General features: G+C 37.7%; 2 protein-coding genes and 1 long non-coding RNA gene across 4 annotated transcripts; all 3 read right to left on the bottom strand.

Annotated features, from left to right (window-relative positions):
* Positions 1–12,020: 12,020 nt before the first annotated feature.
* Positions 12,021–76,196, bottom strand: TAF2 (TATA-box binding protein associated factor 2). Of its 2 annotated transcripts, XM_009968567.3 has the most exons (26): positions 75,318–76,196; positions 73,749–73,803; positions 72,781–72,941; positions 63,496–63,614; positions 62,024–62,165; positions 61,420–61,651; positions 60,038–60,222; positions 59,349–59,462; positions 57,949–58,048; positions 56,230–56,315; positions 51,466–51,601; positions 49,890–50,044; positions 47,595–47,709; positions 47,385–47,494; positions 46,565–46,630; positions 44,636–44,888; positions 41,118–41,258; positions 39,653–39,763; positions 37,796–37,989; positions 37,075–37,214; positions 31,378–31,447; positions 29,700–29,809; positions 27,101–27,330; positions 24,283–24,435; positions 23,763–23,868; positions 12,021–13,687 (listed from the first exon to the last, which is right to left on the bottom strand). In XM_009968567.3, the coding sequence occupies exons 1-26, from the start codon at positions 75,368–75,370 to the stop codon at positions 13,422–13,424; spliced, it is 3,603 nt and encodes a 1,200-aa protein (XP_009966869.1). In that variant the 5' UTR covers positions 75,371–76,196; the 3' UTR covers positions 12,021–13,421. The 2 variants fall into 2 exon arrangements, with proteins under 2 accessions (XP_009966869.1, XP_032855561.1); XM_032999670.2 differs by lacking the exon at positions 24,283–24,435.
* Positions 76,197–78,144: 1,948 nt separating this feature from the next.
* Positions 78,145–93,909, bottom strand: DSCC1 (DNA replication and sister chromatid cohesion 1). The gene is made up of 9 exons (XM_042786249.1): positions 93,583–93,909; positions 91,490–91,658; positions 88,510–88,644; positions 85,004–85,094; positions 83,590–83,728; positions 82,555–82,607; positions 81,208–81,365; positions 80,497–80,645; positions 78,145–79,433 (listed from the first exon to the last, which is right to left on the bottom strand). Exons 1-9 carry the CDS (start codon positions 93,750–93,752, stop codon positions 79,325–79,327), a joined length of 1,173 nt encoding a protein of 390 aa, XP_042642183.1. The 5' UTR covers positions 93,753–93,909; the 3' UTR covers positions 78,145–79,324.
* Positions 93,910–96,694: 2,785 nt separating this feature from the next.
* LOC116963347 lies at positions 96,695–104,158 on the bottom strand. The gene is made up of 2 exons (XR_006164731.1): positions 104,103–104,158; positions 96,695–102,275 (listed from the first exon to the last, which is right to left on the bottom strand). It is a non-coding gene; the product is annotated as an uncharacterized LOC116963347 (long non-coding RNA).
* Between the last annotated feature and the right edge of the window lie 1,861 nt (positions 104,159–106,019).

Genomic DNA, 106,019 nt, shown 5'->3' with positions numbered 1-106,019 from the left:
TTTATAGGTAGGCTGTTTCTTTCTTGTTTGCTTTGCAAAAGACATTATATTAATAATAATTAAGCAGTGGAAAGAGTTTGCTTTTGATTCCTTTGGATGAATAGCCTTAAAGAGATTGTGTCTGAAGTAGAAGAGATTACTACTATGTTTACTAACACGCCACAGGCTCAGTGAGAGAAGGGGGGAGTAATACCTCAAAAAGGGCTGTTTGTTATAAAACCCACCACAAGTAATCAATATACCCCAAAAGAGCAAAGGCAGCAATGGAGTAAACCCTTAATGTGAACCAGACTGAATAACATGAAACAATCAGCTTGATGGGTGAAGTAGTGATTTGGCAAATGTTCTGACGCTCCTTGCCATGGGATTTCCGGACAGTCATGGTGAAAGTAAGTAAACACGCCTCATCAGAAATAACATTAGCAACAGGCACGGCAGTAACACACAGCTGGGCTGTTCATTCAGAAAAGCGATTCCTTCCTTCACCTGATACTAAATCTTACCCTCCGCGTGGCGTCACAAAGCAACTTGGATATGAACTTTATATCAAAAATTCACCTCCATCAAAGTGCTTTTGAGCTGGAGGTGCAACAATGTGATGGCTAAGTTCACACTTCATGACAAAACCAAGAGGTTCCCTGAATGAATCCATATCCATTATGAAAGTGTGAGGGAACAATTTGGGAGTTAGTTGGCACTTTCTGGCTCCCAATCTCATGCTTCATCCATTACAAAAAGAAATTCTGTTTCAGTGACAGGATTATGCAGGCCTTTCTGGAGAGTTTTAGGCCAAATCAATTTCCTCACCTGGAAAACAAGAATAAGAGGGTTAAAACATGTAAAGGGTCTTAAACATTTACAGTGAAAAAGCTAACTGCTATTCCCCACGCAGCAACTGAATCTTGATTTTTTTGTTTATATTCATTGAAGGAACTCCTCCCATCCCTGGGGAGCGTGAACTGTTCAAAATGGAGATAAGCAGAAAAGGGATGTCTCATTTTGTCAAGAGGGGGATTTGCTCCCTCCAAGAAAAGAAATATAACACATAAAATCACTTTATAAATCTTCAGCTCCAAAGCTACTAATCCAGGGTTCCTTCAATGTCTTCAAACTCAGATGATCTCCTAATGCCCAGCTCTCCTCTTTGATTAGCTGCAGATAGATGTGAGCTTTTTTTGGTGACACCAAACTTGGGGGCAATTTGAGACAATCTCCTAGACTGGAAATCAACAGCAACAATTGTATACAAAGGTTTTGATTTTTTGGATAAAACATCAGGACCCATGGGGAACATTCCTGCATTAAAGTCAGTGTTTGATTCCAAAATTTGACATCTCCAAGATGCTAGAGAGCTTTCCAGAAAACAAGACCATCACTCAAAGTGTGACAAGGGCTTCTAACTGTTACAACATAATCTCCAACAGGCATTAACACTAAGCTTTAAATACTGAATGCTGGGGTTTGATGCAGCTCCAGGAAAGTGCTTTGCTAAGCTTCGGAGAGGATGTGCTAAATTTGGAACATGGTCCAGAGAGAAAACCAATTATTTTCACCAGAAGTCCATCTAATGTTTTGCAATGATCTTAAAGCAGGCAGATATAACAAGGGATGGCAAGTAGCCACTGGTGTGAATTATATTTCATCCCAGCTCCAAGGTTGCTTGTCAAATACAAATAGTGATCAAATACTGAGAAGACACATGGTGTTCAACATGCAGCACAAGGCTGAAGGGAGCTTGCAGCATGGCTGAGGGACAGCCTCCTGCCTGCTACAGAAGGAACTCTCAGCTGGTTGTACGTTTTGCTGCTACTGAGGACCTGATCAAGACAGTGACCAATTCTGTGTTGCAGAAGACACCTGTGTGGGCCAACACTTTTGCTGCGCTTCTTAGTATATTTATATCTCTGCAACAACCAGCTTTAGCATGTTCTTAAATGTATCAGCATGGCCACCTAAATGCAAAATACATCACCCAAAATGTACTCCAGGCCACTCAAACTAGGGTAGATTCCCACTCCCACTGGAGTATGTCCTCTGACAATACACTGAGTCATGACTCTGCTGCTCTGACTCCAGTGTGTCCTGTTTATTCGGGTATTTTCTGCACAGGTCCTGGTGCTGTAGACCCTTGTTTCAAACGACATGATCCACAGCAACAAGCAGATGGTCTTACAGCACCCTTGCTCAATCTATTTGCCCACATCAACACCATTCTGCAAACCAACTCAGGGAGCTGTTCCAGATCAGAAATTCTGAGCCAGCTTGCTCTCAGTCAGATCCATTCTGCAATGCTAAATGCTGCCAAGAAGAAAGGGGCACAGTCCCACACCCTTGCTGTTCGTACACTGCTCAGCTGCACATTGGGGCTGCAGGACCAGCTGAATCTTCCAGGTGCTGCCAGTGATACCAGCAGCAACACAGAGCAGCCCAGCACCGTCACTGCATACAAATTCCTGGCTTCTTTATTTATGGAGCACCGTTCAAAAATGTTTTCTTGAGAAGATGATCAAGAGATGTCCTTGCAGTAGTGTCCAAGCAGTTTCCAAACTACTGTAACAACACTCCTTTGAGGTAAAGGAAGCATTATCACTATTGTCAGATGAGACATTAACAAACTATTTCCACTAATGTTAAGATTTCCAAGAATCCCAGTTTCTAGAATTCATAGCACTATATAGCACTACTACTACAGTCTGTAGTAGGCACTACCAGAGACTTGCTGTACTGGATGTGGGCAGCACAGACCCCTGTTATCTCCAGATGAAGCCATCAAGACTCAGCAGTTCTCCAAATCAGAGCTGTACATCTCAAGCTGAGTGATGAATGGAGAAATTAAAAATAACCTTTTCTGAAAATTATAGCTGAAATGACCTGGCAGCGTCCCATAATAATTCTGTCTATGGAGACACAGAAACAGGATTCAGCCCTCCAGAACAAGACTGAGGTGATCTGAGCATGACCTGATTCCTCCTGAAGTCTCAATTCCACACTCAAGCCACTGATTTGAGATCATCTAATCATACTTTGATGCCAAGGAGCTGAGTAAAGTTGCCCAGACAGTTTTATGTCCACTTGAATTGCAACCTTAATAATACTCTCTAAAGAGAATACTTTGTGGCTTTGTTTCTTTTTTTTTTTTTTTTTTTTTTTTAAAGTTGAATTTGAAGAATAATTTCTAGTGTTGATGATGTCTTGCATGTTGACTCTTTTGTGATTCAACAGCAGCACTGGAAAACATTGGGATCACACAAGGTAGAAGACTGGCAACTAAGAGCTGTTGTAGATTGCCATCCTTTTGGCAACTGATATCTGCAGAGGAATAAAGCATGCATTTTAGCAAATGGCTATGAAATCTGTTCACCAGGAGCACTGAGACTCCCAAACATCTGGTTACAACCCAACTTCTGGTGGAGATTGTGGTTCAAATGGATTTTGTCTTGTCATCTTTGCCAATTGTCCCTTGATATCCAGCTTTTCCTTGTTGCTGTTCCCTCTCAGATCTTCCCTTGTCTTTATTCTCTGTCACTCGTTCCCTTTTCCACTTCTTGATCCATTCGTTTAGTTCCCTCACTCCCTGGGCTAGCTTAAACTTTCTACTTCATGTTTGACTCACTTTCATCAGGGGTCAGTCTAAACCACCAGTCTTCACTCTGGAATGGCTGAGCCCAAAGACCCCGTTCCCTGCTGCTGCCTCTGCCCTGGGACAGAAATTGTGTGAACTGCTCCAGCTGTGTATCAAAGTGATAAGTCTCACAGAAATTCACAAGGCTTCAATTTTGCCATGCTGGAGTCTCTTCTGGAAATCAGGCAAAGACTTCTAAATCACGTGTGTGGTTTGGCCAATTCTACCTCTCATGTCCACTGAAAACTGCGAGTCTTTTCATTATTTCAGGCAGATGTTAGTGGATGATTCAAGGGGCAGATACACATAGTTGCCAGCCACTGAGCTGAAGAAGTCCAAGAGACAGTCCAAGAGATGATAAAGTTGAGCAGAACTGAGATTTATCCAAAGCCTGTAGTTTGTGCTCAGCTCCCTTGGGAACACACAACACACACTGAGCAATGGATTCCAAAATATTAAGAAATAAGCTAGCGTGTAAGAAAAATAAGGATCTCCTGTTGAATTAAGGAGTTAGGTCATTAATGCTTGTTCATATTACATTACTCACACTTGAGAGACAAATAACTATCTGTTGCCTCACTAACCCACATATTTATTTGAACAAATATTTCCCAAGAAGTAGGGAGAGAGAACCATTTCAACAGAAAAGTTCTATATTATGGTCTTATCATAACAAGCCACTTCACAGTACGCTGATGTGTATCATATACAAGCATCCATTGTAAAAAGCGATTAAGTGCATCTCATTTTACAGTGCTGACATGTTCGTTCATTCACAGAGGTCATCAGCTCACAATGGGGCCTCTCATTTCCATATGCCTTCCTGAGGTTTTGCTATATTTCAGAATCAAACCTTAGTATGAGCATTATTAACTCAGGAGGACATGATCAGTGCCATATAAAGTCAATTTATATAGCAATCCTGCAATCATTCAGAACAAATTTCATATAAAAAAAAATGTACAGTCTCTGAGTGAAAAGCACGTAGTACATAATTAGCAAAACTTCACATGCTTAATTTGTTTAGCGGGAGGCTAGCCTTTTAAAAAGAAAAATAAAAAAAAGTACCCAATCCGAAACAAAACTACCTATTTTCCTCTGAGCTGAAAATGCTGCTCAGCTGCCCGTTTACAGGCCGGCCTGTAAACATGGTGCTGGATGCGAGCTGTGTGCGGAGGTGAATTGCTGCTCACGTTGTGATCAAACAAGTCGGTCACTGCGGCTGGAGCACCAGCGTGGCCCTCAGCCCAGCAAGCGGAGCCTCCGCGATCGGCTCCACCGCGCTGGCACCGTGCTGGGCGGCCAAGGGCAGATCCTACCCATCCTGGCACACCGGTGAAAGTCAGAACCTCTGAACAAGTAACACAACAAGCTAAGGGAGCAGACAGTGGCTAATTAGCAGACAGCTCTCACCCCCACACATGCACGTACAGTTTTAACCACCTCTGTAATTGTCTCAGGGCACAAAAGATTATTTGGTGGCATGTACCGATGCCTTCTGCAAAAAAACACTTCCTGCTCCTTATCCCAACAGGGTTTGAAACCTTGAAACCCTGAATTGCTCATGTCTGAGGCTGTAGAAAAGAGCAGATGTGGCTGATGAACATATTAATCATGATGCAGAAGGAAGGTTGGAGAAAAAGTCCTGGCAGTTATGTCTGCAGCTTGGGTGAACTATAGTGTTTCTTACCTATTTTATCCTACCTCCCTGAAAGGGCAGAGATGTCATTTGCATGCAAATAGAGGACTTGAGCAGTAATTTAAAGGAATAGAGAGGAACTCTGAAGATGTAAATATCCTCAAAAAAGCCTGAATGATAAAAGGATCCAAAAAGCTGGGATAGTCATGTCCCGCTGATGAATATCGAAGCCCCAGGAATATTAGGTATTAGAAATGTAACTCACCAGCTGGAGCTTCTTTTAACAGTAATAGCATTATGAATGCCTTATACTAATTAATCTTTACTTTAAAGAGGAATTTAATAAAAACGTCACAAGATTTACAGCTTCCCTGTTTTTCTGTAGCAGGTATGTTAACTGTCAAGAGCTGTGTTAGGAGCCCAGATTGTGGAGCAGGATCATCCCAGCCCAAAAGTTTGCCCAGTCTGAATCTTCCCAGCATCCTTGGATGAAGCCTCCATCATATTTAAGTACAAGAAAGGTAAATGAGAATGAGAAAAACTGGCACTCAAACTAGGGAAGCTGGAAGAGGGTCTCAAAGGCCAAATAATATCTGCTCCAAATGGAGACACTGATTGCTTAAAATTGGCTCAGGCTCTAGGGGCAGGTACAAGTCATTGGCTCAACTCAGAACCACGACCAGAAATATATATTGATAAAAATATAGCTCCTCTTTGCCCAAAGGCCTGTTCCCAACTGTATTTCTGTGCAGCCTAAGTACACATTAGATACGTAATTATAGAACAGGTAAATCGCATTGAAAGTGTACTTGATTTTTTTAAAACTCTAAACCAGATATTTAGAAGTTTTCTCTATTCTTGATAGCATAAACCATTGAAGGAAAATTAAACGAGAAAATAAAAGCTGTTAGTTTCAGATGGCTTGTATTCAGTCATGATACATTGCTTGGCTCTGAAAAAGAAATGGAGCTCTTACTAGGTTGCCAGTTAACACCAAGGAATACAGCGCTCAAGGACAACTGTCAAAAATTAAGCAACTGTTACATGTTATACATGTTATCAGTGTCTTGTTTTCATTTCATAAATGTATTTGTCTCCAATTCAGTTGTTGAACTTTTATTGAAAAAAGAATATACTGTTTTCAGCTGTCCTCTTCACACTATTTTATTTAGAGGGTTTTGTACCTCTTCCATCATAGCAGTTGTCAATAACCAATTCCTTGAAGCCCTTCATCAAGCCACCTACAATGTAAATGCATTTCTCTCTTCCATGAAGAGATGTACAAAAAAGCTTTGTTATCTCTCATCCTCTGTGTCTTGTCCTAGTTTGTAAGTGCTGAGTGTTTTATTAAGCACCTGGAACGTTTTCAGTGCTGAAAAAATAAATGTCTATTTAAAAAAAATCTGAGTCTTAAAGCAACTGAAAATGTTCAGTATTTCAAAACTAGTCAAGTAGTGAAGAACAAACATATGAATTCCAATATTTAAAATAACAACATCATTTGATAAAAGCATTTGAGATAGAGAAACATTTTTTATACATATTGCTCCAAACACAAGAAAGATGCTTGCACAGCCTCTGGAACAGTAAGTTGTCCATAAGAGACAAGGAACACCTGTGCCTGGTCCTCAAGAGAAATAAGCTGTAGTAGCCTGCTGGCCACAGAGCTGGGAACAGATCATGAAGAACTACAAGAGACACAAATCCCCAAGTGCAGGATATCATTCTGCTCGAAAGCAGCTTAAACCCTCTGCTCTGGTGGATGTCTCTGAGTGATCTGCCTTTCCTGAAGCTTGGACATCTCTTGGATGACTATTAAATCAATAAACTGGATGAAGACTTGAAGGTAAAGAAATAGTAGAAGAAAACAAGTGAAGACAGTAGCAGCTCCATGGGTGAGTCGGTAATACCTAAAAGCAATAGAGACTGCCTTAGGAAGGTGCGTGATAGAACTGATGGGAGACTTTTAATCTCTCCAAGTCTCACTCCACTGTGATGTCAGATCATCTCAGTCCCTCCTCTTCTTTCCTCCCTACTGCCAGTTCTCCACTGTACAGAAAAACTAGGAACTAAGTGACTAAAACCAGCAAAACAATAACACACTGTCAGTAACTTTCATGACTGACATACCAACTTGAAAAGCTGTACTCAAATATTTCTAAAACTGCTAAAAAACCTTCTTCCCCCATATGCTTCAATTCAACTCCTGGGTGGGATATGAGCTACAAAAAGACCAACGTCTTTTCTATAATGTCAAAGTTTAAGGCATTAAAAAACTTGAAAGATATATAGCAAAATAAGTGACTAGAAACTCAGCAGAGCCAGTAGTGTAAGGTCCAACAGGTCTGGGGCTGCTTCTACATACGCTGTAGCTGGGTGCTGAAGGAAAACTGTGGCCACCTTTCCGCTGCTCTCACAGTGTCCCCTCGGGTCCCGCGCCGAAACCCACAGCCAGGCAGACACAGCGAGGCTTGGCACAAGCTGTCCCGGCATCCATGGGGAACAGAGGGTTACTCACACGAATTCAAACAGCTTTTAAATCGTGAGCAAGTTTGAGTCATCCCTCCTTTTCCTGGAACGGTGAGGAACAGATAACTTCCAGAAGAGGCTTTTTCTCCTGAAATAAGTGTTTGAAAAAGGGAAGATTCAATCAGGTCTTGAAATGTGCTTTCACTCCTAATGTGCTTTCAAACTTTTTCCTTCTTTTTATGGCATATTTTCATTTAGAAGTTTTATCAGTTACTTACATTTCACAGTATGATTTATTTATGAAATATAGGAACACTTAGAGAATGAAAAGTGCATTTTCAGAATGAAATGCTTCCTGTTGACACTTCTGAAATTCAATTCTGTGGATAAAAGTAAAATAGAATAGAATAAAATAGAATAATAATAAATAAAAATAATTTAAAACCACCCGTTTGACCTGAAATGACCTTTGAAGTAATTTTTGAAGACTTTCTTTTGCCCTTTATTGAGACCATTCCTTTTTTATATTTAACACAACAAAGAAAAAAATAACTGTCAAGTCACGTAAGCTCATCTCACTCCAGCCTCCCAAAGTGAATCCGATTCAGAACATTCACTCAACCAATCCATGACAAAATTAAGACTCCCAAAGAGGTGCAGATGTAAAAACTTGAATTCACCCTATCGTATCGTTGTCTCGGAGGGAAGTCGCAAGGAGCTGTGGAGCCAAGCAAACCGTCTGCGCTTGCCAAAGCGGGTTTGTTCCTGCTCGCGCCTCCCTCCCTCCCTCCCTCCCTTCTTCCCTCCCTCTCCCCACAAGCCGTGCATCAGCCTTGCTGCCTGCTCAGCCTCTGCCCAAAAGTTTCAGCTCGTTAAGGCAGCAAGAGTGACCCCAATTTTATTCACAGGTTAGAGAGTTGCATCGGGCTTGGAAGAGCCTGGTTAGCATCCAGAAAATCCAACATGGGACTGTGGGGTAAGGAGTGGGGGCAAGCTGCTAGATCAGCCCAGAGCACACCCATGCAGTTTCACTTTCATTCAGAAATGAAAAAAATCTAGCCAAATACGCTTGCAACTTTTGCTGTCACTTTACAATGTTTACCACATCCTAAGCACCACAGTATGTGAAGCATTTTTCAATAAATTACAAAGTCTTTCAAATGACATCCTGACTCATGTACATCAACAAAAGTTACTAATGTTCAAAAATTTATCCCAACAAAAATAATAATAAAAGACGACCCTGGAAATGTGTTCAGAAAAACTGTATTTGTGATATCAGATGACTATGGAATAATGCAGACTTTGAATACTAGCTGCCATGGCTTAGTGCACATGCAAACACTCATATATTATTACTGCCATTTAAAATTATAAAACCAGGAGATAAATATAGTAATATGATTTATGAATAATATAATTATGCACATTAAAATTATAAACATATAAAAATATCCAAAACATTTATATTTACCTTGTATATTTTAAGGGTCCCTGTGCAATACTGATGCTCCATTAAAAATCAGGTTAAGCCACTTTATTCACAGAAACTTAAGGAACTGAAAATATTGATGTGACAAAAAATTCTTTACATTAAAACTTACAAAAGCTATCACATTTCTATGAATATGGAACAAACTAAAACTAAGCTTTTTTATGCCCAAAAGCTAAACAATGTAAGATACCTTGTTAGCACTGATACAAACCCTAATGCCAGCTGGAGTACTTTATGGGATGGCACAATTTATGATAGAAGGATGGTACCAGCTCACCCAAGAACTCAATGAAGTTGTGTCCCCTTGCCTTTCGTCCACGCCATCAGGACAGACTGGCAGGGCCTGGTAGTGAACCCATCAAAGCTGAAATGGATGCTGACTCGGATGCTTAAGGAAAGAAGCTATATCCTACAAATCTAAGAGATGCAGCAGTTACTTTGTGGACATTTTATTCTATAATTATGCTGAGAAATAAAGAAAAAACCCGAGATAAATTGAAAGCCTGTGTTAAAAACGCAAATAGATCTTTTAATATTACATATTTGCCCTATACTTATGTGTATTATAATGAACAAAATAAAGGAACTCATATTAAAAATGGAGATGCCAAAATAAATTTGTCAGACTTTGACCTCTTTGCACATTTTCAACAACATATGTATTTCTACTTTATATGTATAACACATATTCTTCCAGTATTTGGATACTATCCCACTTAAATAAAGTATTTCTCCTTTTGTTTCAGTGAGAGTGCACTACAAACCAGAAGTTTTAACTGAAAATCAGAACTCAGACCAAAATCAACTGCATAGGTTACAGCCAACCTATGAGGTTTGAAGGTGGCAAGGATGAAGACCTTAATCCACCATACAAGGACAAAGTTTTAACTTGAATTGATGTCAGGTTATAACTTCGAAACAGTAATCGATTTTTCCAGTAGAAATAAAACCCAAGCTAAACCGCAATGGGTAAGATCTTTGACAGGCAAAGACCACTGTTTCCTAAGCTTTCCCCAAGTGCCCATCACACCCAGGGACCCACCGCAGTAATTTCACTGACAGAAATGGAAGGTCAAAGAAACCATGAAAACAAAGCATAGCAGCAAGGTCCTTGCACTGCTGTGGCAGGTCAAAGCATCCCACAAACATCCACTGCAGACATCTGCCAATCTGCTGCTTAAAAAATGACAAGAAAAGAGCTTTTGCATCATCATTAGATACCTGTTAGAATATTTCCCATCTTAACATTCAACAAAAATGTTTTTTCTTGCAAATAAAGCTAATTCCTCAATTCCCATAGGAAATATCAAGAACAACTGATAAACATTTTTAATTGTAACAATCTTTTAGGTATTAGGAGGAAGAGTTCCTTCCTCAGACTTCTTTTATTCTAGACTGGGAATACTCAGTTCCCTTTATTTTTTTTCTTATATGCAACGTTATCTATTGTTTCCATTTAGGGAATTTGTCTGCCTCTTTCTTAAAATGTGTTGCCTAAAATCACTGGCACTTGATAAAATAATTACTTTCACATCTTACATAAAAAAATTCCTGTTAATCCTTAAGTGAGTTTTACTTTTGCAATACTAGCAAGTTACTCACCTCTGTGCAGCCAGATGCTTTTTTTTCTCATTGCACCTTGCAAGATGGGGGGAACAGCTGGCTGTCATGCACTTCATTTTCCCTCAAGTTCAGTATTTCACATTCATTCCTACTGAATTTTAGGATCACCTGTGCAATCTACCTAATTATTCTGACTTCTGAGCACATCTACCAGTTTGCGAGCACTGCCTCTCCATGTTGCACCACCCGCAGACCTCAAACTTACTTTGTATTTCATCAAACATGTGAATGGATGTTCTGAAGCAGAATCATGACATAACCTCAGAAACTGCACTGGAAAAGTATTTTTAGATATTTTTTTCCCCACCAATTAACAGTGTCTTTGCCGTATTTCCTCAGCATATATTCAATAGATCACCTAAAGTCATACAGCCAAATATATGATGGTAGAATTACTGTGTAACAGCTCTGCATCAGTTCTGTGCCTGTATCACTGAACAATACGTTTGCCTTCAGTGTAAGACTATTAATCCACAGCTCCAAAAGTAGAAACTACACCAGCCTAAATTATCCATGACCTCATTTTTAAAACATAAATGCATCTGCCTTCACTCTCCCAAACAATGCCAGCTTTCATTGCTTATTAGTCCAAGCCTCCCACAAACACCTTTGGCACTGTTAGCTCACTCCTCAGCCAAGGGAAAAACACCTAAAAATATTTCCATCGAGCTATTACTATGGCCTCCCAACCCCTCCCTCTAATTCACAGTTCACGATGCTAACGTAACAGCTCACTGCCTCAAGAGGGGTGCTAAGCTGAGCTACGCACATGGTCCGTCTACCCAAAAGACACTCAGTATCTCAATTCTACCCACGCTTAGGTTTTTTCCCATTCCTGTTCCACCGTTAGCTCATCTAAGCTGTAAAACTTGCAGTCATTGCTAGAGAGGAAATTAAACACATCAAGCTGGGCTTCACCTAACGTGAAGAGCTTCTGGCATGGTAGCAGATTGGGAGAGGCTGTGATGCTTCATCACATCCAAATCCAGCCCAAACAGATCTTAATGTGTTCCAAGTACAACGATTAGCACAACTATCCACGCACTACTAAAGGGCTATGGTGTTAGAGTAACAAAATAAGTGTATGTGTATTACAAAATACCTGAGTCTATCATCTTTCCATTCTACAGATAATTTGTTACTACAAAAACTACAGGATTCAACAGCAGGTATATAATATAAAAGTATTTATTGACTTTCATGAAACAGAATATGGCTTAAAAAAAAAAACAAAACTTCTTGGGTCCCTGCTGAACTTTCTCTCTTTGCCCTAAGAAGGAGAATCAGTCTCTCACAGAAATCTGGGAAAAATTTTTAAAAAACATTTAACCCAAATACAACCATCTTATAGAAAGCTAAACGTGAAGTGAACTCTGGGAAACAGACGTCAACCTGTGCATGGAAATAAAACCCCTGCCTCTACATTACAAATAAAGAAAACACATAAAACGTGGCAGAGATATTTTATCTCTATTATCAAAACTTCTAAAAACTCAAGTTCTTAAATAAAACATTTGTTGGGTGTAACTAGTACACTGCATAAAACACAGCTAAAGACATTTAAATGTATCCATCATTTAAAGCCCCATACCTAGCTTAATCTACTAAAGTATTTCTCCTGTGGATTCATGAGCTGATCGTATAGAACACTTCCAAAAAAACCACCCCTCAGCATGAGGAAATATATATTTTTTAATATTTCAGTTTTTAAGCTTTTCAAAAAATATTTTTTTAAATTGTAGCAAAGCCTTCTTTCAAAAGCATATTCCAATGTCAAGCTTGAAGAAAAAATTCTGCCTCTGTCAAAATAATTCGCAATCTTTATTAGATTTTTAAAAGCCTGATTACAGGACAAAACATGCATTAAGCACTTTGATAAAATTCCAAAAACATAATTGCAGAATGTCATTATATTCAAAGGGTCATGTCCATAATAAATACCTGCAGCTTAAAAGCAGCTTGGAATTTTTTAAGAGTTTTAGTATCTGAAAAAGGCAAATGTTCCATATACTGTTCTTAAAATTCTGACATTACATTGCAGTGGTTAAAGCAAGAAACAGCTCAACTGAAGACTACAGAAAAACCCTGTCTTCTCAGGAGGTCTACACTTGGTTATACAATACTACTCTGGAAACAGCACTTCACCAAAGGTCTGGCAATTGGCTTCTGCTTAAAACATACTCTGCCTCATAACATTCTTCAAAGGATTAAAACATAATTGATTCTGGCAGTACACATGGTCAGCATGATGTGCAGGGGGTTGCCAGTGGACATGGGGCCCTTACATAAAGGGCTGTTTTCTTTGTTTAAAATGGAAAAAAGAGTGGGAGGTGTGGAGAACAGTGAAATAGAAAATGACTCAGAATCATAAAACATATTTTTTGAATCAGATTATTTCAACAACCGCATATGCAAATAGAAGGCTTCAAATAAGGATGGTGGCAGAGCTTCTGAATTGCTAAGGCAATTCACATATTCTTATTTTCATAAAAAAAGATAGAGGCTATAGTTATATACATCCTTCTAAGTATTCAGAGAATATTGCAAGTTGAACTCCAGAGAAGCCATTGGTATCAGTCTGAAAGTGATGGGGAACGGATTGATCGTGCACTGGCTGGACTGTTGGAGAAAGCAAAGGGATCCTTTTCCTTTTCTTTATTATCATGTTTATGTTTATGCTTATGCTTATGCTTGTGTTTTTTCTTCTTTTTCTTGTGCTCATGGTGGTGATGGTGATGGTGATCACTATGCTTTGAGGAGTTTGATTCTTTACTAAACACAGAGAGTGGAGCTGCTGAGACAGGGTGTATGTTCATCTCTCCTGAAGATTGTTCTTTACCTAAAAGAATGGATATAGTGGGATTAGTAAATGTTTAAATTGCATTGTTTTCAAACATAAGAAATTCTGAAATATTAGAGAAAACCTACATTATCATTTAAACACACAAACACAGAAACTGTTATGCTACTTGTACCATTAGCTTTTTGTTTTGTTGGTTTTTGGGGTGTTTTTTTTTTTTTTTCAGAAACAGCTCTGAACATGCCATTAAAGTTCCTGTACTATGGTCAATTTTTACAGAGGTATTTCTTCTTCCCACAGAAGTATAAATATATCCCAGACAATTAGAAATTGTAAAAAGCCAGGAAACTGCAACTTAAACTAGCTTCCAGAAACTAATTTTTAAACACAGTAGGAAAGTCACTGTACCATGAATAATGAAAATATAACTGCTTATGAAAACTATGATATAAAGTGCAGGACTCACGTACATTAAAGTGCAGGTTTGGGATCTGAACTCCTTTTAGTCAGGAGCTAAAGCTCCCTGCAAGAACATACAAGCCCTTTGATACTGAAGAGAGAAATTAAATTGCTTTTTCCAAAAATTGCATCTTACAACCAATTTAGCCGATTTGAAAGATTTGTTCTTAAACAAAGAACAAAGTTTTGTTCTTAAACAAAAAGAAAATTCCAATAAAGACAACTACACAATCTTTATTTGTATATATTTCACAAATACACTGGAACTACTTATATATTGAGTAAGCCTGGCATCTGAATCTGAGGAAGGAAAATCTGATCCACGACCTCTCAACTCTTGAACGGCTTTCTTATTCCCTCTTTGGCTCATTTAATATTTAATTATTTCACACAAACTGCAGTAGCTTCGATAGCAGGGATTAAAAGGCAATAATCTAAGAATAACATTGTTAACAATGGGAAACACATAGAAGGTAGGAAGGCTTGAATTCCTTGAGGTTGAAATTGAATCAAATCATTCACATTGCAAGAATGTGCTTTATCTACCAGATAAATGCAGAAAAGCACCATCATATTTTTGAAGGCAACTACTCCTTTAAGTTTTACTTACAATGGATCTTTTTTATAGCTGCTTTAAATGTTTGTGCTTCCCCCCCCTCCACTTTTTACTGAAAATATCCATTAAGTGTGAAGGGATTATGTTACATACTTTGTAATTATATTTTTATGTATATTTGAAATTTTTTTTTGTTGTTGTTTTTTTGGTTTGTTTGTTTGTTTGTTTTTTCCAGTACATCTTTTTCTTCGGTTGGTTGGTTTTGTATCCTTAAAGGCAAGAATGATTTGTCTATGGCAATGATTCCTGGAAGTCTGAAGAACCAGCTCCCTGTAGTATGACAAGCATGCATTGAAAGACTTCCATGAAATCTTTCTAGCTTTATCCAAAAGATTAAGAACTAATTCAATCAAGCATATATATAGGAAGGTTTCTAGACAGTACAGCTTTTCTGGTTATTGTTTGTTTTTTAAATACAGCTGGGAAAAAAAGAAATCTACAACTGTATGTAGTGTTTAGAAGTCAAAATAGAAATACAAAACATTTTTACAGTGAGGAAAATCAGTGACTTACTATGGGACATGGTGGTATCTCTATTGTTTAAAGTCTTAAACAGCAAAAGCCATGTCTTTCTAGAAGTATGTTTGGACTCAACCACAAGATGCGAATATGTTGCAATGTAAATTTCTGCTGATGTCATGAAGACAGCTAGACTAGAGTACAATAGTTTCCTATAGACTTAAAATCTCTAATATACCAGTATTTAGAAAACTTTTTTATTTAATCAGAACTACGTACTAGCAAACTCGTTATCAATGCAAATATTTATTGTTAGAACTCACAATGACTTTACCTTTTTATGTATATTATGGCAGACAGAATATATACACACAAATCCAAACTTTCACTTGCTGACAATGCAGACAACATGCAAATATACTGTACTTGATGTGAAAAGGTGTAAGATTGCTTCACAATTTAACTATTTCTGATTATATTTCTCTTAAGGAACTCCTACCTGTACCTAAACCTACCCCTGTAACCTGAGCTTATTCCTCTAAAGCATATAGATTTTAGACAGGTAAGAAAACTTTCTTTAGCAGCTGGCAGGATGAAAAACTAGACATAAGACAGAATGGTGGAAAAACAAGCATATCTGACTCAAGCCATTAGGAAAGGAATGATTGGAGATTTTACCTCAGAAAAACTGAAGCACACAGTATTTGACACCATTAAAACAGGCTACAATAGTTAAAGGTGAACTGTAGCAGTGACACAAAAACAGCTTCTAGGAACACAGGAAAAAAGGTTGTGGCAAAAAGCCTGAAGAAGGCTGATTGGTGTTTGTCCATAAAAGATGTACAAAAGATTATCTAAGCTACAGAACACATTCTCACGCTACAGGCAGTTGATACATGAAAATATACAAGGCAAACTAAAGTCAACTTAAAAAAACAAAAAACCCACACACATGAAAACCCCTTAAAACTTCACAGCTCCATTAGTTCCAACTTGTGGAGTTATTTTTATATGGAAACTGAACCTGTAAGTCTAGACACTGCATTTGTAAAAACCTCAAACCAAAGTTAAGCCTCTGAACTTTAAAAATTTTAACCCAGTATAACTGGTATAAGGACACAAGCTTAAGTCTGCAGGGATGATGCAGCAGTAGCGCCAAGTGCCAGTGAAGACCAAGGACACAGTCAAACAGGTCCTCTTGACTGTTGCACTGCCTGCCACTTGTGCAAATTTCCTGCTGTTTACTGAACCATCAGCTCTGCTAACGCAACAGTCTGCCTTATCACTTCTTTACTTATTGCAGGCAGGTTATTAAAAAAATCTGTTATTCAAAGCAGTTAAACACCACTGCCTGGAGCAAGTTACGGAGCAAATATACAACAGTAGCTTAAGCCAATAGGACTGAAGGGGTGGTGATGAGCACCTAGAAACTGAAAGGGAGAAATGGGATCCAACTGCAACTCAAGGGCTACTGCCACTTTGGGAGACAGTCAATGTTGGTAATATGGCACAAATATCAAAAAGAAATAAAATAATGTCATTACAAAAATCTACTTTTACTGAGCCAGTACTAACAGTACACATACACCTTCTTCATAGAGGTCAATGATAGCTATAATCTGTTGTTTTTTTAAATGCAAAAAAAAATAACTATCCGAAATTTTCCTCCTATTGTTAAAGAGTGCTTTGAAACCAGGAATCAAATATATTGACCTGGGACAATGGCTCAGAAACAATGTATGCAGACTACCAAACTCGGTTGTCTGCAAAATGGACAGACCTGTAAAAGCTCTATAAAATTTACAGATTTGTACCATAAACTTGCAGAACACTACGTCTTCATTTTAATTTCTTTTTAATTAATATCTACTGAAAGGCCATGTCAGGAACCTGACAAACCAGGAAAGCAAGGCTAAATAGGAATTGCTTTACGGGGCACTAATATCACCCTCATATCAATGGGGGTAGCAGGACGGCTGCAAGGAGGCATGGAGCACTCCCTCTTCCTGCGGGGAACCCACTTCCTCCTGGCAGAGGGAGAAGGACTGGAACCCGGGTTTCTCAAATCACAGAAACACACAATAAGTGGAGGGTGAGCCCAGGAGTTCACTTCTGAAGTGGTTAGTAGCATTCCTTGGAAGAAAAGGCACATATATGTGTCTATCCACTTGGATCTCCTTCTGCTTGGGCTGTGGAGATTCCAATGTAATTGGCTTTGCAGTGTTCCAGCTAGCCGGGTAGGTGTATAAAATTAGACAGGACTACTATGCCATTGGATAAAGATCAGAAATTTGTGCATACCTTGTCACTGGGACCAATACAAATGCTGTAGATATTGTGACAGAGAATAGAATATGAGAACACAGATCTTGTAGTTCAGTTTTAGAATGAAAGGGGCTTAGATCTTGATAAGCTTTAAAGCAAAATTTTCTATCATAATAAAAATCACTGTCAGATAAATCTAACATCCTGTTCATCTATCATCTAGTGTAAGATTTTTTTCTTTTTAAGAATCCTTGGTGCATGAACATTGAACAATGTTGCTGGGTACAGTGTTTTACCTATTTTACCTTTACTTTTTTTATTGGACCTTTACAATTTGGGAACATGTAACTTGAGACTTTAACATGCCAACAAGCTTTCGTAAGATCTTCCATATGGTCTCTCCTATATTTCTAATCTTGTGTGAAGAGGGTGGGACACCACAGACTTACAGCCTCTGTTTCTTTGCATGTACAATCTATTTAAAACAGCTGGCCTGTGTACCACTTTTCCAAATCGACACTTGTTAAAAATGACCCCCATTTGCACCCTGATTTATTCAAACGTCAGAGAGGGAGAAACCAACTTCACAAATCACAGCAAAGGGTAAGGCCCGTGGGTCCAGTGTTTTGGCTGAGGACAGGCTGGTGCTCCAGAATCTGACACCAACCACCTCTGGGAAGAAGGGGACATCAATCCAAGCATGCAAACACTTAATATGTCTCTCCCAAAACCCAAAGAAAGCTTCCTAACAAGAAAAATAATGCACTTTCATAATGTACTCTCTGTGCCTAGCAGTTGAACTGCAGCTCTGGCTAGCATTTCCTCTAAAGAGAGAACAATAAAAAAAGCTGAAAAGATCTTAAAAACTGTTTTGACAATTACCCTGTTTTTCCTTATTTCTACTTTTCCTTTTTAGTATTACCCTGGAAACATCCAAGACATGATATTTTTTAATTTAATGCTGTGTTTATGCATCTGTTGAACTGTCAGCAAAGCACATACAGAAAGTTACCAGGCATAAATAATTCCAAGCTTCTAGAATGTGTGTCTTGTCATTTGTCTTAAGAAGCAAAATTTTAAAATTATATATCTCTGAAAAAAGGTAGTGAATTTTCTGTCTAATAGAGTGTTGTTTTAAGGACTATATGACAAAATTTGAAGGTTGAGAGTGAGAAGTTAAGGTCTATTGAAAAAAATAAAACCACCCAAAATTTTTCTGCGGATGTGCTAAACAAATAAGTTTATTTGGCTCCAACATAAAAATTTTAAACAGTTCAAATTTACAGATTAATTTGACTTCAAACTTTTTAGTGGGATTTATATCCAGATAGATAATTCCTTATACCTATACCAAAGAACAGCCTCTGCTAAAGTACTGCATAGACAAGTTGGTGATGTAACTAAAATATACTTTTAACTGATAACCATTTTATTAATTTCCTCATATGACATTCATTTAACTATATTGCTTTGTCTTTACATTAAAATAATAGCTTAACTGTGGTGTTACTTTTACTACATTTACTTTAATATTCTAGAAAATTCTAGAGTATTCCCTATTCTAAAGAACATTTAAACCAGTAAGCCAATTCAGAATACTTTCTGCCTCCAAGTTTCAGTTAGTTCACTTTTCCAGTTGCTAGCCTTATCCATCTTCTGGGTTTGAGAGTAATCAGTTGTTTTCTCACAGACAGTCACAGCTACAATATTATGTTGTTGTTATTAAATCATGTAGTTGACACACGGCAGCCACACACTGATGCAATTCTAATTTATGTTGTCACTACCTGCAGGGCTTATGTTTTTATCAAAGCTACTCTCATGCACTTTAGGCTAAAGCACTTGAAAACACCTTTCCTTGTGAAGTGTACGATTAACCACATACTATTTCAGTGACACAAAAGTATATACAGAACCTCAAAGCCTACGAGTTACCTGTTTGGAAACAGTTATATTTTAGTTAACAAAGTCAACATATGTGTAATGGATACCATCAAACAGATACTATATTAATATTATATTTTTAAAGGGTAGTCTAATGGAACAGTTGTAACAGCTTTTCTCTCCTTAAAAAGTAAGGTAAAAGGTCTATCGTGATCAGTGGTGTACTCATATCCAAGAAGTGCTCATTTATATATTCATCTGTGTCCTGATGTTTCCATAACCCTTTTTGGCAGAGAGACACAAATTAATGGCTGAACTTTAAGGCACTGGTGTTCTTCTAGCTAACCCGGGTAACTCCACTGAGCTGCAGAGGACCTGGCTTTTTATACAGTTCAGATTGAATTCCTATTAACTACTGTATCCTCACTGGAAATGCAGTGATTTGCATTGCAAGCTCAAATCTACTGTTGTAAATGTACTGTTTAAACATAATGAATACAGCAGCTTCCCTCTTCACTTTACTGCAGTGTGTGCTGTATCCAGTTTCAAATTGTTCCAGAAACAATTTAACTCATCTAATTCATTATTTCCTGAAACTGCAGACAGTTGCTGTGATAAGCAAGACCACAATCTAGTCAACACATATGAGTATGGCCTAGACACTCAAAATTTCATGTACATCTACATGGTAAGCAGAGTGACCTACAAGGTCACTTGCAAAAGGATTAACAGAAGGGCCAAAGAATATTTCTGGTTAATGACCCTGCTCAGGATGTACCCTCTAAGCTCACTGCCCCTGAATGTGATCAGAAAAAGGACTGACAATGCACACAGAGAACTGCATTCACTTTATTTTTTTTCTTTTGTAGAAATAAAAGAGTTGGATACGGCTTTGTATCAGCTATCAAACTACCAAAAAATTTTGGGAAAATTCTAATTAAATGTTTATTAGTGATGACCTGTTGAGCCATAATGACATGTAACTTCGCTGGCAGATCACACAGGATATGACCAGGCATTTATTTTGAAAGCAGGAAAGAACAGGCCAATCAATAGCCACTGACACAGCAGAACTTTTTTTTGAAGTATTGTGCTTTCAGATGAGTGAAATATTAAAGTAAATAAAGACACATATTTTAATCTGATATCACTGAAGTCAACAATGCATGGCAAGTCACCTTACAGTCTGGAATGAGAATTTAAATCTACTGCTTACACAAAATCTGATCTTGAAATTCTTTTGATCTTAAGGTAAGTGTAGGTGTTACTACTATTCCTGATGATTTAGTAGCAAATAAAAATCTAGTCTCACATTAGAAACGTGACTTTGCACAGCTTTAGAGACTCAAAGGAGTCTACCATATTTCTAGTTCTTAGGGCAGATGAACAATGAACACAACAGCATTTGTCAGACAGTTCACAACTGATGTTTTGCTTGTTTTAATAACTTCTTGAAAAATGCTCAGAATCCCTTATAACTACCAGAGTCAACAGTTCTGTTATCACAGACAGAATGCTTAGTAGTTGTCTTGGTTTAAACCTCTTTCTATATGAACTACAAAAGGTGCTGTAATTACAGTATTGAAACCTGTAATCTTGCAAGAATTGTATTACAAGACTTTGTTTATCACCCTTGCAGCATGTTTCAATTCTAACCTTTCACAGCCATGAGCACAAGCATACTGAAAAAAAGCTTTTAAAGGAAAACAGTATTTTTCTGGCTTTAGGGGGGTTACATCAACTTGGACAAATCCAAATTTGCATTCAGGGCGGTGTGGGGAGTGTAAAAAAAAAATTAAAAAAATACACAGATACGGCAAGATTTAGACCCAATGTGAACTTCCTCCTGGCAGCTGCTGTTCACAGGCTGTGTTTGGCTGATGACCTAACACTTCATGTGACATGTGGGGACATAACTCACAGCTGTGAGAGGAAAACTGAGTTTGGACTAAGAGCCTGATGCCTTTCAAGTAAGAGTCACAGAACTGAGGCAGATACAATCTCTTAGAGATTTACTAACAAGATACTGAGACCATTTCAGAACCTGCTGTCAATCTGTTTCACAATAATCACTCACTGAAGTGCACCCACCCTCTGTCATCGCTTCAAAAACTCAAAGGCCCTTAGGAAATATTATCTGTGATTCCTTTGTAAAATAGAACACTCCTATATGGGAACAATTTTATTTACGTATGCTTTTATTTTTCCCCATCTGTTTCTTCTCAGAAGTATACCATTTCCTAAAGATTGAACTGTCTTTATTTACTCAGTCTGAAATTCATGCGTCCCTGCTTCTAAGAAAAATGCTATGAATAAGAAACAGGTGAAATTTTAGAAGCAAAAAATATCTGAAGTGGAACTGTTTCTAACCACACAAACCAAAGAAAATGAAATTAATCTGAAGTGTTTCAAAATAATGCTTTTCAAAGGCTTATTATTTAAAATGAATTCTGTGGCAAAAACCAGCACTTATCTCATTTATTACCTAGGAAAAAAAAATGTATTCCAGTGTGCTGAATGCCTAAGCAGCAGAGGTGAGAAGGTCATTCAGCACGCAAGTGAAACTCCAAGGAGTTTTCGTCTGCTGTAGGCCTACAAAAGCAGCACTCAACCGGCCATTACTCCACTCCTGACCAGACCTTACCCCTTCTGAACTCTAGTGCAAACTTAATATGCAACAGTCCTGGAGCACAAAGCTGGCATACAGAGGGTCCCATAAGTCCTATTTGTGAATTATTTGGCAGAGTTTTGTTTATGACTTTATATTCCGTAGAGTGTGTAAATGCAGTAAAAAAAAAATCTGTTGCAAAATATCATGTAAGGGTTATAAATACTAATCCTCAGCGGATCAGCTTTGCACTCGCATGCCCAGGATGTGTCATTCTTTGCCATAACAGAAAATGTGATGGTTGACCATAACACTGAGGACAAAATTCAAAGCAGCTCTGAGAGGCTTAAAGCAAAGGTTCTGTGGAACTAGACTCCTAAATTCATGAGAGCAACCTATATGCAACCTTTCCCTTTGCTGAAATGCCTATGCTTTAGGCAAAAAGTTGTCAGTTTTGCTACTCTACATATCTAACAGCAAATCCATCCTGGTGGAGCTGGCTGTACAGGCACATGTCATTAACCAAAGGCCACCTGCAATCTGGAAACTAGACCTCCCTGTGTTTCATGTCCCCACATGAGCTTAATTTGTTAGCTGAGCAATGAGAGCAGTTACCTTTATTAAAAAAAAAAAAAAAAAAAAAAAAGGAAACTCCTTAGTGGCTAGAGCATCTGCCAAGGAAGTAAAAATGTTAAAGCCTAGGCCCTAAGGGAGTATGAGCCTACAGCTTCCACGCCCCCAGCCAGCACCAGGGCACCAGCCTCAGCAGGATACTCAGAGCAGGAACATCCACTAGCCCTTCTCTTAAATGAGGTCACAAAATTGCCAGGTCATGGGGAAAGCAGATGAAGTTGTCTATCGGTGTAGCTCGGGACCTAGGGCACTCAAGACGGAACCAACGTTCCAGGTCCTGCTGCTAAGGTATACTTGTGTTTTTCATTAAGCAACCACTGGATAAAAACAGAAAAACAAGCAAGGGGGTAACTACTCTGAATCCTACTTCGAAGGCCAAATACTTCACTTTTACACATTGCAGTACTGCAACCTTAAAACCTTGTTTTGGGTATATACTGAAGATCTCTCAAAATGCTTGTTACATTGTCACACTACCTCATCTTAGCCCCACTGGCATGTTCTGGAACTAAACTTAAGAAATGTGGTTAAAATATTTTGAGAAAATGAGACTGACCACTGAATTTTTTTGCTAGTGACAGATAAGCAACAAAGGTGGAAGTTCATCAACGAAGTTCAGCCTGCCTTAAGGTTTCTAAGAAACACTATTCTTTGAGAAGGAATTTTTTCAAATATTTAATGAAGAAGATAAAAAGAGAAGTAGTAAAAGAACTGCTTGAAATTAAACTATTTTACTCACAGATGTAATCTTTTCAAATTTGAAATGCCCCTCCAATCATCTTTAATGCTTATATGTTTTTTGACTACTGATCATAAGTTATAAAACATTAAGAGATTTTTTTTTACCTGAACAGCCTTGCTATTTTTTTTTAAAGTTAATCTTCAAAATTATTATTTAAATGACAACTATGGCAAAACATGTTTTACCTTATTGCTTATGGGGTTCTACTTCAGCTTTATGCTATTTTTATTCATTCCTAAGCTTTTCACTTTTATAAGCACAATACACATTTGTCTTATTTAGATCTAGAAATATACTAGAAGCTAAGGAAATGCCCATATGCACCTTTTATATACCTCCTGGAATTCAGTTAACATATAGCACTTACCAGCACTGTATGCATGGGAATAAGCAGCAGCAAAAAAAAAAAGTTGAAAAAGTCATACTATCATTTTGCCAATAAATGTACCTGGTGTAGATGGTCTCTCCAACATATTCAAATGATGGTAAATAAAGGCTTGACTGTCATGAACCGTGTCCATATCAATTTCCTCCTCTTCTTGGGAGTTTGAGAACTAAGATATCAGGAGAAAAAATAAGCAGATGCTAATAACTCAAAAGAATATAACTAAATAGAACTTAAAATATTTTATTTTTGAGGTAAACTGGGGGTGAGAGGGAAAGGAAGTGATATCTACCACTGCAAAGGAATAAAAATTTCAGTAAAATTAAAAAGGGTCAGTGTCTTTTCTTCTTTCTAATTTACCGTGAAGCTGTGTGAACAAGAGCATTAACTGTCAACTTTAGTTCTTGCCAGCCAATAAAGAATCTGATGGGAAATGATTTTGCCAAAGTAAGCGTAACAACTACTGTACACATATACACAACATGTCTTTTGTTTGAACACAGCTTTAAGGGAAGTGAGCAGATGCCACTGCTGTTATTCTGAATACCCTACATATTGTGCAAATTGAATTTCCATTTCTTACTCTGATTTTGAGTTTGACTTTACTGTCTTCATTCTTCTCTAGTATTTGCCCTGGCTCCAATGGAGACCCGAGTGGCATATCAGCCTTCCTCTTCACCCCCTGCTGATGACCAGAAATGCTGGATGCTGTTTCCTTAATAAGATGATCATCCTCCTGAAGCAGCATTAAAAGACCAAAATTAGAAGATAGCAAGAGCCATGTTTCAGCCTAAAAGAGACCTGATAGCTGAAAACACTTCTGAGTAAAGTGGGTGATTTAAACAAGGTTTTCCCTGTAGTTCTGGCAAAAAGTATTTTCTAAAACCCTGTATGGATTTGTGCCAACCTCTCCTACAAACATAGTTTCTCTTTACTTCTATCCCTGCTCCCTCTACATATCTAGCATTGGCATCTTTTCTGTCCCTTCTCACAATCATGGTACTGTTGGTGTGCAACAACATTTGCAGCCTCTGAATAGCCTTTCTATAAATCTGTGCCTCGCAGACTCTCCTCAGTCCAAATCTCAGCTGAAAAACTGTGATAGCCTCTGATCTACATAGAGAATTTAGTTAAATCTTCTTTTAGTTAGCTTTAAAAACTAATGCTTGTTTTGCTGAATACAAATCAGAATGAGCACTTATAATGTTTTTTGTTTGTTTTACAACAATATTTATTAAAAAGAGTTAAACTCTTTTGTAAATTACTGCTTAGATTATGAACAAAAACAAGGTCAAAGGAATATAAAAATAGCAGGAGAGTCTACTAAGTTACACATGTAGTCATTAAAACAGGAGACAGGTGTTCCAACAAGTCCAATACACAAAATATAGAGGGAAAAATAAAGTATCCACAGAAGCAAGCATAATTAAAAGCCCACTAATAACTAGATAAAAGCTGTATCATGGACTCTCAAGAGCATATGCTGCTCCACTGAACTGCTCTTCCTCTATCCTACAAAGGGCACTCTAGCCCCACAAACTCTTCCCCTGAACAACTCAAATTCCATTCAATGAAGTGGGTAACTTTTGCATCCTCAGCAAATTCTGTGTCAGAAGTCCAGCAGTACTGATTTTAACGTTTATGCTCTGAATATAAAGTCTGCTTTGAAGAATCCGGTTAATCTGATGTATTCTATCACTTGTTAATTCTTTTTTCCCCTCAAATACGTATTTCCCTTTTTTCATCCCTATTTAACCCAACACACTGCTGTTGCGAAACACTTTCAGATAAGCTTTGGCTGATGTGAGAAGCAGTCTTTGTTTTGTTACTGGTTTCGTTTTTTTTACAAGGCTTATCAGTTTCCTGAATTTTGGGGGAGTTACAGTGAAAATGGTAACCTTAAAGTAAGGGGTAAGAGAATGGAGATAAGGCATAGAAGATATGAGGGATGAAATGTGAATTGAGGCTTATACTAGTGCTGTATTTTCACACTAGTGTAAGCCAGTACTGCTGCTAAAAGAAGCAGCCTCTCCCTTTTCCTCACATATTTCTGTCCTGGGCCACCACAAGCATTTGTATAACTGCATGATGAACTGGACCAGGAAACTGACCCAGCAGGAAATGTCTATTCATAAAAAAGGTATTTTTCAACCAGATCCTCCCCTGATCCAGCTCACTATGCAGCAACAACAACTGTGCTAGCACAAGGGAGACGACAGTATAAGAAAATGAAGAGTTAAGAGGAAATTTTTTGATTAATGTAGTCTGGCTGCAAAAAAAGTTTGGATGTTCACTGAACTGCAGCCTAAAAATCTGCCAACAAAATGTCTCCTGCTATTTAATTCTGATGTTTATGCACAGTAAATTAGGACTCATTACATGTTCTGTAAATATGTAGGATAGCTCTAATGATCTTTGACTCCATCATTTTCTCCCCCTACTGGAAATAACCTGGAAGGTACCGTGATAATTTGCACTCAGTATACATCTGAATATAAACAATTTAGAAATTAACTATGGGACTGATAAAATAACAGTAAACCATCCAATTCAAAAGCGTGGAAAGAGTTTCAAAGACGCTAACCACACGTTCACATTCTCTTTCAGGGTTTACTTCTAAGCAGTTTCAGTCAAATGTAGTTTTTGAAACTGTTATGAAAATTTCTCATTATTTCCATGTTTGTTGAGTTTTTCCCCACATAATTACATTTGTCCAACAAAGAGACTTAGTCTTGCAGCAGTGGCAGTTATTCTTAAGAAAAGTATGAATTGAATAGTTTATCAGATCTATTTTCTAACTACCCAATGGGTTATGTGTTAAGATTGAAGCCTTCAAAGTCAGAAAGATTTCAAACTTAATGTATGACATTTTTCAGAAGTTGTTACAAATCCTTCAGAGCACAGTATGAAATAGTCAGATTCGAGCGTTCAATGAAGATGTGTTAAACTTGAAACTTTCACATCTCAAAGTTGTGTAAAAAGAGGTATATCTATGTATTTTAAGATGCAATAAATTTACTGATAAAAGGTTTTGTTTTGGAAAATTGCATAACTTGCCTATAACCAATATTCTCAGTCTAATAAAAAAAAGTTCTCATCACAGCATCAAACATTTCTGTGAATCACTTCACATCTCATAAGCAATATAGTAAAGTTTTATGAAGAACATAAATGATGAGACTAGAAAAAACAAGTAAAAAGCTTGCATATGCTATGCGAAACGGTCAAAAAAGTTATGGTATATGCCAGCTTTTCAAGTGGAAGGAATAAAGAGTAACAAGGTATAAAGATGGCTTAAGGTAAAGCATGAGAAGCTTGAACACAATACAAAATGATATCAGCAACCAACTCAAGGACTCAGAGCCAGCTGAATGGGATGTACGCAGATGGTTTGTGCTTACGGTGTTCTGAAATCCTACTGACTGTCCATGATTGTTAGTACTATTCACAGGTTCCTGATTATTTGCAACTGATTCAGGGATAATAGTTGGATTAAGTACAGCCTTCTTTTCTTTCAGATTAAGAACAAGCCCAAGCTCTGGCAATGGTAAACAAGAAGGTCTGCTGAGGCCAAAAAGTGTGAAATAGAGGTCCACAGCACCACATCGTAATCTCCAGTCATGTGAAGTTCCTAAAATCCAAAAGAGGTTATTGTTAATACAGAAATACCATCTTCTCCTCCCCCACAAATAAAAGAGTTTAAGTGATCCGGATTCACCAGAGTATGGCATTTTCTGTGCTTTAGACTTCCCTCAATATTCCTGCCTCTTCTTGACTCAAACTCACCTGCTACATCCTGTTTAAAAGGAAGGCTTTAAGTTGTTTGGATTGTAAACTGGACGTGTTTAGTATAACAAGACTGGGAAACAAAGTGCTATAACAGCATAATGAAAAATAAAAGAAAAATAATCACACCCATATGCTTTTATTTTTAAAGTTTCACTTTTACTACTGGACAATTAAAATAGAACATTTTGTTACCAAACTGACTTCCCATATCAATGGATTTGGTTACACTTGCCTATGTATTCCATGAAATGAAGTAGAAGCCTTAATCATGACGGAGACCTGTACACTCTGGAAACTGCACTGATAGAGAACACAAACCAGCAATGCACAAACATGCTTTTTGATGTCACTACTATGTCATGTACTTCACTGGATACTCAATATTTTGCACTTTGTATTCATACAGGAGATATGTATTCTTACTGCACAAAGCAATGCTTCATTATTTTTCACTGCAAATTCTGTACTGATTTTCTATTTTCATACACAAATGGTCAAAGCACGTTTGGCACCAATCACAACAGAAAGACATCTAACATCTGGTGCGATGCTGCAAATACAGTGATTCTGGTGTTAACTCAGCCCAGCTCTTGACTGATTGCAAGTTTATTGAACATATTGTTCCACAGCAGGAATAGAACCGTATCTGGTAAACAAGACACAGATGTGCCAACTGCCATGTTAATGTGGCTCTGCAGGACTCAGCACAAAATAAAATTACAAGAACTATCTCTGTAAATACTAAGTTGCATGGGGTTGAATAGTGTTTTGAGTAAGCTGAGCTGTATATACACTGACCCAGTTACAAGTGAAAGTGGTATGAATATTAATCTGAATATTTCTAACATTAAAATACTCTTCAGAGAATAACACATTCACAAGTATTAAAACTATTCTAACAATATAAAAATAAATAATTTACTCAACTTCTTAAACTAGTACATTTTAAAATTATATGATGAATTCCCATCCAGTATCTCTCTCCTTTTCCAGCGGAACAGCTCTAAGCCTAAATACAACTGGTTGCTGAATTTCTCTGCAATCTTTGGAACTTGTGAGCATTATCAATTTAATGCAGACTAACACAGATGGAAAAAAAATATTACATATATCAGTCTGTTTTCTATTGCAAGTGCTTATGTTAAATGAAAGCAACTCATGATTCTAGAATCAGGCAGCTTTAGACTTAGCTACTAACTTGCTCACATTACCAAACTTTTTTTCAATGCACCCTGGAATGCTACAGTTATTCCTTACAGAAAATAAACTGAAGCATTATGTCATCTTGATGCATAGAAATTTAAGTGCTTAAAGCTCCTTGAATTGTAGTAAGAATGTATATCCTATTTGTTACTTGCAAAAAGAGGTAATAGTTGTAACACTGCACACACTCTTCTCTCAAGAAAAAGGTAAAACAAACTCTCTGACTGAAACATCAAAATTGTTTATTTTCTGTCTGACACTTGGCAAATCCTACAAAACTGAACTACTAGTAGTTTCCCCACTTCAACCCCTGGAGTGTAGCTGTAAAACTTTTAAACACTAAAAATAATGATACACAGAGAACAGACAGCCTTCAATGACCTAAAAAAGCTATATAAACGTTTATATGTAATCTCTGCAGTAATGTGCCAGATGTTAAAGGGCAGTTTGTCAGGACTGGATAAAACTGCTTCAGTAATGAAAAACAGGTCAAGATGCAAACCCTTGTCTCATTAAGATCTTTCCTAATCACACAAGGCAAACTGAGTCTTAGGTTTATAATACACTTCTAAAAATCTCATTCAAATTATTTGTACAAATGTTATCCTCCCATATTCTCTCAGAGCTTAGTAAAAGAGGACAAAGAGAGACTACCCAATCTAAAGCAAACTGTAAAGATAAAGGTAACACAGCTATCATTTGAGGAAACATTTGCTTTGAACATCCGAGTCAAAGAATCATTCTATACCCAAGTACTTCAAAACATAATACAGTAGTAGACAAAAGAATGAAAACCAAGGTTTGGTACCCTGTGTCACTGAGAAAGTTCTGGAGGTATATACATGATATTGAACTTCTGAGACTGAATTCTCAATTTCTAACTATCAAAACTAAGAAGGCTCTTGGCATATTCTTTATTTTACTTATTTTTCTTTAAAGCAAGTGTTTAACACTTACTTCAAAAAAACCTTACAACAACAAATCCAACAAAACAAATGAAAACCCAACCTGAATTCATCAGTTTCCAAAGTTGATCTACCAAAGCTTCATTACATAAAGGGGACTCCATGTTCTTCGTAAAAGGTGGATTCTTAGTCAGCATATCCAGAATCTTATGCCTAAAAAAAACAGAAAAAAAAAAAATCTTTATTAAATCCAAATGAATAACCTAAGAATACAAAGTCTGTAAGAATATTACAAACTGAACAAACTTATACAAATACAGGTTTTCTTCTGGAATTTTAACCAGTGCTTTATGCTTTTAGCTCTTCCTTCTGTCCACAATAGGCATAGACACAGATTTACCATCAGCAATATAACTTAAAGATAAAAAGGTGCAAAGTAGCAGCACGTTATTAGATATAATTTTTAACAGTTACATACAAAATTGTAGGCTACATTATAATCTTTTGTTTAGTAACAATCATTTTTGCACACTGACTTGATAATTACAAAGAAGTAACACTGGTAAATAAATTCCTTATATACTGACACCAAATAATTTTTAAATAACTTCATATGTTTATGACTGATACAAACGGGCAGGACCAAAACCAGTGACCTGCACATTTTTCTGGAAAGGAACACTGTCACCTCTTAAGTTACACTGGTATATAAAGATTCTGTGCTTACCATGTTTGCTTACAATATTTACATACTGAGCTAAAAGTAGATACATTTTCCCCACTTTCTTTCTTTAAATTTGGCCTTGAAAACATTTTATGAATGAGAATAATTATTTGTTCCATTATTTATTATGTTAACTATTTTCCTTGTATAGTCAGCTTTCTTCTTGCTGTCTTATACCTCTGGGACAAGAAAACTCTTACAGATTTTTTAAAAATTATTTTATTTCAGAAGAGGTTTACGTATTTTACTCAAGGCAAAATTTAAACTCCTTTTGTAAAAAGATACAAATCAAATTAAATCCCCTTCCTAGACTGAAGGTAAACCTCCTCTAGTGAGTCTAACTGCATCTGCTTTCATTAACAAGAATGACAGAAATACAATAGCGAACAATCTTGCAGCTATGTTTTTTTTAAGAAATCACCTATAGAGAGTAAAAGTAATACTGTTTGTCTTTAAAACTCAGTATTTTAGTGGTGGCCATAAGAAGACAGTGTTGGGGAAAAACAATGATTATGAACCTTGGTTTTCAAAGGTTTATAATGAATGTGCTCAAATATCCAGTCACTCATTGGCAAAAATAAAGTTGAAACAGGCAATACTAGAAATTACACCATATTTTCACATGTTATCCTTTCACCCCATCTACAGTCTGACAATTGCTTTACACTCCTTGCTGGCAAAACACTGTGTGAACTATGTCTCAACCTCTGTCTTTTCTAAATATCATGAAGCCTTTTTGCCATATGCAACATCAGATTTATATACTTTATTTATGATCAGGAAATGACCTCTAACTTCAGATTCCCACCACAGGGGTAGAACATAAAAGACAAAAATATTATAATGGAGAACAAGAAGAGAGTATATTAATTTTTGAGATGTGTACTGTTGAAACATCAAAACACGTTTCAATTTATGTAAGATAACAGGAAGAAAAAACAGTTTTGTGAAGTATTAAACAGTTAAGCATTTGATCTATTCTAGCGATTCCAGGCCAAGAATTTACTTAGTAGTTCCAGCATTAGTAAAAATACTGGCTCTTTATTAACACACTAACCTTATGTAGGGTACAGGATCATTCTGAACCATAGTAAGCAGCCACTGTAGTTCTTCATAGCTCCTATCAACTGCAAAGAAAAAGAAAATAAGAAGTCTATAAATATACATAAACTGGAAGGATTTTGATCAAGACCGTCACAAGTTTTTGAATTAACACACAAAAAGCTTGAATCACTGCAACTAAGGAGTTTCATTAATTACAGTTCAAATACAAAGTAAAAGGTGGTTTACTTTACACTGAAATAGAAATATGCATGAAATTTGTTCATGCCTCAATTGTTCAATAACAACCAACTTGACTATTAGCAGGTAACTGTCACTTGTGAGCATTGACTGGGAAGATCACAGAGTAAATTACCATCTTGATATTGTGTGCTTCCTAAAACAAATACATTCAAATATCCTTTCAACAATTGGAGGCATAATACTTTCTACTGGGAATAGAGAATATACAATTCTCACACACAGTAATCTGTGAAAGATAAATAGGACAGAAAGAGGAAGACTACAGGGCTTATACAAAACTGCAAGCATACTCCCCTCAGTAGCCTTCCTTAGTTTTTCTAAATCAGTATACTTTGCAATTAAAATGGATTTTGAAATTTATCAGCACATGCTTCTAGAAACTCGCTGCCTGTTAGAAACAAAATCAGCTTGGTAGTTTCCTTGTAATGTAATTTAAATGTTAAACAACACATGATATCATCACCAATTACACAAAAAATGGAATAATTTTTATCTAATCTTTTTCTCAGGTGCATAACTGTAACATTTTACAGCAGTATTCTCATTTCCTCAAAACAATGAAGAGCTTGCTTAGGTTTTGCTTTACTTCTTTCCTTTCTGACTGCAGTCAGTTTTCAGTCAACAGCTTTTAAATACAACTTTTCTAGTCCAACCAATTCTAACACCTATAATTCCTTATTTCACTACGGTAAGTTGCTTTTAAAGGAAGAGGCAATTAATTAAATTATGAGAATCAGCACTTCAGTTCTATTAGAAGTTCTTTAAATACTTTAGACATCTTGAACATAACTTCTCTTCCTGGGTTGAGAGGAAGCAGCCAGTTAAAAACTACATTATAATATTGCTTAGAAGATATCTGAATAATCTTTTGCAGGCCACTTGCAAGTCAGCTCTGCTATTCCTACAGTCCAACCAAACCAAAACTGGTTACACCGGTGAGGCACTCAACTGGGCTGATAAGCCCTGTTTAGAGTCAGAATGTATTAGCCCACGTTCTGCACCATTTAGGCCACAGCTACACAGTAATGGATGATGCCAGGGCAAATTTGTATCCACAAAGACCAGAACTGCAATCTCAGATTTGCCTTAAAAGTGGGAAAAACCTCTGAAAAGCTATGCCTGGGACATACTTTTAAGGTGTTAGTGACTGTCTGTGCTCTACTCCATGCACAGCTGATTTTCCTGGCAGCTACCTTGCTTGAGATAGAAGACAGATACAACACTGCATACAAGTGTTGTTTTGCCTGGAAGAAAAATAATACTGTATAACCACGCAGTAAAGACTCACAACATGACGAATGCATTAAGTCACAATCATAACGAAGCTGCAATTATTTCAACTGCTAACAAAAGGGATTTAAAAATGATTTTTGCTTAGAAATTGAAAAGTCTAGGAGATGAATCCTTTAGGCTGACAGTACTGGACAACAGAACCAAGAAACACCATACTTTTGTGGTTCAAAAAAGAAAGTATTTTTTGCTTCTTAAACTTATTTTTGCTTTAAATAAAGTAAGTCTTGCCTTCTATTTGCCTTATAGTGTCATCTAGACCTGCTAAACTTCTAAAGCTTTGCTACTAATGCATTTAACCTGCTCTTCAAATTCATATACCAACTGTGAAACATTTTGAGGAGCAATGACAAATTAAACCTGACCTTGGGCAGAACAAATCTTACTAGCCAGAAGAATCATACAACAGCCCAATTTGGAAGGGACCTCAAAAGATCATCTGGTCCAACCTTTCATGGGAAAGGGAAATTAGATGAGGTTATCTAGCAGCCTGTTCAACTGCATCTTGAAAACCTTCAGCAACAGGAACTCCATCACGTCCCTGGGGAGGTTGTGCCAATGACTGATTGTTCTCATTCTAAAAAATTTTTTTCTTCTATCAAGACGACACTTCTCCTGGTGCAACTTGTACCTGCTGACCCTTCTGCCCTCCACGTATCTCCTTGTGAAGAGAAAGCCTCCCTCCTCTTTGTAGCTGCCCTTAAGTACTGGAGTACTGTGATGAGGTCCCCCTGAGCCTTCTCTTCTCCAGGAAGAAAAGACTGAACTCCACCAGTCTTTCCTAGCAGGACAGGTTCTCCAGCCCTCTGGCCATCCTTATGACCCTCCTTTGGACCCTCTCCAGTCTGCCCACATCTTTCTTGAATTGTGGCAGCCTGCGCTGGACACAGTACTCCAGGTGCAGCCTGACAAGCACTGAGTAGAGTGGGATGATCACAACTCTACCAGTGCTAGTAATGCCCCTGTGGATGCCGCCCCGGACCCGCTTTGCCTTTGCTGCTCCAGCAGCGCACGGCTGACTCGTGTTCAGCTGCTTGTCCCCCAGGACCCCCAGGTCCCTTTCAGTGACACTGCTCCCCAGCCACACAGATCTTAGCCTGTACTGGGCTCTTTGGTTATGCTGTCCCAGGTGTACGATCTTGCACTCGACTTTGTTACAGTTCATACACTTCTTGTTTGCCCGCTCTTCCAGCCTGTCTGGGCTCTGTAAGATGGCTCCCTTCTGATGGGCCCACCTTGCCACCCTGTTTAGTGTCATCAGCAAACTTGGTAGGGCCGCTTTCAATGCTGTTGTCCAGATCATTTATGAAGATGCTCCCTGGGGGACCCCACTTGTGACAGGCTGCCTGAGTAAAAACCACTGAGCATCATCCTCTGAGTGAGACTCATGACTCAATTTTCTACCCATCTCACAGATCACCCATCCTATTTGTATGTTACCAGATGTCTAGGAAAAGGCTGTGGGAGAAGAACGATGTATAGATTTTCATACTTCAGGTAACCATAAAAACAAATGATTGCTTTTTGTACAAAAAATCCTCTGAAGGTTTTTTTCAAATTATAGGAGATGATGTATCAGTTCTCAGTTACAGTAGAGCATCTTTGAGACCCTAAACTTTAACATTCGTGAGACTAGATAATCATGGATATTTATTTAGAACAGTTTGTTGCTCCCTCTTCTAAATATGCAACTGCTTTGTTGTATACATATAACTATCAGAAGCTAACTTTAAAAAGTTAATAAACCCTGTTCGCTTCAAGCCAGTTTAGATCAATTGTCCATGTGCTTATATGCTGCCTCAAGCATTTTACAGTTACTGTATCTCAAAAAAAAACCTTCCTATTCACAGCAAAGAAAACAACTTAGTTCCATGGATAAATTATTTATTTTAAAGTAACTTAAAAACAAGGCAGTGCTATTTCTACCCTGAGAGTTGATAGAAAAATACGGGAGTTCTACACAGCCCCAGAAAATACAGACTTTCCTTTTTATGGAAATTACAAAATCTGTCAGCTTCCTTTACAAGAACTGTTAGAAGGCCAGCTCTGGCACAAGCAACAGGCATTTGATAGCTGCTGGTCTACATCCAGTATGAACTGGAAACCAGGTAACTGGGAACAACAAGAATCAGACCTCTTGGCAATAGGGAGCCAATCATTTCTCCTTCTAAAGCCAGGTTTAGGGCTCTGCAAGAGAAGTGCTGCTAATTTCTTTATCGATGGCTGAAGAATTTAATTAGCACACTGAGCTTCCAGATTTATCCCTCCAGCAAAAAATACCAATCTTACAGCAGGAGCAGAAACTAATGTGTTCACTGCTGGAAGGCTGTATTTGAGAAATTATACTTATGACCAGTTAGATAGTAGGCTGTGTTCTGATTTGTAGTGAATATATAGCAGATAGATCTGCTACCTCTGCATCAGAGAAAAAAGCCATTGGCAAGGGGCAAGGCAGTTAGGTACAGTAATAATCTAATCCATCATTTCCAGATCTCACAGTAAGCTCAGTCAAAAATTGCATTCAGCTCATTCTCTGATTTCTTCAAGTAATCTTTCTACTGCCTTTTACTGTTCAGTTTTCAGCTTCCTGTAGAGTATTTTGAGCAACTTGCCCTATCTTGCTTACACAGCAACCTATCTGATCAGCTGTTTTAAAGATGTACTGTATTACTTTGCAGTACAAACACTTTCTTCTCCTGGTCAGTTATTAACTATAAACACCATCTACAAAAGGTCAAGAATTTAACGAGAAAACATTCTTTCTATCAGTCTGTCTTTCCAAAGGGTGGGATGAATTAGTGGGGAGATTATTCTAAAGAAAACAGGCTGATGAGTAAGCTTTCCATGCTCCTGCAAATCTTTCCACTAACACTCTGTGAAGGGAGGAACAAAGCAAATAGCCTAACAGAGAGAGAGATGCACAGCACCAGCAGAGTTCTGAATTCTATCTGGGTATCACTCACAGGGTCACCAAGTGGCACATGTGCAGTAGGTTATAGATCCAGAATGTCTGGTGAATTACAAGACTGAGGACTGACCCTGAGAGTAATGCTCAGTGCAAGTCTCCCTTGAAGTTACTCATTTTCCTGTATGACAGTCTGGTTTCAGTCTGAAACTTATGTCTGAGTTCCGTCAGACGCATTCACTCAGAGACTCCAATTGCCTTAAAACCTCCTGTTGCCTATTGAGTTCGAGAAGTCTTTGAACAGAATGACAGCCATAAGATTAAAGTAATAAAGCCCTTATAAAAAAGAGAAAACAATCATGCAAAAAGCAAAGGAAACTCTTCATTACCCTGAAAATGAGAACATGAAATTTGAGGCAGAATAATTAGAAGTCTAGAATCACCAGTCTACTCACATAGGAAGAGTTGAAGAATTTAGCCACTTTGGTAGGGATAACCCTTCAAACATAAGAACTATCACAAATCTGAACAGAGAAAGACTACCCCAAATAAATCAACAGGACAGTGTAGTACTAAATTAATTTTATAAAATGCAAATCATTAAAGCTCTAATTTCTAACTGCCTCGAAAAATCTGTCAGGATTGAATTTCAACTTCAAATGGCATTTAAGAAAGCAACCAAGTATTTTTTTCAAGGATATGCAACAGACAACTAAGATAAATACAGTATTAGAAGAATGGAAACATGTCACAAACATAAACTATGTATGAGGAATGGTAAAGCAGAATCAACCAATAATCATTAAAATAATCTAAGTTTCCAAAATTTAAAGCCATAAGATGCATGAAAAAAGCAAAATAAAAAGATTAGCAAGAAGGTAAAGCAAAACCAAGAACTTTGACTAGCAATTAAAGATGAACTCAACTGAATCAAAATCACTGAAAGCGAAGTGTTAAAAAGAAATTTCCAAAACCCCTTACCACTACTCATTGTGCTGTCTACTCATTATTACAAAACTTAGGTATCTGATTCAATTTGCAAGACACTGAGAAACAATGCTCACCACATCTTCATAAAACTTGCATTCTCTAGGACAAACCATTAATAGAAATCTCAGCTTCTTATCAATACATCTGTCATCACACAAGCTCCTCTGGTGGACACTACTTCAACCTAATATTAATGAGGTAAGTATTACATTTTTCTACTATATCACAAGTGTTACAATATGTCAAAATACTTGAAAAAAGTACCTTTTGTGTAATCAACAACAGCCTCCAATGCTGCTATTCGGACATCTATGAAGTGCCCATATTCTGCATATGACTTGAAGAGAGCAGGATCACTTGGGACATGACCATTCTTCTGAAGCACTCGAATAGCTTTTAAACAGCTAGATGTGGTAGAGAGAGGAAATTTACATAAGGTTTATGGAATACCAGCCAAGAACAATAAAATTACTTTTTTCAAAATCAAGCACTGCAATTTTATTAAAATTGTATTATGCAAATTAACATGTTACAATTACTTTCACAGCATTAACACATAGCTGTCACTAACTCTGAATTAGGCAGAAACACAAACAAAACTCCCCATCATGTCAAACCTATTGTTTGGTTTCAGCAGAAATGTACATATTTACAGAGAAAGCACAGCACAGATTATGTTGTGTACTATACAGATATTGCAATACTTTCACAAAACTTTAATAAACGCTCTTCTTAAAGAGGCACAAGTAAGATCAACTTATGCCTGATTTAAAAGTCTACATTATTAGAAATTAATGTTGAAAAATAAAGCAATCAAGGCAAACTTGCACTATTAGCTTTTGGAAACTGGAAGGAATTTGACATTTAAGATTAAGATACACAAGCTAAAATTTCAAATACTAACTACAGAAGGGTACATAAACCCCAAGAAAGTAGCATTAACGTGTCTGCTCTCTGCATATGTACAACAATTTTTAAACCACACCTGACTGTAATGGTATGCCTGTAACTGGGAAGAAGCTTCTCCATATTTAGGAAACGGGTAATTTCCTCAAGAATAAGTCGAACATCAGGATTTAAGTTATCCAGTGTTCGAACTTCATTGTTCACACTGACTGCGGGTGTCACAGAGTTGGCTAGGGCATCAATCAGCTCAGCACGATAGTAGTTATCTGAAAACTAGATAAAAGCAACATTTAAATACAGGCAAATATAACAATATATATTCTTTAAAAGCTAAGAAATGCTGAAGCACTGTCACAGAACAAGATCTTAAAACAAAAGCCATGTGAAAAAATGCAGAAGAAATCAAAACAGGAGTAAATTTGTTCTGAGAATGTATTTGAGAGTGATTGAGCAAGCAAACATACAATCAAACACTCATCTTCACTCTGTAGTGAGAGTATATTAATAGTAATGTGAGCATATTAAGAGTAATACATTGTTTTATAAAAATGGAAAAATTAGGCACTGAAAATTTTCCAGGTACGGTAAATAAAAGCCATTATTTCTAAATGTGAGCACCTAAAACTACCTGTTTCTATATTCGGTACCAAGGTTACCAAAGTTAATGGGTGCTTAGCACCTCAGAAAATCAGTTTATCTAGATAGTAACTTCACAAGCTTCTGAGATGAACTAATGGGTGCATTGCTGCTTAGTGAGAAAATCTTGCTTCTTCATTTACTCCTTTTATCTGGGCTCACAGTTTCACCCCTTCCATTGTGCTGACTGTTGCATTTGTTGGTAGTGTTAATTTGGTAAGCTACATACAGTATAAAAATAAAATTTAAAAAGCAGAAAAGAGTACCAGATTTGAATATTAGTTAATTTAATCTAAACAAACGCACTGTCAGATCTGGTAGAAGATGTCAAACAGATTTGTGGAAAGGACATGTGGGAAAGTGAGGCAGGATGTCTCTTTCAGTGGTGGGGAGATGGTAGCACAACTCACCACATTCTGTGACTACAGGTGCTTGCATTCATGTGTCCAACTCTCTACCTCTCCACCCTCTACCATCCTCTTATTTCAGCAATCTTGCAACAAGTGTCTTGTTACAGTATGTATTTCTACACACTAGAAGGTGTGACTTAAGATGCTTCAGATGTGTTTCACTTAAATTTGGGTACTTAATTGGTTAGAATATGCCAGGCTCCTAGCAGTTGTAAACTTCCTCTGTAGCTAGGGAGATGGAATTTTGTATCATCTCAAGATCTTAAAGGTCATCTAATCATCCTTCAGAGGTGGTTTGTGTGAGAAGGAGCTTTAGATGACAACATTTCCAACTCAGATGCTTCAATTTAGTGATGGAACAATATTAACCTGAGTTTCAGCTGTTATTTAACTAGATGAAGACAATCCATTTCTGTGAGCTAGAACTGACATTCAGAACCCAGAATACCAGAGTCCTGTATATTGTTAAAAAAATATATATATATATTTCCTTTTCTCTTTCAAATACTTTTTTCAAGGTGAAAAAAAAAAGCCAAAACAACAAACCAGTGCTTAGCTTTACATGCTACATATTAGCGTCATGCACATTTTCTCAAATCACATGGGTCTTTTGAATGAAAAAGAGTAAAGCAAGAAAAGTATGTGTGCAAATGAAGACGGGCAGGTCCCTAGTAAGTCAACAAGCACAAAGAGCTTTGAAACATCCAAGAAATGCTGCCACAGAAATGTCAGCTACAGAACATTCTGTAACATTTACTGTTTAGTGTATCATCTTTTCATCAACATTCCTAGCCTGATATTTACATTAGTGGCATAAAACATCATGCAGTATATTAACTAAGACTTTTTTCAACAAAAAAGGGAGAGATTAAAATAAACACATTCTTTACCTTATTCTTCCTGTTATCGTTATACTTGATCAAATCCAAAATAAACATTAAAACCTCCTTAGGACAGAGGTTGTGAACATCTCTCAGAAGGGCCATGGCAACAGGCATAGTCTGTGTAATAAAATCAATACTAGCATCATTCTTACATCAGTGAAATGATAGGCACATCCTGAAAAAGAGCTACATCCTGAAAGTGAGCAATTAACAATTTTACAATAGCAAATTCTGAAAAACTGTATTTAAATGCTTTTTCAAAGTCATACCACATGCTATATAATGTTCAGATCAAATAAACTATGTAATTATTGCTCAAAAATTAGTCATAGTGCAGACATTTGAAAAACCTGTATATCCAAGAAAAGACTTGCAATTCAAGTCACTATCAAAAAGGTAACAAATTAAAATAATGAAAAAGAAAATGATGGAACTAATTCTGAGACGGACACTGAATTTGGGTGTTTTCATGTGAACATGATGTCTAAGCTTCCATTACCATTAAGAGTTACAGATTCAATACAGTCTATGAAGCCTGAAGAATTATTAGCCAGACAAGTATTAGTCTGATTAGGTATTTATATTAGCATAAGCTAAGCTGCCCTCTAGGCTCCACTTACATAGATTTAGGAGTCTTACTCTAGAACTAAAAACTTGGGATATGGGATTAAAAGGGAGGAGAGTGTAAGTTTTAGTGGAAAAGAATAAGCAATGACAAAAAGAGGAGAAAAATACAAAAGAAGGTCCAAGAAAGAGAATGGGGAGAAGGATGAAGAAGTTTTAAACTGAGTAAGAAGACAAAATTTGAGTTTTGTCCATAATCAGGAATATGAAATCTGTAAAATAAGAACTCAATTATCCAAAAATTACAAAATGAATCTTGCGAGAAAACCACTGTAATTCATTTTGTTACCCAGTGTACAAGCAACAACTACAGCTCCCAGTAAAAAACTCCTGCATTAATGTCAAAACAAGCTGCAGCAATGCATCATGTTGCCAACTAATAGAAAGGAGAGGGCAAGAAGGATTTTGCAGTGCCTTGAACTCAAAAGCCCACCAGTTTAATATAAGATACGTGAGGTTTTATTTGCAGTGTATCATTGCCATTAATGAATAAAGACAGCTGCTGAATTCACCTAAAAGACAAAATGGGTAGCTTTGTTACTGTGGCAATGAATTCTATTTAAGAATGAGCTCCAATTATTTACAAATAATTGTTATATGTACTCCATCCTTCTGAAGAAACTGTTAATTTAATTTCAGCTACTCAGAAAAAATTGCTAAAATTTTGTTAATTGACTTTTGACTAAGATGAAACAGATGCCATATAAGAAAGAACTAGTCATTTTGGATTTTTATGAAGGGATAAAGCAGAACTGTGCTGTCCATGTTCCCGTAGTTGTCAACTGTAGGAACTTTTCTGTATTTTGACATTTCTTTTAAAACATTCAGTGAAAAAAGTAAATTTTACCTTTTGCAGAAAGTAGCTTTGAAAGTTCATGAAGTTGTTGGTCTTCACAATGTTTGGACAAGTCTTACAACAAAACATTCGGGTAAAGAGGGACTTCATGGCTGGTGGTCCTGTCCACGTACTTACCATGGAATTTGCAATCTGTATAATTAGAGGGAAAGGGAAATCGTATTAACACCACCACTGCAAGTTTAGTTTGGCTGTACAAAAACACACACTTCCTATAATCAAAAAGGATCATTTCCAAGAACATACTGTCCTTCAAATAGACATATTTTCATCAATATATTGTCTTATGTTAACTAAGTTTTCACTCCCATCCCCAGTATAACTCCTCTACATTAAAGGTAAATTTTATGAAAACTGTTCCACTTGGAATATGTCTGCAACTAATCATAATTCCATGATAAACTTCTGTTCTTAATTATTTTCTCTTATATTTTAGATGAAAATTCTGTATTTACTAAGCCAAGTTTTCTGACTCTACAGAAGCCAGTGATGGAAGAGGCTTTTGCAATACCCAGTTCCCAAACGTACCCTGCCAGTAACCTCAGCCTAGACTTTAAGTGGGCCTCAGCCACCCTAAGACTAACAGACCACCCCTAAAGTGAAAGGCAAGTCACCTACCTCCAACTTCAATCATAATTCACAAAGAGACTGTGCACTGAGACTAGTTTATTACTATCGTCTCTTTGTGGAACCTTACTGTCTTACACCAAAAGACAAAACTGCGATTGTGCCTTCCCAGCACCCTGGGCTTCATACATTCACTGTACGGAGCACTGAAAGCCTGCACACAAGAGCACCTGTGCCTGATGACAGACTGAGTGCGTGCACAAACAAATGGGACCAATGCACACCCTACCATGTCGCAGGAGCCTCCACTGTTACAGAACTACCACAAACTAAGAAAAATCTGTTTTCACACAGAAGAAAATGAATTTGATGTTTTCCTTCTGAATTATTTAGCTTGTTTCAAAGGATATTACATATGCAGTAAGAAAATCAAGAGGTTATCTGAAGTTGGGTACCAATCCATTTCACCATTGCTTTTATGGAAGACGGCCACTTTATTACTGAAAACCACTTTCCCACTAAGTCAGGTTTCAAAGTTAAGTCAGAGAGAAAATACTGCGGTTTGACTAGATGTTCCCTTTGCAGTAACTGAAGCCTTTGAACTAAAGATGCAGGTATAGCTTTTTCAGTAAGGTACATAATGACTCTATCTGCAGAGGAAAAGTAATCCTGAAGTCTGCTTAGAAACCATGATGATGAACTTAAAACTGCAAATGTGAAATTTACGCAGCAGTGTAAAATAAATCTCAACCCCAAATATGTTATTAAGGTTTACCCTATTTGCGAGATATTCATTATTTTATTAAAATTAGGGTGTAAATTTTAAAGTATTTTTAAACTTCTACATACTTTAAGCTTTTAATTTTGCAAAATCTATAAATGAAAACAGTATTTTCAAATTAAATCAACAGTAGTTAAATCACGATATTTTCTGTATTTTGGGGGTCTTATAATGTGTTCTGACTTTGATTTTCCTCTTTAAATACTGACAGAATTCAAATGTTCTACTTATTCTATGATATGCTACAGACTCTGAATTAAATGTGTTTGCACATTTAACATAAGTAGCATTATTTCTACCTAAAAAGATGGCAGGTACACTCTATTCCTGTACCCTTCAATTCAGTACAGCATAAAAAAACTGGCCTAAGATGCAGAGATATGAAACTCTTCAATGTTGGGGAATGGGGGGAGTTGGTGGTGGTGGTGTTGCTCTTCTAAACCGTATAGCACATCATCAACACTGCAATGGATCTGAATGGGAAAATCAGCTTGCATACTCCCAGGAATTAATCTTGTGACGTTCTCTCCTTATTTGTCATGAACTGCTCAGCAAAGTGTGCGCGCGCACACACACACATCTATTAACTTCTTTATCAAGGAGAATTTAATATGTTACCTGAATTTATACCTGAGAGACCGAAGTGCTGTTTTACAACAAAGTATATAGTACATTTAGAAATTGTAGTAAATACAGTTTCATAACTGCATCATCACTTATCACTTCTCTGTATCAACATGAGTACATTGAAAATGTTTTACAATAGTAACTTCAATCCAATTAGAAGCTGCAAATCAATAAAAAAGAATCCTCCACCTAATAAACACAAGAGATGTGGCTTTTTTTCAATAAAGAATACAAATCTTGAATACTTACAAGCTGAGAAAATTAAACTGAGTTAATGACAACAGGAAGTGATTCTTACTAACACCCCGATGTTGGAACTAGTAATAGAATATATTATACTTTCCTCCCAGGTAACTTACATAAATGTATCTACAACTCTCTCCTGCTGTGCTCCCTCACCCTGATTCAATGCCACAGCCATATTTTTTGCTTAACTTTATAATCTTTTTTCTGTAAGCCAACAACCTTATCTCTAGACCCAAGACTTTTTCATACAACCACAACTGAGCAAAACTGGTTATGTGCAGCCCAATTGCCTGAGAATTCAAAGTAAAGACAGAAAAAGCTATTGCATTTAAACGTTGTTACAACTGCTCTTTTAATATTTACCAGGGGAATATACATTTTTAAATATTCCAAGTGAATTCATTATGAAATATGCATATTTTAAGTCAGGTACTGGCAGTACCATACTAGCACACACACTGGCAATACTAAATCAGTGTTTAATAATATTAAAAATACTTTGTCACAAACATTTCTTGGATTTTGATTTTCAAATTAAAGCCAAAGGATTTATTTCTATACAGGTACTGCATTATTCTCAACGGGTACACAGCAGAAAGCAAGCTATATACCAATAATCTGAACTCTACAGATTGTCAGTAAGTATGCCTTTATGTCCATAAAAGTATGTCAACAACATGCCTTTTCAGAAATTCTTAATTCTTCTGTGTTTCTACCCTGTTGTTTTATTGGGCTCTCTAATTTGCACACTTAGTGCAATTTTGTGTCTAAAGAAAAAAATATCTTCCCTTTTCAAAGCAATTATTTGACTTTTTAATAGTTAACTGCAGTCCAACATGATGTTTATTTTGTGCCCCTATTCAATCTGAAACAATATAGAACAGCAATCTAAATTCACAGTAGACAGACAGATGAATTTCAGCACTTCATAGTTCACAACAGGCAGGCCAAGGAACTTCCCAGTAAAATGAAAAAATACATTTTGGCCCTGAAAAAAAATAAACAAAAGTCTTTTATTTATGACACTTAATGAAATCTGGAAATATCCCTTGTGGTTTTCATGTCTGACATCTCAATTTTGACAATTATGAAAGCCTTCTGTAGTCTCCATTTACAGACTAAAATAATACAACTTTCCTTTCAAATCAGTCAGGTTAAAAATACTTGGCAAACACTTTTAAGAGGCTAAATATCAAGCCAGTTTAAGAACTGTGATGAGTCTTGACCCATTTTCAAACGTTTAGTGTCTAGTGGATTTCTGCCCTCACTCCCATCCACACAACCTCACCTTTGCAAGGCAGAAGCAGGCCAGCATTCTCACTCGGTAGAAACATTGTTCCTGTTCTAGTATATCAGTCAGTGCAAGCCGCGATGCTGGAGTAGGGAATTTTTCCAATGCCAGAATGGCTTCTTCTTGAGCAACCACATCTCTCTCATATCGAAGCTGATATTGCCACATGAAATCAGATTGTTCAAATTCTACCTTCCTCAGTACTGACATATCAGGGTCTATTCTTATCCAGAGCAAAGGGGAATCAGCACTAAGACAGACATGAAAAACATTAATAGCTTACAACTTTTCAAGACTATAGAAATTCAAAAGATGTTCTAACTTGTTTTGAGTCATTTTTAATGTATTTAGATTCAAAGAACCATAAAAGAATCTAAGTTAAAGAGGACTTCTGAAAGTCACCTCGTCCAATATCCTGCTTCTAGGATGGCAATTATGTAGCCTCCCAGGGCAATATGTCCAAACCTCTAATACATCAAAATGAACACACTTTTTTAGTATTTTTAACCTACATATCTGAGTTCATGGTAAACTTCTGTATAATCTCAATATATTTAATTCTACTTCCCCAGACACTATAACTTTCATTAGTGAGCAGCACTTTATCAACTTACACTGTTTAAGACTACCAAAAAAAAATCCAACAAAGAAAATCTGGTAGTAAACACGCATTTTTTTATATACTACTTTTTATCAGTAGATGCGCAAGTGCTTTACAAACACTAAAGCATGTTATACTTTAGTATTCACACAGCACCATGACTGCATAAGTAATTTATGGGAGCAACAAGTGCAAACTATATAATAAAGTATCATACTCAGTTTTCCACATAAAATTAATAACAGCAAAATACAGACATGGAATTAGGAGACAGTTTTGGATGATGAAGAGAGCATCATTATAAATATGATGTGTATTTCTATAGACATTTGCAGAATATCTAGAATTACTGTTAAGATAGTAACTAGAGAAGAAAGGATAGTGAAGAGTGCATACACGGGATTTAGAATAGAATGCACATTAACATATATGCTTGGAGCAGAGGAGTCCGAACTGGACAAAAGAATGACAGCACTGCAGATTAGGAAGTTAGTAGATAAACGAAGTATATATATTATAAAATCATATAACGTAATGAAAACAGTAACTTGCTCAATGAAAATATCCCTTATAAAATTATTTCTCATAATATTTTAGATGAGGTTAAACTTATGAGAATCTCCAACACTTTCAAGGTGACAAGCAAACTATTGTTCTTGAAAGAGACACCATTAGTTTTCAAGAGCAGATTATTTACTTCCCTCAGCCAACAAACAAGGTATCAACACCTTCAGTATTTCTGAGGACCCCAGCTCCAACTCAAGAAGGGTAAAGCTGGTATTTACATTGAGCAAGAATTTGCTTCCAAAGACCTAAGCAGTTCCAACTGAAATTAATGCCAGTATGATTTTCAGTATGAAGCATTTCATCACTTATTTTCAAATCTAAAAGGATTCTTTCGTAATTAACCACAGATTTCAGGAACTTGTCTGTCTTAGTGCCAGTTAAACAGTCTTCATCAAGGTTCAACAAAAATTGCTCTTACTTTGTTTCAAGCAAATTCTTGTTTACATTTTACCTATAAAGTCAGCTGAAATATATTATTAGAAATGTGTAAGACAGAATCAGGTAATTTATTGTATCACCTTCTCATGCCTAAGATTTTTTTTTATAGAAAACCTGATTATAGTAGTTAACCCATACATTTTACACTTTGTCAGCATTTTCCCAGCTACAGAAGAAAAGCCTCAAAGCAGGCAAAGAAATCTGAAATTTGTCAGTCATATAATGAAGCACAACATTACTATCAAATCCTTCAAAATAGCGTGCTTTAGACAAGGGAACATGGCTGTCTTACACTGAGAAACTCCAACAAGCTAACTTACTCCATAGCAGAAAGGTCCATGTCCACCTCTTCTCCATTCATCAGTGGAATCTTTTTCTTCTTATTTCTATTAAAAAAGAGAAAATAGAAAAAAATAGGTATTAGTTACCATACTAGCAAAGATATGTTTATAAATGGAGGTTAAGCCCATAAAAGTACTCTATTTCACCACACTGAAAATAATGCTCTCTCCAGCAAAAGTCAAAGTTGAGCTGTGCATCAGTTTTGTTCAAGCAATAATCATTAATACCTTACAGTGGTTTAAACTTGACTCTGACCATTTTTACAATTACACATAAGCATACAACTTTGCAAATTAGAGGTTAAAGTAGTTATTAAAATTCACTGGGAAACTGGGAGAATCTATTTAGGAAGTATGTTACTTTTCTTGCTCATTAGGTTTAGTGAACAGACCTGGCACTCTTACAGAAAAGGAAAACTATGCCAGTGCTTCATTCATATATCTTCACTAGAGCTACTCTTCCGGTCTACATTTGTCTTCCCTCTAATTTGTCTTTCCCATTCAAAGGCATTTTGAATAATTTGATTAACTACTGTCTTCATTCAACTCATTCTATATAAATAAACTCATTATAAAACTTCTATAAAATTAATTAAGATCCACATATAAAATGTAAGGTTCCTTGCTGTCTATAAACTATAAATTCTATTTTCTCCATTTATATTACAGGTAAATCTTATTCAGTAAGATTAAGAAAATATAATCACAAATTTTAAAAAGCATATACTTATCATCAAATGAACTGTAAGTTTCATATAACCATACTAAAAACACCTGCAGTTTGTATTTTAGTTCTTACCTTCTGCTTTTAGAATGGCAAGGTATATCATGTTTAAGACTGTTTTCTTCAATCTGCAATGTATGATTGAATGATCCATCAAGTTCTTGCACTGTCACTTTAAGAGGACCCTTCAAGTTCACAAGAATTTGTTATTAACATCAAAATTATGCTTATTAATCTCTACATCATACTTGCACATGTAGGTAAAATATGGAAAATTGACCTTACCACATATTTCTGAGTCCCAGGAGATGTGTAGTCTTGTTTTATTTCCAATTCCAATACATTCCGTTTTCTATTAAATGCAAAGCTACCATAAAATTTTACCACTCCACTCTGATCTCTAATAAGCAGTATAGGAATTCCAGCACATAATGCAGTAGTTGTAAACAAACATTATTCTCACTGTTTCCATTCTTTACTTTTGCTTTATTCTTCTTACTTCTAGCATTTCCCAACTTCAAAAAATCAGGAAATTAAACCACTTATGTTTGTTCAAAGTTTTTAAGATTTTTTTTTCCTACAGTTTTTTAATGTCCAATCACATATGGTGAAAAACTGAAGTACAATAAAAATTATCTAGTAAGAAAAAAGTAATTATAAAAATCTATATTGGAGCCCACCACACACAATGTCCTTGGCATGCTCTCAGAGAAAGCAATTGACTAAGACTTCAGTACTTTCAATATGATTTGTTTTACTACATATTTCAGTTAAATAAAACTCAGAGGAAAATGTAGACATTAGCTTCTGTTTTTTACCCATGCTACATTTAACTCAATTATTTTATTGCAGTTTTTCAAACTGGGTCATTGTGAGCATTCACATATGTGTGTGCATATGGGTTCACATATACATGAGAGTATATAAAATGATGATAAAAAGTAATGTTCTCAATCTGCATTTTTATCCCAGGCAATGATTTCAAGTCAACTGTTCCTGTGAATAACTTTACCATTCGTTATTTGTATGACAGGCATTACTACACTTTATTTATAGTAAATCTAAAACACTAGAATGAAGTATTATAGTCTAGTGCATGCTCCTAACAAGTCTCTGACAATGTAAGACAAAAGCAGGGAAAGAAAATGTTCTTTCATGTCCTGACATTCAAGGGAGGAGCTTCAAGATTCAAAGAGGCTTCTTATTGTACATGCATTATTAACTTTTCTCCCAAAATACAGTAATTTGGCTAGATACTTCAGACTGGTTCTGTTCCCAGTGGCTGCCTTCATAAAGGTCCGTGACTTTGTCACCAGGTACAGCTTAAGGCATTTTTAGTGGTTTCTTCAGTAGAAGGTTTAAACTCAGCATCAACACAGCAGTTGTTGATAGCATGAAGTAGCAGTAGTTAATAGTAGTAAGATACCATCCCAAACAATACAAAGACCTGCTGCAGTCTTACAAACTTCAAAACCTACTAGCACAAGTGCAACAGTGTTTGAAGCATGGTAGGGAGGTTACAGTCAACAGGACCTGCCTTGGGGCCAAAGCCCAGAGAAGCTGAAAAATCCCCCAATCAGAGTTATAATTCTTCCCTAACAGAAGAGGTATGGTTAAGGTTCACCCAGCTCAGACAGTAATGCTGACATTTAGGTATAGCTGTAGTGTGAATATATGTATGTATAACACCCCTACCTTCCTCGAGTGCTTGGCACAGTTAGGTATGGAAATTAGAATAATGTGTATTTATACTTTATGAATACTTTTGATGTAGACAAAATACTAACTTCTCATATTACTCTTTAAATATTAATTATACAGTGGTTTTTAGCTAGATATAGAGATGCATGAACACTATTAAGTCAGCTCAAACAAATAATGCCTAAATGTATATACCTACTTTTGTTTTGTTAGAAAAGTATGGTTTTGCTGCAGTCACATACGATTCTAGTCTGCAGTCACATTGAAAATACCAATTAAACCTGTTACATGGAGCAAATGCAAATTTACCCTCATATCAATCCAAAATAAGAAACCCTATTTCTTGACTAATATCACTGAAATTTGAAGAATCAACACACAGAGGTTTATTTTACTTGAAATTGCAATATTAACACAAGCTACCAAGCTATTAAATGCTAGTGTATTTTAAACTATCAATCTGTGCTTTAGGATACATATTTCACAGTGATTTACTGGAAATCACATCTTAAAATGCACCAGACTATAGCATTTTCCATGTCAGACTTCAGCATATTTCTATGGGCAGTGTCCTCTGGAATCCCTTTAGTATAATTTGGCCTTAAATTCCATCAGAGTTCTTGTGCTTCCTTCAAAGTAAAACTTAAAATCATGAAATCCCATCTAGTAAAGAACATGCAAAAAAGCCAGCATACTCTAAATGACTATGAAAGGAGTGTGAACCTGTGGCTCACATATATATTTAATTCAAAGAATAATGCACTTAACTGTTTTAAGCAAAGATATTTCATATCTTTCTTCACATTCCTTTAATAGTGCCAATTAAAAACCAAATTCATTCTCCATATTAACAATCCAGACCAAGAATAAAAAGGATACACCCACTGCTTTATTAAAGGTTGGATGTCTTTGCCAGAGACATTTGAGATAGATTTCAAAAACCCAGATGTGGAAACCAACATCTGACTCCACATGTGTGACTGGAACTTCTGAGATGAAGCAGTACTGGCCAGACTCAGCAACTTGTTGAAAACCTAAAATGATAAAAAGTTATTACTTTCACTAAATACTTCAATATATAAAAACAAGCTTTTCTGTTTAGTTGCAGCTGAATTGCAACTGAGGGCCAATAAATTCATTCTCTGATAACTGGCCTCAAAACAAGACTTTCAAAATAAAGACATTTCAGAAAGTTAGTTGCTTGTCCATATCAGAAGTGGTCATTTGCAGACACAAATTTATTTTTACACTTGCCATCGTGGCACACCATCCACGACACTGAGAAAGCTCTGAAACCCCAGCTTCTTAACATGAGAAATGTTTAATGGTAACAAAATTAAACTAAAAATGCTTTATTTTCTTATCTGCTACAGGTACAGCTTAACATGAAGCTTTTTAACAGAGTTGAAGTCGAAGTGGAATACAGAAACACTTCTTGGCATGCATTTTCTAGTTCTAAGCACCTCTATACTTCAAAACCATGCAATTTGTGAGGTTAATCACTGGAAACAGGTATGGCCTTCATTGATGAAATTATAATGCAGAGAGTAAGGGGAGTATTTTTAATAAATTATTGCCACCTGAGCTTTTTCAAAGAAACAACTTCCTCAAAGTTACATATACACACACAAAATCCATTAAAAGACCATCAGCTTCCAAAATTATCTACAGTACAACAGTTCACTGACTATGCTTTTTAGAAATAAAAGTCACCAGGTTTTCTGCTTTGCTATTCCTTTTTAAAAATTGCAAACAACGATTAAAATTTATGTAAGGACAGCTTTAAGAAAAGGTGCATCTGCTGTATTTTCAACCTGACAACTGCTTATAATTGCTCTAGCATGAGCACATACATGTTTTCCTTAAACAAACCAAACCAAACCCCCCTAAAAACCTGAAGTTGATAGGAAAAGGTATCACTCGGTTTTCTATAGAATCCTATCTTTTTATGGCATGCCACAGAACATATTTAGTAAAGAAGAAAAGTTACAACTTTGCAGAAATTTAGCATTTCAGAATAAAATTACAATCTTATATTCAACTGCTTTTTCTAATATAAATTCTAATATTTTATACAGTGGAGAGAACAGAAGCGGGATTCTCATTACTTTCATTATTTATAATTTGATTAAATAGCTCACAGCAACACCAGTTAGGTCAGTAAAACAGGTCCTCGGTGTTAACAACCAATCTTAATAACCCAAAGCAGTGAAATACCGTAGAGAGACTATGCAATATATAAAAAGCACTACAAGTTATGTATAAGAATAACAGCTAACCTTATCCTAACACAAATTACCTACATTTTATGTTTGTTCTATCCTGCTAAAACTGAAAATACAAATGGAATCCTATGATGACCTATTTTGTTCTTCCTTAAACTCTCTTTAATGACTAGAAATACATCTAAAGACAAGAAGTTGTCTGTATTCTACATAAGCATTTAAATACCTACCTGTAACATGAACTCCATGCTAATCCTGTTCTCAATCAGTCTCATAACAAGATGTGCTTTACACTGGAACATAGTGTAATATTCCCAGGAGAGTGTATGAGGGTGTTTGATAGAAAAATGTAAATGTGATGCAGGGCTGAAAAATAAAAAAAACAGCTGTCTATTTTGCATTTTATAGAATGAAACTTGAAATGTATCTTAGCAACCATTATAGCTGCACCAACAACTATTTAGAATTCTTTCTACTGCTTTAAAGTTATAAATTGTGACATGCTTAAAATAAGAAGACACTTCTACAAAAAGGTGACATGGGTGTATGTACCTGGCATACAGCATGTAGTGTACAGAGAGTAAGAATAGGTAATACATACTGTGTATTACTCTAAGACAGTGGTAGCACTAACAACCAGAGCAAGAAGTCTGTGACTTGAGTCTGGAAATTACTCGTGAATTAACATTCCCCTTGTTCTACTTCCATTTATAAGTGATTGTACATACTGAATATTTTATATTTAAATAAATAATTGTTGCAATTAAAGAAAAGTAAGAGTTTTAAAATTCACAGCAGACTTCCATGTGATGAGGCAAAGGAATTGCTTGGTTTTTATTTTACTTAGCAACGTTATGCTTTCAATACTTCATCAAACTGATGTGTTCTAAACCAGATAACATGCCAGGGAAGACTAGGCAGAGCACCATGTTACAGCTGCCACACTGTTGCCATAACTTGAACTATCTGTAGTGTTCCTTCACACATACCATTTATGTCTATAAGCAAAATATGTTAAATGGTTTAAGTTCATTCCGTATCAGAAGACAAACAAATGGTGAAACCCTGGAAGTTTTTAAAACAGAACTGATTTCTGGATAGCCTTATTGGCTGTACAGCAATAATATACCAAAAGACTTAATTTGATAAGCTTTAAAATTAATTTTCTCCACCAAGTTTTAAATTTCAAAACACAAACATTCTGACCTATAGACCACTTTCAAAGTAGAAAAGTATCTGTAATACTGTATTTCTCAAGAAAAATAAGACCTTTTTGCCCCATTTCAATTATCTGAGAAGTGGAGATAATTAGAAGTCTGACTTTATTTTATTGATGAACTACGTCTGTGGCAACTGTATTTTGTTGTGCTGTTTTTTCTTTTAGTTCTTTTCACAGCACATTTGAGTTTTCCATGAATGAATAATAAACATCTGAAGAAACTGGACCCATACCATGTCAGGCCAACTTCTTAAGAAGTGGGAATTCAGACTTATTTTATGCTGGTTGGTGGAGAATCACAAATTGACCACTGCAACTTAGAAAATGCCAGCTATTTAAAATTTCTGGCCTCGAAACTGGATACTTCCCCTGTGATTCTGTCTTATAGATAATCTAACTAAGCCATTTCCAGATGGACTAGACACTTGATTTGTCCAAAGACTCCAGCAGAAGACACTGCAATAATTCCTGAGCTGTAACAATCAAAGATAGGAACTATAAACCTGATTTTTCATGCCAGCTATCTCAGGAAGTGACTGGTCCTCCAGAACCTTCAAAGACTTATTAAACGAACCATTTTAACTTTGACCAATTTCTCCATGCAGTTGAAAGATGTATGCCACCAAGAAGTGTTCTGCCAGGACAGGATCAGCACTTAGCTCCTTAACAGCAGCTCTTAATATTTCAGGAGATGGCAAGAACCAAAGAAGCTGCAACACCTTAATATCTTTCTCCATCCTATTTACTGGGAGACTCCCTTGACTTTACTGATGAATATCCGTTTAAACATCTTAAGAAGATACAAAAAGAAAAGTATTTCTAGATTTAAGCAAGTACTACCCTTCTTAGTTATAATAAGCAGATGAGTAAGAAGACACTTAGGTTTACTACTTGCTGTTTCTAGTTCTCAGGCAATTGCTAAAGTTCTCCTTATAAAAATCGTCCTGTTATTTTGGATATTTCTCTGTTCTGAGGTAGGGAAAGGTTAGCAACCATGAAAGAATTAAAATACAAGAAGGAAATTGAGGTTGTGGCTCAGACATTATATAATAATTTGGTCTCAGTATAAAGACAATTTATCCAGCTTCAAATTATACAGTTGATTGACTTTGGTAAAATTCTTTCCTTAAAAATTACAACTAAGCCAGGGCCGACATTCTTGGCCTTCTTAAATTTACTAGGTATTGATTGATTCTGATACTGGTTACATTATTTAACTGCAAATCAAAACTGAGACAACTTTGCATTTAACAGTTACATTTTGTAGTTCATTCAATATTAATACATTTCTTCAGATTATATTTTTTTTTTCAATCATTAAACTTCTGAAACTATTATTGAATTGGCACCAAATGAGAATTAAAATTAGTAATATGGATCTAGAACCTTTGTGAAAGTGAAAATTGAACTAGGTCTTCCATGGGAATTTATAACATTCATGCACCCAAACACACACTTGTCATTAGCTGTAAATATACTTCCTCCATTTGAAATGTATCTATATAAATTCCTCAAGGTTTTTAATTTTTACAACAGGGTAGTACCAGCACAATCAGACTGAAGAGAACCAAAATCTGAGAGGGGAGAACACAAAATGAAAATGTAACACATGAAGCTTTCTTTTGAAGCTTTCATCCATACAGCAGTTAACCTGCAGTTTCCTTTCTTTAATTTACCCAAGATCTGGGACTTTTTGTTTTAAAATGAGTGCTCTAGAGAGCAGTGTTTATGTTTCACCAGACATAAACAGGAAGGATCTGAGACGCCTGTGTTTTGCACAGAAATTAATTCATGTGTTGGAAAGAAGGTTTTTTTCACCAATTATTTCTTTCCATATTCTACTTCTAATTCAGCTGAAAAATTAGATTATTAATTAATATTTCTTCACATCATTATTAATTGGGACTGTTGTAACATAAATAGCTTGGCAGGAAACCATATCATAACAGCCAGAACAAAGAAATACAAAACACGTATTGGAGAGAAACATTCTAGACATCATTATCAAAATACCTCCCCTAAACACAAATAATTTCCCAGTCAGGAACATATCCTTAATGTACATACAAGGAAATTTCATCATCTACAAGAAACAGCAAGCTGCAGTTTATATTTAAGTGATGTTATGAGAATTAACAAGCTATAATACAATGAGGTAGTGAAAGAGCTGTAGAAACATTGAGTGTCTAACAGTGCCACATCACATACAGGAAACATATATTTAAGAGCATTACAACAGGATTTTGTCAATTATTTGTGCCCAATTCTAGAATAAATACAATAAAATACAATAAAAATAAAAATTAGCAGTTACAAAGAGACTTTTATTTTAGTGACTTTCCTTTATTAAACATGTGCCCTTCTTATCTAGTTTTATCTGATCCTATCAGCATGAATTTAGTTTTTCTGTATAGAGGAGTATGTTGCCAAATTGGAAAGCTGCCAATTAAAAAGTCTGCCAAGACCTAATTCAGTACCCCAGTTTTTCCTTAAAAAAAAGACATCATCACCAAGAGAATGCCCTAAAATGACTGCTGCTAGCTGTAACTTGCTTGTCAGAGGTGTATGTAACAAAAGCATCTAGGTACTTGGTCTGCTTCACTACCTGAAAGAATAGGACAGTGAACTAAATCAAAATCCACCATGAGCAGACAAGCAAAACTGAGTAATAGCGTGACATGCATACACATACACAAGCTGCATCTGTGATTGTCAACACCCAGAAAACACAGTGGTTGTTGAGGATTCACCTGGCTGGGAAACTAGCCAATATGTCCTATTGCTGATTTCAGAAAACACCTTCTTTTTCACCTCTCAAAAAAAGATCACTGTTCAAATTTGTTATATATCACACACACACTTAATTCAGTTCTAGAACCAGAGTTTTAATTTTAAATTAACAAAAGCTTGATATGCACAAATGTAAGAGAACCAGTGCTGCAGACCATTTCAGTTTTATTTTCATGATACAGGGGCTTCTGTTGCAGTAAGGACATAAGAAATTTACATATTCTCCCACTCCAACTGCACATGCTCAACATCAGTTTTGCACATGCTGCTTATGAGTTTCCAAAGAGCAACTCTTTGTGAGGCTCTATCATAACTAGATTAATTATCCAAGAAAATAAAATCCCAGCAAAACCTGGATCAACTCACTGATCTGACTTCTAGTAATACACCTCTACCTTCACTGGTTAGCACTACTTGGTGGGTAGTACAGGAGTATCACAAGAGAAGTAAGGGGAAAATTCCTAAGCCAGCAATACTGAAGCTATAGTTATTGTGAAAATATAAACCCAGCCAGTTCACAGTTACCAATGGTACTTTAGAGATGACTCATCCAATACATTTTTTTCCAATTGATTAAGAAATCTCAGTATAAGATTGCAAGGTGGTAAGTCAGAGTGGAAAGAAAAAAGAGCAAAGAAAAAGAAAACTGATGATACTGTAAAAAGCCTAAATTATTAACCACTCCAGAAATAGCTCAGGTCAAAATTCTGGCTTCATATTCTCTCTCATCCTCTTACTAAACAGTAGTTTCATAACAGCATTAAAACCATTCATTATACTTAATTCCCTTCAAGATTTAAAGTGAAAGAAAAATAAAACAGTGACACAGTATACTCAAGATGTACTTTATGAGACTGGCAATACATACCTTGGGCAGATGACCATCTTCAGCCTTTGGCCTTGTGCTACACAACACACCCAAGGCATATATTAATGGCCCTATAAAAACATACCCTGTAATAATTTACAGCTTAAATAAACATACTTGTCTTTCTCTTTTCCTCCTCCGAATATCGGATGCAGTAAAACTCCACCAGTCTTCAGTTCATATGCCACTATTTGATCTAACTCCTAAAAAGTACAACATAGGTAAGCAAGCATAATTTTGAAAAATAGATAAATTATTTTAAAAGTCAGGAAAGCTTTCCATATCATTGTTCAAGCCATACCTCCTAATGAAACTTGCTTACAAACACAAAAAGCATTTTAAAATCAGGGCTGTTCCTCAGCATGGCAAGCAATAATAAACCAGTAGAAATTAGCTGTTCATATTTGTTCTGGGTCTGAATTGTGGGTCAACACACAACAATATTTAACTACAATATATCTAAAGAGTATTATTGTTCAGTAAGTTGTCTCTGACCAAAAGAAATAAAGGTGACCACCATTTCCTTGCAGTGGAAAGTAATACTGGGTATACCTACACAGCAGACTGCAGCATATAGAAGCTCATCTTGATCCATGCGCCCAGACCAGACAGAAAGCCAGTTCTGAACTGGAACATAAGTCTGAATTTGTGTAGTGCTCTGTCCATGTTAATGAGCACACTTCAAGGCAGGATGTTTTCATGGTCTCACTATCACCCAACAATCAACACGGCTTTTGAATCAAGTTGGGTCAACCTGAGCATAGTGAGAGTGAACTGTTGTCTGTCTGCAAGTCAGTGTTAGTCAAGGAATTTCCAAATGTTGATTAATTCATATCATTCTACACACTTTCACATATTAATAATACATTCAAAGCAGTAAGGGCAGAACTGGAGGCTGTAACAGTAGCACCTCTTAGTTCTATGTAGAAGCACTTAGCTAACTCATAGGGAAGAACATGAGCAACTAATATCCAGAAACAACTTCTGCTGCATGCAGCAGTGAACTGAATGAAGGTCTAACATGAGAGTTCTGCTGCTCTCTATAGCACCCACACCTTTAGCACAGACAGCACGTGACTGGTGAGCTGAAGGTACATTAGGGAGATAAGGATACAGTATTGGGTCCCCATGTGAGTAAGGAATGTAAATGGAGCCCATGGGGTTACGAATCTAGTTTTTTGAATAGGAAGAGTAAGAGAATGTGATGAGATGAAGAAGAAAAAGATACACATCTTTCTGTGAATGAATGTTACTGACAAAGAATGAGGATTCACTGCTGCTATCACTAAAAGCGCCCGTCTCAGAGCATTACATTAGAAAATGTCAGGTATAGACAGAAATGTCTTTTCGAAGAAAAGAAATCCCTTCAACAGGGATTTTCTACTGTTTCGTTATTTCATTTAGTACTTAAATGATACCAAAAGATACCTGATCCAAGCTAACACTGGAGCCCTTCTGAGCTATATGGGTGGCCATCACAATATAAACAGTTCACCAAATACATCTCCTTATGAATCCCATAGTCAGTGTTACAAAAAATACAGTCTTTAATTTTTCTTTCTGTTGTTGTGCAAAAGCCAAAACAAAAAGAGAAAAATTAATTGTACAGAGACCATGAAAAGTACTATTCATAAGGCAGTCACAGAAACGTATTTTGGTAAGTTTGGTGTTTTTCCTTGCAGCAAGTGGTAGAAACATTTCAGCTCGTAGTTTTGTCACTACTAAACATTTCTTTAGATTGCAATGAAAAGCTATATTATATTCTGGTTTTATATTGTATCTTATTTGATGTAAAATGTCTGAAAGATAAAGAATATACTATTATTTTGTTGTTACCTGTTTAATCCAGTGGCGATACTCATTAACACCAAAGGTTTTTTTCATCCAAAGACCATAAATATAACCAGAGATTCCCTTTAGCACCCATTCATCTGACCTATAATAAGAAAGAAGAATGAATTACAGCACTTCAGAAGGTATTTTGTAAGGGATGGTATTTTTGACCAGCTCAAAATAGCCACAAATTTCAGCAGGTTATATAACTTCTCTAAGTCAATAGGAGTCTGATGAGCTGTGAACCAATTTATGTATGTAACTTGGCACCTGGATGGGACTGATGAAGCTGAAAAGCCAGTGAAAACTGAACTTTTACCACACAATCCCAGATTAAAATATAAAACCAAACTATTTTATCTGAAATAGTAACAATAAAACAGTGGAAATGAACACTGAAGTTAAAACAACTGCTAATCTATATGATCTTAATTTCCTGATAAATATCTCAATATAATGCAGAAGATTTTGACAGCAAGTAGACAAGATACCTATCTCACAATTTGGGGGACACCCATTTAGAAACACCTTTTCTGAAAATTATGTTCTAAGAGAGAAAAATATGGACAAAACCTAGAATTCTTAATGTAAGAATGATACATAGGGTATGACAAAGTGAATAAAATGAAAACATGAAAAAAGGAAGTTATTATGAGGGGGAAAAAAAATTGTCTTCACCATGTAACTAGGCTAGAAATAAGAAAGAGAGCAAGAGAAATTATAATAGTCTAAACAACAATTCGAAAACATGTCAATTTCTTTTTCTTTAAGCCAAGGATACTCTGCAACATCCACTTTTGCCATGAAAAAAGTAAAATGGGCTCCTTGTGCCTGATACATAAAGTGCATGCAAAAGGCTTTAAAATAAATACTGATCAGAACTGCAAGAGCCAGTTGGGGAAGATTTTCCGAGAGATGGAGTTACAGGGACCTTACCACCCCAGTGAATATGCCCATTTGATATTAATTTCTGCATTCTCCTCCTTGAACTTCCTTCGTAATTTATTAGTGCTGTGCTCTACAAGTATTTCCTATACAGGCTACACTTCTTCATGCAAAATATCTGACAGAAATTTACTGATGATACAAAAGAAGATCCCTTCTAAAGTCTCCAGGTGCCAAAGTACACTACATTCATTAGCAATAATTTCTGAGAAGACATTTCAATCTCTACAGTTTTTGGAACCTTTACATCTCACATCCTCCTTTCAAACAAACAAACAATACTCATGGATTTTCATTTACTGAGCATGTTTTATTATTTTTCCCTTTTATTTTTTTTTCTGCTTTCTTCTACAGTTACTGTTTCACTTATTCTTCTGAAAAAATGCAATATGCAAATTAAAATGTGAGTTTCCTAGATTTTTTTCATTTTCTAGAGAGTACAGTGGTAAAATACTTACCAGGACATTCTGGATATAAAACATCCAAAGAACTGCTGGGCCAGGGCCTGTGCTAAGCACCTCCTCGTCAGTGGAGTTTCATCTATAATCATTGCGCTGTGTAAGAGATTTGTGCTGGAGCCCCATAAAAAGAAAATAACACAATATGAGCCCTGGCTCCAAAAAACAAAATAGAGACCTTGCTTTAAAAGCCAAACCAAATAAAATAATTCCTTCAGTGGTTTTCCAGTGAGATAGTAACATCTTTTTTTTAATACCCTTAAGTCAGGCAGTTCTCCTTGTATTATCATCTATATACAACGCTCTGTGTAGAGCCAAAGTAGTTTGTTTTAACTGATGAAACTCTTTGGGATTCCTGGTACCCTATCCCAGCTGAAGAAAAATAAAACATAATCAAACTTCTGCACTTAATTTGATCTTAAATATTTCATGCATGGTGTTTCTAATTCAGAAAGAAAGCCACTGCCAATGTTTTCTTAAAGAAGATACAAATCCATCATCCTTATAACAGATAAAATTGGAAATGGCATTAAAAGCCTGTAATGTCAACAAAAGCCATCCTTTTCAAACTAGAGAGCCTAAAACTCAGGCTATAAAAACAGTAAGAGCTTCACGTATTTCTCAATAATCTGGAATCTTGAGCTTCTAGGCCTGTGGATTTAGAAGGTGTAACTTTCTCAAATACTAACCTGAAAATACTCATGGATGCATAAGCAGCTACTTCAACATAAGCTTCATCTATAAAAACAGTCTTGAAACAGGAGTACGGATAGCGGCAAGTAAGAATCTCCTCATAAAATTCAAACACTTCATGAAGGTATGACGTGGTATGTTTAAGCAGTGGGAGAAGTTGTGGTAAGCAAAAGTGAGTCACCTACAAATGAAGGAAAATTTGATACAAGACTGACAAACATATTTAAATCCATAGCAGAATAAAACCCCCACAACAAAAATATGGCTGCTGTAAATTTAACAGAAAAAAAACATTTTTAAGCTGTGACAATTAACATGGCAGAAAAGTGCACCAGGTTGTCTGTCTTAATTGTGAAAGCAAAAACAGGAAAAGAATTTTTAGTAGACAGTGTACGATAACAATGTCTACTTAGTGATGTCTATAATTTAAAAACACATTACATTTTTCTTAGATTTTGCAATCCAGTGGCTTTTAGAAAGATTATTTTTCTTTCGTGCAGTAAAGATTTAGCTATTTTTAAATCAATCAAGCAGTGCTACTGTTTAGAAGACTTGTTACAGCTAAAACTACAAGTAACCTTTGATATTACTGCTTTTTCCACAAATTTATGATGCCGCCAACGACACTGACTTCAGCAGTGAGACAGGAGCCAAGTTGAGAATTACATGTAATTTCAAGTCAGTTCTACAGAAGTCAAGCTGTACAGAAATTTATCACTTTGGGTTTTTCAAATATCAACAACTCATTTTTTTTAACAGTTAATATTTTTCACAAGTGAGTATGACCCACCAGTAAAAGTCAACAGAATACCATTGCTGAGGACTAAAATCTGATGTTTGTCTTTGGATCAAGTAAAACAGCTATTTCCCAGTATTGTTCTATTATGCTTTCAAAAGAACATACAGGCCAGTCTTTACACTAAACTGGTAACTTAACCTGCCTGCCAAGTCCATCCTTACCCAATCTGAAACTATAGATGTAAATATAAACTGGTGGACTTCAACATTATGACAACAATCTCTTAAGAATGAAAACTCAATGTCAAATTTAGTTCAGAAGACAACTCATTTGTGTAGCAATAAATTTCATCTACCACCAGCAACAGGATGAGTTTAAAGCTATTTTGAGAAATATACTTTTACCCACTCCAACTAAATAAGCCCCATAAATTCAGGCATAAATGGAATTATTGTTCATTCAAAGGCTTTACTTTGGAGATAGATTTAAATACAGGCATTAATAGACAAGTTTTATCATATAACTGTGCTAATGGAGGTTGTATCTAGACGTACCCATATTTCACCAATATATACTGCCAACATGAATATAGTCACTAATTCTTAAAAAAAAAAAAAGAGAAGCCTTTACGAAGATTACCTCATGCATGTATGGATCAACAAGGATTTCAAAAGGTCCTATTGCCAAGGAGATGTTAGAAGCTGCAGTTGGAATAGTCAGCATGTAATGAAAAGTCTTCTTTCTCATATCATGGGTATATACAGTTTCCACCAAATCTCCGTTTGAAACAGCCACCATTGCAGCATCTACAGTATATTCAAGCTTCCAGGTACACAACTCGGAATACGAATCAACACAAGGAAACCAAAATCTAGGGAAGTTAGGATTGGGGGGAAAATAGTTAATAATTATATTTAACAGTTATACTTTCTTTTTCATAGATGACTTTTCAGTTCCAAACCATATTTTTAAATATTCTGAATGTTGACATACTGACTCCTACCATATATTAATTTTATAAAGCACTACAAGTTTCTTTGCCATTACCTCCTGCTAAGCTCTAAAGCTAGAAATCCTAATAAGTAATCATTAGATGCTACTTCACTTTGGTAAGCTCCTTTCAAGCACAAATTAAGTTTTAGAGCTTTTCAAACTTAAAAAAATTCAAAGAAATTATTTGTATTTCCTACACTTTGAGATTAAATAGAAAATACAGTCTAAGATTCAAAGATAACTTTCTTACCTTGTAGAATTTTGATAACCACATGAAAAGACATGAGCCCCTCTTTCTGCCATGCTGCCCTCCATGTTGGGTACCACAAAATGAAGGCCTCCTTTTGGCTGGTCCAGAGAAAAGTTTATATGCACCTTCAGGACTTTTAACTCTGCAGCACCAAAACCAAAATGGAAGTAAATATATACAACTTACATGAAAGTTATTTCAGAATAATTGTTCCATTTTGGACTCCTGGTCTGTCAAGATTATGTGTTTACTTCATTCTCATAGACCTTGAGGTCCATTTACAAAGCACAGCTCAAAAGCTTACAAAACTGAGACCTCTTACGTGTAACTTACAGGATATGAATTTATAAGAATCTTTATTAATTAATAAAAACTGCAACTGGCGTTACATTTCATCTTCCAACTCTCCAATAGTAAAATACCTTTATACACTGATTGTACCCTAACCATGACCTCCTTTGTACCTAGCTGTGATAATTTTCTACAGAAACTGCACGTAATAGGAACATTCTTAAAAGATATGTTATTGTCATTTGCAGTTTCTTAAAACCTCTTATTATAGTTAAAGCTTTTCCTGTAACTTAAGTGTCTTTGCTTTGGTTTAGTTTCACAGAAATCTCACCTATGAATAGACTGGCAAGAAAAGAATATGGTGAACTTTATCCAACAAGTCTCACCATATTTTGGCGTTCAAACTTAAAAAAGAAAATTATACCTGTTTGAATATTTTCCCTTCTAGGCTTGCAAGTAAGACGAAAGGAACTTAAACAAAAATTAAAACAAACAGAAGTGTCTTTCCCATTAAGGTGTATCTGACAACACGAGATAGCCTCATGATACAGTTGCTATTATTCTCTCAGAGGCCTCAAATCCATGGGAAAAACTGATGAAACAGTGTAAGAAAGCAATACAAGAAACTAATAAAATCCACGTAAGAAAATACATTAAGAGTGTTACTTTTTCCAGGATCTAGTATACCAGTTTATAAAGTAGTCTACTTTTCATTACCAAATCAGTTTGAAAATGACCATCCTTCAAAGTGAGATGAGAATAAAGCAAGTATAGCTTTTTAAAAAACAGATGTGTATATACATATCCTTGTGAATTTTTTTCTTTGTTGGATCATTTATATTGTAAGCAGCTTCAAAGTTACAATTTAGCACCCAATATATTCCATTACGCCCACTGCCCCATCTATACTTCTGGGCTTCTGACCACCTAAGAGTTTGCTTGTAAAGAGTGTTAAGAAACCTGGCAATCACTTCTCCATATGTATATGGAAGTATAAAGGTATTTTTCAGCCTTCAACTGGAAAGATATGGGCAAGGAAAAAGAAAACAGTAACCATCATTTCATAAAATAATGTAATGATACCTCTGTTTATTTAAATCTACTACCTTTCTATGGAAACTTGTAGCTAACAAGTATATGGTATCTTAAATGAAGGTTTCAGTATGGTCTCTTTACTTTACCATCAACATGTTTCCACAGCTCTGAGGGAACCTTAATGCAGAGTTCTCCATTTCCAGCATCTGGGTCCACAGCACTGACTGCAGCAGCGTAGGCATTGGAAAAATAGTTGAGATTCCTCCTGTCAGAAATACCCAGTTAATTCTTAAAGTACATGCTAAACTACAAAAGACAACTTTGGAAGTTATATGATTTCTATACTGAATTTCATGGTGCATGCTCAACCAAGTATTTCATTATGTTTATAAAGGAATGGAGGGAAAAAAGCAGTAAAGATTAGATTTAAAAAAACAGAACTTAAAACTAGGCTCTTACAGAAGTGATATATGATCAAAAAGCAGTAACAATCCCCAATAAATTAAATGAGAAATGCTCAGTGTTCTTTTATTCCTAAGAAAAGTAATATTTACATTTCTTGTAATATATTTTTTTTTATTTTGATTAAGTTTGTATGTTTATTCTAAAGATCTGTCTTGAAGATCTGCCTCCTCATATATTGCAGTTTTTCTTTTACGTTGCTTTTCTAAATGTAGTAAGATTTTACCTTGGCAATGGTATTTCTCCCTCTCAGCTCAATGGATAGGAATAGTTTTATTTTATGCACTTATAAATATCACATAAAATATTAGATGCTAGAGTTTTGGCCTTAATACACAAACACAGAAGTAGGTTGTTTTTTTTTTTTTTTAAGTGTTACCATCATTTGTTCATTTAGGATGCAAACACAGATTTTTGTAATCAGGTTTGAGCTGTTTAAGCTACAATATATTAACTGCTAATTGACTGCACACTTCATTCCAAAGTCATACTATTATTTCAGTTATGACTGAGATTAACTGTTTTCTACTGAAATAAGCAGGAACATGCATATCTCCACTGTTGAAGTGGTTAAGAGCAGGATGCTATCTTCTTATTACTTAATGTGATTATGTTCAGAGACTGGAGGATGACCAGTCACGTTCAAAAATAACCCTGCTTTTCCATCCTTATGCAATAGCTTTTATACTTTTTCAGAATGGACTTTTTAAACTGTGTGAAACGTGGGAGTAAAGCCTTTCTTAACTAATTCTCTAATACACAGAGTTCTTCAAAAGCTTGCACAACTCCATACATGAAGAGAAAGTGCATCACCTTTTTTCCCAGAATTTAGGTACCACTGATGAATCCAACCACTTTGCGGGCAGACCCACATTCAAGAATAAAGATATCATAGAATCACAGAAGAGTTTGGGTTGGAAGGGACCTTTAAAGGTCACCTAGTCCAATCCCACCTGCAATGAGCAGGGACATCTTCAACTAGATCAGGTTGCTCAGAGCCCCACCCAACCTGGCCTTGAATGTTTCCAGGAATGGGACATCTACCACCTCTCTGGGCAACCTGTTCCAGTGTTTCATCACCTTCATTGTAAAAAATTTCTTCCTTATATCTAGTCTAAATCTATCCTGTTTTAGTTATAAACCATTACCCCTTCTCTTATTGCAACAGGCCCTACTAAAAGGTTTGTCCCCCTCTTATAAGCTCCTTTTAGGTATTGAAAGGCCACAGTAAGGTCTCCCCAGAGCCTTCTCTTCTTCAGGCTGAACACCCCCAACTCTCTCAGCCCGTCCTCTAATGGGAGGTGCTCCAAGCTCCTAATCATCTTCATGGACTCCTCTGGACCTGTCTGAGCAGATCCATGTCCTTCTTGAACTGGGGGCCCCAGAGCTGGACACAGCACTGCAGGTGGGGTCTCATGCGAGTGGAGTAGAGGGGGAGAATCCCCTCCCTCGACCTGTTGGTCACACTTCTCTTGATGCAGCCCAGGGTATGGTTGGCTTTCTGGGCTGTGAGTGCACAATGCTGGCTCACAGTCAGTTTTCCAACCAGCAGTACCCCCGAGTCCTTCTCGGCAGAGCTGCTCTCAGTCCCTTCATCCCACAGCCTGTATTGATACCAGGGGCTGCCCTGACCCGGGTGCAGGATTACTGCACCAGAATGGAGTAAATTAACTTTTGGCTTCAGACTCCACTCTTCCATGGGAGTCCACACAAAGCAGACATGATCTCACTTCAGGATTTTACTTTCATCTAAGCATTCTCTACTCACCACCCACAGAGAAAACTGCATTCAACCCAAATTACACTACTTGGAAGAACGAAGGGTAATTAACCATGCCAGCATCATCCTGTAAGTCTATCAAACACCATGCTTAGATTCCTAGCCTTCCACATCTAAAACACTTTGCTAAAAGACTGAAATATATCGAGAACATATTTTCATGCAGTTCTTCATCTTTGGCAATAATAGTGCACAAATTCCCTGGCACCACTATCAAGACTGGGAATGTCAGGAGCAGTAAACTCGTCTACTTTGCTTGGAAGCTTCTGAAAATAGGACGTGAATAGTAAATGGGAGCATATGAGCATAGAAACACTCAAATCCCAAGTTTTAATACATAATCATTTTTCCCTTTTTCACAGTTGAAGTGTACCTAAAGGTAAGACATAATGCCAACAAGTTTTAAAAGCACAGGGTTGAATTTGTACACTGGAATATACTATAACTTCAGCTATGGTTCCAGAACAATTCAAACCAACTTAAACTCCAGCTGATGTGCTGTCTCCTAGTCTCAGCCACACATTCCTACTCTCTCCCTCATTAAGAAGACTACTGTTCATCCGACCCTGTGGTGATGCAGCTGAAGGTGCCAAATGGAAAAAAAAAAAAAAGGCTTTATTTTTGCAGACAGCTTTCAGTTGATTTAGCTCCCTGATCTGACATACTGAGGGGTCAAAGAAGTGCTACTACTGAGGCACAGGGACTGTCAATGGGATCATAACCACTCCAACTGACGTTGCTTTATGCTGTCTTCAAATGGCATCCTAGGAAGGCAAACAAATACCATTGGAAAATTTCTTTTTAAAGAAAGACTGAATGACTAAGAACTATCTTAGCAATTAAAGAAACTAGCAACCGGAAACAACAGTAACATTCTGTTACATTGTAAAGTCTCAAATGTTTAAATTTTAATCTGAAGTGCTTTTGGAAATTCACTATTACTGGTAGGGGATCCCTTCCCAATACATCAGTGAGAATTTCTTCAAAGTTTGAGGATTGTGATGAACTTGTGGTTACGTTTTAAACATCAATGGGTTCATGGACAGGAAAAGGTTATGATTTTATAGCAAGAAAGGTAGACTCCACAGGGCTTAACATTTTATGGAAAACAGTCTATTCTGATACTTCTATTTTTATTAAGTGTTCCAATTCAAATGGGTGATTCATTGTAAAAGGAATCCATTAAAGGCTTAGTACCACAGATTAATTTTTTCATAGGTTGAACTATTCTCAATAAACTGGATACGGTCATTTTAACAAAAACAGAGCACATGCCAAAAGTTACAGCCCAAGGAACGAGGGTAAATTTTCCTAATGCTGTGTAGACTGATGATGAAAAAGTAATATGCATTCATGTTTTTTCCTGGTAGAGATACATTTTATTATCGGAATTCACCCAAAACACTGTTAACTACAGACCAAGTGCATACATACCTCCATGTCAACTTTCCATAGCACCTCTCACTAGAAGCTCCAGAGATGCTACTTAACTGTTACACAGCTCAAACATGTAGTCAATAAACCACTTTCTTCCTACAGTACTTAACATCAACTTGACAAAATAAGTTATTTGATACACATGTAATTCATTACCCGTCACCACCTGTAATTCATTTACTATTCTACTTTGCTTCTCAGATACAATTAGCACCTGGTTTTGGAGTCCAATCCCAAAAGGTATGGTATAGCATATATTACATATAGTGTATCTATATTTTTATATATAAAAAAATATGTACACATATAAGTGCTTTATTAATAAGGGAACGATCTGAATCTCTGGCACACTGAAAAACCTAATTTTAATTCCTGACCAAGGTTAAGGGCTTTGCCATCTCTTGCTTCAAAAGTTCTCTACCCCTCTCTATTTATAACCAAGTCTGTCATGAATTTACAACTAGATAAGCACCATATCAGCGGAAATGAAGATTATTTATTGCAGCAAAACAACACATGCTCAGTCCGCCAGTAATTTTTCTATTTTATGCATAGGCTAAAGGCTTGGTCACTGACTTCTCAGAAGAAAGAATATTGAAAGACATGACCTGAAGGCTGCCATACTGCTCGCTCTCACAGCTTACTGCTGCTTGTAACTAAAGCAACAATGAAACTGGAAGATATCAAAACAACTTCATATTTTTAATGTTTAAAAGCTACAGGCTTCAAGTTAAAAAAACAACAACAAAAAAACAAACAAACAAAAAAAAAAAAACAAACCCCAAACCAAACCAAAACAAAAAAACACAAACCAAACAGCTGAACTATGAATGAACAAGTACACACTGCCAAAGGTTAAAATTACACTGAATAGAGTACCTATGCACAGGAAAGCATTATGTTTTTGTATAGCTAGCTAACATGCACATATCATCCTTTAGACAGAAGTAATGATAAAATGCAATAGCTTCTCAACCCTGCACTATAGTTCTCACACAAACATGTGAACCACATATCCAGGCAACAGTAAGATCATCACAATTTCACTTATCACAGCTCAAACCACTGCATCAAAACTCCAAACTTTTGCTGCTGCTATTTAATAGTTTACAATCTTACACATAGGATTAAGAAAACTGAGATCTCCTTTGGCCATTTCACCATAAATAGGGTGGAGATACAAGCAGCTGACTCATTAGACAGAATACACGCTGTGGGATTTCTGCATACTATAGCCCAGAAAAATAAATCCCACTTCCCTTATTATTGACAGAATCAAGAAAGCAACAATCTACAAGAAAACGAGGGAAGTTAAGGACAGAGGCAGCTTTAACATTCAACAAGAACAGCTCTAAGACAAGACCCAAACTGACATTCTCCAACACACTTTGCAGTCTTTGCAAGATTTCAAACTCTTCCTTAAAAGTATGAGCAAAATGGGATTCTCTGCCACCTTGTGTACACATGGTAAAACTAAGTGAATTGTTTTATACCTTACAGCACTGTTCAGATGTTTGCTTAGCCAGGGAGGAAGTGATTGTGTTATGTAAATTCATTCAATATGAAAAAGCTACAATGTCTGGAAGCCTCAGGAAGAAATTACAAGATGGAAGAACAACTTTATTCCCAGATAAAAATTTAAAAGTTCTTTCAGTTGTTACATGAAATTATGGTTTGGGACTGATGAATGAACTGACAATGGCAACAAAGCTGAAAATATATCTAATGCACTAATTAAAGGTTTCTAGCACTTCCTACAAAATTCATCGATTTTTAATTACCCTTTTAGTGAGGTTTTTTTAGTCATTCAGTAGAAGTGACAATATACAAGACCAAAAAAAGAAGTTTCACTTTCTGCAACACTGAAAATGTGAAATGACAGAGACCACGTGTCACTGACTTTTGCATCAACAGATGATAAACCCCAGAAGTACTACTTGAACTGAAAAGAAGTTTCAGGTTCAAATTCAGAACACAAAGAGCTGATCTGACAGATTTCACCCAAGAAGTAGCAAAGAACATCGAGGTGAGACAGAAACAATTTCAGCTGACACTGCTTGTACTTCACAGATAAAGCTCTCTTAAATTTTGACTCTCAACCCTCTTTTTAACTATGTTTTGTTACATGACAAAATTTGCACAACAATTAGCTACTTCACTTGACCTTCACCTCATATCAGCCAACATAACCTCTGAAGTCACAGATGCTGTAGCAAGTCTTCCCAAAGAAATAATTATAGTGGCTTTAAATAAAGAATTTTCCATTTCTAATTGAATTCTGCTGCTAACTAAGGGAGTAAAAAGTCTTTCAAATATTTTAACTTTGATAAAGAAGGTAGGAAAGAGTCCATTAAATTAACAAATTTTTCTACATATTTTATGTATTCTTTTAGAAATCAATATTTAAGAACATTTAAGAATATTTTAAAATTACCAGATGATAAGATATAAAGACTACTACAAACTACTACTGTTTCTAGAAGCAGTTCCATGTAAAGCAGGGATGAGAAAACCCAGTGGTGAATTTTTTTTTTTAGGTAATAATTCTAGGGGTTTTAGATTTATAGTATTTCTGTTTGTAATCCTGCCTTAAGAGTCGAGATGCTGTATTTAATCAAAACTTAGCTACCATCATGCTCAATAACCAATTGTGACCAGATATGGAAAAAATATACCTCTCATCTAATACCTTGTAACCCATGTAGCCTTTGACTTCTGAGATACAGAAATGAGGCATACTAGTTTTTCATTAAGAATATTTGGTGACCTCTGTCTTTCATAACTGTGAATAACACAGAAATTATGAAATGCAAGGACTTTATATTAAATTCAAATAGCAATTTGAAAACCTGCAGCAGTGAAAACCACAGGCCACTGTAGCCCTGTGTGAGACAGTATTTCAGTTTGCATGCATTGTCCTCAAAATTTTGTTCACTACTATTAAACAAGAGATTATGAAAAAAAGGATTATGTTCCACTATACCACTAGGATGCTCAACAAAGAAACTCACTTTCTCCACAAATTTATATAATTACCTCCACCGATCCCCTTCTTAACACAATGGAGTTTTCACTCTAATCATTTTAAATGCTACTCCTCTCTCACATCTTCCAGAAATTATTCAGGATTCAGTTATTACAAAATCACAGAATGGTTGAGGTTGGAAGGGACCCCTGGAGGTCACCTGGTCCAACCCCTCTGCTCAAGCAGGGCCACCTAGAGCCAGCTGCCCACAAGCATGTCCAGACAGCCTTTGAATATCTCTACGGATGGAGACTCCACCAACTTTCTTGGCAAACTCTCCCAGTGCTCAGTCACCCTCATAGTAAAAAAGTATTCCTGATGTTCCGAGGAAACCTCCTGTGTTTCAGTTTGTGCCCACAGCCTCTGGTCCTGTCAGTGGACACAAGTTAAAATACATGAAATTCCATCTGAATATGAGAAAATGCTTTTCTACTATGAGGGTCATCAAAACACTGGAGCAGGCTGCCCAGAGAGACTGCACAGTTTCTGTCCTTGGAGATACTCAAAACGCAACTGAACAGAGCTCTGTGCAATCTGCTCTAGCTGACCCTATTTGCGGAGGTGGGTTGGACTAGGTGATATCTCAATAGGTCCTTTCCAACGTAAAGGACTCTGCAATTTCTTATTGGCCACTGTTAAACACGTATAACGCTTTCACTAGAAGTTCTCTAACAATTCAGCAAACTGTAAATTCAACCAAGACAACCAAAAGAAGGTGTAAGAACATGAACGTAATTTACAGCAAAATCAAGAGAAAACCTGGTTAAAACATTTGTCCATGGTGCTTCTCTTACCAAAACCCAAACTGATATGAGATTTTTACCACTGTGTCTTCTCATATAATTTCCCCAAAACACGTAGAAAACTACATGTTTTTAAACTTGCTCTTCAATATCAGATGGTGAATAAATCTGCAACCTTTCCTTTCAAATTTCAAAGTGAGTTTAGATAACATTCTAGGACTTACACCCTCTAATACAGTGCTAATAAATAATGAAAGTTTGATTCCTTTGGAAAGACCAAAATTATTACTTTCTAGCTCTTCAGAACAATTAGTATGCCCCCCGTGAGGATTCTGAATTTCTGACTTACTGAGCAATAGCAACAACAACAAAAAAAAAAAACAGACTCACAAAACAGATAGGAATTACAGAATTAATAGACTCAAGTGGTTCAGTATCAGGACACAAACAAAACTTCAGAACTCTGACATTGAATTCAATGTCTTATATAAATGAACATTGCATTTAAAAAACGAATTATTGAAACTCTTGTGTAAGTGATGAATAAAGGAATACAGAGTGCCTACCATAAACAAACAGTTCAAATCCAAGGATGCGTAACTTGGGATAAAAAGTAGCACTTGAATCTCAGTAAATGAACAACAGAAGTTCTCTTTAATACTCTAGTTTTCAGACAATAGTCAGAGAAGTTTTAACCTGAAACCTGAGATGGGCTAAGAAACATCTTAAAGGCTCTAGTCATTAAGGCAATAGGTAGACAATCTCTTATAGATACAGCTACACCATTTGTGAGAACAATGGTTAATGCCATTATTCTCACAAATCTAACTAGCAGGACTGTTTGAACTTGGCAGTTTGCTTCAGAGTAAATCTAGCTAGTTCCTAGCTGCCTTCATCACCTATATGATTTAACCAAGGTGATACCACCTCTGAAGCTGCTTACTGACCCCTCTCTGTCTTTTCAGCTGGTAAATCTCAGAGCAGTCGCTGTCCAAGGGGACATAACAAATAGCTGAAGGACAGTAATAAGAATCGTAATTTAGCAGTCCAATAGTTAATCTGATACAGTCACATGATTTGCCTTATTCCTATTATTTTTTTCATATTATTTGTATTATTTATTCCTATTATTATTAATTAGTAAGCTAATTATATGTAAGGTCATCTAGACATCACAAATAAAATCAGAAACAATTCTTACAAAATCTTATTAGGAAAATGGGAAATATTCCCAAGAACTTTGATACCATATGAATATTCTTAGGTTTAAAAATAGGAAGGAACAAAAATGATCATCCAAACTGGCATTACACATCATAAAAATCAGGGCAATTTTTGCAGGACAAATTATCAGAACATAATAATTTTGGTCTGCATAATATTATACCAATGCAACCAAACTGATTTAACCAACGGTGCTGGAGTGAAAGACAAACCACAAAAAATCCTTCACAAAACCCAAAACTAAGGGCAATCCTCTCACATGGAACTCTCATATGAATGTAGTTGCACAATTGTAAAATGATCTCTACAAGAATATAAACAAAATGCTATTGCCACAATAATGTAGCCAAATTTTCTTTAAATAAATGAAAGGAAAAGTTGGGCATAGATAAACATGAAGTCCATCAAAGATAAAACATTTTTGCCAAAGATATTTTCTTACCAGGGAAAAAACACGTAAGAAGGACAGTTTCCTAAAGCACTGAGAATACTACTGGTATCCAACACTTTTCCCCTTAAAAATCCTTTTTAAAAAGTTTCTGATACTTTTACAAAAAATTACAGACATGTTAGTAAAAGAAATTCTAAAAAATAGCCTAACGGTCAAAATTACTGCCGAAATACTTTCCCCAAATTAAATCACCATACCAAAAGTCACCATTAGGAAATCATCAGGTAAAACTCACCAGTACAATAAAATAATCATGCTTAACAGCAACAGAAGACACTATATCTGCAGAGTTTTAAACACATCACTTACTGCTTTGACTCATGGTGACAAACCTCCAGCGTTGGATCATTATAGATGAAAGCTGCTTCTAAATCGTTGACTCTTACTCTGTAAATCCGGCACTGTTTACTGTTGAGTTTGATTCTATTCAGGTTTGCAACTGTGGGAAATATTGTCAGTTCCACATAACCCTATGAAAACACAAATCAAAACCTTCTATAAAATCTTTACCAACTCACAAAGTAGAGATATATAAAAAAGATTCTTATTAATGTACTTCAAAGGAAATTTGTAGGCAAAAAAAAAGATGTTAATTTTTTATTTAAAAAGGAAATTGGTTTGCCCTTTTAGATGTCTAGATTTTCTTTCATACCATTTAACAGGTGAATTTTCCGAGCCAAACAAAAGAAAAAACTTCAACACAACCGACAATCATGCTTGTTTTACTGGAAATGATCTGTCCCTATTAACTAGATTTCAAGTTATTACCATCACTGGTTTTTATCACTGTGTTTTAAGATTTGGTATCTGGCCTTGAGACAATGGTTTTTAAAACCCAAGCACAATCCATTTAGGCAGATATCTAAATTCACAAAAAGCCTCAATGACTTCAGGCCTGAAACTGTGAAAGTCTCTTCAAAGACACAGTGAACTCTCATTTAAGCTAGAAAACTCCGTAACCCTATCCCTACCATCAGCTAACACTGTACTGAACATCAATTTGAATTGCAAATAGCTTTGTAGTATTATTTACAGTGCAGTGACCTTCTTTTAGAAAGCTTTTCCTTACAGATATTAAAGTGTTCACAACTAGAAGGTATTTTATTTGATGCATCTCAAGGTATGACAGGCTTATGAGAGGCATCAGATTAGAAAGTATAAAATATAAAGAAGCTGAACAACATAATTAGCTTGTGTGTGCAGTTGTTTCCTCTAAAAGCATGAAGAAAACCCAGACTTTTCATTTCTACTTTCACATTTTATTAAAAAATACTTACTACAACAGACTTTCTCTGAAAATTTATGTTGTTGATACAAACTACCTGGTGAGTTGTGCTGAAAAAAAAAAATAATTTGAAATAAGTAAGGTTTGGTACAAAAAACAGCATTTAAAATAATATTTTAACCCAGTTTAAAAAAAAAAAACAAAACAGAGCTCATACAAGATGTATGTACATATAAATAAATACTGAATAAAGTACATACTTATATAAGAATTATTCATGATTTTCTAAATCTCTTACATGGTCCAAAACAAATAATGAATAGAAGTTGCAGACAAGGTCAGAAAAGTTCCAATAACATCAAATATAGTATCATACTAACATGAATATTACTAGTAATACAGAAAGATAACAACATCACTTTTGAACACCACGTAACAGTATGTTAAAGTATAGTATTACTAATGGTATTGAATCAAGTTCTAACAGTTTAGTGATGTGCAGCATCAGGAACAGCATGCAGCTGTAATATTTGCAGACCTGTGGAAAATTTAGCTGGTGAGTTGACTCTCACACATAATTTATGTAAATAGGTACTATACATGAAAAAAGACTTGTGCTTTTACTATGTGCTTTTACAATTAGTATATCATAAGAATTTATTATTTAAAATAATGGCAATATATTAATCAAGACAGGTATCTTAAACACGTCAAATGCATTTGCTTAATTTTGAATTGACATTACTAGAACTCCTGGTAAAAAACCCTCTGATTTAAAAAATATGAGATAAAATAATAATTCATTTTTTAAAAAAACTCTAGATTTCTACATTTTTTTGTAGTAGGTGGCATCTGCACCATACTTTACAGTAGTGCTATTCATGACTCAAGATATAACCTTGTAATAATTCAACTTATCTCCCATAGCATACATTATATGCATGTACTCACATAACCTGTGCATTAAAAAGTAACTTGCTTTCAGTTGAGCAAGTTCAATAGAATTTCCTATAACAGAACGATAATATCTAGTATCCAATGATGGATTCAAACATTACCTACACATTAAAATGTATATGATAACAAGAATGATTCTATTTAGAAATACATTTGTGTTACAGATTTATAAAGAAGTCATGGAGGTATAAACAGAAATACATAAAGACCCACTGAAATCCACAACCGCTTTACAGCTTGGTTACAACCAAAATAATGAATGTGTAAAAATGGTAATTTGCTCAACAAAGCTGCTTGCTGCAAATGCAAGCAGGTTTTTTATATATAGAAAAAGCCCTTAAGTCAAAAGGGCTTGACACAGCAGTAAGAATGAAACATGGTAGCATGATCTGTAGTGTTGATATTGTGTGGAGAGATCTCTGAGGTCTGAAGAGCACAATGTAAATATCTTTGCAAGATGAGACTGCATGGTTGACAGACTCACTGTCCATGAGTGAGTCCATTTACACAATCATACACCTACAGCAAACATTTTATGAATGTGAGCTACACCGTAAGCAACAGTTCCAACCTTTTCAAGTAAGTAACTACTGATCAGCCTGTAGCCCATTTCAAATGTGCACTGGTCGCAAGCATAGCAACTTTAAAAAACATGGATACTTATAATTTATAGGGTCTTGGGCTCTCAAATCCTTTGTCTCCTTTCTTCCTGTTCATCCTGAACAGCAGCACTAAACACACACTGCTGACGGTCAGACTGGCATCATCACCATCCTCGCCTGATGGGTCCTTCGGTTTTTCCCTGCGTCAGGTCGTATTTGATCACTCATCTCCCCAGCGGATCTGTGACTCCCAACAGTCAGGCATCATCAGCTCGAACGAGAACCATAGTTACAGCACAAACAACCCCCAGTCTGTCTACAGAACCTCGTACGAGTAGAGCACACAACTCCTCCCTCCACGGGGGGTACGATACCCGTTCGAGGCGCTGCCTGCTCCCTTTCCGCAGGCAAGGTAAGTCACCGGCTCAGCGGGCAGCAGACGCGGGAGCTACTGAATGAGGGAGGCCGCGGCCGAGGGGTCCGCGCTCCCAGGGCAGCCGGCTGGAGCAGCGCCCTCCGCTGAGATGCGGGAGCGGCAGCGCCGGCGGCGAGCGGGCCGGAGGGGAGCGCACAGCCCCCCGCGACCCGGCCTTATCGTCGGTGGGGCCGCGGGCGCTGCTCCGGGAGGCGGCCGGGCTGCGGGCTCCTGCGGGTCCTTCTCGTCCAGGGCAGCGGGCTGGCGCCGGCCGGCATAGAGGGCGGCGGCGGCACCCTCAGCGGCGGCGGCACCCTCCCTCAGCAGCAAGCCCGCCGAGGCCCGCCGGCGCTCGCCCGCTCTGCAGCCGCGGCCATTTTGCCAGTAACCTTTGACCCGCGGCGGTTGAGAGGTCACAGCCCGCTTAATGGAGCTTTACTTCCGGAAGGATGGAAAGTCTTGCAGAATCTTGCTTCCCGAAGGGTGGTGTACTTGTGTCAGAGGCGGCCATAGGCACAAAAAAAAAAAAAAAAAAAAAAAAAAAAAAAAGTACCACCCCCCCCCCCCCATACGCATTTAGGGCCGGGTCACGTCGCCGTGCGCGTGCGCCCCGCGGGCCTCCCGCGCAGGAGCAGGGAGGCCGCGACTGGCGCCTGCACACGCAAAGCGCGGGGGGCGGGGCCTGGGGGCGGTGTTAAGGCGGGGGCGGTGGTAAGGCGGGGGCGGGGCCTGGGCCTGGGGGCGGTGGAGCCGCTTCGGTTGCGGGTGAATCTGGGAAGCTCGGGTACCGTGTAAGGCTCAAGCCCGGAAAACAACTGTTCGGTTCCGAGTTACAGTCAGGGGTTTATTTCAGGACAGGGGAGCGGCAGCCCCGGCGCTGGTTGCCGCCGTGAGGGCGGCCGCCCCTCTGCCAACAGCGCGGGGTTAGGAAACTGCAGCACAGGGGCCGGAGACACCCCCAGCTGCCGCTGCTAAACCTACAGCCTGTGCCCACTACCTACATTTGCTCTATTAAAGCTCCGGTGACTGACAAAGACTTAAATCTACTTGAACGCACAAACTGAGGATACCTGAGCTTACTCCGGGGCCGGGCTCAGGGGCGTACTCAGCACAGACTGGCAGGAAAACACTAAAACACATCAGCGTTTTGAGTCAGGAAAGGATTTAAGACAATAACAACGCTGCTAGAAGCATGGCACTGAGCCACAACGTGAGACTGGGTCCAATGACCTCTTCTTTCCCACCCTGAGTGGGCTGTGGAGTAGATACAGTATCAGGAGTGTCACTGAAATCGGGAATGAAAACTACCCAAGGCTGGGCTTAGCGTTAACGAGCTGGCATTGCTTTATTCGGCCAGGGACATGAGGGAATCATTCCACCTAACATGTCCACCGTACCTTACAATAGCAAAGCATGTATCACTGTTACATATATATTAAAAGTTCCTAAAACTCATTATTTACATAATTATTACACATACGGTTTAAGTCTGTGAGGGGCATCCATGGGGGCTGTTGGTGGTCTCTGGTGGTATTTGGAGAGGAGCCCTTCTTGAACTTTGTCTATACTTTGGAATTGGCCTTTCTTTGGTTTATGTCTGCACTTTCTTATCTCCTGCCTAGCTTCAGCTAGTTCATTATTTTTCAGAGGGCCTTAATCTTCAAGGACGAGGGTTTCTGATTAGGAGTCTCCCAATTTACACAAAGAGCCTCTCCATTTACGCATTCACCAGGAGGTGTTTATCATACTTGCCTAGCTCATGGACCTCTGTGCAACCAACAACATGTTGCAGGTGTTCGACTGATTGCTTAAGTTCTTAGGCTGCCCTAAACAAATTTTTTTTTCTCCACCCATTTTCCACCAGGAGGACACAATATGAAGCTTCTTCATAAGCAAGTTTTGATTCATCTATGTTAAAATAAATGCTTGCGTCACAGCAGTTAATGGAGTTAGACCTTTCAGCAGCAGCAGTTCTTGAAATTTAGAAAGCAGCATCTCTTTTTCAATGTCTGACAAACTCATCAGCACTGTGGATGTGCAGAATGATTACACATGCAAAGATTGATTGAGATGAACCTGAATCACTACCTCAGCACTGTGATACAGCACTGCTCATCCAATACTTAAATTCTTAACCTGTTTCACAAACAAAACCCAATGTAAATACACACTGCTTGTATGAGGACTATTAATTGTCCTGTGTATTTTAACTACAGAACATTCTGTGATGCAATCGAAGTTACTTCCAAGGCTTTCACGTGCATATGAGCTGAGAGGGCACTTTCTGGTGCTATTAAAAGACCACAACTGCTGAAACCACAGCGAACAAGGCAATTCTTCCCAGCAGAGAGCTACTGTAAGCCAGCTGAGTCTCTCCACAACTGGGTCCAACACCACACTTGTAAACTTCAGAAATGTGGAGCACAGCAAACTGATCTTTCATCAGTGGGCAAGAATAAGCAGAGCTCAGGAAGTAGTTTTTAATCATCTTTTTATCTATAACAACATTTCATGGATGCACACATCCATCTTAAGAGTTACATTTGATTTATAGTTTCTTTCCCTGCTCACCCTACATTTGGAGTGCTAGGAGTTCCGAGGTTTTTCATACCTTACATCTGAGTTTGATGCAGCAAATGCTTTTTGTATAAGAAAATCCCAACAATTGTTATGCTTAAAAAAAATAAGTCTGAAAAGTGTCTAATATTAAACTCTGGTTCACTGACATGCAAACAATCCTTCTTAATGAGTACAAAATTTCAAATTTCAGGCACTCCAACTTTATGACAGTACCATAAAAAAAATCCTGTTTCATTGCTCTACACAGAATATTCCACCCCAAGTTTTCAAGAAATTTTCTATATGCAGTTACTTGCCATAATAAAGGTTTTTTTTAAAAAAATCGTATTACTAAGTTTTACAAGCTCTCTTTAAAAAGCAAAGGTGGTCTTCTGTAAAACATTAATTTTACCTCAGCTACATTCTAATGGCAGTTTAAAGGAAGTTCATAACACAGTGCCCAACTATTCTCCAGTATCTTCACACTCAGTTGCAATTTGTGTTTTTGTAATATTTAAAAGGCAATTCTTAACCAGTGTTCAAGTGTCAAGAGCTTGTGCCAATGTTATTCAGAGACATGACCACAAAAAGAACCACCTTCCAAAATTAAGACTAGTGTATAGTCTCAGCAAGGAATTTGTTCATGAGCTTGTCAAGATCTGCAGTAATGAAAATGTCAACACTGAAACGAAATCTTTAAGAATGCTTGCTGATGACCAAAAGACCAAGTATTCCATTTGTTGAAATCAATACAATTATTATCAAGGACGTTTTCATTTTTAGTGTCAGACTTCAGTTTATGGACAGACAGCTAAAGCGTATTCAAGAAGTAGCCGGACTCCTGGCATAACTACAGACACAAAGGAAAAAAGAAGGAAGGTGGGCAAGGGCTGCTGACACAATAGTTTCTTAGAAGAGGCAAGTGCCCTCATAGTCTACTTAGCTGAGCAGAAAGCAGAACTCGTTCAAGAAGCTTAGCTGTTTACTCAGGAACACTGTATGGTGTTGGTTGACAGCTCCTTCCCCTCAGAGGAAGGAAGAAGCAACATTCACCATTACTCCATTCAATATTCTTAGTTCTTAAAACAATACTTGTTATGAAATGGGTCTTCTAGAATTGTAAACTTTAACACCATTCTGCATTGAGGAGCGAGCGTATTTTGTCAGAAGAGCACCAACTGTCTGCTTCTCTGCACATAAGTCTCTATAGAGGAAATAAAGCAGATGACATTGGCATTAGAGACATTCTCAGACAAAATGAATCCATGAAATATTTGTAAATATAGCAATAAACTGGATAAGGGTATTGGGGGAAAAAAAAACAACCAACCTACTTTTACTGTCACATAATGCTTTAAATTACCTAACGTTTAGAATTTGGCTTGCCATTTAAGCAAAAGGCAAAACTATATTATTTTATGCATTATTATATAGGACAAGAAGAAACAGCCTCAAGTTATGGCAGGGGAGGTTTAGATAGGATATTTGCAAAAATTTTTTCATTGAAAGGATTGTCAAGCATTGGAACAGGATGCCCAGGGAAGTGTTGGAGTCACCATCCCCAGAGGTGTTTAAGAGATGAGTAGATGTAGAGCTTAGGGACATGGTTTAGTGGTGGACTTGGCAGCATTAGGTTTATGGTTGGACTCAATGATCTTAAAGGTCTTTCCCAGCCTAAATGAGTCTATCATTTACTTCAGAAACAAGGATTTTGCTTTTTTAGGGGGGTTGGATGGGTTTTATTATTGCTGTTCTCTAAAGGGCTTTCAATCTAGCAAAACAGTTAACTTGGAACTACTTAATAATATTACAGTAAATTTCAAGCCTGTCATAAATATTTGATACAGTTACTTCTGCGTTACCATCTATATCTACTCACATGTATCCTGGAAAGGCCTTCCAGATAGCACTGTGGTGTAAGTGTTAACCACCAGAAGAACAAAGGACACAGTACAGGAAGGACTATTACTCTATAGTTCTTGAGTTATAAATGTGGAGACTGATTATAAACATCAGGAGGTTTATCTTTTGAGTTAAGTCTGCCTCAATCAAATAAGACAGAGTTATCACTCATTTAAATTTAGTAGGATCAGCTTTTTACACAAGTTTAAATCCGACAAATTACAGTTCCCAGGGGTGGAGATTCTATTCATACAAAATTCATATTAATTTAAAGTGGAAAAAAGCAATCATAGCTGATAAGAAGTCTGCTATGCAAAAAGGGATGAAAACAACACTAATTGTATTTTAATAAAATATATCCTTACTGTATATAGGGGGTAATATCCACTTCTGTCCACTTTTCCCGTATGCTGAATAAACTGTTGAATCTTTCCTGGTTGTCTTCAGGTAAGTCTTCTACTTTTAGCAGAAAGATGGTCTCTGGTCTTGAGGTTCTATCCACAAGAGCCAAGCCCTGTAAATCAGCAGAGAGAAAATGTTAATTAACAAAACAATGAAACTTCCTTCTTTCTGGCTGCAACCCATACAAGTTGTCCTTTGCACCTCCAAAGCCTTCTAAAGCTGCACTATCAGAGGCAAAATGAAAAAGTATTATAAAGATGCTGTTTTACAGGCAGTGTTTATCATTTCCTTCACGACAAGGAAGGAGAGGGAAATCCATTAAGTCCTAACATCCATGTCTCCTCTGAGTGGAAGGATTTTCATAGTGCTTGCTACTCTATTGGCTGTCACTACAGCCTGCTTGACAACAGTTTCTGCTTCTGTTCTAGTTATGTTTACAAGCATTAACTGTACAGCTCCAACTTTTCTTCAGTGGAATATGTCAGACTTCCAGAAACCCAAATTGTCACGACTCCAGGCTACCAATGCTCATAGTGGATGTCATAAAGTGTACTTTAACTCAAAAGCTGACAGAAATAACACAATCAATCCCCATTAATCAATAAAATCTACATATGACACAAGTCAGTTAACAGCCTACTCGTGAAAGAATCTGTATTTCTTTATGTTTTTACCTTAAGCTGATCAAGCCTCGTTGTCATTCCTTCAGGGACACTTTGTTGCCAGACTTCTTGAAACTCTGACAGATTGAATTTAACTGCATTTTGCAAAAGCATTTGTGCGATAGCTCTGCATATTTTATCTTCATGCATTTCAAAGTAAACCTCCCCTGCTGAGAAACAAAGAACAGGTTATCTTGGGTTCTTGCTTTCTGATAAAAAAAAACAAAACACAGAACAGCCTTCTATCTTCATTCTCTTCTGCAGTCTTCTACAAACCAAGTATCCTCTGTTTTTTTTTTTTTTTCCTCATGGAGCAACCTGACTTGGTATTACTTTGGATAAATGATGGTATCTTCTCACCCTCAAGAACAAATTAAGCAGAATATTATGTGTGTGAGCAGCACTGTCCAAGCTAACCTGTTCATTCATATGAATAAATGTATTTGCCTCCTGTCTTTTCCCCTTTCACAGTAACAGTATTTCTCCTACAGCTTTCATTCCCATTTCTCAGTGGCTTTTATTAAAGTGTTTGCTGTCTATGGTTGAACAAATAATCAAAACTTACACTTCTTTATCATCTTATACTATAAGGATGACTAAAGAGAATGGGAATTTATTTTCTTTCACACTGACTTGGCTAAAATTCTCTGAACAACATCAAGCATGAACACTTCCTTCCACTTTTTCAGTCATCTTGACTTCCTGCAATTCAAACTTGTTGCTTTTGCAGCCTGACTAAATATCCTAGGACGACAATCTGTGTCACTCCAACTACTTTGCTATGTCCTTTACAGCTGCATGCAACTGCTACTTCAGTCAAAGATGAGATGAAAGTAACTGCAGAAGAATTTAGATTGAGATTAGGGCACTGAAATATTTTGTCTATGTGTGAGATGGGCAATGGAGATTTAATCAATACAATCGATGGATCTTGTGGTGCAGTTCAAGGGACCAAAAGCAAATGTCTACTTCAGGCAAGCTGAGTTCAGGAAGATCTACATGCTATGACTATTCACATCTGAGACCTCCTAAGGTATGTAAAGAGAGATTCCATCTGAATTTTACCAGTGATCTGTCTTTAATCACAAAATTATGGCTTGTAGGCACCTAATAAATCACTTCAGGTACCTCTGATAGTTTCTGATTTTTCCCTAGTGTCTGGTACAGTTTAATAGTCCTTTTTCCTATGAAACTTTCTATAATAATTTTACTGATTTTCAGCTCACTGCTCCCTCTTTTTACTGGCATTGTACTAAATTCATTTGTTTGGGTCATCCTCACAAACTGCTTTACTCATTAATAACTATTTCCTTTATGCAAATATGCAAAATTTAAATATGCATGATTTCCCAAACTTACCATCATCAGTGTATTTCCTTCCATAGCTTAAAAGAATATGTTCTATCATCTCTCTGAAAAAAAAAAAAAAAAAAAAAAAAAGAAATTAAGGTTTAAAACTGTTCATTAGGACATTACAGAAACAGTTACCAAGAAGATGAAGGAACGGGTAAAGTAAAAAATCAAGGAAAATGGAGGATGGGACAAGTCTTCATGGCTGAAATGAACAAATTGATAAAAACTTAGAAGTAAGTTAAAACAGGACAAAAGGGGACAAAAAAGTCATAGGGAATTTATTCAGCATGTCATCTCCAAAAGTCTCTTCCACTTTCTAGTTATAACTAGCAAAGACTAAAAGGTTTAAGGAGAATAAGGAAAAGACTCTTGCAATGTCACTTCTTTCCAATGAGAAGTGATGCAAGCCACAAATTTGGCAGTTAATTATCCCTTACTGAATAGCAGGCATTTTTCTAGACCCCTGGCATAAAATTACAACCAAACTGCAGACACTAATACTAAAGCAAGATTTCTTTTTGAGCCAAAAGCCAAATAAATGGAAAACGCTACCTATTGTAAACTTCAGACTGCTTGAATGGTAATCTTAAAATATTTAATGACTCCAAATGACAGTACAATACAATCAACTTTTAAGATCTGAATTCAGTATTACACCAGAAAAATATACCACCACCTCAGACATTATGCAAAAGGTAAACCAAACATTTTTGGCTAGCTTCAGAACAAGTATTTCAAGATGGTCAGCAATTTCTGGCTTAAGTAAATGCTACTTCCAGCATTTATGAAACAGCAGCAATGTTTCTACTATTGAATCAATGGAAATATTACCAGTAGACACTAAAATCAGTTTACTAACCTGTCTAAACTACTAATGCCCTTGTATATTTTAGAACCAAAACAAAAAAAATCATTAACACCATGGTAACTGGAATCTAGAGTTATAAAACTATAATGCTAATAAATAATTAATAATGATTGCAATTAGTAATAGTCAATAATTATTGTAGACAATTTTAAGTACTAAAAGTAATTGCTTACATGGGCTCTAGGGATCCAAGTTCCTCAAGGCAGGTACGTAAAGGAACCTTACTTAAAGGCCAGGACTCTGAGTCTATTAGCTGAGTCACGTGATTCAAGAGTTTCATCTCATAGTCAAATTCTAGAATTCTCCAATATCCTACCAAACAGAAAACCACAAAACAGCATTAGAAGGAAAACATCAACAGCTTAATTCTATTCCCCCGAAGATACATCACAGGTGTCTGGACATTTAGGTTGCACTTTTACAAAGTACAGCAACAGCATTCTGTCCTTTTCAGAATTAAAACTGAGAAAAAGAACAGAATAGTAAGAGCAAATGTCAAGGAGAAAGAAATTAAATCATCACAATTATTCATAACTTTTTATGTAGATTAACTATCACATATACAAAGACACAACAAATCCCATCCCAAAATGAATCAGACCTGGAAAAACTAGTAATTAATTCAGACACAGAAATTCAAGAACAGAACTGGCTGCACTGGCCCTGCAAAGTGACAGTTCAGGTTCAGCCACAGAAATCCAGATGTGACAAAGCACAGCCCTGGTACAATGGTGATGTGCAGCTGTAAATGACGTGGAAAGTCACCTGTGAGATTGTCCTCACCTACCTCATGGGACCGTATAGAGAAGACGGAGCCGAACTCTTCGCAGTGGTGCTCAGTGATGGGACAGGAGGCAACAAGCACAAGTTGCAACAAGAGAAATCCCAGCTGGGTATCAGGAGAATTTTTTTTCCCCTTTTCGTGCAACCTCCATCCTTGGAAATGCTCAGAACTGGACCAGCCAAGGCCCTGAGCAGCCAGCTCCAAGTTGGCCCTGTTCTAAAGTGGGAGTTTGGACCTAATAAACCCCAGAGCTCAGTTCGCCATATATTATTCTAGGACTTGCTGTCATCTGGTGTCCAGGTGAGGGTTTGGCCAAGTACAGGATGAGTAGGACCCATCCTAAGGTAAGGCACTTGTTCCAGCCTTGCCTTACATGGCAGGGAGACTTCTGAGATAAACCCAGTTTGGGAGGAACAAAGACTGTGAAAGGGCTGGGGTTATCTAAGGATCAGCTATTTTTGCCTCTAGAGCTGCAGAAAGCAGTACCCACTCATCTGTGAAGAGGGTAACCAGTCAAAAAATATTTATGCTATGGATGCGATACTCTGATGCCAGTGTTTGTAGAAGCAAATAAGGAATTACCCTGGGAAGAGCCAGACTGGTCAATGCCTGCTCGGTTTTATCCTTTTGACCAGCTTCAAAGCAGCAGAGGATATAGGAAATAATGAAGCAGATCTTAGTACTTTGAAGTAACTTGCACCTTGGAAGACAAGTATGTAGAATGGGCCTTAGAAAAAGAAGACATGGATATTTGGGGAAAAAAAAAAACAAGCAGGGCAATAATATTCTTTAGAGATTAATACCTTCAATTTTGCAGGCATCTATAACCTGCAATTGGTGCAGTATTTCTTCTTCACTTGCTTGAATCAGACTTAACAAATCTTCTGTTGTATACTGCAAAAAGGGGAAAAAATGAAATAAAATAGGTTATCTTTACTCCTCCTTCGCTTCAGCAAGCATACTAAATGCATTATAAAATATAATGAAAAACTTAAGAGATTGATTTATTTTCTCCCCAAACTCTGAATTTTCTAATCACACTTTCTAGAACTTTTCCTGTAATTTACAGTATTTTCTCAAAGAGTTTTTCAATATAAAAAAACAGCTTAACTACAGGGAAGTCTTTGTGCCACACATAAGTAATATACCTGTATTCCCAGGATGTCAAACTACCACAAGTAGGTATTGTAAGTAAAGTACCACAGCAAGAATGAAAAGTGAATGTGTTCTGTCTTTCCTAAAGCATGTATTTTAATCTGCAAGATTAAAAAAAAAAAAAAGCCAAACAAAAAACACTTATCACTTTTGGATAGAAGTCAGAATTCCAGCTTAGTACCTTCACTGAAAGGAAGCCCCCTCCAGCGTGACCTCAACAGCTGTGTGTTTTGTTTTGGTTTCTGCTAACTAATTCACAGATGTGTAGCACAGACCCAACCACAGTATATACAGCTCCTTGCAGAATAGTTACTTGGTGGGATGGGAGGGTGCTGTGGATACTGTGGTAAAGATTTAGGAGACATAGGAGGAACAGAAGGTATCATAAGGAGTGATATAAAGGGAAGGAATACCAGACTTAAATCCATAGGAAACTGGGCTTCATCCATTCTCTTATTCACCTTACAGCCTTTTTTATCAACTCTAATGTTAAAGCTTTGTTGATTATATCATAAGAATATTTCCAATTAAAAAAGAAAAAAATTGGATTAAGTATTTGAGATCTATTAGACTGTGGGAACACAAATGGAACAACACTAAGTTTGGAACATCTTCATGTTAAAAAAAACATTCAATAAATACAGAAAATTCTCCTCTTCCCGCTATGCCATTCCTATTAGTATGCTGAAGCATCATCAGGCATTTCCATCAGTACTTCAGCAAGGGATGGCTATATTATACAGTACTTTAAAAAACACTATTGGCAATTTAGAGCAAATATATCCCCAGATCATTATGCAAGTGTGCTTTTGAGTTGGATACTGCCATTCAGGTATGACCCTGTACAAGAGTCCTTGGCATTTGTTCCCCCTCTGAGGCCTGGCTAGCACTCCAACACTTAAAAGCATCATAGCTAAGAGCAGTGATTTCTTAAATCAGCTGCATCACCCTTGCAAACATAAAATGGCATGGGCTGATTTGCACCATGTCCGTGCTAGCAATTTCCAGATAAGGATAAGAAACATATTAAATACATTAACTCAGACACATTTGGTCATTTGAATATGGCTTGACATCTCATTGCAAAACTTGGGATTTTAATTTAGTACATCCTGAACAAGCTGTGTACTAGCCTGTTTCTAAATTTTCCTATAGCTTTCTAAATCACATCACTATTCATCAGGCTTCCTCACAGTAATTCCTTATAGTGCTATAGTTCCTTATGGTTCCTTTCCTTTAGTTCTCTGTGTATGATACAGTACAAACAACTGAATACCACTGGAAGTTTACAATAAGCCACCAAACCATAGTAATTTGTTTTCAAACAGATGAAAGATGACTTATTTGTTGCCAGCACCCAATATTAAGTGTAAGCAACAACACAACAAGAACTTTTACTACACCCGTGTTGTTTGGAATTCCAGTGAGAATTAATCCCACAGGAAAGGCAGATTTCAGATTAAAGTTCCACCAGTGGCATACCTAAGGCTCATCTACATTTATCAGACATGCCTAGTTGTTCTCTAGTAAGCTGATAAATGAAATATTCTCCTTCAAAACAGAGAAGATCAGTCCTCAAACCAGGCAGTAATGTTTGGGGAGACACTGACATGTTTTTATAAAATACATTTAATATTAGCAGTAAATACTACTCCATATAACATCTTTTTGTGTTGCTAGCCTTTGTCAGTGCTTGTAACTTCTGGACAACTTAAGCCTTTTTCTTCCTGACATCCCTTATTTCGCTGCTATGTCCCTCTATGCCTATACCAGAGTAGGTGCAAAAAATGAAAGGTGGAAAAGGCAATGCTGGGGGGAAAGATTCTGAAACTTATCAGAAATTAGACTGTTAATCATCCAGAGTGAGGCAGCATTTCTCTTCAAGGGAGAAAAGGAACATCTATGTATATGCTAGCAAACACATGGTTTGTTAGTATCACCTTCACCGAAGCCTCAGTGAAAAATACTTTCAAGCAACCATTTCTGATTTATAAAGTCTAAAGGAAAACCAATCAAAGTAACAAAACTCCAAGATTTTTACAAGCCTTTTATCTGAGATTATATGCTACCCAGTCTCTCCATTACTATTTAGACCTAAATTGGATTTCCTGAAAACATAAAAAGGCAGCAGGACAGGATTTTATTTGTTTTCTCTTCTTGTCATGTCAGTCTTACTCTCTGCCTTATATCATCCTGTCCTGGTTGGGGCTGGACTAGAGTTCCCATTGGTCTGGCAGCGGGAGGAGCTGCAGCCCCCTGACACCCCAGGGGTTGCCCAGGGCCCAGTGCCCTCACCTGTGTGCGGGGGCGGGGGGAGCACAGCTGGAGGGCTGGGCCCCGATTGGCTGATAGTCCATGTCACGTGACATTGTGCTCACCATATAAAGGCAGGAGAGGGCTGGGAAGGGCTGCTACTTCTGGGAGTGTGGCTGTGGGGCCTTGGTGTTTGGGATCACTGGCCGGGAGCAGGTGGGTGTTGGTCGGTGGGTGGTGAGCAGCTGTATTGTACATTACCTGTTGATACTGCTGTCAGCGTATTATTCTGTTACTGTTATTCAACTGTTTTTATCTCAACCCGCGAGTCTCCCTTTGCTCCTCTGATTCCCTCCCTGTTCCCAAGTGGGGGGAGGGTGGGTGAGCGACTGCGGGGTGTTTCGCTGCTGACTAGGCTCAAACAACAACACATCCTCATCATTCTCTGTAACTCCCTGCTTCTCCTTGTCATAAATTACTGATTGGCAAGTGACTTGTAGGAGGGTGTCCTGTCACCTTATACTTAGCTCATACATTACATGTCATACATGACAGCCCTAAAGGAGGGAAGGCTACATTACACCTTAGTCCTATAACTCTCAAGGAATTCACAAAAGGTTGTGAAGACTGTCTTCAAGGAACTCCCCACATAAAAAGGGAAGTCCCCAGTCTCTTTCAGTGTCTAGCCTTTTCCTCTTTTTACTAAAAAAAAGGTTGCTTGCCTGCTACTCAGTGGAAGTGCTAATAATTACCAACTTGTTTAGAATAGTGCTGCTTTGAGTTAATTTTTTAAGTGTACTGTGAAACATGGGAGCAAAGATATTTTTCTAGTTAAGAATGTATCTTCACTGTAATTTCCCCATTAGTAATTGCATTAAAGTAATTTATATAGCTGATTTACCTTTAAAAATGTCAAAGTCTGATCTTTCTGACTGTCTGGCCCTTCATATGGATCTTCCATTAACAGCTTCCTCAGTTTCTTCAGTTTTGGTCGACATCTCCTTAATTCCCAATAGTTATTGGAGAAACCAGCAATCTACAAGAAAAAAAAATTACTCTTAAAACACTTTAATCTACCATTTGGATTCGAAGAATTTTACAAAAAATTCTCAGCAAAAACCATTAATCCAGTAATTAATAGGGTAATTACTTTAAAGATCAAACAATCATTGTAATATTTTCAATAAAAAAGTTTACTGCAGGCAGTAAAGAATAAAAATCCACTGTTGGTTGATAAAAGTATCTTCACAGTGGATATGACAAAGGGAACAAATTGTCTCTATGTGCAAGTGATAGAATATCATCATGGGATATATTCCTGCACAGTCCTTGTCAGCATTTATCTTCTTCTTAATACTAAATGATATTACTGCCATAAACTTCCTCCTGTATTATCCCGTTTCTATCTTCCCAACTTATTCCCATGCTTGGGATCTACTTCATGGTCTTTTTACACCTTAATGAATCATCATATCACTAAGCTCAAGTAAAACAGACATTAACAAGACAGTATGCTGCACTTGCACACAACTAACAAGACATCTCTGTTCCTTACTCTCATTCAACACAGATTGCAAGTGTGCAACAGGAAGCTCAGGTGCAGTTGACTCAACATCACTAATCTAATAAAACTTTACCTTCAGAGTAATACTGAGGTGTTTCAAGGGGTACAGCTTAGACTTCCTAGAAGATTCTTTGAAGGCAACAAGAGTAGTGGAGGCCTTTCAGCACTGTTTTTTTTATTACATGTTTACCAAACCAAGAGAAGCATGTACAGAATGGCAGAAGCAGAACAGGCTCCAGGTTTGTGACTCCTAACCCAACCACTAGCCCCTTGTAAAAAAGCCTCCAGATAGTACTTTACAATGCCCGAAATGCTTTACCAGATTACTTTTTTTTTTTTTTAAGGTCAGCCATTAAAAAAAAAAAAACAAAACAAAACTTTAATATAATGTTCCATTTAAATCAACTATAAGCAAACCACCTATATGTAGAAGTCCTATCCAAATTCTAATGCAGAGAAAGCTCTCAATTTTTAATCTAACTATTCCATAGCTTGTTTAGCACAAAATTCAGGTAAATACTAATTTCCTGATAAACTTCTAAGCTTTTTTTTTTCCCCTCCATGCCAATTAGCATTTACCAAAGTGTTAGATTTTTTTCCCTGCCAAGTTCTTTTCTGAGCAATTTGCTGATGAACAGGAAGGTACTCTGTATAGAAAATAAAATAAATAAATCTAATTTATAATTCAAAGCTCATAGCTGGAGCTGGTCTTTGTGAGGTGAATGAAACAGCAGATGCTTTGGCTGTGAATATTAGCCTTGCAAGCGGTACAAAGAGCAGCACAGACTGCAGAAGGGCACTGAAGCCCCAAAATTCTGAGTAAACATAGTATCTTTTGCTCTGTTTCACAATTTGCAGTGTCAATACACCATGGAACGTTTTTGAAAACATTAAGAAAGCTCTTAGAAATAAAACTCTAAAAATAATTCCTAAGCAAATCACATTTATATTATCTTGACATGTGACTTTAGAGGTGTCATGGGTTAATATTCCTTTTCAGGGACTAGATGAGTGCTGTTTTGGATTTAGCTTTGGGTTTGGTATGAGAAGAATGCTGATAGCACACTGATGTTTTCAGCTGCTGCCGAGACTTCAAGGACTCTCCAACTCCTCATGTTCTGCCCATGCACAAGGGCACAGGGAGCAGGGAGGGAGCACGGACAGAGCACCAGACCCAAATTGGCCAGTGAAATATTCCATATCATGGAACGTCATGCTCGCTATATAAAGGAGGGGTGGTTGGGAAGGAGCTCTCTCGCTTCTGGGATTGCGATTGCGGGATCTTGGTATCTCGGGGTCACTGGCCGGCAACGGGCTGGGGATTGGTTAGTGGGTCGCCCAACGTGGGGCTGGAACCCGTGAATCTGGGATTAAGAGTCCCATGCTCAAGGGACAAGAGGACTAGTGAGATCATTAATCACAGCAAAGAAAGAGTACAAAAGAATATTACTCTCTCATTCATCTACTTCAGTTTGAATTAACTTTTTCTATTAGCTGAACTACTGACTTCATAGAAGAAATGCTGGTTTGATTATTATGTTCATCTAAGGACAAGCAGGATTACTCCTCAATGATGTCATTATATCCATTACAGCAAATAATGACCTGGTAATAATATTTGCCTATTCGTAGTAGAATTTTATTAACTATGCTTCAGAAGAGCAGATAACAATGAATTCTTTAAGCTGAGAACTCTAAAATCATTCACTCCAACAAATCTTTCCAGATGCTAGTTGAAAAAGAGAGGCACCTTTGAATATGTTTCAGTATTTAAAAAATACTATTTGGGCATGACGTGGTATAACCTGCCTTTTGTGCAAAGCAGTCCTACGAATCAATTTGCAAACAGCTTATTTTAAAAACAGCTGCTAACACCGAGAAATCAGATTTTCTTTGAAAGCTTTTAATGCCTACTACAATTACTATTCACTGAAAATAAACCAAATTTTTAACTGCTTAGAAACAATAATTATCATACATTATGGATAAAGTTCAGTTGCCTAAAGAAAGGCCCTACAGCCATTTTGAACACCCTAAAGTATAGCATGCCCCCTGTGTATAAAGCGTATTTATAAATGAGATGCCCCTGGGGCTGTTCAATATACAAAGAACCTACAGGAGACTCATGTCCTTCTGCAGTGGCAGCTCAAAGCTAGACCAATACCCTAAGGCATCTAAAATGGCATTAGAAGCCTATGTTTAGGCAACTGAATCCCAGCTGGGTTCCACATACACATCTCGGCTAAAATCCAAGGAATTATAGAGAATAAGGAAGTAGAGAATTAAAACAAACACACAAAAACCCAGAAAGACATACCTGTGTATGAATGATATTACAAGATGCTTGATCTGCATTCAGCTGTTCTGGAGTTTTGCAACCAGGAATAAAGAGCAGCATATTCGAGGTATCTGCTATTTTCATGTCGTAAGTTTTATCTTTGCTGCACAACACGGCTTGTTCATCCTTTTCACCACGGATTACTAGGCTGGAAAAAAAAATAGCACAAAAATAAAGACATATTTTTACCTCTATTTCAGGATGAACACCTATTAAACCTGTCTGCTATTTTTTCACATTTACACATTGGTAAAGAAGGTATGAACTCTGGTTCTATTTGGTAGCAACAGTCACAGTACACCAAAATATAAAGATGCAATTGTCAATTAACCTAAAATATCTTAACACTGGTTTTTCTTCACCTTTTAGAGTTTTCCCAATTTGAAAGACAAGTATTCAAGGTTTTATGCAGATCATAGCCGTATCTCCTCACCTGCCTTTTCGTGCAAAACCCTCCAAACCACTGACGAAGTGATGCTTAAAGCCTGAAGCAGTTCACTCATCTTAGAAATGAGATTACAATTAGAACTGTTCTTTAATGAAGACTGAAACTGGCCCATTGTGAAGCAAGCAAACAGAAATTGTGTCTACTGTGCAGTGTCCTTCAGATAATTTCTCTCAAAAACCTACATTTTTTCTTGCAAGTAGTTCCAAGCAGGAAAGAAAACCATCTTCTAGAGCATTTCAGTACAACGAATCAATATAAACCCTCCTCTTCAGCTCACATACTTGATTAAGAGATTCTTAGTGAGGACGTGATAATACTGAAGCAGAACAACAATGGGGGCTACACTAAATTAAATATGTCCAATTTCATCATACTCATCATCTTTCTTCCAAAAGCTTGCATGCGTGAACAAAGCTCAGCTGTGCCCCAAGCGCTCCTCAGCATGACTCAGGCCTCTAACCAATGACACCTTATCAATACTGCATTGACTATGAACAGGCTTAGTAACATACATCTCCGAGGACTATTTTCTTTAAAAGAAATTCTAATATTGTATAATTTTAAACACAGTTATCATATTAATGTCACTGGCATTGCAGCAAGGGAAGAAATTCTAAAACAATATCAAAAACTTCTCTAGAATCTGTTCTTGGTCCAGAGTCAGGTATTGTGTAACCATCCTACCAAATGCCTATGAAACAGTGCACGTCCTTCACTGTCCTGCTTGTCTAACATGTAGACACCCAGCCATCCACCCAACCTCAAGTGTTCCAGTAAGAAAATCTCAGAAGCCAGATGGATTCTTTTAAAGACATAATCTCCTTTCCTAAAGTATCTTTATATGCCCAGCAAGAAACTCTCCTCACTTTTGGCTAGAAGCCTTGTGAGAAGCAAGTATTCTATATGCCAAAAAAAAAAAAGGGGGGGGGGAGAGAGGGAGAGAACAATCACCAATACAACAGCATACAGAAGTGGGAAACTCCAGTAACAAAGTTGCCCCTCTGATCAGATTGAATTGTCTGGGAACAGGAACTGAGGTTGTTTTCAGTCCTTATCACTGGTTCACACTGTAACAATGCGTGAACTATCACCTATACCATCTTTTTTTTTTTTTTTTTTTTTAAGCACGCACAAGTTGTTTCGCCGAAATAATCTAAATGTGTTATAAATACCCATTATAAAGTGCCGGTTATGTTTGTTTTGCCCAGATTATTTTAGGTGGTGCTAGCTTTTAGTTCCCAACTTAACTGAGCCAGGTTTAAGGGTCAGTGACATTTTCATGCCAGACCGACGAAAGCCTGGAGAAAGCCACGTCGAAGGGCCACGTCAACTACCGAATGTGAAAGGTGGGGTAGCGCAGCCCTGCCCCAGCAACATCCCGCACTGCTGCTCCTGCTCCCCCACGCACGCCGTGGGCGAGCTGGGAGGGTAGAAAACTCCATCCTCCCGTCGCGGGGCGGGCCTGACCCAGGTCTCTCTCAGCCTCCGGTCGCCACCCTGGCCACCGGGCCCCAAAATGGCGAGGGAAGCGGGGGGTGCCGCCGCCGCCGCCGCCCAGCCCGCGCCCCGCCTCAGGACGCCGACACCCCCTGCCCTGCAGGGGGCGCCCTACCCCGCACCGTACATGCGTCCCGCCTCCAGCTCAGCGCAGAGGCCCGGCTCCAGCTGCAGCAGGTAGCACTCGCCGGCGCCGGCCTGCGGCCCGAAGCTGAGGCAGTGCGCGGCCGGCAGCAGTTCCGCCGGGTTCAGTTTGGCCGTCTGCAGCGTCACGTCCACCTCCGCCCGGCTCCGCATGGCAACCGCCGGCCCGGCCCGCGCCGAAAATCCCGCCTTACCGAGGCGGCCGCCGGCAGCGGCGGCGGCGAAGGGCGGGGCGGGAGGCGGTGAAGGCCGGGCGCCCGTTGGCGCGCGCAAGGCTGGGTTGATATTCTGGTTGGCTGCGATGCGCTCGGCCGCGACCGGCGGGGCGGGCGGCAACGCGTCGCGGTTAAGCCGAAGGAGGGGGGAGCGCTCACCAGTTCCCGCCCCAGCCCGCGGGGATGAGGCCCCGCCACCGGGTCTGATCCTCCCAGTTTCTGTCCGGCTGCACTGGGAGCTAAGCTGAGCTGCAGTAAAATCTGTGTGCCAATAGAATGCGATAAAAATCCACAAAATGCCCTAAATAAAATGTATCTACAAAATACAACAAAAATAGGCCCAATATGAGAGCCCCTGCCCAGCTCCCATTGAGGCAGCACCCTCCAGGGATTTCCTTGACACAGAGCGTGAGAGCAAGGGGGGAGAGAGGAAGGCCAACCACCCAAGCTGCCATGATGGGGCCTGGCTGTGATCGGGAAGACTGCGTCAGGCAGCTGCAGGTGGGCACCCACTGGTGCCCCTGCTCCTGTCACAACAGCTTTGGGGGCAGTCTGAGAGCAAGTGTCTGATGGCTCCCGTCGCTGCATGATCCCTTAGGAAAGGGAGTGCACAGCCCCACGGAAGGGTTCGTCTCTCGCTGACTAAAGGGCTCAGCTGGGCTTCACGCTGTGCCCTGACCTGGGCTCTGTCTGCTTGAGGAATCTGTGAGGAAATGCTTGAGCTAAAGCCATGACAGAAGCAAGTAAAAACCACAGGCAACCATTTATTGCAACAGAAAATGTCTGCATCTCAGAGATTCAAGAGGCAGTCTGTTGACATCCTTAAACCATAAGAAAAAAAATGAAAGCGGAGGCTCGGAAGACAGTGGCTCGGCACCACTGGGAGTCAGTCCTCTGAGGAGCAGCACAGGATGCCTCTTCCCTGCCTTGCCCAGGGCGACTGATTCCCCAAAAGCTCACTGAGGTCTTACTGCAGAGCATATTAATGCTCAGCCTAATAGTGTGTTAGTAGCTGTCTGCTGTGTACATTAGCCAACAAATAATTACTCTGGGCTCCTGAGTTGTGTATATCTGCTTGCAGAGTCCCTCTGTGCTTGATATAAGCCTGCACCAAATGACCCAGACAAAGAGGTCATACCATGTTTGTGTTGGAACCAGAAGCAGGAGCTGGAGGGATGGAGTACCCAGCCCAGCAGAGAGCAACTGCTGTTATATGTGACTGAGTCAGGCATCTTCTGCCATCAGAAAGTCTTTTGCCTGAGTGGTGCCAGCGAGGCAACTGGCCTTGGACAAAACTTTGACTGAAGTAATGAGGCAGTTATCTCTATCACATGTGCAGTGGCTTGCTCAAAGATTCAGTGATTTATCATACTTGAGTGTTTTATTTCAGGTATTGGAAAGTGGAAATACAGTCACTGTGGAGACAGGAAACGTGAGGCACTCTGGCTACATTCTACTATGTGTAGGTGCAAACTGATACATGTACAGCCTTACTGGAGACTGTTACATTTTGCTTTAACGTAAATCTGTTCCTGCACACCTCTAAGGCAAACCAGAAAATCACTGTACTACCAAGTAAATGCTCACACAGTTGCTATTTAAATAGCAGCTTAATTATGCTGGTTTAAATTTATGCCTTAATTTGTGCAATTTCCCAATGACCTTGCATGCCTGCCTCTTCTCATTTCTCCTTTTCATTCTGTGGAATAAGAAAAAAGGGATTATTATATAACAAAGGAACTTAATCCAATGGATGAATTCATGGAGTTTGTATCTTAAGAGCTCTGCAATGTAACAGAAACCTAGTGGGAAGGAAATCACTGACTTTTTCAGGAGTTGGCACTGATCTGTTGTCAGGAACATTTGTACTAGTTATTTTTTCCAACCAGTTTTGCTTATCCTGGTAGTTCTGGTTGGAGATGTAACATACGTGCTTGTGCTGCCTACCATCTTTCTTCTCTGTCCCTCACTTAGCACTCTGAAAGTTCCTGTTCAAGTTCAGGCAAATTTCCTAGAAGTTTTGTGGAAATCAGTGGCTGGACAATATATTGGAGCCCCTACTTAGGGGAAGGCAGCTCTGATCCATTCAGAGAGGCAGCAGCCAACTGGTTTATCAGCAAAAACATGGACATAAATCTACAGGAAACATGTCTCATTTGTCAGGAAACAACTTGTATTATGCTTAGCTTTTCACTGAGAACACTTTAGAACAGTGACCTAACTGGCCAAAAATGGTTTGTGTAGGAACTCATGAAGTTAGTTTCTTGAAACACTGATGAATCATGTAATGAATTTGGATTGCAGAGAATATGCTAAACTATCAATGTTGCTGTCAATTTATAAGGAAATGCATGCTATGGTAAGGGAGCTTGGCAGGATCCAGAAATTATTTTATAATGATGTTGTGGGATTATTTATTTCCCCTGGAGTTGCTGTAGCATAAATGAGTACTGCTTTCACTTTGAGCTGCTGTGGTGGGCTGAAACTGTCAGGGTTCAGGAGCATGTAACATCATGGCACAAGCAGGGGTGAAACGCTCCTGTGACAGAATGGAAGAAAGAGTTGAGCAAACAATTAATGCAGCCATCCCAGCTTAACTGATCACCAACTGAAGTCAGTCCCTCAAGGTGCACATCTGAGGCTTTAAGTGGCTTCTGTGTGTGTATAGCTGAGAGGTACGCCTTTTTAACAGGTCTTGGTATAAGGGAGAAGTAGACTGAACTGCTAAATAGCCTGCATCCTCAGCCGGGCTGCGGAGGGGAGGCAGGAATGAAGTCAAGTCTCAAGCAAGATAAGCTTTGGTGTAGTTTTTTCAATTAAATAATGTTAATTAATGGAATCTGGTTGACTAACATTGAGTGAAGTGAGCAAAACAGAAAATGGATTGTTGAAGTTTATTATAGTCTTGCCTTTGAAGTTCCTGGCCCTGTACAATGTTTCCCATGATTCAAACATCAAGGATGTGAACAGCAAAATAAATGAAGGGCAGCTGTGACAAATCAAAGAAAGGAAGTTCAAATAACTCCAAAGCTCCACAACTAAGACATAAAACAATGAACTGCAAGATAACATAACATATGTTATAACCGTGCACATTACCAGTGTCAGGCTCTAGCCATCAGGCAGCACGCTGGGAGGATGACTGCCCAGGTGTGATTGCAGTTCAAGTGCTTGGGAGCTCTACAGTAAAATGTAGTGAGAAAATTGGGCTACATGAAATGGGGTGCTTAAATGTCAAAGAAAGATGTACACGCTAGAAATTTCTGAATGTCTTTCAAAACACAATGTAAGTAGCTGTGAAAAAAAAAAAAAGATAATAAAGCCAGCACTGGAAAAAATGGCATAGTGCCAAAGCTGAACACCATAACACGTTATGAGTCTGGTGATAATTACACAGTTCACAGTTACAGTTCTTGGAGATTATTTCACAAGAGAGGCCCAGTTTGATTAAAGCCTCACAAAATTTAGTTCAAGGATTTATTTTTTCAGCTGAAATGCGATCTGCAATATTTAAAATTAGCACATATGTTACATTTTCACCCGTTAAATGACAATTTCTCATTGTCTAGACATACCTGTCAGTGGAAATGCCCATTGTGCTTCAACACAGAAGGTGACCATGGCAGCTGGACCTGCAGGTGTGACAAGAGCTCTGAATATCATTTCAGCATGTTGCAGTCTTCTGTGAGACAGTGGAAGACTAAGTGTCTACAATGAATGTACTACATTTCCTTCCTAGAAAAATAAGAAAGAGAACAAAAAAATACAAAAAAACAAAACAGAAAATATAATTATGCCATTGTATAAATCCATGGTACATACCTATCTTGAATAATGAGTCTGTCTGAAATGTAAGAACTGGGGAATACCACTGAAATTAACAGAAAGTAAATTATGGATAACAGAAGAACTTTCTCTGCAACAAATTGTGGAACTTGTGATACGTTGTAGAAGTCAAAATGTGTGTGATCCACAAAAGTGTTAGATAAATCCATAAAGGTTAGATGTGCTTGTATCTGTTATTCACGATGTTCAGGTTTTAGTCATAGCTCAGGACCCTAAATAAACTCAGACCCCCTAAATCACCAGAGCACACACTCTTCTGCTCTCCATTGGAGTTGATTATTGAGTTAGACATTTTTTTTTTTTTTTTAAAAATGAATAGCTCAAATAGCAAAGCAGTGTCTTGTATGTTCTATGTTCCAGGCAGTGATTAATTTGTATTATCATGTCCCAGTAAAACTGTCATACCTGATGATGTCAGCCAGCAAAGCCCCACAATGCAGGAGATAACAAGTCCAAGGGAAAATTTCAGCCAATTAGTAGAATAACCCAGTAGCTCATTGCTGCCTCAGATAAGTGCTGTCTTGTCACTCTTAATAGGCCAACAGGAAGATGCAAAAGAGTTATATTCAGATTAAGAGCAAATAAACAGTTGTAACCAAATCTAAATAATTGTGTAAACTATACAATAGCTGGGAGTATCTATTTCAGTGACATAAAATTGGTTCTGTGCTGGAAACAGTGGAGAAGAAATACTCAAGCACAGAGCTGGAGAGCACATGCCAAAATAGGTGGGGCAGAAACACCATCAGCACAGTTAGGAAACAACGCTGAGAGTTTCACAGCACACAGTTGTGACAAACAAGAACCCAGATACCCAATGCTTACAAGACAACTAGTGCTTAGAGACCTGTTCTGCTGTTATGTCATTTCTCAGCAAGGACAGCATATGTAATTGCAAACAAAGCCAGAGGATCAGTCATGCTCCGGTGACATCATTCATAAGGTGGGGTAAAACCTGAAAAAGCTGGTACCCAGCCTACATTTGTCACTTGTCCCCAGTCTCAGCCAGCCAGCCAGGATGTTCTTAGCTACAGAGCATGTCCTCGCAGTATAAATGTTGGTGCAGTGGATAGGAAGGGGAAGCTATGATTTCTGTTAACCTTGGCATGAAAGAGCAGGACATTTTTTTCAAAAATATATTAATTATAGTGACCTTTTAGATTTAGAGTATGAGGCAGGCTGTGCATGTCATTTAATAGATGAGTACATCATGGAAGTCTTTTGCTCCATCTGCATTTTCTGGATAGATCTCTGGAGTGTTTCTACCACAGCAAAAATTGTAATTAAGACTCAGCTGATTTTGCTAGTTGGCAAAATTAACAGCAATACTTTACTGCGGGTCCTAAATTTTAATCACATAATACACCTGCTGCTAAAATTATTTGAAACAGTGCTATCATTAGTATCTATGAGATAAATGTCTATAGATTAATGGAAATAAACGTAATTAAAAAAAAAAAAAAAAAAAAAGCTATGTAGAGTGTTTTGTGGCTAATTTCAAGGCTCACTCTGGAGACCTTATTAATAGTGACATCCTAAACATCAGTGTGTCTCATCTGGCAAGTTATCGTATCGTCTCACTTCTTGATTAGCTAGTATCTGCATAGCAGTTACCTGAGAAAGTTTTTTTGCAGTTAATCTATTACTGATTTTGAGGCATTGCTAGGACTAAGGATTACAAGTATATCCCAGCAAACTACATATCTACAATATCTGTATGAATCTAAAATAAATCAATAATTAATTAATGTGAAAACCATAGCCATATTATACAAAATATGTATAAAAAAGCCCCAAACAAACAGGAAGATGCATTAAATATTCTATTTGTGAAGAGTATACAAAGTAGAGCAGTGTGGGAAATTTACAGTGAAAAGTAACTGGATGAAAATTTGAATGAGGACCACGAAGAAGCCAATATAGGAAAAGCTCATGTAACAAAAGGAGCAGAAGCCTTACACAGGGAAAAATTAAAAGGTTGGTACAAATGAGCACATCATAAAAATTCTGTCCAAAAAAACCAATGTTGGAATGATCTACAAACTGCAGAACAAATATCTGATTCTGTTAAATTCTAGTTGTTTCTCTTGTTTCTGCTTGTAGGACCTTCTAGTCTCACCCTCAGTCATGTTGAATAATGAGATCTCAGGTTGTAACCATCCAAGAATTACCAGTTAGCTTGTTTTTGTCATTCTCAACTTTCCTCCTGGTGCTGAAATATTAGATGAGCAGGCTATCCCCTTCCCCTCCTGCTCCCCAATATACCTAGGCCGCTGTCCTTTTTAGTCCCAAAACATTTGTCTGACATGAAAGTGGAAAAAAAGCTGTGGACATCTCTGCAAGAAACACTTTGTTCTGAAGATATCCATCTACCCCTCTCATCAGGCATTACCAGGGCCTATGCCTAAAGCATGAATATTCCTGTATCAATTATATTTTTGATATTTTCCCGTGACGACCCTAACCATCTGTGGTTTTTTAGTCCTGCTGCTGAATACTAGAGCTTGTCATGAGGCCAAACATTTTTCCATTGTAATCACTGTATCAATGAGTAGCTGGAATTTTCTTCTTACAAATGTGTGAGCCAACATTAGTAGTGAGCATATCCCAAAGGATATCAATGTCTTGAGATGCTGACTAATTTGACATCATGTGGTAAGCTATAACTGGGACAACAGAAGTAACTTTCCATTCATCGGATGTTTTGGTCTCTCAGATCTCCAATTACTCTCGTCTCAGAAAATAAATGCACTGCCTGTACAGTTAGGAGAGATACTTGTCCTCTCATCTTCCCCTATTTAGGTGTTGGAGACTGCGTCATCAGTTTTGGCGCAGTCCTTACCCAAAAGAATTGCCTTTCCCTGGGAAATTATTCGGTAAGTGGAAGATGAGGCTGCTCTCATCATGAATTGCTTCAGAAGAGATGCTATGTGAAGCTTGAGGGGCAATACTGCCCTTCAAGCCCTCTTCGGAGAGCTAAATGAGTTTCCCCCCAGATTTAACAATTTGAATGAGAGAAACATCAAAGGCAGTTAAGAAACTTAGAAATCTTCAATTAAAATTTGGATGCAAGTTCCATTCCCAGGGAGGTGGGCTCTGGAGTCTGCCAGATCGGGTTATGGGAAAAGCACGGGTGCAGCTGATCCTATTCCATGATGGGGATGTGCAGCAAGTGGATCTCCTGAGATGCTTCCAGGTCAGTTTTCTATACTGACATCTTTAAAAGTCTTCCTCCAGAGAGAGAAGACACTGCAGCTGGGGAGGAAAGGTCTCACCTCTCTGCTGGTTGCTGTAGACAGGCAGCATCCCATGATGAAGACAGTGTAATACAGAGGGGAAAAGCTCTGAGGGGCATCACAAAGCCAATTTATGCTTTCCACCTCCTACCTCAGCCTGGCTCTGTTGCCACTCTCTTACTTCACTTCCCGATTCTCTTCCCTTCTTTTCTTAGCTCAAGTCCTACTTCTGTTCTTAGTGGTACTCTCTTCTCATTCCTTTTCTGCTTACAGCTATTTCCTGTACCTTTTTATCCTCATTTCACCTCTCTTCCCTGGGTGAACACACCTTGGTGAAATTTTCTTCCCAGCCACAACTACAGACTGATTCTCAGATGTTTTTTTTTATTGCTGAGACATTAAGAACAAGACAGTGTTCCCACTACAGTTCAGCCCTTGGCAATGTTGTTACCAGGTTCTGTATTTCAAGAGACCTGGATTTGTTCTTATGAGAAAACCTGGCTATGTTCCTGCTTCATCCCAGTTGTGTCTGTTGGTACCTTTTTCCACCAGTTCCTTTGGCACCCAGTTTCCCCGATGCAGAGCTGCAGCAAAACTCTTTCTCCATAAAGAATTCTGGTTCTCTGTAGCACCAAAAGTACATTCTCTTTGGTTCAATAAAGGGACCGGTCATATCTGATCATTTTGCTATATCTCAGCACAGTGCAGTATCTGATTTATTTTAGAAGCATGTTCTACTGAGTTTATCTCATTGCTTCAGCACTCTAAGAGATCCATAAATATTTTAAGAACCCAGGAGGTCCCAGACAAATACTTCCTTGCAAGGTGCTTTCATAAAACAGAATATTGACTTATCTCCTATTTTGCTGACTTCCATTTTTCATTTTGACTAGATTGGGTAGTTATTTTGTTGTTCATTGTGGAGGGAAATTGATAGAGTCAGGTAAGTTTGTGTTCGTAATCCTGTGCAAAGATTATTTTGTCTAAAGATTATTCCCTTATAGAATTACCGTTAGCTTAATTTAACAGTCTTTTTCTTTTGTCAAGCATCAATTCACAATTTCCTAATAGGCATTTTCATACTTAAATTCTTGGAAGGACCACAGGGTGGCAGAGTGATTAAACACATAGCTACTGGAAACAGTTTCTTAAGCAGAACAAGAGTCAGGTGAGCCAGAGTAGCTGCCAGTGGCGACTTTCCCTGTGGAGCTGAGTGATGCCCTCGGTTCGCAGCGTTTCGGACACCCCGCAGCACTGGTGACATACCTGCCCGGTGGCCTCCAGCCGCCCGAGCCCCGCAGAGCCCCGTCAGCCGGAGGAGCCGCTTCACTGGCGGGTGTTCCTCGGCCCCGGGATGTCTGTGTGCTGCACAGCCTCACCTAAAGACAGGATGCGATGTGGTTAAGGACCGAGACAACGCTGAAACCTCTGCTTTGTAGAGTACTGCTTGACAAAAGACTGTTTTTCTTTATTAAAAGCCTCATCAGTCATAGAGGAGTACAATTCTGTATCTGGTGGCAGCAGCTGCTTGGCATCCTGTCAAACTGTTTGCATCTGTTCCTGCCACCAGAACCACATATCCCCAGCTATGTGCACACTGCGTGCTCGCACCCCCCACCTACCCCAAACCCTGGCTGTGGTGCTCTCTCCAGGGCACGAAGAGCCAGATTGCCTATGGTAAGTGTGCTCCATCACCAGCAGTGTGGAAAGAGCAACAGTCAACAGAAACTCAGGCTGAGAAGCGGGAATAGGTAGCAAAGGCCTAGTAAGGAACAGTGTCTTAACACTGAATCTCAGCTCTTACGTGTTGCCTCCCAAAGGGGAAAAAAAAAAAAGTGCCGCAATGTTCAGGGCTGGTTACAGTGCACAGTCAAACTGTCAGTTCAAGCCACAGTGGTTGAAGCAAACCTTTTTGATCTTGCAACCAGATATCAGAGCACATTAACACAGATACAGCTGGGGGACAGCTTAAGAAGCTGGCTTTTATCACTTAGCTAGTAGGTGTTGTCTTCACACTTGAGATGTGGTTTAGAAAGCAGTTCCTTTAAAGCTCTTAGTCACACTACCCAGCTGACTCACACCTCCCAGCCTGAGCACTAAGCTGGATACTACAAGAGTCCCAGACTACGACCTGGGCTGTGGCATAGACATAGTTCAGTCTGCATGAGTTTGTAATTGCTATCAGTTAAATGCAGAATAAAATAAAGAGAAAACAAACCACAAAAAGAACTATTGGAAATACATATGAAACCTTGAAAGATTAAGGTTTCTGCCAGTTTTACAGGTGCTTTTTGATAGGGAAATATTTTTGTGATGCTCAAAACTAGATATTATTACAAAACTACTGAATATATGAAATAAGAGAAAATAGAAAATGTTCCAGGTACGATAGATAAATAGAGGGACTCAAGTGTATAGAACAAACGGCGTCACTGGCATTGGGTAGTACAGAATGCTTGTTTAACAGACCATACTGTCAACTTGAGCTATTGGGTCTGATGGTCTGATGTGCATTTCTGATCTTTTTTATTATTGAAGCCGTTTTTTTCCATAAAATATTTATCTGTTCACAGGACCAAGCACTAAAACATGTATGCATCTCTTGGCTGTGCTTTAGCCATCAGTCTGCACAAGATTCTCACTGTCTGGCTCAGTGACTGTTTGAACATTTAAGACAAAATGGAAGAGCTGAGTAAGGACAGGCCTAGAAAGCCCCTTTCAGATTGTCCCTGCATATCTCAGGATTAAAATGGCTTTTTCTCTGCACTTCAGCTCACTATTATAACGATTACCAGGTCAGTGCTGCATGAAATGTAAGAATCTAAACAGAATGAGTCTCACTCTAGAGCTGTAATGTTGGGCAGATTATGAAAATTTCCTCCTGTTACCTCACCATGGTGGTTTTTGCAGGAACTTGGATGTTATAATAGAAAAAGAGAAGTTTAAAACATACCATTTTTTTTTTTTTCTGAAAACTTACTAAGTTTTCCTGTGGTTTATCATATGACTAAAATTAGCTTAGCCAGATGCATTCTGTCCTTTGAAACACACAAGCAGTGATTCTTCTGACCAGTTCCTAGCAGACAACTTATATTGTTTGAACCTTAAGCAGCAAACGAGCAGCAATTAATGTAGTCTGTGCATTGCCAAGAATGGGAAACACTATTGTACATAGCCTGAAAAGAGGAGGGGAGACTGGACAATACCTGGTAGTTCCTCTGGTTCCCCTTGCCAGGCCCCTAGTGCTAAGGAAGTGAACCGTTTGAAAGACAAAGACAAGTGAACTCTCTTTGCAAATAAACTTGGGAATATAGAAAAAAACCCAAATCCCACACTAATTTTCGATGACTGTTGCAAGAGCTACGTCACTGAAAAGCCAAAAACCTATTTTCAATTTGTCTTCCTCAGTAAGAGAGGCACCAAGTATTTCTAAATTTGATGTTTACATAATGTCGGCTTCTATACAAAAGATGTTAGGAAAAACAAAACTGTTAACCCATGAAACAGCTCACCTGCTAATGCATTTTCTCCTTGAAGTGCTTCACCATCTTTTGCATGAGGTGATCAATGCCTTAATGATTTGCCTGTGATTTTCCTGTTTAAAAAGGTCTAGTCATCCCAGCAGGGGAAAGACAACTGTATATGGGATTCAGGAACAATGCTATAGGAGAAATGAGAAGTACACACATGAATATTGGTAGTTTTTTCATGTGAATGTCTCATGCTAAAATAAGCTTGTGGAAAATGAATTAGTGTGAATAAAGAACTAATTTATTAAACCTCAGATTAATTTATCAAGTCAAAATGTAGGACACATGCAATATTCTTTAAAGCAGTGAAAGCAATATTTTTATTTCACTATGTAAACTTTTAGCATTTCACCACTTGAGCATTTACTTGGTGGGATAACAAAGTTTATACAAACTACTAGAGTGTTTTCTAAGAGCAGTACTCTAATACAATGTCCCTCTTCATGCATGATGTCCCACGGAGCATCATGACCTTGGGGGTTCCAATGTGTAGCCTAATACCTTACTGCATGCCACAGAACCTGCACCACCATCAACAGTCAGTGGAAGACACTTGAGCTTCCCCTCGTGCCTGTGGTACCAACTCTCCACTACACCTATGGGGCTCTTCTTACTCTCTTGATGTTTTGGAGGACGAGTTTTAAAGTGTCCCAGGGCTCCAGCTCAAAAATGTGTCATGCTTTTGGCTGAGGAATGCCTTACTGTTTGCTAGCTACCTTCATCTCCCTTAACTCCAGCCACGCTAAGGTAAAATGCAAAAGTATTCATATCTAAACCAGACACCAACTCCTACAATTGATCCTATATTTATAAAAAAGAAATCAATCCACTTCCCAGAGGTTACCTCAGAGGGATGTATGTCTCTCTTGCTGTCAGGATTTCAGGCTCTGCACATGCTGTCCCACCTCTTAGAGGAGTCTTGGTGGCCAGTGTCCCCTGGGAGGAAGCGTAAAGGCAATTTAATCTTTTGCTAGACCTCATGTTCTATAGCAGTCTGTACATTAAAAACAAACAAGCTGCAAACATCTAACCAGGTTATTTTATGTAGCATATTTCTGGATTTTGGCTGAAACATGACCCTTTGGGGTTATGTAAGTCAACAATTTTTGGGTGAGAGCAGGCTTGGAGTAACTGATACCCTATTCCCTCCTTAGGCACACTGTAAGAAATTTCGGCATGAACATGTGGAAAAAATTACAAATGGGATATCAGTGTGCAAAGGCAAATGTGGCCGTGTATAATCATTAAATAATTCAGTACAGGAAATTGCACTGGCTTGCATTTTCCAAGTTGCAAGACTATGCAAGGAAAGATACACTTTTCAGGCTGCAGTTCCACAAGCACCCTGAGACAAGCCAATAGCTGGTCACTGCCCAGAGACAGCTTCTTCCCCCTTTTCCTCTCTCTCTTACTCCTCTTTTGCTTCTCCTCCCAGCTGCCCAGGCCCACTCCACCTCTGTGCCAGCTCAGGTGCTTGTTGGACCCTACAGCCATCTGCACAGCTCTGCTCACTAGCCCAGAAGAAACTCTCCATTTTCTGGTACTCTCCTGCCTGTTTAGTGAATTGAATTGCAGCAAGCAGAGGTCCTTAAG

This window comes from Tyto alba, unplaced genomic scaffold (assembly GCF_018691265.1).
Source record: "Tyto alba isolate M040663 unplaced genomic scaffold, T.alba_DEE_v4.0 Super-Scaffold_9, whole genome shotgun sequence".
NCBI classification, from domain to species: Eukaryota; Metazoa; Chordata; class Aves; order Strigiformes; family Tytonidae; genus Tyto; species Tyto alba.
Note: the sequence above shows the minus strand (reverse complement) of the source record. Positions and strands in the feature narration are given on the sequence as shown.

What these genes read in the sequence shown, in the direction of transcription:
- TAF2 (XM_009968567.3), bottom strand. Translation starts at nt 75,370, where the DNA reads ATGAACAGGAAGAAAGGAGACAAAGGATTTGAGAGCCCAAGACCCTAT. An exon ending in GCATCCATGAGTATTTTCAG is followed by an intron (nt 59,463 to 60,037) that starts GTTAGTATTTGA and finishes ATGGGGCTCCAG; the next exon opens with CACAAATCTCTTACACAGCG. An exon ending in TGTTGTTGATTACACAAAAG is followed by an intron (nt 31,448 to 37,074) that starts GTACTTTTTTCA and finishes TTTTCTTTGCAG; the next exon opens with TTGATAGGAGCTATGAAGAA.
- DSCC1 (XM_042786249.1), bottom strand. Translation starts at nt 93,752, where the DNA reads ATGCGGAGCCGGGCGGAGGTGGACGTGACGCTGCAGACGGCCAAACTG. An exon ending in AGACTTTGACATTTTTAAAG is followed by an intron (nt 85,095 to 88,509) that starts GTAAATCAGCTA and finishes CCCTTTTTGCAG; the next exon opens with TATACAACAGAAGATTTGTT. An exon ending in AGATGCCTGCAAAATTGAAG is followed by an intron (nt 83,729 to 85,003) that starts GTATTAATCTCT and finishes TCTGTTTGGTAG; the next exon opens with GATATTGGAGAATTCTAGAA.